We start from the raw sequence: 144,179 nt of genomic DNA on the forward strand, positions 1-144,179 counted from the left end.
GACTGGGGTGGGGAAGGGCATGTTTTAAAAGATTTTCTACCAACTTTGGAGGAAAACTCATTAGAGCTAACATGCAGTGAGCACCCACCAGGGTCAGACAAGATGCCAAGCATTTTACATCATCTCATGGAATCCTCCTAAACCCCTGAGGGGTTTGCTCCCATGAGGGCAGGGTCCTGTTTGTCTTGTCCTCACTGATTCTACTGTATCGGTATTGAAGATACATGGGGACAAGCACCTGTGTAGGAGCCGGCACTCGATTTTCATAGAATAGTTTACATTTCACTGAAGAGGAAACTGAGGCTCAGAGAGATAAGGTTACTCAAGTGTTACTGCTGGAGATAGGACTCCAATCCAGAGTGAAGATGAGTGCCTTCCCCGCAACCACGCTGACAGTCCAGCTCTGTCTAGGACAGTGGTTCTCAACCTTCTGGCCCTTTAAATACAGTTCCTCATGTTGTGACCCAACCATAAAGTTATTTTCGTTGCTACTTCATAACTGTAATGTTGCTACTGTTATGACTCGTAATGTAAATATCTGATATGCAGGATGGTCTTAGGCGACCCCTGTGAAAGGGTCATTTGACCACCAAAGGGGTTGCGACCCACAGGAGGAGAACCACTGGTCTAGGACAATGTCTTGCTTTCTCTTGTAGACACAGCAGAGCCCAGGTCTAGGCCTAGAGCAGTCCCGGGCTGGGCACCAGAACACAGAGTTGCTGCACAGCACACAGCTCCAAGACAGCCCCCAGTGGGTCAGCTGAGCCTCATGGGTGCACAGTCGGCCCTTGGAGCTGGCACCCAGTTGGAGCTGCACCCTCAACGCAGGGAGAAGCTGACATCTCTCAGTGTCTCCGAGCCGGGAGGTGTGTCTCTCCAACTGGGAGCCTGTTAGCTGACTGGACAGTTAGGCCCAGAGGCCCATGGACCAGAAACCTGAGAACTGAAAACTTGGAGGCATCGGTTGGCCCAGGTCAGACTCTGGGCTGCACATCAGTGGTGATGGATCAGCCTCAGATTTCAAGCTTCGGTGTTAAAGCTCAAGAGGGCCGAGCACTTCACCGGTCACCTCTTTACCTGTGTAACCTCAGGACATTTCTCCGTACTGGGAGCTGTAATCTGAGCACGGTGAAGGCTCTCCTGGGAATGCTCCTCTCTGCCCTGCCCTAGTTAGCTCCTCTTCACCGTACACCCCACCTCCCGCGGCCGAGGTGCTGCAGAACAGACCTTAAGGTCATCCCATCCTCCTCCTTGTGTTTGTATGCCTTCGGTGCTGCAGTGAATAAAAAAGTCTTGCTCACATGTCATAAAAGTGAGTCATTTCAAAAACTGAAAAATAAATATATGACATGCTCAAGCTCTATAGAACATTACTCAATATTAACCCCGATCAACACTTCCCACTCACTGAGCATTTCATGTAGATCAGAATAATGGTGTTGGAAGGTGCCTTATGGCACATCTAAGCTCTCACCAGGCTCAGGTAGGCAGGGCCCTGAGCACGCTGACATGCACAGGTCACCTTGGAAATGGCAGCATCAGGAGGGCCAGTGCAGAATCCCAGAAGTCACGTGAATTTAACTTGAACTGGGATTGGTGGTCATTTTGCAAGTCTAAACATCTGCCAGCATTTCCCTGTAATAAATCTGGATTCTCCGGGAGCTGAGCTGGACAATAACACCCAAGCTGACTTCGAGCCTCCTCTGCACTTTAAAACCAAAACCAAAATGTTAATGACTGAAGTTAATGACAAATGTTCATCTCAGAAGTCACAAGGACCCCACATTCTCTGCCCCTGTGAGCTGGGGTCTCCAGCATCCGCAACACCACCAGTTCCCGGAGCCACAGATCCCGCTGAGAAGCATGTTCGTATCCTGCAGGCCCCTCCAGGACTGGGCTCAGCCGGGCCTCTGCGGAGGATCTGAGGCAGCACCAGCCTTGCATAAAAACACGCTCGGCGGCACTCTTTTCTAGGCTGGAGGAGTTAGACTCACCACCAGAAAGAAAAAGGGAAGGCCGATTTTTTCCCTCTTCTACAAGAATATAAAAAGCAGCTAATGTGATTGTGCAAAGTCACTTGATAAGTCATCTTCCCTTCGTTTGCAGAGTTTAGTGGGGGCGGGAGTGGAGGACATCTGAGAGCTGCAGTCCCACTGTGCGAATGGGCCTTGGAGACCACTGGTCAGGGTCACTCACAGCGGGCCTGACATGCCATTGGCTTGAAGGGCCGGCGTGTTGAAGCATCCGAGGGAAGATACCAAGTGAACCAGTGCTTCAGGAAGGGGGCCCTTAGACCCTGGGGAAGGCTTTCTCCAACCTTAGCAGTGTGTTCAGCCCAAAGGCAGAGCCAGGAAGGAACACTCCGTCCGCTTGGGGTGCGGAGCATGGCATGAATTCAATAAGGGCAGCTTAACCAATCCCTCCTTGCTCTGCAAACGTCTACATCAGCAGAACGAATTTAGAATGAATTTAGCCTGAACTGGGATTGGTAGTCATTTTGCAAGTCTAAAATGACTGCCAGCATTTCCCTATAATAAATCCACTCTCAGGGAGCTGAGCTGGACAGTAACACCCAAGCTGACTGCAAGCCCCCTCTGTACTTTAAAACCAAAACCAAAATGTTAATGACTCTCTTTACCAGGATGCGGTCTTTATTCAACTTCTCCCATAGAGTCTGAAATTCTGAACAGCACTCCATTCTTCTAATGAGAGCGCATGCGCTCACAGTTTAGGCTAGGGCAGTGGTCGGCAAACTGTGGCTCGAGAGCCACATGCGGCTCTTTGGCCCCTTGAGTGTGGCTCTTCCACAAAATACAGACTTCTGCGCAGGGGCCACGAAGTTTCAACGCACTGTACGTGCGCACCCGCATGTGGTATTTTGTGGAAGAGCCACACTCAAGGGGCCAAAGAGCCATGTGTGGCTCGCGAGCCGCGGTTTGCCGACCATGGGGCTAGGGTATTAAAATAAAAACTGTATTTTCAATAAATAACCATGAAGTTTAAAAGTACATCGGTCCTTTGAATGAAATGATGATCTATTTATACTAAAGGGTGTTTAAAACTGTTTGTGTATATGTGTGTCTGAAAGTATATCAATCCTTTTTTAGCTTATATAGAGTCTCCCATTATAAAGGACAGAATACTGAATTAGATGTTGAGATCCTAGGCTGTGATCACAACCTAGGATCTTTCTTGCCATACAATCTTGGCAGCGTGCACGATACAAAAACAGAGAGTTGGTGCTACGGTCTCTAGTTCCAAACCTGACTCTGCCATTTACTGGCGATGTCATCTACACTAATAAAAGAGAAAAATGGTAATTGGCGTACGACGATACCCTTTTCATTGGCTAATCAGGGCTATATGCAAATTAACTGCCAACTAAGATTGGCAGTTAACTGCCAACAAGATGGCAGTTAATTTGCATATGTAGGCACAATGCAGGGAGGCGAAAGGGAAAGCAGGAAGAAGCCCCCTGCCACTGACAGTGATCGGAAACCCAGGGGGGAGCTAAGAGCTGGGGGGCAGGGCAAAGGCGGCCCTGGGGCCGCCTTTGCCCTGCCCCCCAGCCATGATCGGAGAATCAGGTGCCTTTTCCGCCCTGGCCAGTGATAGCAGGAAGTAGGGGTGGAGCCAGCGATGGGAGCTGGACAGGGTCGAAGCTGGCAGTCCCAGGAGCTAGGGGTCCCTTGCCTGGGCCTAAAGCGGAGCCCACGATCGCGGGGCCGCTGCAGCTGCATGTCCCCGCTGCCCAAGCTGGACGCCTCAGCCAGAGGCGTTAGGCCTGGGCAGGGGCGGAGCCTGCAACCGCGGGGAGCTGGGGGTCCCCTGCCCAGGCCTGACACCTCTGCCGGAGGCCTCAGGCCTGGTCAAGGGGCCGATCCGGTGATTGGTGATCGGAGGGTGATGAGGGTCAACTCCTCTGGCTGAGGCATCAGGCCTGGGCTGGGGGCAGAACCAGTGATGGGGGAAAATGAGGGTCCCCTGCCCAGGCCTGACACCTCTGTCAGAAGCGTCAGGCCTGGGCAAGTGGCCGATCCTGCGATTGGAGGGTGATGGGGGTCAACACCTGAGGGCTCCCAGTATGTGAGAGGGGGCAGGCTGGGCTGAGGGACACTCCCCCACTCCCCACACCCAGTGGACGAATTTCGTGCACCGGGCCCCTAGTCTAATATATAAGCCAACATGCCATTTAACCTGCCCAGACCTATTTCTTTTTCTATGACATGGAGATAATGCCCACATTAATATGTTTTAAGTATTAGTGATGTTTATAAAGTATATGACAGAAACTTTAGTAGTTTCCAATAATGTTAATTATTGAAGATGGTTCTTTCAGACCCTTCTTTCCTTTTATTTAAAAAATTTTTTTTAATTGAGTTCAGAGAGAGACTGGGAGAGAGAGAGATAGAGATAGAGAGAGCGAGAAAAACATCAATGCAAGAGAGGAACTTCAATCGGCTGCCTCCTACATGTGCCCAAGCCAGAGATTAAACCTTCAACCTGGGTATGCGCCCTCTGACTGAGAATTGAACCCACCACTTCTTGGTGCACAGGACGAGGCTCCAACTGATACTGTGGCAATTTAACCTAGTTATGAATAACTGGAAAGAAGCAAAGGGAATGCCAAATAGTGTAGGCATGCCATTTTGAAGGTTTGCCACTAAGCCTCAGTTTAACACTCCCCAGAAAGTCTGGGTGACATAGGGAAGGTACTTGTCTGTTGGTCACACCTGGGAACAGGTCATTGGCCAGAGTAGGTGTGGCCACTGAAAGTGTGAGAAGATCGGAGGTATATAATCCCCTAAACAAAGGAATTCGCTCTCTTGCCTCTTACTTTCTTGCTGGCACTTGACTCCTGGTCTGTGGGGCGCTCACGTGCCTGCATTTTCCCATACACAATGGACCAATGGGCTGCAGCTAGTTTAATGCTAAACCAGACCCAGCTACAATATGGAACAGAAACTGGACACTGGCTTTGTTTCTAGTTCTACTGAATCCCCAGCTGCACATCTGATGTTGTGTTGTTTCCCTAAACCTCTGCAGAAACAAACTCTGCAGACCTGTAGGTTGAATACGATGCCACTTCTGAACAGTTATAAGGCCTTGGGAAAGCTAACCTTTTAAAATTTCTGTAAAACGGGAATAACACATCAAATGAAGCTGTCGGGTGGGCTGAGGTACAAACAAAGAACCCAGCAGAGTACCTGGCATGCGGCAGGTGCTAAATAACAGCATTGTTGTACTCCAGTTCCACTGTGCTATTTTCCCTGTGGAGACAGACTCCAGGCTGCAGGAGCATGGACAAGCAACGACTAGATGTTTTATCATTTTTCCTTTTGAAGCCGTTAATGAGGTTCTGCCGAGATATCACAAGCCCAGCAAATTTTCCTCGGGCCTCTTAATGGAGACGATCTATTTTCCTTCCCTTAGTTAATTCTTCAGCCTTCCCCTTCCACTGAGCAATTGCCCGCCTATTGTGAAAAAAGATGATGGAACTACTCTTTTCTCCCCATAATGATCTGAGTAGTCTCTCTATTAAGTTCCCATAGAGGCAATAGGCAAGGATGGGAATACAAACCCAGTACAGGGAAAGACTAGTCGGAAAACCCCTTCACTCAGTTGGCATCTGTTTAAACATTTGCCGGGGTGGGTACTAATTTACAAGCAACACCCAATGTCATTGGGATAATTGGAAATAGGGGACCGGTTAACTCAGGTTTCCACATGCAATTTCTTACGTTTCCAGCCTAAGGAATGCAAATTGGTCCTGCTCCCAGTCAATACGTTGAATAAGTCTCTTATTTGAAGTTGTGACAAGAAACCACCTTGTAGGAAGGAAGAATCTTGGAAACTGAAAGACATTTATGTTTGTGAGGAAAGCTAAAACCTCACCCTCGGTATGATGGGTACTTAATACTCTCAAAGATGGGATTTAGTAATGGGAGAGGACATGTAAGCTTGGAGTATGTGGTTAGGACAGCAATAAATGAGAGAGAGAGAGAGAGAGAGAGAGAGAGAGAGAGAGAGAGAGAGAGAGAGAGAGAGAAATATCTAGGAAGGGAGTGGGAAGGGACCACGAAAATAGGGTGCATTGAGGGGAAAGAGGGAGACCCAGCAGCTGACAGGCCTGCTCTTGACGCCTGGAGAGGAGATGGTCTAGTCTAGTGCGATGTTTGAAGAAATGCCCTGAGCTGTAGTAACTTTCATTTGTCCTACAGCTCCCACTTAGCTCTGTGCTCAGTCATCTCTAAACTCTATCTCACTCTTGTGAGAGTTTTGTTATTGGAGAAGGGACTAACTAGACAGCTCATATAAAGGTTCATGGTTTTCAGTAATAGAAAACCAGTTTCCCCACCTCTACCAAATACACATTGAATAAATTATTCCAAGTGTTTTTTTAAAGGGGTGCTAAATTCTTGCCTGCCCACCTCCGGTCTGGTCCTGGTGCCAGGCACTGCAGGGGGCTTTCTAAGGCATCTCACTTGAGATGGAGTCATTAGGATTAAATGAGGGCCATTGAATTCTCAAGAGCTTCCTTGGGGGCTGCATTTGATAAAGGTAAGGCAAAGAGAAACTGGATAAAAAAAAGGGAGGGAAAGGAAGCTTCTATTTGGTTTGTTCTTATCTCAGCAGCAGAGGGAGGCAGAGAGTAAAAAATAATGTGTTGAGCTCCACACCAACAAATGCCTGTGTAAAAAGGCGAACAAACTTTAAGGTGTTTATTGTGAGTGTTTACGAAAAGGGGCCACATGCTAACCTGACTAACTCAGGGAAGGCCTGCGTGGGGGCCTTGCAAACTCAAAGACCTAAAGTAACCACAAAGGATGGTCTGAAATGAAAACTTTTTAAATGAAAGAGCAGTTTATGGTGGTAGTCATGTCCTAGGCTGATATCTTCCCTGACAAAGGTGAATCTTTACTTAACTGAGCCTACTGTCTTTGTGTATCTACGATAACATATCGTTGGAATGTCAAAGTAATTTTTCTTTTTTTCTGGAGCCCCTCAAAGCACAGGCACTGCTCTGCGGAGATCACAAATCCTCATTGTTACTGAGTTAACTGTTGACTGTTAACTATCCTGTACCCACCTAAGTAAAAGAAGTATGTGTATATCATTTTATTTTTTTATCCAATCCCAGAGGTTTCCCTGCTTTGCTTTCTCCCACCTCCCTAATCTATCACTAATGGAGTTCATGTAACCCACTTACATCTCCTCTTTTGACTGTAATGTATAAAACAAGGTGAAAACCTGCCATTCTCTGGAACATTATCTTAATTCATTGAGATTCTGCTTCTCAGCAATTGTCGACAGTTTGGCTCAAATAAACTCACAAATTATTTTTTTACAAGTGTGAATATTTCTTACATTAACATAAATCATTTGAAAAGCTCTCAGTAACACACGTCCTATAGAATCATTGGTATTTAGGAGGCAGGACTTATAATTCTAGTCTAGAGAATGATGAGATAACACAAGGTGAGAAGATATTTGAATTTTAAAAAGGACTGCGTATTTCTTTCTGATCCTTCTTTGGCCTATAGTTACATATTCCTCTGTAAACATGGGGCTTGAGTTCAAGGTTTAACTTTGCACCTTTGGATGAACAGCTGGCCTCCAGACCTCGGAGATGAGAGGGACAGAGTTGACAAGCTAGGATTTCAGAGAATCCAGAGGAAAAAGGGGCAGAAGCCCAACAGAAGCTGAAGCTCCAGACTCAAACCGTGCCCTTGACCGCACACCCCCCCTCTCCCCCGCACAGGCAGGTCCTTCACCATGTTTTTGATAAGCCATTTTGCACTGTGGAAGTGAATGCTGAAGAACACAAAGCCACACTTAGTACGGTGCTCATGGGGGCATGTCACCGCCCTGCAGGCTGTTAGCAGAGGACCAGCGTCCCCAAACACCCAGCAGACCCTGGGTGGCTGCGAATGCCTTGAGCCTGGTGCAGGCTTTATTTTTTCAACATGTAGGGTGTCCCCCCCCCCCCCACCCAAATGTAAACACACATTTTGAATAATTATAAAGGCAGTGTTTACCTGTCATTTTCAAAATTGAGCTACCAGCTGTTAAAATGTGTAAAATCCTGTATTTCCCATTCCCAAGGCCCTTGGGAGGTAGAGGAAAGCCTTCTTGAAGAACCGCCTTTCCAGGAAAAAATATGTCCATCTGGTTTCAGCAGCTAATTTCCTTCATAATCTGGTTCGGTGTGTATCAAGTTCTGTCCTCCAGCAGAGAAAGGATCTGAGGATCAGCTTTCTGATGTGTTCCTGACACCGTGTGTGTGTGTGTGTGTGTGTGTGTGTGTGTGTGTGTGTCTGTGTATGTGCGTGCGTGCGTGTTTGGTGCGTGTATACGCTGAAATAGAGAGAGGAAGAGAAGGGTGGGGGGGAGAGATATCAAAATAAAAAATGATTTAAAAATAATAAAAAACAAACAGATCAAATGACTATGTGTCTATTTTTTCCCAATGATTCTATTTTTTCTCCCTTTACTAAACCTTCTGAAAATGTCATCTTGCAAATCATTTCTTTGTTTTTTTTCTGGAGCCAGGAAGAGAGGCAGAGAGATGGACTGGTTAGCGATCTCAGGTCCCCAAGGATGAACACTGTTGGAAAGATGAACCTCTTGGGAGAGTGACAAGTTTCACCTTCCCCCGCCCCTCTGTGCATTCAAGGATCAATCCAGCTCTTTTTAGGGGCTTGCTATTTTGTGACAATTGTAGCTTATTTTGAAAACTCATAGTATCATTTGGTGAATTATGTAACCGTACAGCTGGCTGCACAGGGAAGTGTGGAAGGAGGAAGGGAATCACTTTTGGAACCTGGGCACTGATGGGTAGGCACAGGTAAGAAATAGTAGTCAACTTCTTTCAACTTTTAATGTTTTTATTTGCCATTTGTTATAAAAAATTGAATCTTCCTTTTACACAAAATGTACTTTAAAAACAGTAAAGTTTACCAAACCTAATGGATCTCAGGCAAAGGGATTTACCACTAAAATGCAGATTTTCATGGTAAACCTGAGGGCCGAAAACATTCAACTCAAGCTAACGTCTTACCTTTTCTAATAATTTATTGCCAGAGGCAAAAGCTGATTATGCAAGTTTCAAAATATGGGACAAAGATAAAATAAGCAATGCTAGCCTTCACTGGGGATGCTAACAAGAAAATGGCTCTACTTCAGATTGGCCCAGTATTTCACTGAAAGTGAAACATTTGTTTTTTGTTTGTTTGTTTTTGAATATATTTCTTTATTGATTTCAGAGAGGATCAATAAAGGGAGAGGGGAGAGAAAGAAACATCAATGATGAGAGGGAATCATTGATGGGCTGCCTCCTGCACGCCCCCTATTGGGGATTGAGCCCGCAACCCAAGCACGTGCCCTTGGCCAGAATCGAACCTGGGACCCTTCAGTCCACAGGCTGACGCTCCATCCACTGAGCCAAGCCGGCTAGGGCGAAAGTGAAACATTTGAAGAATTTTAAAAATATTTAAACATATTTAGGATTATACACAACACATATATGCACAGAGACATTCCTTCTAATTCTATGCCCCTTTGTGTTTTTTAAATTGCACCATCTCTGTTGATAATACATGACATGCAGGAGGCACTCATAATTGTTTTTCTCAGCAGTAGTGTATTATACAAGTCAAATGCAAAACTTCAGTATAAATTAAGTTCAACTGGAAACCATCTCAATTCAGTGCTTTGGCTTATATTTTCTATGTTAATGCTTTCGTGGTGATGAGATTGTTCATGTAAAAAAAAATTTTAAGAGAATGTAGTTCATTACCAAAGGAACTTAATAGATAGTTCCCAGTGGATAGAGAGGTGATGGACCAGAAACAGGAAGAAAGCAATTAAATAGGACTGCAGATTTTCCACTGCTTCAGCTTTCATATCCAGCTGAAGATGAGAATTATATTTAGGGCATTTTGCAAGTTTCATGTATGTGTCGTCATAATTCAAACAAGGGTACAAAATAACTCTTCCCCTCTCCCATCAGCCTTCCTCTTGTTTTCAGAAAAAAATAAACACAGGTTCTGATGCAATATACAGTTCCTGAAAACCGGCTTACAGTTATATCCTCATGCTTTAAGGAGAGATGGAGGACCATTGGATTAACTCTAAATGCTGCAGGGGTGGGAAAGGTAGAACTACTCAACTAGGCATGATTATAGGCTCTGGCTTCTCCTCAGGTATCACTGTGAGTTCCGTAGCACAAATATATTGTTACTGTACAAGTGCTGATCAAATTTAAGGAGGTGAGTGAGTGGAGGGAGAAAACAAAATACCTTATGTATATAGGACAATGATAAGAGAACAAAGATGGAAAGAGCATTTTATTGAAAATACAAGGAAATAAAGCTATAAATCCACAGAATTGTTTATTATAATAGTTTCTGAACCCATCAATATTATGCAGTTTTAATTAAACATACAAAATTTGAATCATGAAGCACTTGAACAAAAACAAATATTTTCACCATCCAACAAAGGTCTGCAAATACCTCACTGCAGCTCACCACAGCACACACATGCTGTGTAAGCCACAGTGCTGAGATTCTGAGGATCTCTACCCTGTTTCACACAAACATTCTTTAAGCAACAGTGACATATGGCGACATCCAGGGGGAAATTAAGACTGAGGATGAAGAATGAAAACACAGTATCTATGTGTCACAGAGTCACCCTGATGTAGGTTAGGAAAGAAACACTATATCTTACCAGAAATGCTTAAAACTGCTTAGGTTCTCAGGCTAAGGTTGAGCAATCAGTTTCTAAAAAATGTAACTAAGAGAAAAAAAAGACACTCCATAATTATGAGATATGAATAAAAAATATCCTCTTGCAACTTTGGGAAAAAATACTAAACATATCCAAGACTCATGTTACATTTTGCATATATAGGTGTATGCATGTCTTTATGTGTGTATGCATGCAAATAAAATGAACCAATGCCATTAACTTTGTTCTGAATAACATCCATGTTTATTTTTTGGAAAATGTACTGCACATTCTTAGAAATCAAATGCCAACTAAAGTCTCACAATTATAAGTGAACCAACTTCATTTTCTCCATTTAAATTCCCCATACATGAATATGAACACATATAAAATGATCTGTTCCAACCACGCAGGAAAGGTGGCATTAAACAACCCTTTTGTGTGTCAGGTGGTGGTCTCAGAGTTCATTGCATTGGTGTGACATCATTTCAAAAGCTACCTAAACACTGGTGTGTAAGGATGAAATAAGAAAGAAATCTGAGAACTTTTTAAGGGCATTGAGAACAGAGTTTGCACCAGTTACTACACCCTTATGTTTGGAAAGAAGCTTACAATATTCACTATTAATCCTGATAGTAACTCACTTTCAGAAATTGAGAGAGGTGATAAGATTATCCAATGACTTTTGCATGTGAATACAACCAGTGACTAGCCAGGGAGAACTAGTTTGTCAGGAAAATGGTAACAATCTAAAATTTGTTTTGAAAACTCTTCTTTAGAAAAGAGGATGAAAATTTTCATACAAATTATGGCTATTTATTTGTCCCCAGACATTTAAGTTCTGAGAACATACCTCTCCATGTTTCTTGTTCACATCCAAAGCTTAAGATAATCCTATCTAACACGGGATCAACACACATGACAATTCTATTGTGAAATATGAAAATGAGCATCAACTCACATTAAAAATAGGAAAAATGACAAAAAGAACTCTAGATATAGTCAGAATCTGTTTTCTGAAGTCCTAGAAGAAAGTTTCATCAGTTATGCCTGGGTCCCTGAGAACTTGAATGTTCTGACTAAAGGCAAGTTTTGGTAAGAATTACATTTTTACACCATTCCTTCTCATTCAGAATAAACCATAAGGTTTAGGCAGCCTTTGGTGTTTTATAATTTTTATAGCTAATATTATTCAAATTCATCTGACGCAAACAATTCTTTCTCTGAGATTCAGTCCAGGTGTGTGTGGCAGGAGAGGGAAGCTACATTTTGTTATAAAGACTCACTTTCATCTTTTTGGAATGGGCAAAGCAAGAAAAACAGCAAACATCACAATTCCATGTTTACGGTACTCTTTACCCATAGTGTTTTTCCAGTTTTGTCTAGGTGCGGTTAATCAATTACTTCATAGTCACACCAAAAATTAGATGGCATCATAATGCCTAGAGAAACACATTAAAAACGTACATTTACCCAAAATGAGTCCGTTGATTTTCGTTTTCCAATATGCACGGTAGAAGGCCAAACACAAAAGCTCTTTATAAAAAAAGAGAGCAAATTGTATTCCAGAAAAGTTAACCAGAAGCATGAGATGAATTCCAGTTAAATGGGTTTATTTCTTTGTGAGCTTTGAGAACTCATTTTAAACTATGAATAGAGGCTGAGTGTTTTACATTATAATCATATCTACAGATCATGCAGATGGAGAAGAAAGTAAAGTGTTTTGGTTTAACTCTTAATTTCTACAAGATATTTTGAAGTCAGTTTTAAAGATTGAAATCTCTACCTCTCCCCTCCATCACAGTTTCTGAAGTTATTAAGAATTGTACCCGTACAATAATAGCACAGCAACAAGGGAAGAGAGAGGTAGATGATGTGGCCATCCTTTTATAAGGAAACCCTTACATATTTTAGGGCATGAAACACAAGGCTTTTGTTATCCAAAAGTAATTAGTTGCAGAGTACAGAAACATTTTGGAGAATGCACACAAACATGAGAATCATAAGCAGGCAAAAAAAAACCCAAAAAACCCCAAGCATGTTAATAGTAAATTCTTACAGAAATGCATGTGTTCTCTGTACTTTACAAAAATTATTCCCACAGATTTTGAATCCAAGATTATGCAATAAAAATATTTATGTTTTACATTTAATATAAACACTTACGAGCAAATAAAAAAAAAGCTTTGATGATACACAAGAAGACATCTTGGAGAAGACATGGATTTTCAGGATGTCCCAAGGGTGACATGTCTTAAGTACCCTGCTCCTGTCCTATGCAGAGGCCCAAAGCAGGCACTTTCTCAGGTTCATCATTGTTAAGAGAAAACCACAGAAGGAAGACTCAATCAAGCTGGGACAGGAAGTAAAAAACCAAGAAGGAATTCTGCCAAGCACCAGACACCCTGCCTAAAAATAATTAAGAACATAAATCAAAGACAGCGTTGAGTGTACATCAAGGGCATTTATATTGATGAGTTTATGGTCTAGCTGATAAATATCCAAACAGGACGTCAGTTAAAACAAGTGTGCAAATAAGTCATGGGGCTGGGGAGGGAGAGGAAAGAATATCTAATCCTCAAGGTAATAACTGCAAGGTGGACATTCAATAATTTCATGTCCCTCATTCCACCCTCAAAGCGTACTTCTTACAAGTCAATAAGTAAAAGATCAATTATTCACAAAACTCATTTCAGTGTTAACACTTTTTACCTGTTTACTTAGACACTGAGACGCCTTTTAATAAAACATTTGATTATAGTTAGTCATAATTATTACCCATTTTAAAAATCTTTATAAGTTAGGAAACTTTAGTTCTCATTTAAAGCCCTGGGGCACACTTTTAGAAGTTTTCTCTGTAGGTCAACATTTATCTAAGCCCGTCTGCAAGCGTTCTGTGACAGGGGGAGGAAGAGTATTGAGCAAGTTCTCCTCGACAATCAGGCAGCTCCGTTTTAGGGACTGACACCCTTCCAGTTCAGGAGGAAGTGTTTCCAGGTAATTACCAATGAGCTCCAGATGAGTAAGGTTCGACAGCTCACCCACATGAGGGGACAAACTCATCAGGCTATTTTTCCCCAAAAGTAAACACTGCAGCTTTTTGCACTGAAACAGCCCATCTGGTAGCATCTCAATCTGGAAACGGAAAGAAAAAAGCCAGTAAGACCAGTTTTGGATGGCCTGTTATAGTACAATTACTTATATATACCTCTACCCTTTTCCAAAAACATTTCTGGATGTTTACATGTAACACTGATGATACATTTGAAGTAGATGGAAAATATAAAGGAAATAAAGGACATCCCAACATGGAGTCAGAATAGAGGCTACCATAAACTTTCAAACCCTTGTTATATGTGGGTGGGCAACCTATTTGGCTCTAAACATTCTAATAAGCAGTTCTCAAAGAAAACCTAATCAGTTACATACTGATTGTCCCTAAGGGGGGAAAAAACAAGCTAGTAACTCAGGAGATAAGCAGAGGTGCACCAAGGTACCCATCTCACTTCTTCGGTCCGCTTTCAGATGCCAGGAAGAACCTTGCTCATTGGAACTGACTGCCTAGTGGGTGGACACCCTGAAGCCATGGCCCTCACTCTCCTTCTGTTGGGCTGTCAGCACTATCAGGTTTTCACCAATCTTCTTCCAAATTTCAGACTGTGTGATCTTAGCGACTTCTAGGAGAGGGATTTCACAAGGCAAAGGAAGTGAGCCTCTGAGGCCCCGCTGTCAACATGTCTGTGTTGCTGCCATGACAGTGTGTCAGGGCTGTGGTTAGTGGAACCACTTCCCCAGAACTAAGTGTCCATCGCTGGCTTTTTCTCAACATCAGCACCCCGTGAAAGCACAGCCCTAACTCATCTACTGGGGTTCAATTTTGCTGAAGGAGGCTGGGAGCTATGTTAGAGACTCAAGACCTTCTTTCAACTCAGCAATCTCATCCTGAAAAATCTACCTACACCTTTAAAAAAGAGTTTGCACAAAGCTTACAAGAACACCAAACAGTTTTTGACTGGGCCAATGAATTTTATTTTAAAAAAAATTTGTATAGCATTTGTTTATACTGAATTCATTTAGCATGTTCTTGCTTAGACTCTATAATACATGAACCAGAAAGAAAAGAATTACCTTGGTGGACCACTGATTTCTTTTAAAAAATCACAATACTTGCAGACTTGATCAGAGAGGTAATAAAGTTCATAAGCAGAAAGGTTTTATAGACTAAACTATAATATATAAATACAACAAACTATAAAATGAACACAATGAATAGCTACAATATCACTCTATATCCTAGAATTCTCTGGCAACCAAATATTTTCTTTCTTTTTTTAAAAAAATATATTTTATTGATTTGTTACAGAGAAGAAGGGAGAGGGATAGAGAGTTAGAAACATCGATGAGAGAGAAACATCGATCAGCTGCCTCCTAACTGGGGATGCACCTGCAACTAAGGTGCATGCCCTTGACCAGAATCGAACCTGGGACCCTTCAGTCCGCAGACTGACGCTCTATCCACTGGGCCAAACCGGTTCAGCACAACCAAATATTTTCAACAAAATGTTCTAATATCCCTAGGACATCCGAAGGGAGGTGATTCTCTTCCTATATCTATGGCTGACATTGATAATGAAATCCTCCGTTTCCCAGAGGCTGGGACCTTACTTCAGAATCCTTCTCAATGTCAGATTTCCCTTTTTTCTGGCCATTGACACATGCTATCTCACTCGGAAGTACTAACCAAATATATAAAATCTAATCGTTTCAAGAAACAAAGCTGAAGATTTCCGTTTCTAAGTAGTGATGGTAAAAACAATAAGCCCTGCCACATAAGTGACCTTCCGCATCATAGCACATTAATGGGTGAAATAAGGAGGAATTTCCACATTGTTCACCTTTTGGCTAGATGTCTTTGAGTTAATACAAGAAATGCTTTAAATGCAGAAATGTAGAAGTCAGAAGACCTAGGTGTCAATTAGGCTGGTTTACAAGATTTGAGTGACACTATGAATCCCCCCCCCGCCCCCTTCCTTGTGCTTCTCCATCACGTTCCTTATGGATGAGCATCCAATGACACTTTAGCACTGGGATAGAGGTGGACGCTGCCTCTCCCTGTCCTGTCTTCCACACACACCACTCTTCATATTAACATCAGTTGGACTGATGCATCTAAGATGCACTAGAAAGAGCTCTAGAATAGGGGTGGAAACACTTGGGCTCCATCACTGGGTAGCTTCAGACCTCAGTTCAAATTACTATGAGCCTCAGTTCAGTATCAGTAAAAGGAGGGCATTGGACCAGAGCAGAGGCTGGATAGTAATATTTTAGGTTTTGTGGGCCAAGAGGCAAAGCTGAAAATTATGTAGGTGCTTATATAACAAGAGAGAAAAGATTTCATGCATATTTAAGTGATGAAAGTCAAAATATAATAATAATCGAACATAATTTTTTTGTAATATAGGCCCATAAATGAGAGCAATGGAATTTACTCATGAACACTGTAATTTGAATTTCATATAATTTTTATGTGAGACAAAATATCATTATTCTTTTGAGTTTTACCCCCAACCATTTAAAAAATTAAAAACCATTCTTAGCTTAGGCTGTGGGTAGATTTGGCTCCCATATCTTTAAGATAGGAGTCTTTGTCTCTCCATTTAGATATGTATTCCTAATTGTAAATCATAACTGATCAAACCTTTTCATGGGATTTTGTTTTTTGACTGTCCTCTCCCAACTCTTCTTTTTTAAAAAAAGGTTTTATTTATTGATGAGAGAGAGAGAGAGAAACACTGATTTGTTGTTTCATTATTTATGAATTCATTGGTTAATTCTTTTATGTTCCCTGACCTGGGATCAAATTCACAACCTTGGTGTATTGTGACGACACTCTAATCAACTGAGCTTTCTGGCCAGGGCCCAATCTTCTATGCACCATAATCAGAGCCACCTTTGAAACTACCAGTTCAAGCTAACTAGAACTTTCAAGCTCAATCTCACCACAGCTATTTTCCAATGAATCAAACATGAACTTGACTTGCAGACCTCAAGGCACTCTCCATTCTGTCCACCTTGTTAAGTGCTCTCACTTCTTATTACATCTGGGCATGTCTGTTGCAATCCTTTGTGCATGATCTCTATCTTTTTTAGATTTCCCGCCTCCAGCATTCTCAGGATGTGTTCCACGAAACTCAGAGTTACTATGAAAAAGTGTCTTGCTCAAGTAAGTTTGACAAATATTGCACACCATACCTCCCTCTTAGAGAAGCAAAACGCATACTCATTTTTAAAAAGCTCTGAAGTACCCTGCTGCAAAAGTATGATAAAAAAGAAATGTTGAATGCTTGTGTGATAACACCTAGTACTATCCTGTGGAAGAAACTCTGGAGGGCCCTTCCAATGAATGTCTATCATTTGGGGACCTGCCCAATAGCTCTGCTATCTAGACAATTCCCTATCTTATCTTGGTGCTCGAGTGTGAGCATTCATAACTTCTACCAGTCAATGCTCAGACTTGGACTTTGAATTGGGGTAGTGTCACCAAGCAGCAGAAATCACTAAGAACCTATTTGGTGGAAGGGCAAGGGCTGCAGTGGCAGCAGAATCAAGTTTTCAGGGGCAGCCCTGGTGCCCAGGGCTGGTCGGTGGCACGGTATCTCTACCATTTTGCTTTTGTACTATGATTTTGGGCTGTGGTCCTTTTTGCTGTCTAACTAGCTTGGTGCTTGTTTTCCAAGTTTAATTCTGCAACCTTTTCAGTGATATTAGCTACCCAACATCCTTTAAAAACAAAAAAAAACGTCTTTAACTCCAGAGTTAGTATTTATTGCCTCATTTATGAATCTGATACATTTCTTAAGTCCTTAGAAGAATCTTTAAAACTTCTCTCAGGAATCTTTACCAACCTCTATTCCAAATGCATGAATCAACTCACATTTCTAAGTATATGCATATATAAATACTTATGCATCGAAATCGATGTTTTATTTTCTTTTTTTAAAAATATATTTTTTATTGATTTCAGAGAGGAAGGGAGAGGGAGAGAGAGATAGAAACATCAATGATGAGAGAGAATCACTGATTGGCTGCCTCTTGCATGCCCCCACTGGGGATCAAGCCCGCAACCCAGGCATGTGCCCATAATCAGAATCTAACCCAGGAACCTTTGGTCAGCAGGCCCATGCTCTATCCACTGAGCCAAACTGGCGAGGGCTATTTTCTAATTTCTATAACTATTTTGGTCTACCTTATAGAATCATGAGGCTATCAAGATTAGAAGGAACCTTAAAATTAAATTCCACATGAAACCTGAATCTCTAATTCCCTTTAACAACTTTCCTACCAAGAGACTGATAATCTATATCTAGATAGTCTTATTAATAAGAAAATAACCTCTCCCTTCTTAATTGTTCATTCAATCTTTGGACAGCTTTTGGGAAAGATGAGAAGTCTGCTTGTTCTATTAATATTAATATTAATATTAATATTAATATTAATATTAATCAACTGCATAATTTAACAACACTAATGATAAATCTCTAGACCCGTAGACTTCAAAGTATGGTCACAAAATCAACAGTATCAGCTTCACCTGGGACATTTTAAAACTGCCAACTCTTGGATCCTACACCAGACCTACTGAAATGGGAACCCTGGAGTGGGGCCCAGGAATCTATTTTTTAAAAATATATTTATTTATTGATTTCAGAGAGGAAGGAAGAGGGAGAGATAGAAACATCAGTGATGAGAGAGAATCATTGATCAGCTGCCTCCTGCACAACCCCTACTGGGGACTGAGCCCACAACCCAAGCATGTGCCCTTGGCTGGAATCGAACCTGGGACCCTTCAGTCTGCAGGCCGACGCTCTATCCATGAGCCAAACTGGCTAGCGCAGGAATCTATGTTTTAACAAGCCCTTCAGGTGATCCTGAAGTGCACTATTAATCTAAATGAAGCCTAAAAGAGCTTTAAAACCTCATTATCCTTTACGACCTGAAGATTTCTTATCTAAGAATCGGCTCTAGCCTTTTACATATGTGTAAAGTCTTAAGAGTTGTAAAAATCAGAGCCCTCATTAAAATTTGAATGAATTTTGTGCCATGGATTTTGCCCTCATTCCCTGACTTTCTGGTATTCCTCTAACAATCCGTGGTTTCCAAATATAATACCAGGTGATTAATACATTTATTAGCCAACACCATCCTCACAGCTATATTTAGCATAAAATACGAATGATAAAAGGTCTAAGAGATAACACATTTGTGAGTGGGACAGAAGAAAATAGCTCCCATTTCCAAGGAAGACCACTTTCCTCTCTTGGCAGACCTGAGCTAGACAGGCTTCCCCGGCTCCCCCCTTTCCCCTCCCCGCCTTCTTTCCTTTTGGACATTACCATCACTCTCTTGCTGCTTTTGGCTAGCATGATTTTTTTTTTTTCTTTTTCCTCCTCCTTCACATTTTAACCTAGGAAACTAGTCATTTATTTTGTTTTTTCTTGTTTCAGAGATGTTAAGTTTTCCTTAACTTGGCTTTACTGTTGCAAATTATGGTTCATTTGTAAAGCATGGATGCTGGAAAAAGCTTCCAAGAAGCCCTAGTGTTGCATTATGGAACCAGGCCTTTCATTTCGCATTGCCTTTCTAGACATGCATGTAGATTTCAAATCTGTCGTACTGCACCACAAAAAAAGATTTATGAATAACTCATGATCACAGTATGTTTACCAAAAATTTCTGCTCCTATGGCAGATACGGAAAGCTGAAAAGTTTTAGGAAACTTTCTAAGTAGTTAAGACCTTTCCAAAATGAAAAGTAAGTTCTGTCACACCTAATTAGTTTAACATACTTCAACTGTGCTGTTTCTGTAAAATATAGGAAAAGAGAATAAAGAAAACATATGTTGAGCAACTACTACATATCAGGAACTGTGCCGAGTGCTCATATAGTTTTTCATAAAATCTCCCTGACAACTTACAAGTTAGCTTAAAAACTGCTGCTCAGTGTTTTGGTGATTTGTCCATGGTCACATGTCTAGTAAGTGGTGGTCAGGCTGTTCTCTGAGGATGTTTAGTATGATTTAATGTCCATTTTCCCTATCTACATTACACACTGCAACAGCAGACACTCCGATGACTAAATAAAGAGAAGAATGAATTTACTTACATTGTTGTTGGTCACAGCAAAGTACTGCAAATTACTCAAATATTGGATTTCTTCTGGAATGAAGGTCAGGTGGTTATAGCTTAGATCCAAATAATGTAGTTTAGTGCATAGAAAAAGCTGCAGGGGTAGATTCTCAATATTATTATGGTCCAAAGACAGCTGCTCTAGATTAGATAAGGCCCCAATTTGGGCAGGAATATAAGCAATGTTATTGTGCCACAATTTTAAGCAAGAGAGATTTTGGAGGTGCTGGAAGCTGATGATCTCCTCCACAGTTTTGAGGTTGTTTTCTTTTAGGTCTAACTCATGCAGGTTGTTCAGGCTGAAAATGGAGTGTGGAATGCGTTCAAGGTCACAGCTGAGCAGCTCTAGGCTTTTCAGGTTGACCATTTTTTTCAGGTTGTTCAACACAACCAGTTTGCTCCCCTCATTATTGAGGGACAGTTTCTGCAGGAAAGGCAGGAGGTCTGTAATGACTTGTGGGATCCGGGGCAGGCTGCTCTTCAGGTAGAGGGTCCGCAGGTTTTTTAAGTCCTGAAAGCCCTCCAACTGCATGGTACTCAGCTGCTCCGGGAGAACACAGCCCGACAGATAAAGTTCCTTGAGATTCTTCAGGTGAAATACCCAGCGTGGAATTTTCCCCATTTCAGTAAATTTCAGGCGGAGAACTTTTAAATTCTCCTCTAGAAAGGCCAGGGCAGGATGGTCTACCACCAGCGACGAATGGTACACATGAAGCTCCTTGAGGTTGACCAGCTGGGAGACGGTGGAGGGCAGCTTGACCTCAGGAATCAGCTCTAGGCTGAGCACTTCGATTTCAGTCAGCTCAAAAACATTGTCTGGAAGACCGTTTAGCATAAAGAGATGCAGTTCCACCTTGTCCTGGGCATTTTTCACCAGCTTGCTTTTCAGTTTCTCCACCGTCCATTCGTTATTGAGGTTGATCTGCTTCAGTTTGTTCTCACTGACCTCCGACAGGAATATGGAGAAGCGTTTGGAATACAGAGGATCATACTGGTCAGCCAGATGGAGGATGAAGGCAAAGTCATTCTTGACGTCCGGTATGTCACTGTAGTTGCTTTTTTCTCTCAACGCCTCAAAGGAATATTGCTTGAGGGAGCTCCTCAGCATCCACCACAAGCTGTAGGAGGAGGTGAAGCCATAGAGTATAACCAGGATGACATAGAACGAAGCCAGGACCTTAAATATTTCCGCCAAGGAGTAGACGCACTGGTAACGCTTATATCCCGTGAAAGCCTGCACGTCAACTGAACAGTCAATTTCAAGAGTGATGTAGGTTAAAAAATACGGAACGTAACTAATGATGAAGACAAACAAAATGACTTTGACTATTATCTGCTTCAGATACACTCTGTAAATGATATCCTTCTGCTCCACGTGCATGCGGAACCTTTTCACTTTTTCGAAGATGGCTTTGGCCTGCTCGCCCTCCTTCTTGTCCAGGACACTGGAAGTCGGGCTTTCTATGCCAGCCGACTCCATGCCGGGCTGCGGGTAGGGCAGGGACTGCTTATTGGCATCCACATCAGCCGAACACCCTGAGGATGAAAGCAGAACCTTGGACTTGGAGAGCGTCAGGGGCCTCACTGACTGCTCGGCCACCGTTTCCGACAGGGCGCGGGTGGTCCACGGAGAATCGAAGCACTTGTGCAGGATGGCCACAAAGTGCTCGAGCCGGGAACTCGTGCTGGGGTAGTGAAGCCAAAAGTTGCTGCAGGCTGCGAAGATGAGCGTGTGCAAGAGCACCAGGTAGGGGAAGAACTTTGCGAACCAGTGGAGCTGCTTCTCGTAGCAGACGGCGTCGATGTAGGAGTACTGCTGGCGGTGGAGGTCATTCTGGATTCGGAGGGGGAGCGGGAGCGGCGGCCCCAGGTCGGAGGACGCATTCACGCTGGCTCTCAGGAGGTGCCAAGGCACGGAGCAGTGATTGTCGAATTCCACCTTACACGGAAGACAGCACAGAACCCGGCTCTGCGTCAGCTGCAGCGCGCCCGCCAGCACGGCCACCAGCAGCATGACCAGGGTGATGTAATACCAGAAGACGTCCCACCAGGGTTTTAGGATGTGATAAGATGACTGGGCGTCTGCTAAACATTTTAGCTCCGTTAGTGTGATCATGACTTTCCCTTGGAGGAGGAGGACAGAAACTGGAAGAGAAAAATAAAAGAAAAGGGGCTGAGGTAAAAGTATCCAAAATAAGCATTTAACTCTAACGCTCATATACACATATCCTAAGTAGGATTTACTTCAGGGGCAAACCCTTGAAGGCAGGACTGATCAGGGGATATAGAAGGCACCTGGTTTCGTTAGAGAACGTGCACTTTAAAGTGCCTTTGGTGAGACACCGTTTGGTGATAAACGACTGGGGCAGGATGTGAAGCAACAATTTCATTTCCTCCTGCATTTTGACTTCATGCTGAGCTATTAAAAACCGGATTTTCTTCAATCAACACTGGGACAACTTGTTCTTATGCTACTTGTTCCTAGCTACACTTTACACCCTCCCAAAAACGGTTTGAGTAAACTCTGTTCCACACCCTACCCCCCATGCCTGGAGCATTCACTTTAGCCTAAGAGTTGTGTTTCAGTCACTAAGAAGAACCTCTTTTGAGCAAGCACTGCCTTATAAAATTAGCCCTTCAGAAAATTCTAGAGGGATCTGCCAATTCTATGTTCAAAACAAAATGTAATTTAATGCATTTGCTCCCCTAAACCCCCAGCTCTTGAGATGTAACTAAAATTCATGTCCAACTTAGAGGACTTAAAAGCTGACAAACAATAGTAATGGCTTAAAAAAGGATTGGGAATAAAAATCCAGTTAGAGCAATATTCTATTATAGAGACTCTCATGTTTAACGTTTCCATGGCAAAATACTAATAGAATAAATGTCTAAGGGCATAATCTATTCTTAAATTATTTTTGCTATCAGAAAAACAAGGTGGATTTTTCAGGCTCTTTAAAAGTACTCAATGTTCCTTATATAAATGGTTTATGCAAAGTTCAGAAAGAGACATTACATAAAACATTAAGTCATTTAAAAATATTTTTAAATCACTTATTTTAAAAATTGTTAATTAGTAAAATCCAGACCTCCTATAAGAGGGCACAGAGCAAGATAGATAAAAGGACATTTTGAACCTAATAATGTATTTGGCAAGAAAAAAGAAGGAAAAAACGTCACAGCGGCATGGTTATCTTTTACTGGGGGTCCAGTTCTAACCTATGTCCATGGGCTTCTCTTGTACTTTCTTGAATCTGAAGTCTTAGCATCTTTCCTAGGTCTGAGTTTCTCTTTCTAGATATCCTAGTACTGGTAGCACCCCCAAGGTAGCCTTTTTTGGCTCATTAATCCCCCTTCTAGAGACCGGCATCCTGCCTCGAACCCCAGAATTCCATTACAGATGCTCTGCTACCTGTTAATCAGTGTGTTCTCTTTTGCCGGTCAGCTCCAGCATACTCCTTATCATCTGATCCTGAGCCCTATACCTTCTTGCTTTCCCACTTGTTAGGGCACCCATGACACCTGATTTTAACTGCTGGACTGGAGCACCACTTTCTCCCTGCATCCTCTCTGAACATCATATTATATGGTTTCGACTTCCTCTTAGGACTTGGATCTTGATTATACAACTTGTCACCCTTCCCTCCTTTAGTTTAGTGGGTCTAATTCTAACTCTCAGCTCCTCTCACTCTGCCTCATCCAACTTCAGTTAACCATAATTGTTTGTCAGTACAAGACAAAAACCAAAACCAAGAGGAGTACATGAGACAAACAGAAAGTCCTGCACGTAGACCCCCAAATGCCATAAACATGGTAGCAGGCAGGATGGTAGAACATACTGATGGATGATCACGTGAAAAATACCTAGGGTTTTTAGTTGGCATGAATATATGCTTTTAGCTAATAGTGTGATAGCTATCATGATAAATATAGCTATGTGCTATATTAATGCTAACTACAGTTACAACATTATTATAATCTGGTGCCACATTGATAGATGAACCCAGATAAAGGGGCAACAGTCATTCTGTACCTGCCTGGTGAGATTACATCTGGAATTCAACCCTGAGTCATAGGTTAAAAATTAATTGGGCAACAGAAAAGTCAGGAGCTACTTGTCTGCAAACCATTATCTACAGAGAAACACAGGTAACTGACGATATTCAGCTGAGATGATGGCAGTGAAGTAGATGGAAACTACGCTCACCTCCTCCCAGGACTGAACCGGAATCACAATAAATCACAGAACAATCATCTAGTGGAAGAGAAGTCTTATAACCAAGGATTAACAGAAGAAGCCAGGATTTGCAGTAGGGACTGGTAGGAAGGGCGGAGATGTGAAAAGGGCTGTCCCCACACCCCCATGTGGCAGATAACAGTCTGGAGGGATCTCTTAGTTGCAAAGGTCCTTCCGTAGGAGTAAGGGTTCTCAACCCCATATTGGGATCCCCAGCCCAGAGCACCAGAGCCAGGAAGAGGAGCCCAAATAACATTTGGCTGTGAAAATCAGTGGAGATTCCGACCACCAGAGAGAGACAGGAGTCTGCTAGAAACCCAGGCACGCTCTTAAAGAGCCAGAGGAAAAAAATCTCATTCATGGCCACTCACTGTGGGTTCCAATGGAAGGAAGGCAGATCAGAGAGGACTGGAGTCATTCAAGGGGAAACTGGGTTGTGTGCCTTAGGGAAGAGAGCTGAAGAGGCAGCTGTACTAAATCCCTCCTGACACCATCCACTGACACCATCTTTCCTGGGTCCACTGTTCTCCATGCTGTGTCAGCCTGGGGAGTGCACTAGCCTCACCCACCTGACTTCCTGTGGCTCTACACTGCTGAGCTCATGCCCTGCATAGGAGCTGGCTGGCTGTGGCCAGCCTGGCAGCAGTGCAGACTTCTTTGGGGACCTCTCAAGGAGATCTGAGCACATTTGAGGGGTGGAAAAGACAACAGGGAAGGATGGAGTTGTGTGACTCTAGGGCAAGGGCCATGTTTCCCTCACATGCTGACCAGAGCCACCACCGTCCCTGTGTTGTGCCCTCCCTCCACACACCCGTTATCTTGGTCTGTGTTCATCTGATGAATTCTGCTGGCCTCACCCTGACGAGTCCCTGAGACCCCGCCCCATCACACAGATCTGCTGCTCCCAGGCAGGTGGTGGTTGGCCGGGGTGTACACTGAGGCTTTTGTTGAATGGCCTCAGACCTAGAAACCCGATGAATCCTACTTGTCCCTACCTGGTGATTCACTAAGAACCTACCTGGCACAGCTCGCGTACCACCAGAGGCATTTTCAGTGACTGAGCCTGGTAGGCAACCAGGAGACAGAGGTGTGTGTTGGGTGCCTTGGGCCTTTGCTCACCTGCCCCCAGGCTTGGTGCTGGTAGAAGCCAGGCTTAAATAAAACACAGCTTGGCCCCTACCACATACCCAGGCCCCGCAGAGGCAGCCACAAACTGGATTGCTTTGGAGCTCCAAAATGGTAACCCAGGGCTGGGCACAGGCAGCGCCTGACACTGATCTGCACTAGAGTCCCTCACAAGAGGCCCCAGAACCAACAAACCAGGCAACAGGCTTCAGGCCACTTCAGAGCATGACCAAATTAGTCCATAAGTGGCACAACCAAAGGGAGAAGGTCAGCAGGCACCAGATCCAGCTGGGGTGAATTCTGCTTTGTGGCATCAGCCCCCAGACACCAACTTGTACAATATGGTCAAGATCGATCCTCACAGTCAGCTAGACTGAGAATCAACACCATCAAGATAGGCCAATAGCACTCAAGATTCCACTACAACAGGAAGGCTCACGTAAGCCAAACAAGAGACATTCCTGAAGCACCAAGCTCAGGTGACAAGGGAGATTGTGTCACCAAGGCCCAGAGAATACCTATTAAATAAGGCCATCATACCAAGACTGGGAGGCATAGCAGATCTACGTAATACATAGAAACAAATACAGAGAGACAGCCAAAATGGGGAGCCAAAGAAACATGCCCCAAATGAAAGAACATGAGAAAGCTCCAGAAAAGAACTAAATGAAATGGAAGCAAGCAATCTACCACATATAGAATTCAAAACAATGGCTGTACGGTTGCTCAAGAAACTTAGGGGAAAATGAATGAACTCAGTGAGAACCATAATAAAGAGATAGAAAACATACAAAAGGACCTAGAAACCATAAAAAAGAACCAGTCAGAGAAAGAGAGATACCATATGCTTTCACTCATATATGGAATCTAATGAACAAAGTGAACTAACAAGCAAAACAGAAATAGATTCATAGACAGCAGGGGAGTGGTTGGCTTGAGGGGCTATGTGGGGGGGGGGGGATGGAGAGATTGAGGGAAAAAACAAATAGAGAAAAAACTCATGGATATGGACAAGAGTGTGGTGATGCCAGGGGGATTAACGGTGTTGGAAGGAGACTTGACTTGGGGTGGTGAACACACGATACAATGTACAGATAATGTGTTGTGGAATTGTGCAACGGAAGCCTGTATAATTTTGTTAACCAATAAATTCAATAAAAAGGAAAAACAAACAGGAGTAACATATGCTATCCATATATATAAAAGCCTAATATGCTAAGTGTCCAACCTTTTGACTGGTCACTATGATCCACACTGACCACCAGGGGGCAGACGCTCCGACCGGTAGGTTAGCCTGCTGCTGGGATCCTGCCGATCAGGACTGGGCGAGACAGGCCAGACATGCCCTGGAGCCAACCTCCCATGGTCCCTCCCGGCCTCTACAATATTTCTTCTAATTAATCTCCTTTCAATGTGCATGAATCTGTGCACCAGGCCTCTAGTAATAAATAAAACAAAAAAACTAGGAAATACCTAAAATTTCCACGCATTTCTCCAAAACATTTCAAATCCACAAACCTTTTTTTTTTTTTCCCCAAACAAATCCTAACAGCAATGCTTTTTGTTGTTGTTGTTAATTCTCACCCAAGGATAGCCTTCCATTGATATTCAGAGAGTGGGAGGGAGGGGAAGAGATAGAGAGAGACATTGGTTGTCTCCTGCACATGCCCCAACCAGGGCCAAGGATCAAGCCTGCATCCAAGGTACATACCCTTGACTGGGACCTTTCAGTCTGCAGGCCGACACTCTATCCACTGAACCAAACCAACTAGGGCTCAGATCCACAAAGCTTTTGGACTGGTATTTGATTTTGCATTTCACTGATACATTGTTGTAAAAATGCTTTGGCTTTTTCCTCAGTGAAATGAAACAAAAGTCATAATTAAAGCATTCATGGCTTCAATAAAACTGTTGTATATACAGCTGCAGTGATATTTAAATATGAAAGCATTTTATTTGAATATGAAACACACACAGATCAATAGGAAGCTGATTTTAATAGGTGTGATGGATAATTTAAAGAGGGTATGATTCCCAGGTTCATACTCCAAATCACAGCAGTAAATGATTTCAGCAGTTGTCTAAGTTATGTTGTGTTCCAAAACTAACAGTAAGATCATTTCATCTTGAAAATATAAAGGCTATTTCCTAAATTTGGGATTCAGCTATAAAAGTGTCTTTGCCGTCACTATTAAGTTGGCCTCAAAGACTGCAAATTAGACCACTGTGCTGAAAAGCTGCCTTTTGAGGCAGCTTAATCAGTTTGGTTATTCTTTTAAAGTAAGAGCTTTGTTTACATCAAAAACTTGCAATAGATTGATAAAAATAATAAAAGCAAACATATAGACATCGAAACTTACACTCTTCAAAAACAAATAAAAAAAAACCCCAAAAAACAACAAAAAAAAGAAATCAGTAACTAAAACTGGCATATTTTCCTTTATAGCTTGCCTTTGATTTATACATTTCTATTTCCTGTCCCAGGGAGGAGAGTGAAGGCTAGGCTATGGTGCTTTAGGTGCAGATTGTCTTCTGGATTATGCTAGGTGCTCAAGAACGCTTATTCAGCACAAATTATTAGATTTTGGCTACAAAAGTTCAAAGATTTACAGAAGGCTGCTCTCTGGATATCTGTGGTTGTTATCACCTTAGTTCGCTTATTCAAAAACTTCCCTATTCTTGATCAGTGTTGAGAAAGTGCATGCTCACAAACAGTGAACTTATAATCTACTTCATAAAAAAAATCATTACTAATATTAATGAAATCAGTCTTTCTCTAACACTTTGTTGGGTCAGCCTGAAAACCTTTCCTCTTTTCCTGTCCCCCAGGACTGGAAGACCAGATAAGGGGACGATTCCATCTGACGGGAACACCTCAATTTGGGGTTGTGATTGGCTCCCGGCACTGTTCACCTGGGAAACTGCTCCCTGATCCACAGATCCCACAGTCATGGCTCTCAGCAAGGTGGTCAGGAACTCTAGTCCCTCAAAGTCCTCTCAAAGTGGAGAAGCAACGTTAATGCTGGTTGTTTGTCTATGGCTTTGCCCCAGTGAAACTGAATTTCAGTGATGTGCTATGATATCATCCCAGAGGAATGATCATTTGTTTGCTAGATCTTTGGACACTGGAAAGAGGAAGGGAAGCAGGGAAGTCAGCAGAGAAAAAGAAAGGGTAAAGAAGAGAACAAGACCTTATTGAGCACCTAATGTATTCCATTCATTGTGTTAAATCAGCTTGTTTAGTCTTAGAGCTACATTAAGAAATAGATATCTCACCCTGCCCCGATAGCTCAGTTGGTTAGAGCATTGTCTCGAAATGCCAAGGTTGAGGGTCCAATTCCCAGTCAGGGCAGATACAAGAAACACCCAATGAATGAATGTATCAACAAGTGGAACAACAAATCAATGTTTGTCCGCCTGTCTCTCTCTTCCTTCTCTCTCTCTCTCTAAAATCCAATCAATAAATAAAAATTTAAAAAGAAAATAGAGATCTCCATTTTATTGGTGAGGACACCGAGGCAAATAGTGGTTACTTGCCAAAACCACCCAGTTAATGGTTATCTTTCTGTGGCCTGAAGCCCCCCACCAACCCAAACTCCATGCCTTCAATTGCATTATGCAAAAACATCTAAGTGCAGCTGGAATAGAGGAAGAGGAGTAGGTAAGGGAGAAAAGGGAAAAAGAAAAAAACAAAAACAAAAAGAATGTGAGAAAGCTCTGAAATGCTGCCAATGGTTATTTAAGATCAGTCCTATCTGAGGTGAGGGTAATCCTAAGTAGACGGCAAGATAGGCATACCTTGACCCATCATCTTCCAGTTTCCACCTTTGTCATTTCTTAAGAAGCTGTTTGGTAAATTCTCAACTTAATGCTCATCCCTCCCAGAGACATTACTATGTAATAAAAAATTTTGCTGCTCTGGATGGTGTGCTCAGTTGGTTACCAGGAGGTTGCCAGTTCGATTCCCAGTCCAGGGCACATGCTGGGGTTCTGGGATCAACCTCTGGTAGAGGCTATGCAGGAGGCAGCCAATCAATGTTGTGCTCTCACATTGATGTTTCTCTCTCTGTGTCAATCCCCCTCCCTTCTATTCACTCTAAAAAACAATGAAAAAATATCCTCGGGTGAAGATTAACACCAAAAATAATTGCCTAAAGTATAATGACAATTTTCTGCAAAATACATTTGAGAAGAGAACACTTATTTGCTTCGTAAGGTGATCCAGCTTCCAGGTTAGCCTCATAAGCAGGAGGTCTGGGTTTTATTTTGCAGAGGCAACTTTCTTGACTATTTTTTTCGGTTTCTAAAATATAGCATTTTTAGGTTCCTGACACTCTGTCACCTTTCACTCTGTTTTTTAAATGGAGAAGAATTCTTTCCGTGGAGGAATCCCTTCCCTATCTCTATAGCAATCTGATTCGAGGTCCTGTAAAGATGTTTTGTTTCTATTTCAGTAGAAAAAAGAAAAAAAAAAGAACCAGAAATGAAGAATACACTAGAAGAAATCAATAGCAGATTAGATGAAGCAGAGGACAGAATTTGTGATATGAAAGACAAGGTATCAGGAAATGCCCAATCAAATACCATATGATTTCATTTACACTGGAATGTAAAGAACAAAAATAAATAAACAAAACAGAAACAGGCTTATAGATACAGAGAACAGACTGATGGCTGCCAGACAGGAGGGGGACTGGGGAACTGGGTAAAAAAGGTAAAGGGATTAAGAAGTACAAATTGGTAGTTACAAAATAGTCATGGGGATGTCAAGTACAGCATAGGAAATATAGTCAATAATATTGTAATAACTAAATATGTTTTCAGGTGGGTACTGGAAATATCAGGGGGATCACTTTATAAAGTACATGACTAACCACTATGCTGTACACCTGAAACCAAAATAATATTGTATGTAAACTATAATTGAAAAATAAAACAACAAAAATGAGTAGGGAAACCTGATAATTTTTTCAGATTTTTGCATGACTATTTGATGAAAGAATAAGTGGATTTCCTCTAGAAGCATAACTAGGTGGGTGCCATTTCAGAAAGTCATATTTTGATTCAATTTGTAGTGGAACATCCATAGAACTGGGAATTGTGTAAAACAGTTCAGCCCTTCTCCCTACCAGGGTCTAGATGAGGGGTGGAGAACCTATTTCATCTGTTAGAGATACCACAAAGGAATTCCTTGTAATGGATGAACAGTATGAACCAGAGCATCTCTAAGGGCTTTTCTAGCTCAAAGGTTGTGACTTTGTTTTCTAAAGGGTCCCGAGTTAAATTAATCCAAGTATGCAACTGAAGTTGCAGGAGAAGATAAACTTAAACAGCTCTAACAATGACAATGGTATTTGACAGAGAATGAATACGACAAAGAACACAAGCCAACATTGACCAAAATAACGTATTTCAAATATTTATACTTACAACAATAAAAAAATGATTCCAATAATTTGACAATGCTTCAATCAGGAGGCCTACACCTTTTAAAATTTCTTAGAAACACCATCTCTGTGTTTGTCTTCATTCTATGAGAAAGCACAGATATCTTGAAATAGCTGCAATTACTTAAAAAAATTGAGATACTGTATTCACAGAACTTCTCCATAAAAAATTTAATATTAGAAGTAAATTTTCATAAATCAGTTCACTTTCCACACTGTGGCACATCTTGGCAAAGCTATATAAACAGAATCTCACTCACAGATTAGATCATACTCACTCCCCGAACTCCCTTAAATGACAGAAAATTTTCTACAGAAATTTAGGCATAATAGATTTAAAATCCCATGTCTACAGTACATTTTTAACACTTAGCTTTTCCCAACCAATCTACAAATGTTAGTTTCCCTCACTTAGTCCTCATACAGTTGGTCTTGCTTGCATTTATCAGCTGTCCTGTCAGACCTTGTAATTTCTGCACTGATTTAAAACCACACATCTGTCCAAATGAGAAGACTCAACACTCTTAAAAATTAGCCTACTGATTTCATTAGAAATAGTCACAAGTAAATAACTTTTTTAAAAAATATATTTTATTGATTTTTTACAGAGAGGAAGGGAGAGAGATAGAGAGTTAGAAACATCGATGAGAGAGAAACATCGATCAGCTGCCTTCTGCACATCTCCTACTGGGGATGTGCCCACAACCCAGGTACATGCCCTTGACGGGAATCGAACCTGGGACCTTTCAGTCCGCAGGCCGACGCTCTATCCACTGAGCCAAACCGGTTTCGGCGTAAATAACTTTTTAAGACACAGCTCAGACATAGGGCTAAATTTCTCTGAAATTATGATATTTATTAAATGTAGTTACCCTTTTATATTCATTTTTTTACCTTTGAGGATTAATAAAAGCCATTCTTAGTATCTTCTTCAAATAATCATTTGCAATAGTTTAAATTACATATGCATTAATGAATTTGAAATGTGACAACATTCTAAAACAAAAAATTTTTAAATTTGGTGCGAAAAATTTTAGTGTCTATATAACCTCTGAATGTTGCTGGGAAGGTTAGTATACATTTGATATTTGCCCTGAAGATATGATCCTCATTTAATATGGTTTATTAAATACCTGAAATCCACTCACTGACCCCAAACTGTATTTCAGATATTTTTTTAGCAATAATCTTGCTTCCTTGTCATTTTTCAAAGATAAAAAAAATTGGACATATCTGAAAGTTACTTTGGATTTACCAGTGTATGTGTAAAGCCTGCTTAGTAATTACTAACCAGTATCAAGTTATTTTGCAGGCCAGAGAGCACAGTTAGTGTGTATGACAAACGAGCTGTATACTCATTCATGGTTAGCACCACCGGGCCATGACTTTCTCATTCACATTTTTCAAAGGCTTACAGCATACGATATACACCTGCATTTATGTGCAGCAAGCATGATAAAGACATTTGGTGTGTGAAACATTTTACATATTCTCCCATTGTACTGCATCTGTAATGTGCCAGAAAAGTAATTAGTGCATCATTCCAAAATGTTATTTAGCCATGATGAGATTTCTGGCATACAATACAGCTTTTAAAAAATATTGCAAATACATTTTCTACTTTAAACACAATATTTCTATGAAAGCAGAGAAATACAAATCTCCACCTATAGTAATATTTTTAAATAATCATAGTGAGAAACTACTGTAACCAGTCTGTCAGAGAATGATAACTCACTTCAGGTTCACCATACTTATTCTAACTGAAAATTATCTGTAAAGAACTTTTGTCTTTTTAAGAATTATAAACTTTTCCTCAAATGCAGATTTCCTTTGATGAGTCCCTTGTCAATAAAAGAGCAAATAAAAATCTATTATTAATGATATCTACTATCTAGTTTCCTAGTTTCAAATAACTTTCATTTATATTAATTTGTGTCATGCTTACAATAAGCCACTGAGATAAATATAATTTTTCATATTGTGATAAATATTATTTTTCATATTTTATAAGCATAGAAAATAAGGCAGGCCCAAAGACATTACCATGTCCCAGTTGACAAAACCAGGAAGAAATAGATATAAACAAGAACCTCGGTCCTCAGACTCAAATCTCAAGCCTTGTCCACCAGACCACACTGTCTCATTCAATCCATTTACTATGCCAGTCTTGGTTCTCTCAAACGCTAAAGGAAAAGCTGAATATTTAACTGTCTTTTTCAACTGCAATGGACTGAATATTTGTGTCCCCACCACGTGAGAAAGTGAGAAACGTAGCCCTCAATGTGATAGTGGTAGAGGTGATGCCTCTGGGAGGTGATTAGGTCCTGAGGGGAAGCCCACCTGAATGGGAGTAGTGTGCCTATGAAAGGAACCCTAGTGAGCTCTCTTGCCGTGCTACCATATGAGGACAGAGCAAGAAGGTGGCTGTCTATGAACTAGGACGTGAGCTCTCATCAGACACAATGCATCTTGAACTTGGACTTTCTAGCCTCCAGAACTGTGAGAAATACATGTTTGTTAAGCCACCCAGTTTATATAGTAGTTTGTCACAGCAGCCCCAACTGATGAAGATACCAGTTTATCCCCACATCTGCACTGTAACTGGGTTCTACTACAATCTTTTGAAAAACAAGGATGTAAATGTACAGTTTTCTGCCATGTCTCCAATCACAGATTATATAATCTACTTTCTCAGCTAACACTTTCCCCTACTAAACATTTTCCATTGATCTAAGAGTAAATATATAAATAAATAACATCTGAATGTAATGATGTATGAAAAGCCTCAAGTCTTCCGATATATTAACTGATGTTAATTTTTCTCATTGAAGTGTTTAACTGGAGAGCTAGAGCATGGCTGTCCTTTGTCATTACAAAATGCAATACCGTTTCTGTGTCTAGGAAATTTTTTCCAGACGGTATTATTGCAAACAATGAGGATTCAATCCAAATCAGATCTCTATTTCTAATACACAAATGCACTAAATCAGTTCAAAGAAACAATGTTAAGAGTAAAGGATTTTATGGTCCTAATCCCATTCCTTTAGCTTTCAAACCTCATTAAAAAATCATAAAAACTTTTCAAAGCACATGAATTTCATTTGACAATCTCACCCCAAAGTCTCTCAGACTGGAACAACAACACTCAAGTTAGGCATCTTTACTTTCCACTAGTCCTTACTTTACTTTGAAAGCATTTCCAAAATAACCAGTGACAAAATAAACAAATGATGATCAGATGGTATTTAGAGTCATTGTATGCTAAGAACTGGCGGATACTTCAAAGATCCCTGTTCTCTGACCCCAGGCAGGGCTATAGCTAAACAATTCAAAATGGGGGTTTTGTCGTTTTACTCTCACTGAAAATTGATTTAAAAGTCTTATATCCCTTCAAAATGTTTAGTACTACTTCAAGATGTTTCTTGGGTCAATCATACAGCTAACTGAAATTTAAATTCACCTCTTTGAGTTCTCTCTCTGGGAAACAAAGCATCAGTATCCCTGATAAATTTGCTCCTTTATTTTAAATAACCCCTTGAGAGGAGTTTTGGGGGATAAGGTGAAAAAAGGTGATGTGATTTAAGGAGCACTAACTGATAGTTACTGTTAGGTCCATCAACTGATGGAATTCATACCTCCTCCCCTAGGAAAATGACCTTCAGATCATTTTGCAATGGACTTGCCCTTTTGCTCAGACCACATTCCATTTACTAAGACAGGTAACTTTCCCCTTTGGATTGCCCAGGATCTGGGCCTGCCCAGAGAATTCCCTACCGAGAAAAAGTCCGCCTAGAATCCCTTAAAATCTCTCTGACTCCCCTTTCCTGGGTGCTGGCACGTTTGGGGCTCAGCCCATCTGTTTTCCAGATGACCTAAGAAATTCATAATTCTTTATGTGTTTTGGCCTCATGCACACCTCCTTTGGCGACCCTAAGAGTTACAAAATAGTCCTGGGGATTTAAGGGAAAGCATAGGGAATAGAGTCAACAATGCTGTAAAGCTATCTATGGTGCCAGGTGGGCACTTGAATTATTGAAGGAGACACTTTATAACCAAATGAATGTCTATCTGCTCTGTTGTACACTTGAAAGTAATACAAAATACTGTTGAATCCAAACTGTAATAGAAAAATAAAATAATAAAGAAAGAATACCTTGAACTACTCTTTAGAGATCTGAGAAGTACCCAAATGATCACTAGCAAGACACTCAGTATGCCAGTTTATATCCCTTACCATTTGATTCAGATCATGTCAATACTGTATAGCAACTTTCAAATAACAAACACCCTTCCCAAATTTAGTTGTGCTTTTGAGACCTAGAACGGAACTAAGATTTATCTAGTAAAGTGTTTCTCTCCTTTTAATATCCACAAAAAGCACTGGAGAGCTTATTAAAACACAAAGTGAGTGGTCCTACCCTCAGAGTTTCTGGTTCATTAGGTCTGAAGCAGGCCCCACGAATGTGCATGTCTAACAAATTCCTAGCTAATGTGGCTGCTGCTGGTGCAGAGACCATTTATAAGTATCACAAATCGATGACAGCAGTTCTCAATTTTGGCTTCACATTAGAATCACTTGGGGCACAATAAAATGAAACCTAAATCCAGGCCCCACTCCCATGGAGCAATTCAAGTGGTCCAGGTAAGGCCAAAATTATTATTATTACTACTATTTCTAAATCTTTGGAGGAGGAGAAAGCCCACCAGAAAGACTGGCAATAAAATATCTGGGAAAAGTGCCTACCTTTTAAGTCTTCTGGACGTTTCCCTAGATGTCTAGGGTACCTCCTCCTCACCGCCACAGACTGTTAAAGCACAGCTACCATCTCCCCCATGAGCCTCAGAGGCTCAGCTATGTGAGGCAGGGAAATAGCGAGTCACTGACTCGAGATTTGCAGGACGGTTGGAGGAGGAGGAATTAGAAACAAGGAGGCTATTTCAACCATGTGGGCCAGAAATAATAAGGGAAATGTTTAATGTATTTGAAAAGAAAGCAAAGAATGAACTAGTCACTGTAAATGAAAATTCATACCACTGGCCAACACCAAATAGAGAAGCAGGAGTCAAGTAGATTCAGATTTTGGTCCTATGCTATTGTAGTGCCTTCCACAGTTTCTAGCACACAGTGCACCATAAATATTTGTACATTAAAGAACTGACCCTACAAAAATGCAGAAGGCAGAAAACAGTATGTTCAGATGTTTAGGAAGGGTGTCTCTCTCTACAGCCTTTGCGGAGAGAGGCTGCAACTCATCGCATACAGATGGGAAGGATGTTGGCTGGCTATTTTGCGTATTCCAAACCTTAAAGCCTTAAAAAAAAAAAAAGGTTTTATTTCTCGTGATTCTGTGGGTGGTTCTCTGCTTCATGGTGTTGGCTGGCACAAAGGAAGCTGGAAGATGCAAATGTCCTCATTCATCAGGCGGGGAGCTGGTGCTACTGCTGGCTGGCAGTTCCCTCATGTGAGGCTTCACGTGGCCGTTTGCGTGTCCTCACACAGTTGCACTCCAAACACACAGGTGAAAGCTGCAGGTCTGTTATGGCAGAGCCCTGGAAGCTACAGTGTCACATGCAACACATTCTAGTGGCCAAAGGAGTTACACGGCCAGCCCTGATTCGAGGAGAGAGGAAGCGAACACCTTTCAATGGGAAGAGTGCCAAGGAATTGCAGCCGTGTTTAACCACCACAGTCCATTCTCTGTCCACAAACTTACATTCCCATGCATACAAGGCCTGCTCACCCTCTCCCCAAGTCCCTGCCCCCCAAAGTTTTAGCCCACTACGGCATCAAGTTCAGGCTTCAAATCCAGGATCGTGTCACCTAAATCAGGTCCTCAATACTATGAGACAATGTCCTTAAGTTTCTTAGAGACCCTTACATCTAGCTGAAAAGATCTAGGAGGTGCTGCCTTAAATCTTTTGAAATCTTAATACTAGGTCTTACAGCTATGCCCTGGCTTTTATTTTTATCCCGAGACCAAGTTTTATGGCAGTAGTGTTCTGGACCTAATCTTTAGACCTGAGGTGATTTCTTTACTCACAGTACCTTTTACTGGGTAAGGAAGCTGGTCCATGGGAAACAGTTTTATTTATCACCCTAGAAAATTATCATCTGGAAATATTTCCTCTAAAGTCAACTTAAAATCTGAATAGTCTCTTTTTAAATTCATCTCTGCAATACTTTGATTACAGGTGGTTAAAAAAATAAGCTAATTGGCACTTCAATATTCTGCTGGAAAATCTCCCAAGTTAGAACCACAATTCATTAGGTTCATTTTCAATCTTCCATGTAGGGGACAGTCTTGCTGATTTTTCCTCCACTATATAAAACAATGGTATCATTTTATGTTCTCCAATAGCAAGTTTCCTCACTGTTCTTCCGGGAAACATTTTTTTTAAATCCTTACCAAAGGATATGTTTTTATTGATTTTTAGAGAAAGAGGAAGGGAGGGAGAAAGAGAAATATTGATGTGAGAGAGAAACATTGATCAGCTGCCTCCTGCACGCACCTCAACAGGGGATGGAACCCACAACCTAGGTATGTGCACTGATCGGGAATCAAACCCGCAACCTTTTGGTGTACAGGGTAATGCTCCAACCAACTGAGCCACCCACTGAGGGCCCAGCCAACATTTAATAGCCTTCTTACTGCCCTTCAGGTCTTCACTGCCATCTGGTCTCAAAGCTCATGCCAGATGTTTTGTTATGACAGCACCGCACTTCTAGGTATAGTTGTTGTTTTGGCTCTTAATTGCCATGTAACAAACCATCCCAAAACTCAGCAGCTAAAATAGCAAAATCATTCTCCTGATGCTGTGGGATGATGAGGCAATCTGTTTCACATGGTGTTGGCTTCAATGCTGGGATGGCTGGAAGGTCCAAAATGCCTCAATCACAGAGCTGGCACTTGGGCTGGCTGCTGGCCTGGAGCTCAGCTTAGGCTGGTGACCAGGGGCCTGGCCGCTCCTCCACCCAGCCCGATAGGCTTCCTCATAGCAGGGTGGCTCAGTTCTAAGGAGGAACCTTTCAAGCACATGAATGCAGAAGCTACAATTCTCTTTAGTCCAGCCTTAGAACCCTACACCATTTCTGTCCCATTGGATTGCTTCAAAAAGGAAACAGGGTCAGCTCAGATCCAAAGGGAGGGGAAACAGAGAGTCTATCTCTTGATGGGAGAATCACAAAATATTTGCAGTCATCTTTGATCCCCCATAGGAAGTCGTGAGTATTTAAGTAGTAGATAGTGTCATAGAAATGAATTAATAACTCTTCGAGAGAGTAAATTTAGTGAGTGAATAACAGAACTTTTCTCCCCTAGATAATATATCAGATGAAGGACTACCAGACACAGAACAATAAAGGGGGAGAGAGAAGCAGGGTCAATGAAATAAAGGAGAAGCGTGGTATTTCTGGAACACAAAAACCAAAGAGTTTCAAGGAGAGAAGCTGGCATCATAGTCCAATAACACAGAGAAACCAAAGGAGAACAGAGAGGTGTGATACCATTCTGCAACCTCTTACCCAAAGCAGTAGAGTGGTCTAAGAAACAATCATAAAACTATTCTAAATATTAAGATTTATATGATTAACCCTAATCATTTAAAGCCCCAGGAGAAAGTTACTGAATACGGCAATTAAAACCACGGGAACAACCTTAGATATCCTAATAAAAGCTCAGTTGCTCTGAGTTTTAAGGAACATTCTTTTTTAAAATTATTTTTTTGCATTATTTAAAGTACTGCATCTGTCTCCTTTTTCCCTGATTGACCACCCCAGCCCCTACAACCCCCCAGGACAAGCCCCCACCACCCCAATGTCTGTGTCCATTGGTTATGCTAATATGCATGCATACAAGTCCTTTGGTTCATCTCTTACCCCCCTACCCTCTCTATGAGGTTGGATGGTCTGTTCAGTGTTTCTTTGTCTCTGGATCTATTTTTGTTCATCAGTATGTGTTCATTATATCCCACATATGAGTGAGAGCATGTGATAGTTATCTTTCTCTGACTGGCTTATTTTGATTAGTATAATGCTCTCCAGGCCCATGCATGCTGTTGCAAATGGTAAGAGTTCCTTCTTTTTTACAGCAGCAACGTAGTATTCCATTGTGTAGATGTATCACAGTTTTTTAATCCATTCGTCTGCTGATGGGCACTTAGGATGTTTCCAGAACATTCTTTACTTATCCTTGTTTCTCACAGTCATGAAATAAATCATGTATTAATTAATTAAAAAAATTTAAAGGCAGACTGACTTCTGCGTGCAGTGCCTCATTTAAATGTCTGGAGTCTTGAAAGCTTGATTACGCTATGTTCTCCTAAAAATGGACCTTCACAGCTTGTTTGGAGGTTCTAGCAGCTACTCATTTACCCTTGACTGAAGACCAGTCCTCTCCTCTGGGAGGAAGGTCATCTACTTTGGGAGGGATGAATGTGGACCAGTGAGGAAGGAAGGGGACACCTGCCTAGCCAGCCAGATCAGCTGAATCAACCCTGGCCATCAACAGGGTGACAGATGTCAAAGCCAGATTGCCCTCCCATCCCATCATGTATTTAATTTAGATGGTGATTATCTCAGAGGAAAAACCCTCTTAATTCTTGGATGTTTTTAGTGAACTACCAAATTAACTAGAACATATTTAAAGAAGTTGCAGCCACATGATTATAATATTATTTGTTGAGCATATGCCGCCAGTGGCTGCATAATTCTTAGAATGTGTATCTTCAAGCCCTTCTCCACCAACTTCATTGTTTACAAAAATGTCTCCCTGACATCCATCTCCACCTCACAGTAAGAAAGCCATAAAATAGAGCCAAACTCAGTGCCTCTGCAGTTTCTTGTGAATCATACATGCTCTCCTTTCAAATGACTGGCTGAAAGCAGAGATCATCATTCCATTCGCTTCTCCTAATTCTTCCATAGGTGACCTACCTTCACAAGAGCAGAATCATATGGACTATATACTCCAGGAAGAAACCAGAGAGATTTGCAAAGTCCAAGTCTTTACAAATAAGGAAATGAAAGTTCAGAGATGTTCAAGTGGCTTCTCTAGGGTCAAAGGGTAAAACATGAGCGTAGGGCCAAGTTTCTTAATTTGAAAAGAATTGGATGGTTAGCAGTACTGATTCTGGACATGTAGCCTAATTAATAATAGACCTTTCTAATAAAAATAAAACAGGGCTTTGGAACATGAAGCTGCAAATATAGTCCAGAACAATTCTATGCTATAATTTTTCAACTATAATTCAAAATGAGATCTTCTTTTTTAACTTTGGAGCAGACAAACCAGTGTATTCTTGAAATTCTTAAAAATATGAGTGACTCATCTTAAACCTTTCTCTAAAGTTAACATTTACATGCACTCAATTATGGAGGCTAGAACTTAGGATACCAAGGAGATACGAGGCCTTGTTCTGCTTTCACAGGATTTATATTCCTACTAGAGGCCCAGCGCACGAAATTCATGCACGGGTATGGTCCCTAGGCCTGGCCTGCAATCAGGGCCTTCTTCCCCGGATGCCAGCCCAACCCCCCACTGCCACCCACCCCAGGGTCCCCTCCACCATTGGGCGATCGGAGCCTGCCGGACAGGGGGAGATACCAAGAGGTTGGCTTTTGCAGCCGGCTCGCCAGCCCCGCCTCTGGTTGCCCTCTATGTTGGGGGCAACTGGTAGGGTGGGGGCCTTGGCCTGGTGCCACCCGTGTCCACCACCACCCACTGTCAGTTCCCTGAGCACCATCAGGTGATCGGAGCCTGCCTCCTGGGGGCAGGGACCGAGAGATTGGCCTGCAGGCCCCGATTGGGCGATGGGGGCATGTGGGCTGGGGCAAATCCTGCATTGAGCGTCTGCCCCCTGGTGGTCAGTGTGCATCAGAGTGACCAGTTGTTCCGCCATTCAGTTGATTTGCATATTACCCTTTTATTATATAGGATTGTGGAGGGAAAACATGCATAGCTGAAAGCACCCCATCTTATAGCGTCACTTCTATGCCAAAATGGGTACGATGAAAGCTAAACCCAAACAGTCCTACATTTGGTTCCATACAAACCAAACAACCCAAGAGACTGCGTGAAACATAACTGAACAACAACACTTGTCAGAGAGGGGTCAGAACATTAATCTGTTCATGTAACAAATATTTACAATGCCTACTATGTGCCAGGGGGAGTTCTAAGTGGTCGGGGAAATACAGGTATGTCAGATAGACAAGACCCTGCTCTGACTGACCTTACTGGGTAGTAAAGAAAGAGACAATAACCAAGTAGATAGCACAAAGTCAGAAACACTATGAAGACTCTAAAGCTACGTTAGGTTGGAGGGTCAGGGAAGGCCTCCTTTGAGGGACTGCCATTAAAGCACAGATCACAGATCTAAATGGAGCCAGACGTGATGATGCTGAGGAGGGTGAGGGTCATTCCACGAAGGAGTAAGAAGCTCAGGGTGTGTGAGGATCAGAAAGGAGGCCCCGCGGCTGGCATGGCAGCAGCCTGTGGAAAGAAGATGAGTGGCAGAGGGCCTGCAGCCAAGGTAAAGAGTTTGGATAATGCACAGTTCAGGAGTGACGGAAAAGCCACCAAAGAGCCATACGTGCAGGAAGAGTTGATATGAGCTTTTAAAAATTTAGAGTCAAATCAATGAATCAGCAGGGAAATGCAGCTATATTCAAAAAGTCAGCGGATCTGCATCTTCATCTATAAAAAGAAGGGTGTTCAGAAAGCCAGGGAACAGACCCAATGTGCTCACCACTGCTCCCCCTCGACTCTACGCTCAGGGTGACACACTTTTTTAAAAAAAATATATTTTATTGATTTTTTGCAGAGAGGAAGGGAGAGGGATAGAGAGTTAGAAACATCGATGAGAGAGAAACATCGATAAGCTGCCTCCTGCACACCCCCCACTGGGGATGTGCCTGCAACCAAGGTACATTCCCTTGACCGGAATCGAACCCAGGACCCTTCAGTCCACAGGCCGATGCTCTATCCACTGAGCCAAACTGGTCAGGGCAGGGTGACACACTTTTAAGACATATGTTGTACTCACACTAGAAAGTCATGCTATTTCATACAGTGCATAAATCAAAGTCAAAAGCTCTGCCACAGAGCTAATCTAAGATTAATCTTCTATAACTATAAAAGAAGAATGATGTTTGCAGGAAGCAACAGAACACAGGACTTATTTATTTCTGACTTGCCTACTCTCAGAAAGCATGGCCATCTATTACTTATGAAAACCTGGCAAACCAATTCTATGCGTTAAAAATACCACCTTAAACAAAAGTCTGAAAAATACAGACATGGAGTCATGCAGTCTAATGGAGACATTATATTCTTTAGATTTTTAATGTTAAAAATGAAAAATCTCTCCCCTCTCTCTCTCTCTCTCACACACACACACACACACACACACACACACACACACACACACACGCTTTCCTATATACAAAATTGACAAAGCACAGTAAGATAACATTTTACCAAACTGCATATAGATTTAATTTTCTGTTTAACTGGTTTAAAAACATCAGGATTTTACTCATGCCATCTATAAAAATAGTTATATTTTTTACATACTAAGTATTCATTATTTGTTCGCCCCAAGCTACCAATGTAATAGTAATTATCTTTACCATGTGTTCACAATTCAGAATATTAATCTTACCCTATGAATGCTGGTCAACCGGAAACTTTGCAATTAGTTTCTATTTGAAAAATTCCTAAAGAGAAATCATAAACATATTGTTATATTTTACGCATCACAGGACTCCAACACAATTTGTCAATTTATATGGTACTAAAACTTTCAACATACAAAAAAGTAACTTTTTAAAAAATTGAGTGTTGCCCTAGCTGGTTCGGCCCACAGACTGAAGGGTCAAATGTTTGATTCTGTACCTCGATTGCAGGCTCAATCTTTGGCCCTGGTCGGGGCATGTGCAGAGGCAACCAATCGATCTGTCTCCCTCACTTCGATGTTTCTCTCTCTCTCCCTTTCTCTCTCTAAAAATCAATGGAAAAGATATCTTCGGGTGAGGATTAACAAAAAAATAAATAAGAAAGTGAGTGTTGCTAAAGAGCTAAAGAGATCACCTTCTGACCTCTCATAAAAGGTGTTAACTAATACCCAGGGAAAGAAACAAGTCACTATCAGAAATTACAGATTTAATCTCATCACCATGGCAACTTATAAAGTGTAGTATATGAACATTAAATTTTTAGTGAAAAATGAGATAAGCATTATATCTAAGGCACCACTCATTTCATAAATAAAAGATAGAAACACCAATTAAAAATATTTATGCTTCGTACAGAAAAAAAGGAAAACATGGGGGAAGGAAGAAAGATTTAATATTTGAGATTGTTTTCTCATTCCAGTTTTTTTTGTTTTATTTTTGCTGGACTGGTAATTTTACACAATTGTGCCATTGTAAAATTCAATGGCAAAACACAGATCTCCTTTGCCTCACCATTTATCATAGGCTTTCTCGATGTTAGTTTCTCCAAACATAATTCATACATGGGTATGTCATAGTTTACAAAACCATTTCGCTACAGAATATTAGATCTTTTCTTTTTATTACTAATAATGTTGTAAACATTTCTGTACTCTGGTCATATGATTTCTTTTGCATAGACTTTGAAAATGAGATAAAGAGCATGAATATTTTAAGGCCTCTGATACGTAACATCAAATTATTTCCCAAGAAGGTTATGCTAATTTTCTTTCCTATAAACAATATATCAGTAGAAATTTCACCAGATGTTAGAATCACCATTAAAAAAGGCAAAAAACAAACCAATCCCAACAACAACAAATAAAAGACACTTCACTAATTCCATGAAAAAATGATCTTATTATTGCTTTATTTTGCATTTCTTTAAGTGGGGTTGAACACTTACCAATGTTTTATTAATGAGTTTCATTCTTTTTTCTACTTATTTACCTAAACCAGAGGAATATATTGCCGAGAGATATAAATGTAGAACTTAAAAAAAGCTTTCTCAGAATGACAATCTGTCAGCTCAGAGTGCAACCATTGCTATTAGGTAAACACACACACCACACAACAACAACAAACAAAATATACTTCAGTTTCTTTATTCAGGCTAAAGCCAAATAACTCTAATTTTAGAAACCATAGCAGAAGTTATCGGCTTTCTTCCTCCCCAGCAGCAAACAAAAGTACAAGTTGGAAGGATGAGCATGCAAAAATACTAAATGGCAATGCTTCTCAGAACAGAATAAATAGTCCATGTGAGGCAGGATAAAAACAAGCCTGGGACTCACAGTAATTCTGCAGGCCCAGCTGCCCAGAGACAGCATCTGTGGCTTCTCCAGTTTGCTATGCTAATGAATGTTACAAAACTAGCATTCTCTCCTCCCTCAAAAACATTTTCTTTCCCCAGCAGCAGGGCACAGGACATATATTTTCACTTTAAAAGTCAATTCCCGAAAGTCATCTTTGAATCTGGAAGACAAGCAAAACACTGAGACTTCCCTTTCTCAAGTAAGAGCTTCTGTTCAGAAGGTTCCCCAAAAGAGATTGATAAGGGACTACTCCCCAGTGACTATGGCTTAAGGAACAATAGGGGCAACCAGCCTTCTTCTTTTTTTAAAAAATATATTTTATTGATTTTTTTTACAGAGAGGAAGGGAGAGGGATAGAGAGTTAGAAACATCGATGGGAGAGAAACATTGATCAGCTGCCTCCTGCACATCTCCCACTGGGGATGTGTCCGCAACCAAGGTACATGCCCTTGACCAGAGTCGAACCCGGGACCTTTCAGTCCGCAGGCTGACGCTCTATCCACTGAGCCAAACCGATTAGGGCGCAACCAGCCTTCTGATAGAAAACAAAGGCCCCAAGGTTTTTACTGTGAAAAGTGAGAAGAAGCCTGAATGCTCTTATTTCTTGCTTGTCAGTAGAAAGAATGGAGATTGACAAAACAAACTCTCTTGTAGTAAATCGAAGAACTACTGTAAAACTTTGGAATCTGAGAAGGGCTTTCCATTTGGGTGAGTTTGTCTTTTAGTGAAAAGTAAAATTCTACAATTAAAGATTTAGCAAGAAGTCAAGAATCTTCTCATAGTCACTTGATGTCGTTTTGCAGGTCATCAAATGCGGCAAGAATCACTGCAATATCCTAGTCACTTTGCTTTGTGCAATTCCGAAAGGTTAAGGCTTTCAGGGATGTGAAATTAAAGTATCCCATTTCATCAATTTGAAAGGAACATTTCACTTTACCATCTGTCCCACCCTGGGATCACGTCCATGAATCACTTCCCTGAGCCACCCTGACCTCCACAGGCTGACGCCACTGCTCTTCCATCTCTGTCCCTAGAACACTTTACTAATAGTTCTCTCACACTGTTCCGCAAGCAATTGCCTCACATTCCTTGGGGACTGGGGCAGGACCCCTGGGATCTACCCCAGTGTCTCTTCCCAGTGCTAGATTGAGGGTCTGGGTATCACAGTGGCTTCCATGCACCGATTCATCCAAGGGGTGTTGAAAACAACTCTGGAAACTGAATTAGATTGAACAAAAATAGTATCTACCAGAACCTCTCTCAGGAATTGTTCAGAATGTGGTTGGAAGGAAAGATAAGGAATCTGCTATTTTACTTCTGGTCCATTGAAATCCTGGGAACGGGCAGAGGGGGAACCAGAGGGCCTCTTTGGCTACGCTCTTCCCTGTCCTAGAGTGCTTGCCTTCTCCTCTTAACAATGTCATGAACCAGGATTTAAAGAATACCAGTCTGAAGTGGTATTAGTAATACTGATCAAATCATTAGCCTGCCCAAGTAACACATTACTTGCTCACCTAGAGCGACCCCATGTCTAGTCCTGTCCTGTCCTATCCCCACCATTAAAAAATTAGTAAATAATTACTGAATGAACAAATAACACCAGATCAGGATCAAACCCCAATAGGAATGAAGGGTTCAGCAGGCCTGGCTCTCTGAAAGATCTGTGAACACACTGGTGCACTCGCACGATGGGTCTGGAAGGGGGCACACACGGTGGAGGGGAGAGAGCCTCACGCATTGCCATCACCCTGGGGCAGAAGCAGATGCTAAGCCTTCACCCTACAGCAGCGGTTCTCAACCTGTGAGTCGCGACCCCTTTGGGGGTCGAACAACACTTTCACAGGGGTTGCCTAAGACCATTTGAAAACACATATATCCAGTGGTTCTCAACCTTCCTAATGCCACGACCCTTTAATATAGTTCCTCATGTTGTGGTGACCCCCAACCACAAAATTATTTTTGTTGCTACTTCATAACTGTAATTTTGCTACTGTTATGAATCGTAATGTAAATATCTGATATGCAGGATGTATTTTCATTGTTACAAAGTGAACATAATTAAAGCATAGTGATTAATTACAAAAACAATATGTAATTATATATGTGTTTTCTGATGGTCTTAGGCGACCCCTGTGAAAGGGTCATTTGACCCCCAAAGGGGTCGCGACCCACAGGTTGGCGACCCACAAGTTGAGAACTGCTGCCCTATAGGAAGGAAGGAAGAAAATTCATAGCTGACAACTTCCCCACCACAAGTGACATCTAACAAATCGGAATGGAGAAGTGCTGTCAAACTCAGCATGACTGGCTGCTTTAGAATGATGGCCATTCTTTTTGAATCAAAGATGGGTCACTGGTTAAATGCCACAGCATTCCTGAGTGACCTTAAAATCTTGCCCAATAACTTCACAGTTCTTCTTTTATACAAGTCAACAGTATAATGCAACAGGAATAATGCCGGAACCAATGGAATTATCAAGTTATCACCCAAGCAAGGATGGTATGCATCCTGCCCTGTTCCCCTTCCCCCGAGACCAGGGTTCTAGGACGGCAAGGACATTTCTTGTTTCCCCAGAGCCTGCCACATGGCAGGTGCTCTATATGTGTGTCATTCCCAAACCCTGGGAGCTATGATCAAACTGACAGCACTGCAGGTCCTTGGATGGTTTCAGTCTTATAAAACCAGTAACTTCTCACAGGGATCACTGTAAAGATTGCTACATCTGGTATAACATATTCTTAACCCAATGACAAAATTCAAATTGCCATGCACTGCAAATCAGCCTAATGTTTATACTGAGCTCATTTCTGACCACAAAAATACAAAGGTTTAATGCTCACCAAGTAGTAAATGACCATTAAACACAAAAGATGTTTTAAATGGACACTGCTGTCCATTGATGCCCAAAACATGTAATTGCTCCATACCTCATGCTTCTTCAGCATTTAGGGAGTGTAGATAGTTCTTACGACACTTCCATTACTCTCCAACATGAAGAGCTGGTTAGATGCCTTCCTGCCTCTCATTTTGAGCTCTTAGAAGAGCTCCGTGTCCAGGACAGGACCCAACACACAGAGATTCTCAATTGTTGAATGGAAAAAGGTGGCAGGAGGTGGAAAGGGGAAGGCTACGATTTACTGTGTACTTAGTGAGGCAGGTATTATGATCTCAACTCTGAAGGTGAGAAAGCTGAGGACTGGGATTTGCTCAAGCTCACAAAACAAACCCAGAATTCACACCAGCTCAAAGAGCCATCTGCTACAACCGCCTCTCCAAGGAGCTATGTAAAATGGAGTTTTATATAGAATATGACATCCCTCTTTTTAAAAAATCTGCAATCTATCTTTTAGAGAAACTAAAGACACAATCTAAAAAAACCTCAGATCTATATAGTTTTCTAGCTCATTACTCAGTATTCCATTTAGTGGAACAGAATCAACAAGTGCTCCCTCCACCCTGCCAGCCTCTATTACGTAATTAAGATCAACATGATAGATAGCCAGGGTGCATCCTGCCCGCACAACCTCTTACAGAGAAACAATTACCCACCAGTTTAAAGACAGGAGGAATAGCTGTACTTACGTTTAATCTGTACTTAAATAATGTTTTACCTGGCTTTTCTTCCTGCTTTCCTATTAAAATGTGGTTCAAAAAAATTAATACCACATCACCGAAATATGACCTTCTTTCTGAATGACTTAATAAAGGAGTACCACATGACCTCAATTTGCTGTTACTTTCAATATGTTACTTTGTTAGGCCTAGTTCTTATCCTCAAATTATTATGAATATTTGAGAGACCTGGAAGGAACAGTAGCAGAACAGTTGAGATCAAATTCTGACTGTCATTTACCATCTACTTGACCCTAGATTAGTATCAATAAGTATCAATAAGTGTCAGTTTTCTCGTCTGTAAAATAGATATTAATGAAGTTGTTTCAAGAATTAAATGAGGTAACTATAAATCAAATGCGTAGCACAGCAGCAGGTACAAAATAAGTGCTCAAAATGGTAAGTTATTAACAGAGTAGTAGCTATACCTAAAATTAATTCTTAAAGGTGGGCTTTAATGTATTATCATCTTAAGAGAAACTAGATTGGATGTTACGGGGTTTGGTTCTCTATCTAAATTAGTAATTTCCATGCCAAATTTTGCAATATGTCACATGACTCCAGTTACTACTCCAGTGTCATTAACTATAACTGTAAATTACCTCAATTATTTAATATATGACCCATAGGAAGACAAAGTATTATGAAGCCAAAATAATATACACGGATGCCCCCCTTTTAAAAAATTAACCTGTGCAAGTAACCTCCAGTTTTTGATGCAATGCCTATCTCCCCAATCAAGATCCATGCTGCAGACAAGACAGACAGAGCCAATGCCACCCAAGCAAAGGCCATGTTATAAGTCTATAAACCTGTATGTTTAAATATGTAAATCTTATATGAAACTATTATCATAGCTGAGAATTTACGTGATGCCACAGAATTGCACACTTTTATGATTAAAATAAATTTTATGTTACATATATTTTACCACCAAAAATATCTATAATCATGTAAAACAGAAAAACTATTCTAACTGCTTTAAAACGAGCATAATAAATTACACAAATTAATAGCAAGCCCCAGTGTACTAAAAACATGCCAACACACCAAAATATAATTTTCCTGTGTCAAATTTGCTTTTTTATAATTTATAGGTTATTATAAAAAAAACTAAATATTTAATTACCAATTTTGTTACCTAGAAATAGAAGGATTTGGATGGGAGAGATATGATCCTACTAATTTTTCCCAAAAGGGCATAGATATTTTTTTCACACTAGAAGAAATAGCCATATATGAAGTTAACACATTTTAAAATCTTCTAATGACTAGGTAAACACATGAGATCTCCCCCCCCCTCAAAAAAAAAAATAACCATGGAAGCACCCACCTGTTAACAAAAATCACAAATAAATTTAGATGGATTTGGCAAATATTTGATCCTCTTATTAATCTTTCTTATTAAGAGGTCAATCTAGTAAGTCGGTCAACCCCCACAAGGTTTTCTACTCTCTACATTACATCTAATGGACAGTATAAAGTTGGACAAGTCATTTCACCTCATTTGACCTGACTTTCCTCACTTGTAATATTAGAGAGCCAGATGATGGATAGATCCTCCGCTTCCTGCATTCCACTAGTCTATGAGTTGATTGATTGCAGCTGGAGCGAGGGAACACCTAATCTGCAAAGACTGCTCTGGGGTGGTGAGAATTGCACAGGGCTTTAGAGGAAAGAAGTGACAGCCCCGAGAAAAGCATTAACTCCAAGAAGAATGGTGTTGGTTTTCTTAGAAAGTGCACTGAATAGTCTTCAGTTGGCAACTAAGAAGTTGGTCTTGCTAAAAAGAAAGTAAAAGTGGGTCATAGCAAGAAAAGGTCATCAGGTCAAGCATATAATTAATGAAAGCACTGATTTTAATTGAAGGTAAAAAGGTAACTGGGCCTGGCCGGTGTGCTCAGTGGTTGAGTGTTGACCCCTGAACCAGGAGGTCACAGTTCAATTTCTGGTCAGGGCACATGCCCAGGTTGTGGGCTCAATCCCCAGTAGGGTGTGCAGGAGGCAGCCGATCAATGATTCCCTCTCATCATTGATGTTTCTATCTCTCTCCCCCTCTCCCTTTCTCTCTCTGAAATCAATAAAAGCATACTAAAAAAAAAAAAAAAAAAAAGGTAACTGGGAACCATGGTAGGATCCTAATACAAACCCACCCACTGAGAAACGGGGTTCACCACATTCAGTTCTTGGCCAGTAGATGCATATGCTCTTCTGGGGTGACATCCCCCATGGTTAAAGATCACCCACCACCTCTGTGTAGATGATTCCCAAACTATATGGTGAGCCCAGTTCCCTCAGCCTAAGCTTCCGAATCATCTCCCCAACATCTTCCCCGCTATCTACTGAGGTGTGTGGAGGCAGCTCAAATGTAGCATGTCCCAAATTGAATCCGCCGTTTCCGCTCACATCCACACCAAACCTGCACCATCAGGACTGAGAGCTCAATGATGCTGAAGAGTGACAGCAGTATCAAGAGCTCAGGCACCCAACCAAAAAGCCTTCTTATCCTCTAATCCCTCAAATTGGCCAGGTCTGCTCTTTTCTTAAACTACTAGCCGCTTCTGCTGCATCCCTGATACCACTGCCTTGGGTGGAGTCTTGCCCAGCTTTGAGGAGGTCAAATGACATACTCTCCTCTCTTGCCCTTCTTAGTCCTGTTTCCATAAGGCAGCCAGAGAGCTCTTTGTAAAATGTATCACCTCCCCATTTGCTCTTTGTTATTATAAAGACCAAATAGTGTCTCATGGCGGGGTGGGAGAGGCCTGGCAATGGAACTTGAGTGCTATCCAGCTTCTCTTGTTTTATTGGATCTTGCTATTTCCTTCCCAGGAATGCTAGTTTGACCCCAAAGGGCTGGGCAGACTGGATAACAAATTCTATGATCACTGTGACCATCACTCACTTGAGGATAGCTGCAATAGAAAGAAAGGCTGCTTCACCACGTGACTCACGGGGGGCACACACTGACCCTCCCACGTTTGTATGGCTACCTCTCACCTCAGCACTCACTGACTATGCCATGGATTCTGATAGTTTCAGCCACTAGGGAAGAGGTTTTTTAAGCCTCTTGCTCGGTTTCTATCTACATGTTACCGGTGTCTATGTTCCCCGATACTGGCCTTTTTACAGAAGCTTTCTTCTACTTCCTGGTCAGCAGCAGTCTATTCTGGGAATACAGAGTGACTGCTCTTCCTGTTAACACGTTACCCTGGCAATGTTCTGTGCTGCTGTAGGCAAGCACAAACTGCCCGGTTTTACTTTATTTATATGTCGTTTCTTCCCCCTGAACCTAGGGGCCTCCTTGTTGACTGAGTGAAGCCTCAGTTTCTCCACCGTCACTCCCTACCCGCATGTACGAGTGAGAGCTAGAGACTGGTGTTCCATGGTGGCAGTGTGGGAAATGTGCCCTGCAGGAGTCCCAGGCCTGCCTCCACCACCGTCTGCATGGGCTTGGGCAACCCAGGCCTTCCTGTCCTCCGCTTTACAGTATGGACAGTCATCCTGGCCCCAAGAGTTGATAATTAGTGGTAAAATAAATACTGTAGAAGTACTCCGGAATCATTAGAGTGCCACATAAATGTAAAGGGGAACTCACAAAGAAAGCCAAGTCTTTTGCTGGTAAAATAATTTTAAAAGAGGAGGGCCTTGGAACATTATCTTAAATTGAAACAAAATAACCCATGAAGTGAGCTCTACTTACCCCCACTTTGGTTCCAAGGAAACAAAACACAAGTGTTACAAGGTCACCGACACCGCCTAACATTTAAATCTTACTGCAGAGTCAAGAGAAACTTTGCAAAGAGCTCCCTGGCCCAGACACAGAACTACAGGGTAAGAAAAAAATTATTCTCCAAGTCAACCTGGCAATAATGGACTGAGTATTCCATCAACTGGGTATTTAAAAAGAAAGGAAGAAGCAAACAAAAACACCTGAAACCTTTGGCTCACAGTGCCAACGAAGTGAAGCCTGTTTTGTTTACCTGCCGAACCCACAGAAGATCTTTTAAAACATTCCTGTCAGCCAACACTGCGATCTCTTCAGGATCCTATTTTTTCCCTGGAAAGAAGGGGTGGTGAGTGAAGCATTGGGTAAGAACGCTATAAGAGAAAGTCAGTTTTGAAAGAACAGGTTCGAATGTCATCTATTATTTCAAATAAAAAGTCCACTTTCACCTTGGTGTTAAGTCAGTGCTGCATATTTGCAACTTCGTTAATGGCTGCTGGCCGAACTCACTGGTTTCCATTTGCTCCTCTGCTGGAGCAGAACAAAGTCTGGTTTACAATTAGGATAACACAGTGAAATGTCTTTTTTTCTGACATGATTTTCTCTCCCATGAACGGGGTGTCGTATAGTGTGACCCTATTCTGACATGAGTTAGTGTCCGACTCCACAGGTTTAAGGGTTCAGTCCCACAAGACTGTCCCCACTTCAGACACCAGTCACAAGTCCCTGTACTCAGACTACCTACCCTTCTGTATGACTTGATGACAAATTCAGAGTTTCCCGCAACACCCTCCTTAAGTTCAATAATTCACTAAAGCATAGCACAGCTACAGGAGTCAGGACAACACCCTACCTAGCATTACTGTTTCATTGTAAAGCATACATACAACTCAGGAAAGGCCAAATGGAAGAGATGCATGCATAGGGCAACATATTTTGGGAAGGGGCAGGGGCGGCGCTGCCAGGCTCTCTCTAAGTACTACACTCTTCCCACACCTCAATCTGTTCACCAACCTAGAAGCTCCCCAACCCTGTTATTTAGGGGTGTTTATGGAAGTTTAATTACATAGGCATGATAGGTTAAATTGCTGGCCATTGGTTATTGAAAATCTCCAGCCCCTCTCCTCTTTTCAGAGGTCAGGGGTAGACTGAAAGTTCTAATCCTCTAATCACTTGATTGGTTCCTCTGGAGGCCAGCCGCCATTCTGCAGCTATCTAGAGGCCCACCAAGAGTCTGATTAGCATAAACTCAGGTATGGTTGAAGGAGGCTCCTATGAGTAACAAAAGATGCTCCTATCAGCACATTCCAACGGTTTTAGGAGCTCTATGCCAGGAACCAGGAGTAAAGGCCAAGTAGGTCTTTCTTATTGTATCACTCATAGCATGTCACTGCATAAGAACAGTCTCACACAAGGGCTAATTCTTATGTGAAGTAGTTACAATCTGAAACAGTGTCAAGCAGTCCACTTAGAAGAGGGGTGGGAAACGTCCGGCCCTTGGGCCATATAAGGCCCGAGAAATCATTTGGTCTGGTCCTGCCAAGGCATTAAGGGTGAGTTAATCAAATGTTGGACCAGATATAGCAGGCTAATTTCTTTTTATAATGGTGTGTCAATAGCAGGCTAATTTTTAAGTTGCTAATTTTGTGTGGACTGCGAATGATGTCATAAGTATCCAAATGGCCCTTAGCAGAAAAAAAGTTTCCCCATTCCTGACTTAAAAGGTTAAGCTCACCTTCAAGGCCAAAACAGGGCAGCCATTTAAGCCATTTCCATCCTAAGTCAATGACTTATAGAAGTTACTTTCTAAGAGATGTCTTCCCTGACCACTCCAACCAGGCCCTTCACAATATTGTCTTTTAGTTCCTCGTCCCTTATTTTCATAGCTCTTATCACACACCTTCATATGACTGTTTGGTTAAAGGTTTATTTCTCTCCCACTAAACTATAAGCTCTATGAGGTCTATTCTACATGTATCATACTCACCATTGTATATCCAGGGCTTAGCAGGCAGAGCGGCTATTAAATATTAAAAAAACAAGTGTTGGAGAGTTTGTCAAGAAAAAGGAATCCTCATTCACTACTGGTAGGAAGGTAAACTGGAACAGCCACTATGCAAAACAGTATGGAGGGTCCTCAAAAACTTAAAAATAGAGTTACCATATGACCCAGCAACCCCTCTTCTGGGTATCTACCTGAAAAATTTGAAAACACTTAATTGTAACGATGTATGTATCACCATGTTCACTGCAGCATTATCACGGTGGTCAAGACATGGAAACATCTATCCTTTGATAGATGACTGAAGAAAGAATATGCTGTCCATATATGCAATGGAATACTACTCAGCCACACGAAGAGAGGAAATACTGCCATTTGCAACAACATGAATGGACCTTGAGAACATCATACTAAGTGAAATAAGTCAGACAGAAAAAGTTAAAACCATATGATTTCACTTATATGGGCGACATAAAACTGAAAACAACAAATGAATAAACAAGAGAAACAAAAACTCAGACACAGACAACTATATGGTGGTTACTAGAGGGAAGGGGGTGGGCAGTACTAAAGGGTAAAGGGGGGTCAAATATATGGTGATGGAAGATGATTTGACTTTTGGTGGTAAGCCCACAATGCAATAAACAGATCATGTATCATAGAAATGTACACTTGAAACCTATATAATCTTATTAAACCAATGTCACCCCCATAAACTTAATTTAAAAACAGATTAAGGAGCAAAGAGGGACACCTGTAATACTGCCAACAATAAATTTAAAAATATATATTAAATGAACAGACAAAAGAATAAAAATTAGACCCCCTTGTTTGGAGCAAGCACCACAACACCTTCCAGGATAGCTACATCATCTTGTCTTCAATGCACCAAATTCTACATGACATGCAAAGGTCCCTGAATCCTTTAGCAAGTAAAGACTCTATCTGAGCCCTATCAGCAGAGAAGGGGGATTTAGCTCAGCATTAAGAATACCTAGAGGCAGCTCGGGGCATACTGAAGTGATAGAGTACAGTCAGGCTTCTAAAAGAACCCACAGATAACTGATAAGCATCAGGGAGAGTGCCCACATTCCAGAGAAGGTGACAGGCAGGATTTCTGCACACGGGGCTTCAGAACTCAGCAGGATCCTGCAGCTTCACTTGGTGTTAGCAAAAGAGAGAAACCATGTTCTTCCTGGGAATTTTAGAGTTTTGATGGCTTCCCAAGAGACAGAAGCCACATTCCCCTCTGGAGGCTTAACACATGACTTCTAAATCAGGGTGGGGCTTGGTCTGGCTTAGCGACAAATTCGGTGACACGACATGCATGATTTCTAGCCAAACTTAAGTTTCTCCTTTGTGCACAGCAAATAAATCTACAGTTATTTCTCAGCAACTCAACTTGAAAGGCAGAAAGATTGCGCCAAGATAGCTAATGGTGGTTTTTTTTTTCCTGTATCTATTTTTTCCTTACCCGTCACAAAAAATAGTACTTTTCTATTTATATTTGACAACACCATCTGTTTTTACTGTGGAAAGTTTTATCTATTCAAGGAAGGCAACAACTTAGTCATGTTAGTTAAACAGAGTTAGAAATGAGGAGGACTCCAGGTACCACCAATGTGTGTCATGGCCCGAGATGTACTTCCCAAGAGAAAGTGTAAGAGGAATGTCTTATCTTGCATCCACTCTGACACTAGGTGTATTCAACAACCACGGCCTAGCTTCTGCTCGATGCAAAACATCGCCCAAGATGCTACAGGGCAGTGGTTGGCAAACTGCGGCTTGGCAAACCACGGCTCGCGAGCCACATGTGGCTCTCTGGCCCCTTGAGTGTGGCTCTTCCACAAAATACCGACTTCTGTGCATGGGCCACGAAGTTTCAATAGCACTGTACATGCACGCCTGCATGTGGTATTTTGTGGAAGAGCCACACTCAAGGGGCCAAAGAGCTGCATGTGGCTCGCGAGCCTCAGTTTGCCGACCACGGCTATAGGGGATGGAAAGGTATCAAACTCAGGACCCTCAAAAGGACTATATGCTTTGGTGGTTTAAAGCACGAATATAAGAAAGATCAAACAAGTGGATTACACAGTGTGTCTTAAGGCAATATATGCCAAAGGTATAACAGTTAGAGCATAGGATTTACGAGTTGGGCCAAGAAAGATGTATAGAATTTATATAGGTGGGAGGTGAAGGGATAAGGGTTAATAAGGCACATAATATTTTAATGTAGAGGAATGGAGAAACAAAGAAGTAGGAGGAAGCCAAGATGAATTTAAGAAGTTAGTGATGAGACATATATTTGGAGTGGTATTTCTGATACAGAAATAAAAAAGATAAGATTAGGAAGTCGATTACGCTAAAATATTAAAGAAATTTTGGAATGTTAGGCTATGAACTTTTCAATACATAACCCACACCTTAGCATATAACAGGCATCTGAGAAATTATTGTTTTGGAGTAAAAATATCACTTTTGGAATTAATAGACGAATATTCTAATGAGAGCAGAAAAGAATTTAGATTTGATCTTATAGGCAATAGGGAATCACTGATGGTACCTGAGCAGGGGTACCATGGAAAAAAATATATTAAGGGTATATTATTGTATATTGGGGAAGTTAATTTGAAAGCGACGGGGAGAGGGTTAGAGAATAATAGCAGGAAGCCTAATTCTACATTAGGGTATATATCAGATCACCTTGTAAAATAAAACATAAATAAAACTCACAATTAAAGTAGAAATTCCCAAGTAGAAAAACAGTTATCCTTAAAATGTTAAACTATTAGACTAGCCAGTAAAATAATGCAGCTGGACGAAACAGATTTTGAGGGAGATTTTCCCAGAAAGTCTTAAGTGATGTTTTTGAAAGAGAAATGGATTTCATTAGATGTTTTTGTTTGGTTGTTTTGGTTTGGTTTACACAGGATGGTACCTGAAGACTTTGGTAAAATTAGATGCTTTGAGGTAAAAATATGACTTTTAGAATTAATAGCCAAATATTCCATGCACTGCCATATCACACAAGAACAGTCTTTAAAACACATACACAAAAGGGTGCCAGATAGTCTAGTGGCCATGTGACACCAATAGCAAGTCATCATCTTAAGAATATACAGGGCCCTTCCTCTGGAGAAATCATTAGGCACTGTCACGCACCAGGCAATCAAACCTTTGTTTAGAATCAAGTTACAATTACTCTAAATATGGGCCAACAGTTCATCTGTTTCATCACTAGTGCCTACTCAAACAGTTCTGTAGATGACTTCACCACAAGATAACTTAATTAAGTTCAGTGCCAAAGAGTTTTGGTGTTTTTTGTTTTAAAGCGTTTTCTTTAAGCAACTGATTATAAATTTAGGCATCAGAAATCTTATTTCTATAAAAATTACTGTATCTAAACCAAACCAAATTCTCTCACCCATTATAAAATAATACTCTTCTCTCATAAATATTTTACTTACATATTTCCCAGCAACAGGCTTGTGAGAACAAACCAGGAAGTGAAACCAAATATGATCCCACTGTGAAAGCGGAGTAAAATGGAAGAACACATTTGGAATCAGCTGAGGCACTATTAAAATTCCCTTTAAAAATACATTCCCCTTAAAAACATCAATTTAATGAAAGCAGTGATATGAGGAATTTCAAAAGCATACGTCTTCATTTTGTTGTTTGGGAATTTCCCCAATCGTCTGTGCAATAGCTCTTCATATCCAGGCTGGTTCATATGAAATGCAAGCACGCACCCAGCCTGCCTGGGTGAAGGGAGAACATGGGTAAGCTATCATGTTCATGGGAGCAAATTTACTCTTCAACAAAGCAATCGGAATCTTTAGTGATTTGCTTTGGAGAAATGTACCTTTTGCTTTGAAGGTAACAAGCAAATTTCCCTTAGTTGTTTTGCTGGGGTTACCATCATTCCCTTTATTCTACAGTAAGTTGGAAACTCCCTGAAAACAGAAACCAATTTTTCTGTTTGATTAATTTGTTTTTTAACGGAGTAGGAAGACTCAGTGACCAGGGATAGGAAGAGTTACACAAAGCATCGAATGATTATTTTTATTGTCCAAGGACAGTTTATCAACCAAGACTTGTCACAATTAATATTTCCCTTCTAAGATGGATACTAGGCAGAACTGTTAGCATAGGCAGCTAGATATTAATAAAGGAAGAGAGCAAAGGAAACTGGACATTGTTGAATCTAATGGGCTGGGAGCTGAATAAGACAAAAAGCTTGCTTCACCAGGAAGTTACAGCTTCACACACTCTAGGGCAGGGGTCCTCAAACTTTTTAAACAGGGGGCCAGTTCACTGTCCCTCAGACCGTTGGAAGGCCGGACTATAGTTTAAAAAAAAACTATGAACAAATTCCTATGCACACTGCACATATCTTATTTTGAAGTAAAAAAACAAAATGGGAACAAATACAATATTTGTATTTGCATGTGGCCCGTGGGCCGTAGTTTGAGGACCCCTGCTCTCGGGCATCCTCCACCCTCAGGACCTAATCTCCCCCGCCCCCAAAGGGGACAGGAAGGATTAAACGGGGCAGGAAGGATTGTTACTGGTCATTACCAGGGGAGGCATAAAAACAGCAAAAGAAACTCCTCTGCTGGGAGCTTGCCAGGTAGGAGTCAAGATGGTTCAGGTAGAGGTGCTTCTATGATGAGGCATGTGCAACAGGAACTAAGATGGTGACCATGAAGGGGAGGTACCTAGCCTGGGAAAAGGATTGGATTGGATAAGGCACACAGAACCCCAGAAGATCTTGGAAATACATTGGTTAGGGGTTTGGCCCATCAGAAGCCCATGAAAGTTTGGGAAGTAGACTAGTTATTTTGAAAGGGTGCCTGATCCTTCCCAAGCCTGAGGTGATATAATCCAAGTTTAACAAAGCTCTATCTCTGGTGTCCATAACACTCCCTCGCCCCATTCATTCACTTTCTCTCTTCATAGCAGCCATGCCACCCTAACAGCCACCTGGGGTCCAGCAGCCTCACGGACTCCAAGCCTGGGCTTGTGCACAGTGCTAGCCAGAGTGTAGCTGGGGATAGACCAGAGGTGGGCAAACTTTTTGACTCGAGGGCCACAATGGGTTCTTAAACTGGACTGGAGGGCCGGAACAAAAGCATGGATGGAGTGTTTGTGTGAACTAATATAAATTCAAAGTAAATATCATTACATAAAAGGGTACGGTCTTTTTTTTTTTTTTTAGTTTTATTCATTTCAAACGGGCCGGATCCGGCCCGCGGGCCGTAGTTTGCCCACGGCTGGGATAGACTATGCTAGCTAGATGGTGACAGACATGGACTAAACCAATGGCACATAATTTCTGGACCGTGGCCTTTGTACTGGGCTTAATGAAAACAAGGTTGGACTTTTTTCACAGTGGGACGGATGAAGATAGACATTGGGAACCTGGGGGCAGTCTTCTGTTTCCACCCAAATAAATTTTACCACCTCATCTTCCCAGGTGAGTCCCTGAAAATGCTTTCCTCCTGACACAGCAAAGACCCCATTTCCACCACCAGCAGAATCATAAATTCCTGCATTCCACTACCATATCCTTTATTCCGAGTGGGTTGCCTGTGAGAGGGGGGCTAGAAATACCCATGCAAAATTAAAATAAATTCTCTTAATGATTATTATTCTTTATTTTTATTCTTAATTATAAGCAGGATTTGAGTAAGTTTAATACTGTATACAATACAATATTTTAATAATTTCTTAGCAATCTAATAAATATCATAGTCCCTGAACTACCTGAGACTTCAGCAAATGATTAGGTACCCCCATCAAACACCGCAAACACAATGCAAAGGTGAACATCAGTGCTATTCTGCAGACAAAGCAGACACACTGCTGCCCACATGAGAATGAAATTTAAAAGGAAAAAAAAAACTGAATAAACATCGGCAGTGACAGACAAATCCATTGGCACACACATGCGTGCATACACATTTGGTGTATGTGCACACATAGCAGTACAAGAATTATGTGGACAGTGAATTCATCAAATGCCGGGAGCCGGTCCATCCTTGCTGTTTCAAGGGACCTGGCATATATGGCATACGGTTCTTAATATGTTTGCTCAGCTTCTTGGCGCTGTGTTTTAACCAAGGTCACCTCTCCGAGAAAGGTTGAATCCCCAGGTAGGGATTTTCCCCTGAAGTTAGGGAGGGAATAAAACCCCTCAACTAAGTGCCAGGCAGGTAATTAATCACTTTAACTACGAACAATCATGCTTAAGCTACATAATCTTTACTCCCTGGAATGGAGATAAGAAACGCCCTAACCTTTGTAATAGAGATTGATAGGATTGAATCAACTGGTATAAATACAGATGTAACTAGACAGCAAGACACAGAACTTAGGAGACAGGACTTAGAAGACAGGACCAAGAGAGACAGAATCAAGAAGACAGAATCTACACAGAACGTTCTCTAGAGACAGAAGAACTTCGCTGGAGAGAACATGGCAAAAGATCCTGGACAGAAACTGGCCTCAGAACCTAGAGACAGAACCTAGCTAGAGAACATGGCAAAAGATCCTGGACTGAACCTGACTACAGAAATTGGCAAGAGAACCTGACTAGAACCTGGTGACTGAACCTGGCTGGAGAACCTGGACAGAACCTGGCTGAAGAACCTAGTGAGGGAACATGGCTACAGAACCTCGCTGGAGATCCGAAGCAGAACCTCGCTGGAGATCCAGACCAGAACTTGGCTGGAGATCCTGGCTAGGCTGCTGATCAACTGAACACTGTCTCCGTGTCATTCCTTCTTCGCCGACTCCGTCCACGCCTTTGGGGACCCCTGGACCCGCTGGGGTTGGACCCCGGCAATCAAACATTTGAGAGTCTTCTCTGTGTAAGAACTGTGTTATTCCTAAGAAACTGAGGCAATTCTATTGTCATTGTCTAAAAAGGTTGAAGGATGTGCCTAGGAGGTCTAAATCCCGAGTTTGTCTTTGGACACATTAAAGAAGTCAGCATTGAGGCAGGCTAGTCCCCTAATCAGTCTACTTCTGGCCACTTCATTTTCTTCCTGTTACTCTCTCACTCCCTATACCAAATGCTATACTCTCACTATAGCGCCTGATACTTGTATGTGCATTTGATTTTCCTGACAGAAGAGCTTTTACTGAACATTTGTTATGGTATGGGCTGAATAGGACAGAAAGAATAATAATCAATAAAATGATAATTTTTTTGTATTTTATCTTATATCTACCCTTAAACACTCATAAAAGATGGAAAATATACACAAAATTAATAGGGAACTGGAAAATATATAATTGAAGATTAAATGGCATAGTTGAGATTATAAGATACAGCTGCATAATGCTTTAAAGTTTATGGATCATCCCCCCCCCCCCCATAACTCATTTAAACCATGCACTTGACTTTATGACAAGGATACCAGCTTAGAGGGGGGAAAAATAAGCTGCCTAAGTCACATGTATAGCAATCAAGAGCTTGCTCTCATAACTGACACCAAACATTGCATTCTTCCCACCACCCGAAGCTGCTCTCACAAAGGTCCACAGCTGTTGTTCAGGGAACATGGACAGCAACACGGGTGATGCGCACCTTGAGCCCTTCAGGATATGCAAGAGCTGGATCAGAAAGAAGAACTCCAGTTGGGGATGGGCAAGAGCAGAGAGGTCTTGAGTGAGGAGGAGCCATGGGGCAGCAGGTCCTGCTGAGGAGAAAATCTTTATAACCAGAGGAGGATGACTTCACAAATCAGTGAGGCAGTGAGGACATTCAGACTCAAGATTTCAGAATGAAGTGTATGACTTGAATTGACTCACAAAAGGAAACAATGATTGATTCTAAAACAGAATGAAAGCAATGTTCTGGGAAAATTAACCTGGTAGGGCATGGGAGATTCACTGGGGCAGCAGAAGGGAGTGGGACAAAATGAAGGCAAGGGAACCAGGTAAGACCCAACTGTAGTAATTTAATAAGAAAGTAGCGAGGCCCTTACCGGTTTGGCTCAGTGGATAAAGAATCGGCCTGCGGACTCAAGGGTCCCGGGTTTGATTCTGGTCAAGGGCATGTACCTTGGTTGCGGGCACATTCTCAGTGGGGAGTGTGCAGGAAGCAGCTGATCAATGTTTCTCTCCCATCGATGTTTCTAACTCTCTATCCCTCTCCCTTCCTCTCTGTAAAAAATCAATAAAATATATTTGTTTTCAAAAAAACAAATGGCTGTTTGCGGAGAACCAATTGGCAAAGGGTCAGGTGAATGCTGATAGAATAGACAGAAAACTTGGCATCAGTCAAGCGTAATGGTTGTGTTAATAGAAGCAGAATGGTGAACGTGGAAAGAGATTGGTGGATGGAGAAACATTACGGGGCAGGATTGGCAGAACTTGGGATGGATTCAACATGGAGAATGAGGGGGAGAGAGGTGCCAGGGATGACTCTTAGGTTTCTGGTTTGAGCAACGAGATGGATGGGATACCACTCACTGACATAAGGAATATCGCAGAGAACTGATAAGATGGGGCCAAGGATCACATGTTTCGGTTTGAATCTGTTGATTTCTGAGGTGCGTTGAGACATGGAAGAAGCTACGTTAATTAGACATTTGTATGCGTGAGCTCAAAAAAAAGAAAGAAAGAAAGAAAGAAAGAAAGAAAGAAAGAAAGTAGTAAGGACCAGCAGTGAGGGGAGTGTCAGTGAAAATGGCCAGGAATGAAGGAAGTTCAGGAGTACTAACAGGTGAAGGGGGCCAAAATTTTGCCACCCTGAAGCTGCCTTTTTAGGATATTGACGTTAAGCTACTTATTAAGAAACTAGAGGTCCATTGTAGGAAGATTCCTGCAAGAATAGGGCTTCCTCGGGCCTATTCCTGCAAGAATAGGGGTTCCTGAGACAGGAGCGAAGCTCCCTTCTCCGCTGCCTCGCTCCCTCCCGTCTCCGCCGCTTCGCTCCCTTCTGCAGCATTTGGCTTCCTTCTAGACTGTCTTCAGTCTTCACTCCGCACCTGTGTATGCAAATTAACTGGCATCTTTGTTGGGTTAATTTGCATATCGCTCTGATTGGCTGGTGGGCATAGCAGAGGGATGGTCAATTTACATGTGTCTCTTTTATTAGTATAGACAAGACTCAGAAAGAACCTTTGACATCCTCCTCCCCTTTCCTACTCAAGAGATTCAGATAGACAAAAACCTGCTTCAGGAAGATTTTAGGATGTTAGCTTTAGCCGCATTTAAATTAAGTATGGTAAATAAGAGGGCTTCTGGGTGCTTGTTAGTTAAATACCCGATGTGTTCCATTGTTTCTGAGTCTCCTAGCATGAATTTGCCTACCATGTATGTTAACTACCTGTAAATCACTCATTCTCAATTCTGAAATCTAAAACCCCATTTCCACCCTCTTCTCCTTTGTCCAAAAATGTCATATATATCCAATGTTGCCTCACTGTCTTTGGAATTTTCATGCTTATGTGAATTCCCCATGCAAATGTATTAAAAATTAATTTTGTCCAGTTAAATTTTCTGCTCATTTGATTATTAACCCAACTAGAAAACCTTCTAAGGTGGCAGGAGAAGAATTAATATTTGCCCCCACACAAGGTACATATGACATGCACTGGCCAATGGAAGAGATGGAGAAAGGAGAGAAGAACTAAGTTGGGCTGGTAAAAGGCTCTATAATAAAGTGCTAGTTAATATTCCAATATTCACTGGCAGAACAATGATCAATCTGGTGAATTCTGCTCTTTCACTTTGAATCAAGGATGACTTACTAACATAATTAAGATTCCATACCCTTATTAGGGGTTTGGCATAACTAAGTTATGACTGAGTATTGCTCTCAAGTGTAAACCCAGTGGGAAAGATGAAGATGGGATGAAAAGGTCATTTTGTAGGTTCAGATCATAAAGACACATGGGTAATATACTATAGAATCAATTAAGGTTTTCATGCAAGGGAGTGACATGAGTTGGTCAGTGTGAAATTTTAAATTTAGAAATTTAGAATTTGCCCCTTTGGTAGCAGCATGGAGGATTCATTAGAAGGTGGAAATGTTTGATGTAGGTAGAAAACCAGATCAATAGTGCAAGGGATAAAGCAAGAAAGAAGGCTTGAACTAAGAAGTGACTGGGTGTGAGAAGAAGAGGGAGTAAAAACAAATACTTTTAAGCACTTTGAATTACCATACTTTTAAGAAATTTTAAGCAAATACTCTGCTAAATAGCTTATGAGCATGAATTTTAGAGTTACTCAGGTATTAATCAGAAGGTTGAAGAATGACCTAGAAGATATAGATGTTAACAAGAAGGAGAGCCAGGACTCAAGGACAAGTGATCACCCTACTTCTACTTTTGGCCATAGGGTAATGGTGAATACTGGTCGGTGGAGGAGGGTGATGAGCATGGTTTTTTAAATACTGAGTTTGCAGTACCTTTGGGCCATTTGGGTGGTGAGGTCTAGTAGGCAGCTGGAAATACAAACTGGAGCCCTGGGGAGAGGAGAACATGTGAATGAGTTTTTTTGCTGCCCACCTTCGCCAATGCTGCATTTAAAGGCTTGGTAATTTGAGGGAAAACAAGTTATTTAAAATGAAGAACTGACTGTAGCATGAGTCTATCTCCTAGGTAAAGGAATTCACTTAACCTCTTCATTTTCCAAAATTTCCTTTTACAGATGAGACAACTTAATTTTTTTACAGCAGCAATTGTCTAAGATAAAAAGTCTTATGTTATATGACACATACACACACCACTTTTTTGAATGGCTTCTACCTGTCTTGCCCAACTGGAGGTGAACAGCATTGGAAGCAAAGATGTTTTTAAATACATTCCAGCCTCCTTGTGGTAGGTGCTCATGGCCTTCCTGATCATGAACGGCCGACTCTCTAACAAATATGTGGGGCATATTTTTAAAATTTTATTTCAGTGTAAAAAAGCTGCTCCCTCTCCCACACTGCTTCAAGTTTCATTTGTGCTCTAAACTTAGCAACTGTAGAAATAGTGAATATATTTAGTTTAACAGAGTTAATAGATACCCAAAGGAATTTCAGATGTGGTATGTTTTGCATTTTTATAAATATCAATCTTTCCTCTGCTAGCTTTGATGAAGTTGGAAAATGTACCCTCGGGGAATCTAACAGGAAGAATACTTCCTGTTTGGATTTTCTCTATGGAATTTATCTCCATTTAATGTACTATATAATAATTATGTCTACATTCTGTGTCTACCCATTAGGCAGTAAGCTTGAAGAACACAGGCTTTTATCTGTAGGGTTCACTGATGTATCCCCCAGCATTCAGCCTAGAGAGTAAGGGCTCAATAAATAATTGAGAGTGAATAAATCAGAGTCCTGTGATTATTATACCTCAAGAAATTATCATGTGTTTTCCCTTAGCAATCATGACTCAATCTCCATGCTCCAACTTAGTCTTTTTCTTTCTATCTTTTTTATTTATTTATTGTTTTATTGCTTAAAGTATTACAAAGAGTATTACATATTGGTTATGCTTATATGCATGCATACAAGTCTTGAACTTAGTCTTGAACCATGATTTCTATTTATATACCCGAGAGAAATTCTTTCAGGACCTATGTTGTGGTGGGACCCTGCAGGGCCTTGAACGTTATCAATACAAAGAAATTAAATGGGAAAAACTGCAGCAAAGTGTCAAAACCTCCCAGGTTCTCCAAGTGATTCCTTTGCCTCACTCTGTCCTATGAGGAGTTATGATTTCTCACCTACCCATACCACTCTGACTTCTGGTTTCCTGATCTCACTTCCTGTTTCAGCATATGTTTCAGCCGAGGCTTCCTCTCAGTGTTCTGACCCCAGGTTACTTGAGTGTGACATCTGTTGTTTTCACTTTTGACACTTTGATCTCTGTGTGTGTGGTTAAACCTAGAGAATTGTCCGAGCCTGAATTTCTAGACAGATTTCACAAAACTTTAGAATTACAAGACAGATATTATGGACTACTTTTCTCCTCAAATTTCTTAATGTCCTTTGCTCTCTCCATTATAAAACCTAATAATTTCCTCATCGCCCTGCTTGATGGGCTAATCACTGTGACCACTTGCATTCCTTACTCAACATGAAATTTTTTTCCTGGTTAACTGGATTTAGTTAGTATGAATTATTATGCAATCAAAGACAAGAAGAAACTATTATCATGCTACAAATTCATGTTAAGAATGAAATTAAAAGGACTTTACAATGAGAAAAGATATGTTTTCTAAGTAATTTATGCTAAAACTTTTCCATTAGATATATCTAGATATGTTAGGGAAAAAACTGAGTTTGTGCACTCTTTGTGAAATGTAGCCATTGTATAATATAGGTTATGGCTTTCTAAGTCATTGGATTGGTCTAATTTAATTCATGGACCGACAATTCCAAACACATCAACTGTATCAGTGAGGCACTATTTAAAAAGGCTCTCATCACCTGCACAGAAGACAGTTCACTTGACAGCACTCTTTTCTTGGGCAGTGACTCAAATCAGCTGGACTGAAAAATAAATCTAAAGGGCACACAGCTGTCATATAGCCTGAAGTAGCCCTCTGAGCAATAACTTGATTCATTTTTCCCTGGTTCTACAAACAGGACTGCAATCCAAGAATCTATTTCCCCTCCATATGAAGAGAGCCACTTAGTGCCCTAGCAAGGGCTCTCTTGAATTCCTTTGCCCTTATGGTTATGGTAAACTGCACACAGTGATTTCTTGATTTTATTTAACAGGAAACAGGCATTTCTCTTAATGAGTGATGTGAATCAGCCACAAATAAGGGCTCTAAAATTAGAAAACAATATTTTAGCAAAGTAATGTTAGCATCAGAGTCTGAGGAACAGACAGGTACCGGACTGAATTTCTATGTATAGTGGACATAAGTGACTTACTAATTTTCCTTGTGACAATCCCTAATTATTTTTTTAAACTTTTGGTTATGGAAAATTTTAAGTATACACAACAGTAGAAGAGAGTGGTGTAATAAAGCCCATGTGCCCATCACTCGGATATAACAATCATGAGACCCACCTCCCTTAGATTATTCTAGATGTCATTTTACCTGTCTTATTTCAATATGTATCTCTACAAGGTAGAGAGAGTTCTTAAAAAATATAGGCACAATATCATACCCATACCAAGTGGTATGCTGGTAGTTTTTAACAACAGTTCTCATGGGGGGGGATGGGTAGGGGAGGGAGCCCTGATATGCAGTTTATGCCAATTTCCATTTCATGGTGTAAATATTCCCACCATGGCCAATTTCAAGGTACCAACATGATGCCCCTGAATGTGGCATTGAGAAGGAAGGTGCAGCACACCATTTTATAGAACTTCTGCTATGCAGATACATTAGACATAAATAACCCTGAGAACATCAATAACAGCAAATTAGAGTAAAATAATTGGGAAGCGATACATTTTGAGCATTAATTTTATTTTAACACTTTAATTTCGAGTATGTCTAATTTAATTTTTAATGGCTGCATTTAACAACTGGCTTGCAAAATTCCTGAACTATAACAACCAGCTCTCGTCAGCTCTAGCATACCACTGAATCACATCCAAATATTTAACAATTCTTTAAAATTCCCAACTATCCCAAATTCTCTGACATGCCTCTTTCCTCTTTTTCTCACAGTAGAGAAGCATCTCAAGCAGGGGTGAAGAGGGAACTCAGCTTTAGGAAGCTACACCAAAAGTGTGAGGCTTTCCAAATGGCTACTCCGCTGTGAAAGTCTGTTTCCAGGCAGTTAAATTAGATGCGGCACGCGCACATTCCTTTAGATTACTGGGAATCAGTCATGTTTTTATTTCACTTTTACTGCCCATTCTCAAGTTCCTAAAGAAAGAATTTGAAAAGGGATAGGGCAGGGACTTTTCAGAAGGAAAAATAAGTCCTTCCCAGGTAGACAACCTCGAGTTGATGGAGGGTTCCACAAGGAAGATTCCTAAGATGTGGGATACCTTCTGTGCCTGACATATCCCACCATTGACATGCGGTTAAAAAGCCCTCTTTAAATGAGCCTTCTAGAACTGAATGTAACAGTTCAGATGTGGTAGGGCCCAAGCAGACGTTAAGTGGTGTAGCTGCCATCCTCAATGAGGGTGCCCGGCTACACCACAACTCCTCCTTGAGCTCACAGTCAAGTAAAACTGGAGTCCAGTTTGTGAACCAGTGTTTACCACTTACCCAGACTCTACAGTGTGCACTCATGAACCCAGTCCCACCACCAAATCTGTTCCCAAACTGCCTTTCCAACATCATTTCCCACTATGCCTTTGAACAAACCCTTTATTCCAGACAGGCCAGCCTACCCACCACCCCAAAAATACATACCATTTTTATATTCCAAACTTTATATTATGAAAAATTCCACATTCATACAAAAGCATAAATAATAGTCTATGGAAGCCTCATGTACCCTTCACCCAGCTTCAGCAATTATCAACTCGTATCACACCTATGGCCCTGAATGGTTTTGAAGCAAAGCCTGAACGTACCATTGCACCCACAACTATTTCAGTACTACTACTTTCCTGCACACCTCAGCACAGACATTTCTCTGATACCTCCTTCGTCTTTCCAAATTCTATCACATCCTGCACGGCTAAGCTCGGGTCTCACCTCCCACATTATTTCCATTGAACTTGTCCCTTAGTCCTAAGTCTCCTTGAGTAAGAGGTAAGGAACTATAATTCTGAGTTTATGCTTCCTAGGACATTTTCAAAGCCTTTGGCTTCTCAACTTTGCATTCTGTTTTACAATCCTATTTAATAAAAGAGTAATATGCAAATTGACCATCACTGTGTGATACAGATGGAGGCACCCACAGCCAATAAGGAGGGAATATGCAAACTGACGTGACAAAGATGGCGCTGGCCAGAGTGGAGTGGGTGGGGGCTTGGCTTCCTTAGTGGTGGGCAAGATTGACGTCCTCCTGGCCACGCCATTGGGGTTTGTGGATCTGCGTGGCTGCAGGCCTCCAGTGTGTGCATCCTCTCCTCCCTCCCTGGCGTGTGAACATCCCCAGCACGCTGTCACCCACACGTGCCGGCAACATTCCCGGACCATGGCGCATGCAAGTTCTCCCCCCTCCCCCCCGCCCCTCCTCCGCACTTCCAACAACCCCAGCATGCCTACGTCTGCCACAGGACGTGCGCACATCCCCTCCGGCACGCTCATGTCCTTTGAAGAGTGTCTCAGTGTTCTGGGTGCTGGGGGTGGGCACCTGTAAGATGACAGTGAGAGGGCGGGTGGTGACACCCTATTCCCGTGGAGGCCAGTGCAGCAATGAGATCACCTCCATGGGGCTAATGCAGGTGCTGAGGCAGGAGCAGGTGCAGACAGACACACCTGGTGGGCACAGATGGCCCTCGCTGAGGTGCCTTTGGTCAGCATTCAAGATTGGGAACCCAGAGGAGGTGAGGAGTTCCGTCCTCTCAGTGAAACAGTGGGGTGGTCGGGGCGACTGCAGAGGAGGAATGTGCATTTTCGGTGCCGGCACCCATGAGCAAAGGCTGCCCTGACTGAGCCTTGCTCGCTTGGGGCCTAGCGCACTCCTGCCGGGCAGCGGGTGACAGGACGTGCTTTTCCAAGTTAATGAGAGAAAACATTGATTGTCCCGCTGCCCACGAAGGTGGAAAGTGAAGTGGGAGACATGCAGGGAGTGAGCAAGGTTCCCTGTCTGGGGGTTCCAAATCCACTGTAGGTCCTTTCACTGCTGATTAGAGATATACTGGGTGCCCCCCCCAAATGTATACACACTTTGAATACCTACTAATTCCAATGGGTTTAAGCATGAAAAGAAACAACAATGGAGCTGTCATCTGTTAAAAGTGTGGGCACAAACTGGCAGTGGGACATTCCCTGAGGGGTCCCAGATTGGAGAGGGTGCAGGCCAGACTGAGGACCCCCCCACCCCCGTGCACGAATTTTGTGCACTGGGCCTCTAGTCATTAATATCAAACTGCAAACATTTACTATATCATACCAAACACTACTTAAATTACAATGGAATTGAGATCTCTTTTTTCTCCAGTAGAAAAGGGGATAGAGCCCAGTCAATGTGGCTCAGTGGTTGAGTGTCAACCTATGAACCAGGAGGTCATGGTTCAATTCCCGGTCAGGGCACATGCTTGGGTCGTGGGCTCAATCCCCAGCGTGGGGCATGCAGCAATGATTCTCTCTCATCATTGATGTTTCTATCTCTCTTCCTCTCTGAAACCAATGAAATATATTTTTAAAAAAATATATGGGATAGATGGCTTTCTCGAAGAAAATACTGTTCTACAAACCACACTGCAATCTCTGAGAGGCAGGTTTAGCATTTTAAAACCATCCACTGCAATATTAATATTATTATTATATTTTTCTTAAAAGTCAATGAAAATTACAAGGGTTGGGGAAAGGCTTAAATTTTATAAAACTCTGAGCTGGAGTGGCCTAGTTTGTTGGGCATCATTCCATGCACCAGGCCGGGAATCAAATGGGCAAACACTTGGTGGGGGACATGCAGGAGGCACACAATCAATGTTTCACTCTCACATTGATGTTTCTCTCTCTCTCTCTCTCTCTCTCTCTCTCTCTCTCTCTCTCTCTCCCTCCCTCCCTCCCTCCCTCCCTCCCTCCCTCCCTCCCTCTCTTTCTAAAAAATCTGTTAAAACATTTTAAATAAAACTGAATAATTTAGAGCAACATAGAAAAGAGGGTTTTTCAACTTTGGACATTAATACAATTTAGCAATAGATGGTAAAAACAACAGCTGCTGCGCCTGGTAAATCCAAATAAGATTACTGGGTCAAAATCACAGAAATACAGAGAACACTTCAAAATTCTCAGCACACTAACAACAAAGCACCACAGTGGAATTTCATTAGGAAAGGAAATACTTTGTGTAGAAAGAATTTTTTATAAGATTTCACCATGTGTGGTATCTCTGAGGACTTCACTAGAGAGGAAAAACACAAGAATCAAAGGGTAAACTTCAAAACAATTGTTTCCTTCCCCTCTCATAAACCCTCACTGCACACACCAGGCAATTCTACATATCCTTACATCCTGTTCTCTGTACACACATATATACAGAGATTTTAGTTTTTCAAAAATGAGATATTAGAATATACTTGGGTCGTATAGATCACTTTAAGATAAAGAGAGTACCAGTCACTGGTTCAGTTACTTTCATAACAACAGGAAAAGAATAAAGGAGTTGAAAGACTTCTAACAAATAAAAATGAGGATTCTGTACCATCTAGACCAGTGATGGCGAATCTTTTGAGCTCGGCGTGTCAGCATTTTGAAAAACCCTAACTTAACTCTGGTGCCGTGTCACATATAGAATTTTTTGATATTTGCAACCATAGTAAAACAAAGATTTATATTTTTGATATTTATTTTATATATTTAAATGCCATTTAACAAAGAAAAATCAACCAAAAAAATGAGTTCGCGTGTCACCTCTGACACACATGTCATAGGTTCGCCATCACTGATCTAGACATATTACTTTGAGTATTATTACTTATGATGATCAATGATCATGAGAGACTTTTCAAGGATAAGGTCTACATATAACAATAAACTTTAAAAATGTGAAGGACAATTAATTTTTTTTTTACTTGTTCACTTGCTAAATAATTCAAGGTTGAATTTTAGAGGATGTAAAGAATGAACAAATTTTAGGCTATAACAGAAACTTAGAGATCTTTCTGTTCTGGTCCTGGGACAGCTATAAATTCTTTTAATTTGTCTGTAGTGTTCCTTTTCCATCAATAATTATACAAGCCTAATTTGTCAGAATTAAGTAATCGGGCTGTGCTTTAAAAATTAACCAAGAAAAAGTCCATTTAGGCCTAGTTAACTGAAACAACAAATTATAAATCATCAAAAGACAAATCAAGTGGAGCTTTTCCTAATCATTTCTCCTCGGTGGATAACACAAAGAGCCTAGTGTGAGGACACAAAGACAGACCCTAATAAGTAGTTGATGTGAGGCTGACGTAGTTGAATATGCTCATTGTATTGCAACAGTCATGGGAGTGGATGCTCGTCACAAGATAACTGTGTTAAATATTCTTCTAACCCCTTAATGTCAGTTAATTAATGCTCCCACAACTCCATGAAGTTACTGCCACTTTATAGATGAGGCAAATGAAACAGTTATGTCATTTACCTACTAAGCCTGCACAACCCGTAATAGTAGAACTAGCTAGCATGAATATGAATCATCATCAAAGTAATCTTTGAGGGGAATAAAAAGTACCTTAGCTCACAGGAATGAAGAGAGTAAACATGCAGTCATTCATTCACCCATTCACTCAGAAACGAGTGGAGAAGCCAGCAAAACCATGGAGGAGCGTGAACGCCCATCCTGCCTACTATCCGCCTAAACTTTAGCCGAGCTATGCAGTCTCTCAGAATGCCAGCTTCTTAATTGTACTAAAAATAAGAGCTAATTCTTCCTGGCCTACTTTCTACCTTCACATAGATGATAACATCAAGAGCAATGGAAACTCCCTCCTCCCAGGAGGTATCAGAGAACAACTGCCCATGAAGGAGGGATCTCCTCACAAATACAAGCTCTGTTGTCCCCACAAAACCTACCCAACATGCCCACAGTTTCAAGCCTTCTGGAAGATAAGAAACTGTCCTGCGTGGTTTCAGCGGACCTCTCCTGTGCAAAACGAGCCATTATTCTTCCCACAGAACAAACATGACCTTTTCCCAAGTCTTTTCTCATTTCCGGTCAGAAGACATTCATGTTTAGAAGCTGCCTTAGTCTATTCTAGCTTCTATGACAAACAACCATAGTCAGGGTGACTTAACCAACAAACATTTATTTCTCACAGTTCTAGAGGCTGAGAAGTTCAAAATCAAAATGCCAGAAGATTGAGAGTCTGGTGAGAGCTCGCTTCCCGATGCATAGACAGAGCTGTTCCCGCTGTGTCCTCCCATGGTTGCAGGGGCAAGGAAGCTCTCTAGATTCTATTTTATAAAACCCAGTGAAGAGGGCTCTATCCTCACGTCCTAATCACTTCCCAAAGGCCCCACTTCCCAAGACCATAACCTTGGGGATTAGGCTTCAACCTAAGAACCTGGGAAGTGGGGGAGACACAAACATTCAGTTTATAGCAGAAGTTATCATTTTTAAAGTTGTGCTAATATAATTTATATTCACTGGCAATCTGAAATTTGAGGGATTTTTTGGGGGGTGGGTGCAATAAATAATCAGGAGGAATTTAATCCATTCCTTCTATGAAAAACAACTGAAGTTATAAAGTAAGCAAAGCTTGACTTAAGCAATTACCAGGGGATCCTTGTGATATAAATAAATAAATAAATAAATAAAATTTAAAAAAGTTAATGGGGCCCTAGACAGTTTTGCTCAATGGCTAGAGCGTCGGCCTGCGGACTGAAGGGTCCTAGGTTTGATTCCGGCCAAGGGCACATGCCCAGACTGCAGGCTCGATCCCCAGTGGGGGGCGTGCAGGAGGCAGCCAATCAATGATTCTCTCTCATCATTGATGTTTCTATTTCTCTATCTCTCTCCGTTTCTCTCTGAAATCAATAAAAAAAATTTTTTAATAAGTTAATGAAAGTATTTAATTCTATGACCTTTTCCTCGAATTCCTTTTATATTAGTCTCTTCTGTTCTATCACCACTGCCCTATTTGGTCTCCCAACATAATCTCTGTCATCTCCAGCATGTCCTCCATACAGATGCTAGCATTACTTTCCAAAACAAATCTGATGTCATCTTCTGCTTCAAAACCTTCTTGTGGCATCTCGGCTCCTCCTGATGAAGCTATGTGCTATTTGCAAGGTTAAAAATGCATCTCCAAGCTCACCCCAGGCAGCAGCTGAGCCAGAGTCAGCACTGGGCGGTCCAGCTCCCACTCCAGTGCTCTCATTCTTTCATTCATGCCACAACAGGAAAAGCTGACTGCTTGGGAAGGTTACACTGTATCTAAAAAACTTAGTCCTAGTATGAGGTTGATTTCAAGCATTTTTTATATCAGTGTAATAGCAGATAACAAAATTGGCAAAATATGGGTCATCGGGCAAAAAGAAAGGAGCTACGTGACCAAAAGAATCAAGAATGTAGAGCTAGAAGGAACTTCTGGCCCTCATGTCATGTCACAATGCAACAGGCATCCAGAACATTCAGTTTCTTTAGCTCCAAAAATTGGATTAATGTCCCATGATTTTATATTCTAAAACACTGTGCTAAATTATTTTATTCTGTATCTGCCCCTTAAACATAAAAATACAAGCAATGCAAATTTGAAATATAATAAATTTAAAAATAATTGTCCAGATGATGGAATCGATTAACTGGAATATTTCATTTAATCATTAGGGCTGTCAAAGAAAATGACACATGAAGATGTAATTTATGAATAAGCATGCAAAGAAGGTTAAAAACTACTTGTGGAATCTTCTTCCGGGTCTTATGGAAAACAGCAATTTCTACAATATCTAGAACATATTTAATTGTAATTCTAAAACAACCACAAAATAAGCATGCATTAATAATTTAATTACTTATTTAAAACAATTCACAGGAGCAAATACTGCAAGCTATTATCCATCAAGATAGATTTCATTTTAATTTCCATATAACGCAGGCTAAGTACCTCGAAGGGAGGAAAACCGAAGTTGGCACATCTTCTCTATTGAGAGCTTAAGTTAAACAACATGAAATTCATGATGGGTAAACCTAAAAACTAGCCCAAAATGCCCTCCCATGAATATGCTTCAGAAGATTTGTCGTTTGCACTGGGTAGACTCTGGCACTAATTTTTTTCATGACTCTGAGTGAGAAAGGTCTGATGAGTGCAGAACAGTGGGGATCGGCCTGCGACCCCAGGGCCCACTCCCAGCTGGGCTGGTCCCCTTCTGCCACCAATAAAGAACAAGCCATGCCTGAAAAACCTAGATCCCTTGTTAGCATTGGAAACCATGTAAGGAGATGCTTATTACATCCACTTTGTTCTCTATTTCTCTGGTGCCCATCACCATAGTAACAAGGCACACAGATGGAAAAGTAGGCTAGAAATATCCCAAAATGGGGGGTGGAGATGGGGAGTATGGAGGAAAGGGCCTTTCACTGACTAAGAGAGAAAAGGCTAGAATTTCTTCTCTTGAAGGTATCACAATATTGAGGGGCAATTCCAATGGAAAAGGTAGGTTTTCTTTGTCTTTAAGAGCAACAATAGAAAGCAGCTTAAAATTCAATAAATATCAATGTTTATTGGAGGCAGATTTGCTGTGCTTTGGAGGTTTTAAAGCCAGATGTACTTTATTAGAAAATCTGTATTGCAAATAGAAATGTTTACATAGCATCCAATTTCAGAAATCAGGTACTCGTTCCATGGTATGGATTACTGCTACTTAAACTTTTTGGTTAGTAAAGTACAGCACAGGAAATACAGTCAATAGTATCATAATAACTATGCATGGTGCCATGTGGACACTGGGAATATTGGAGAAACACTCTGTAAAGTACATGATTGTCTAACTGGAAACTACACAAAATAATGTAATTGAAAGACAATTTAAAAATGTTCAAAAAGAAAAAAGAGTTTTGATTACAAAGGAGTATAAAATTTTACCAAATGATTTTTGGCCACAGTGATAATTTTTTTTTTTAGGGGAGGGGGGGGGCATGGTGAAAATTTTTTAAAAAAATGTTTTTGGTTATTTTTTAGTGCTAAAAGTTGAAATATCTGTCAAGGAAGTGTGGCTAGAAAGATAAGTTGATATAATGAATATTTTCCTGAAAGTGACAAGTTTATCTTCCAAGTTTTTGTATAAAATGTCCCAAGAGGAAATTACTGGGTGGGATGATGGGAGTGACTGCTTTTTCACCCTAGGGAGTCACTGCTCCTCTGAAATCTAGAACAAAGCCTTTCACATCTCCAGCCCCTCTATTGCTTGTACACTTAGAGCCCTTTAAAGGCACTGTCAGTCCCTATCCGCTCTTCAAAGCCATGATGTGCCAAAGTTTCACTGTAAGAACAGATAAATCTTCCCACACTCCAAGGTCTACATTCTTTGTTGTCATATTTTGTCCTTTCCTGCCATCAGCCTGAGTCCTCCTTGCTCAGAATTTTCTAGGACATGTGGAATCCTTGGGGTATTATTTATGCTGTGACTGGTCAGGAAATAGAAAAGGAACCACACTGGCCACATTTAGCTACTTGGGGAAGTTTTAGTCTATGCAAATAAAAATGGCACATATACAAAAAAAGGAGATGCTTTATGGATGATTGCTTCAGAAAATGTATCACTCTAGTTATGTAGATTTTAGTGGAAAAAGCAAGACAACTTTGTGGGGATCTTTAGGTCTTTGGCTCAGCCACCAACTAGTTGTGAAACTGTGGCTCATTTTTACTTGGCCTTTCTCCACCTTAATGTCTTATCAGTGAAAGGAAAGGACTAGAATAGAACAAGGATATGAACTTGAGGTGATCCAAGGATGATTTCTAGGCATGTTTAAATGTTATGCATAACATAAAAAAGTTAAAATCAATAGATAACCTTGAAGGTCCTTTCTAAATAACTCTAGAATATCATGACTTGAACCAACTTAGCCAAATAAACTCAAGGTTTTGAACTCTGTCTCTGGTGACCTTAATATTCAGGTCTTCTCAAAAGCCCCTACCCAAGGAATGTTGTCCCCGATCAGCTCCTCTTATCCCCATCACCAATCATTCTCTAACCCTTTATCTGCACTATGACATTATATCTTGCATTTGCTTATTGTCGAACTTCCCTCTTCTAGGATGTATGTGCCATGCAAAATGCATTTTCTCTTTTCTGTTTTTTTTCTCCCCCAAATGTTGGATTTATTCCCAGAGACTGGCATGATGGCTGACAAGTATTAAGTGCTCAAAAAAAAAAAAAAATCTCTTGAATGTATTAGTTTTTAAAAAATCCGTAAAAGTCAGTACAAAAACTCAAGTATGTTACTTTTCTTTTTAAGAAGTCTTGCTAAGAACCATGCACTCTACTAAGCATTTTATAAGCATATCTATCTTACGTAATCTTCACATGGTCACTTTAAGTCAAGTTTTCCAATCCTTAGAGCCTTTTATAAAAGAACACATCTGGGGAAAGGAGCCAGGCAGTACATATACTGTAGAAGAAAGTTGCTTTATCAAGTGCCAGATGTGCCATTAACTTGTGGAGTTTGCCTAGATAAGCCACATATCCCACTGCAAACTTAGTTTCCACATTTTATCATGGGAATATTACTTGGCTCATCTACTGCAGGTCATCAATAAAGGTGAATAATTTATAAATGCTTTCCAAGTTAGAAGTGATGTACAAATGTATAATATACCAAGTAATGCGGGGGTCCCTGTAAAGTATTTCAGGAGAGATTTGCTATACGCTGTTGGGAGAAGGCATGAAAACAGGGGACATCTGTAAAGTGTCCTTTCACACACGGCCACAACATCTAGGAGCCAGGAGGACTCGGTAAAGGCTCCTACTCTGTAGGATGATGGCTAGGCTAACTCCTCTCCCTCAGATTGCGTTACCCATACAGAAGAAAGTCCAAAATCTAGCCTGGGACCAACCTTTCTGCATGCTGAAATTCATAACCTCCTCCTGGGAAGAAATTAGCATTTTTAAATAAAACATGAAATACTTCTTTTCCAATGTGATTGAGACTTATTCTTAGAAACCACTCACCCACTGACTTAGCTGACTATCAGTCAAGCATCTGGTGATTTTTTAACCAATGTTTTTCTTTTTTTGTATCTAGTCTAACAGTGGGTATAAAAATTATGTAACTGTTCTAGGAGAGTTTGTTCATGTATTCTTAAAATGGATAATGATCAAATCACATTGGTATCAAATTAGCTTCTGTTGGATACATATATAAAAGAGTGGCATGCATTAGCCAGGCTCTTTCCCTTTTGAATGTTACTACCCACCGAGAGGAAATCTTTAAATTGGTCTAATAGGAGGCTTTTGCTTCAAAGTTGATAGCTAATTTGACTGAAAAGTTTTCTTTAGCAGTCAAACCAATTCACCTTTAAACAGGGCATTTTGGGGGTTGGGGACCCTTTTTGTCTTTTGTTTTGGTGGTTTTGTGTTTTGTGTTTTTTTTGGAGGAAGACGTACTCTGAAATCATTTATTTCCAGATCATCAACTAACCTGTGTCTATCTGCTTCAAAACAACTGATGTCCTGTTGGTTCTTTCTAGCCATCCCCTTTCCTCCCTTTTCACATTTATCCTTTTCCCACATTCAAAAGAAAGGCATGCATATCACTGCTTAGGAGTCTGCTTAGAGCACACTGTCCTGGGGAGTAAAAATCCCCAGAGCCCACGCGGAGGGCCATTTTGAAGTACCTGTAGGGTTATAGAGGTTAAGGAAGTGAGTGGCTTCCATGACTAAGAAACAAATCCTTTGGGGAGTCAGGGGAAAGTTTCCATTTCTTTGCTTGGAGCAACACTGGAGAAAGAGCTAATTAAGTTGTTAGCAAAAAACAAAATCACTTTTATGATCAATTACTACATAGCTTTTGGCATAGAACTCAGGAGTTTAAAACATAGGGTTGGGATTATACTGCTTTTGTGCAAGTACTTCATAAACAGCTTATATTTTAAAAGCAGCACATGATTTAATATGAAGCCAAGCTTACTCTATCAATAAGTAATATTTAGTTATGCATAAATAAACTATTTTTAAGTCCCAGGCACCTCATTGAGATAATTTTCCAATAAAATTTTACCTATGCCTAATAATGATTCATCAAAATTCTAATGTGATTGTTCTGATCAATTGTACACTAAAAAAAATCATAATTTAATCTAAAAGAAATTTTATTTAACAGGGACTTCTTGTCACAAAAACTTAAAAAAATAAAAATGTAGTATTTGCAGTGTGTGTGTCACAAGAGTAGGATAAGGTAATCAATGAAAGATTTTCAAACATAATAATGTTTCTTTGGGATTAAGTTTAATAAGAGCAGAGGAATGATGTGAATCTCATGAGGGAAACAAATATGTAAAATTCCCAACTTTTCTAGAAGAGCTTATTCATGTACTTTTAAAATAGATGATGTGGCAAAAAGGAAGTCATCTTGGTATTAATTTAGCTTCTACTGGACACATTAACAAGAATTTTTAAAATCAATATTTATAATATTGGAAAGTCATCTTTTACAACTATTTAAAAATCATGATATAAATTTAGACATTACATTTTAACATATATGAATAGAGCACATAGTTTTTCTAAATACTCTTAGGGGGTCCTGGAAAAAAACAACATTAGGAGACACTGTTCTAAACTGTCTGAAAGCCAAGAACGTGTGCTGACCATCTAACATTTTTACTTCATATAGAAAGACAAAGCAAGGATTATTTCAGAAAAGAGTAAAAGCAGTCTAAAGCATTCCCTGTAAACTGGCAAATGCAGAACTCTGAACACGGTATATGTTCAATAAACTCTAGCTCATTGGCAAAATATATTGGCCATTCAACTGATATCTATTAACGGCATAAATACAATATGCCTTTCTACTTCTAAACTTCAGGGAGACCTTTCAAATTTTAGTCAAGTACCAGTCAAAAGTATGTTATTGAAACAAAGCCCTGCATTAGGTAATAAGCAAGCTGAATTTTATTCCCTAATTCTTTCCTAGGTCTCCATTTACATGCCAAGTATTATGCTGGCCCAGGAAGCCCTGGAGATGAACAAAATAATCTTTATCGTGAAGGAAGACCTAGGAGGAAGCACAGCTGTTCTCGGGCTCAGGTATTATAGTAGGAACCCAGGCTCAGAGGCAGCACAGAGGAGGGAATGAGGAGCTCCAGGGGTTGGAAGGAAAGTGTTGTGAACGATCTTTGAGAATAGGTAGGTATGCTGGCACTGATTCTTGAAAGACGGGCAGGTGTTTGAAGAGGGGACACGAGCCTCCCAGATGGAGGGAAGGAAGAAAGCTGTGGAGTGCAACCGTCTTCCTCCCTGCACTGTAAATAGTTGAGGCTGGTGTATGAGGTTGCAACTGTGCATGCTGTGTCCATGGCACATGATCTGCTGATTAAGAAACGACAGGGTGGCAAGAGGTGAAGCTGGAGAGCTGCAGAAGCCAACAAAGGGAGACTGTATTATATGGCTCACCAAGGAGTTTGAACTTGATCCTGTGGCAAAGCAAGTCATTAAAGGTTATTAAACTGGGCAGTTATAAGATTCCCCTCTCAGAAATATTACATTGTTGTGGACAACAAATGGGAGGAGGGATAGAAGACAGGAAAGACTACAAACTGAACTATTGGTTGGAAGACAATTAGCAGTGATCCTGGAAAAGACTCAGGACAGCAAAGGGGCTGTGTAGGGAAGGTGCTGATGGGAGGAACCTTAAGAATATGGTCGCTGGACAAGTTGCTTAGCAACTGTAGAAGGAGCAGTTCAGGGGGAAATGGAACAGAGACAAGCCTAGGATGAGTTCTACGATTCTCTGGGTCATGTAACTGGGCAAAAAACATTGTTATTGAAAAATATGGAATCTAAAGATGAATAGCCTGTTTAGGGGAAAAGAAGAACCTTCAGTCTACTAACTTCAGGCCTTCATTTGTTCTACGAGGCAGGTTCCATAGGTATTATTGGCCCCATTTTATTCTCAAAGGGGTAAAATTATTTGCCAATATCACATGTGGCAGCCTGAGAAGCTTACTGAAAACCAGGCTTAAGAGTAGGTACACAGGGAGACAGGTTCACGCTTTCACAGAACTTATATTTTAATTAATGGGGGTTAAAGGGAATAGAAGACAAACCAGCAAGCAAAGAAAAAGCCGAGGTCTGAAAGACGGCAATGGGGGCAGGTATGGGTGGTCAGGGAAGGTATCTCAGAGGTGGCATCTGAGTTGACTCCTCATAGCGGAGAAGGAAGCAGTTACACAAATTCATAAGGAAAGAGCATTCCATGTAGAGAAGAGCAATGAGAAGTCCCCGAGGTAGGAACAAGCCTGGTGTGCCACTGAGGGAGGAATTCCAAATGCGTGGCAAGTGGGGAGCAAGAGCGAGTCCCAGGTGCAAGGGCGTTTCTGGGAGGGTGAAGGAGAAAGGCTGGTGGCACCTTAGGGTGGTGCAGCACAGCACAGACTCTCTTGGGCAAGCCTGGGAACCTGAGCCCATGCACAACACTGTGTCTGAGGACCTGCACCATGACTCACAAAGGCTTTTGGAAGACAGATCACTGCTCAGTTGAGGACTGCCTATTTCGGCACTGAAACAGGGCCAGGAACAAACTCATTTTGTTTTGCCTTGAGAGATGAACTTTAAAATCTTGAGATGAACAGAACTTATTCATCTTAAATTTATCTACTCAGAGCAAGAAACAACTTGCAGCCCAATGGCAGGCAGCTCTGCCCCTGAGGCTCGTCATGCCCCACCACCTCCAAGGCTCTCAAAGGGATTAGAGACATTTCTCCCAATTGGCGCAGCTGGACAGGGCAAGGGGAAATGGTGGCCTCCTGTCAACATGTGGAGCTGGGCTCCTGCCTATACAAACCTGAGAACTCAGAAGGGACTGGATACTGGTTGCTGCCCGCTGGCCCTGAGAGGCCATCCCAGCAAAGCAGTCCAGCGAGTTCTCTGGAACACACTGCCCATACCTCCCATCCCATGGTCATTTTTTCACTACTGCTTTATGTAAAGAGCTGCCAATTCCGCCAACAGTCTTTCATATGGCCCCCATCCAGGCAAATGGCTTCAAACTCCATTTGCGAAGGGTGATACAGATCAAGCCTCTGACCTTCTCTGAAAAGATCCTACTTTACTGCCAACTCTCTCCGATGCATCTGCCTGTTGTATCTAAAAGTATCTATATTTAAAGTTTGTCAATGTAGCTCCTTTCAGAGAATCACACCGAGAAGATATATTATTATATACACGTATTTCAAAGATGGCTCCAAACATCATGAAATGCCTTCTTTGTAATGGTGTTGGAACCCGTGGCACATTCTGGTTCTTGCCTAAGGGCAGGCTCAGGTCATGTCTGAGCTCATTTCAAACCACACTCCTGAGCTTTGCAGCTCACCGGCCAATGTTTTGTTCCTACAGACTGCATTCAACCTCCAACCATGAGGCATTTGCATGTGCTTTCACAGCAGCTGTATGACTCCTTCCTGACAACTTTCATAGTGGCATTTAAAATATATATATATATATATATCAGGGGTCCTCAAACAACGGCCCGCGGGCCACATGCAAATACAAATATTGTATTTGTTCCCGTTTTGTTTTTTTTACTTCAAAATAAGATATGTGCAGTGTGCATAGAAATTTGTTCATAGTATTTTTTAAACTATAGTCCGGCCCTCCAACGATCTGAGGGACAGTGAACTGGCCCCCTGTTTAAAACGTTTGAGGACCCCTGAGATATATATGTGTGTGTGTATAATTGATTTTAGAGAGGAAGGGAGAGGGAGTGAGAGATAGAAACATCAATGATAAAAATAATTAATCAGCTGCCTCCTGCATCACCCCCCTCACCTCCCATCCCCACTGGGGATGAGCCGCAACCTGGGCATGTACCCTTAGCGGGAATCTAACAGTGACCTCCTGGTTCATAGGTCGATGCTCAACCACTGAATCACTCCAGTCGGCATATAGTGGCATTTTTTTTTTATTTATTTGCTGACTCTTCCAGTAAACTGCAACTTTCATGATGGCAGGGAATACATTTGTGCTTGCCACTGTAGTCCCAGAACCTAGCATAGTGTCTGGCACAAAGTAGACAGTTAATAAATAGCTGCTGAAAAGAATACTATGAAATATATACAATCATGGAAATATTTCAGCTTCTGAGAGTGAAACAGCCCCAAATTATCAAATCAAGGCTGATAAAGCTTAAGGCTGAGCTATTCTGTTATTTTAAAAATATAGGAAAGATTTTGCTGTTATTTGGGCTTAAACTGATTATGGAGACAATTCTCAAAACAGTTTGACTAATAATTTAATAAAACTCATTTGGATATATATGGAAATGACCACTATTAATATATTTTTTTAATGGAATGAGTTCATTTTCAAAAAGCTTCACCCAGGTTAAGCCAAATTAAAAAAGAAAAGCTACTGCTTACTTTATCAGGTACAGTATTAAACATTCTATACACATGTTTTTCATTTAATTCTCATATCTGATTATTACTCCCAGTGCACAGATGAGGAAATTGAGGGTGCGGAGAGGCTGAGGTTACACACTGAGTGGCAAAGCCAGGATTCACATCTGGGTCTATTTGATTCCAAGAGCTATGTTTTTCATCTAAGCCATGTTTTAAGCTAAGAAATAAATGCTGACATTGAGTAATAATGTGTTGCCCTCTCCTATGTAAAGGTACAAGCATACAATCTGATACCACCAACTGGGCAAATGCCTAACTACTTAAAATAGGGTTTGGATGCCAATGATGTTGCAACAGGGAAACTAGGCAATTCCTGAAAGAGGAACAAGGAGGAATATGAACTAACATTGACTGAAAACTTGTGTTATGCCAGACACTGTATTAGATAGTTTCATGTATAATATTTCTTTTAATTGTTAGGAATCCTGTGTGATGGGTAATATTGGTCAAGAAAGAGTTGTGGAGGAACTGTGGTGTTTGGCTACCCAGTGTTCATTCTCTCCTTTTTCCTAAGGAGGTGAACCTCCCACATTTTAGCTGGGCATAAGGCTATCTGAAATAAGGACAATATTATAACATCTCTACTCCAGCTAGGTGAGGCCACATCACCAAGTTCTGGCCAATGAGATGTAACAAGAAGTATATGACAGCCTCAGAAACGTTCCTTAAGAGACCTGCCTTAAGAAAGGCTTTTGCCTTTCCTCTGTCTCCTTCCCTTCGTTCTACTACAGTACTTGAACCTGGATGTGATGGCTGAAGCTCCACCGAGGACCATGAAGTTGAGGGCCTCACCTGCAGTATGACAGATCTAAAAGGTGGAACTGGCCTAGGTCTCAGAAGACTGTAAAACCATCATGCCAGCCCTGGAGTATTCCTCTGTAAACTTTTTTTTTCTTTTTTAGTGTGAAAGAGAAACAAACCGTCACTTTGTTTAAGCCGTTGTTCTCTGCGGTCTCTGTAATTGGCAGCTAATCTTAACTAACCCAGCAACCCATCCAAACCCAGACCTGCAAAGTCCATGCTCTTAGGCAGAAGCCCGAAGAACTCCTACTTACAATTTGCAATAGATTGGGGGTGGGGGTGGTATGAAAATGCTGCAGAGGAGTTTGACGGAGGAAGGGAGGTTTACATATGCTCTCAAATGGGCACACTTGAGAAACGATCGGAAGGAATATGCTAGTTGACAGTGAAGAATTTCGCCTCCCTCAGCGACGGGCAGAGGATGATCTCAGGTACCTGCATGGAGCTGGAACCAGAAGGGGGACAGAAGCTGGGCAGCTGGTGGCTTCTGTGAAAGATGCTGCTGGCTGAGGAGCAGGCATTGTAGAACGGAGCTCTGGAAACGGCCACAGGGTCAGAGAGGCAAGAAGAGTTACAAGAAACTCTGAAGTGAAGAAGTAGGAGGTGAAGTTCAAAGATACAGTCTGGAAAAGCACAAGCAGATTGACCCGTATCAACGACAGCATGAAGGTCAAAAGGCAAAAGGAAAGATCAAGGTTGAAACTCTGGCAACTTATTCATTTCCTTTACACAATTCACAACACCACCGACGTGCATTTAAATTATGTTGGAGTGGAGTAGAATCCTCAGTGAAAGGCAGTTGTAGAACAGGGGTTTTATTATTACCCTTTGTTGAATTTCTAAATCAACAGCAGTGTTAAGATCTTTGAAGAGAGACTCAGTGACTGCAGTTAGGCCTACTTTTATTTAAGATCGTAATGACCCAGAGAAGAAGAAAAAAAATAAGCTATGCCCGCCAAAGAGAGTATTTTAAATATTAGAAAAAACTATCATAAAGGTATGTAGGAAATTTAGAAGCTACAGATAGAAAAAAGAGTGGAAATAGGCAATGGCAATGAAAGAAAAAGCAGCAATATGAAAACAGACATGGCACAAATTAGAAGGCATTTTATAATTGGTTAAATAAATTGTGCTATAATTGGGCCTCTCAAATTCGTTCTGGTTGGTCACAGGTCTAAACTGCTGCAGGATCCTGTGCTCTGGAGGCAGGACAACAGGGAGAGACATGCTTCCTACATGGAAAGCAATGCAAATCATCCCAAGTCAGGAGTAACACGTCAGATTCAGCATACGTTCGTTACTGAAATATCAGTGTAGGCTAGAAGGATGTTGAAAAGGAGAACAAAAATTAAATTCAGGCCCTCACCGGTTTGGCTCAGTGGATAGAGCGTCAGCCTGTGGACTGAAGGGTCCCAAGTTCGGTTTCGGTCAAGGGCACATGCCCGGGTTGCTGGCTGGATCCCCAGTAGGACGTGCAGGAGGCAGCAGCTTAATGATTCTCTCTTATCGTTGATGTTTCTTTCTCTTTCTCCCTCTCCCTTCCTCTCTAAAGATCAATAAAAATATGTTAAAGAAGAAAAGTCAGGCCCTGGCTGGGTGGCTCAGTTGGTTGGAGCATCATCCCATAAACCAAAAGATTGCCAGTTCAATTTCTAGCCAGGAACATTCAGAGGTTAAGGGTTTGATTCTTGGTCAGGGCACATTTGGGAGGCAGCTAATCCATGTTTCTCTCACATCGATGTCTCTCTCGCTCTCATTCCATCCCTCTCTCCCTCCCTCCCTCTCTAAGAAAAAAAAAATCAATAATGAACATATCATCAGCTGAGGATTAAAAAAAATAAAGTCATGCAGGCAATGGTTAGGGATCCTCCCATCTTCTCTCAGAGGACTTTCAGAGGAAACTCACTTTTAAATGGCATAATAATAAATAAAATTCAGAAATTCAATCTTGAGAGACAGTAAATGGAAACCGGGGATTAGATTAAATAGACTATTTCTATATGGGCAGCAAAATCAAAAAGGAACATAAAAATACTCATATGCCATCAAAAAGGATTTGAAAATTAAAAAATAAAAACTTGTTTACAAATAAAAACTTTGGTTAAAGCAAGAATCTTCTAAATATATTTGCCCCTCTCAATCTCAGAAAACAAAACCAAAAAATTACAAATTTCAGACCAATGCAGGAAAATACCCACACAGTCTAAACAAAATCTTGGAGGGATAATGGAATATTATTCAGTACTCAAAAGAAATAAGTTATCAAGCCACGAAAAGGCATGGAGGAAACTTAAATGCATATTACAAGAAGGCAACAGACTCTAATGATTTCAGCTATATGACATTCTGGAAAAGGCAAAACTATGGCTATGGTAAAAATATCAGTGGTTGCTAGGGGTTGGGGAGAGGAAGAGATGAATAGTGGAAAACAGGATTTTTTTTATTTTTTTAGGGAAGGGATACTAATAGTATCATGCTCTGATGATACTACAATGATGGATACACGTTATTACACATTTATCCAAACTCAGAATGTACAACACCAAAAATGAGCCCAAATGTGTAATGGACCCCGGGTAATGATACTGTTGTCAATATAGGTTCATCCACTGTAACAAATGGACCACTCCGGTGGGGCATGATGATATAGGGGGAGGTTATAAGTGAGTAGGGGCAGGGGGAGGGGGTATATGTGAAATCTCTGCACTTTACTCTCAATTTTGCTGTGAATCTAAAACTACCCTAAAGAATAAAGTCTATTAAATAAAAAACCTGGACGACCTGGTACCTTTTCATCAACATAACGAATGTTGCTTTCATTATGAGGATTCTGAATAATACTATCAACAATAAAATTAAATCAAATTTAAAAAATAAAGAAGAAAACAGCAACGGGGATGGTCTTCAAAAAGCAGATTTTAACTCGTCAAATGAAATCACTCCAGATGTGAAAACATTCATGTTGGGCTGGACATGTCAGAATACCTTTCCAACCGAAGAAACACAGTAAGTTTCAAAGAACAGTAAATTTCATTCTAACATTTTTTTTTTCTGTAAGAAAAACATTTTGTGGGGATAGTAGGTATAAGAAAAGTGCCACGATTCAACTGTGGACTCAGTGACAACTCTGCCCACTTCACTACCTGAACTAAGAGCAGAGCAGACTGTTAGGGCTTATAATCTTCAATCACACTGGCCCAATTACATCAGAGATTAGCTGTCATTTGCCTTCAAGAGTGAAGCTGCGGATTAGGAACGCCAGGGGCCAGAGAAAGTCACCGTGGCACCCTGGACTCAGAGAGCATTGGGGGTTCGCAGGGAGATGTAACCTGAACACATGCAGGGTACAGGAACTGTTAAATAACGATACTGCTGTGTGGATTCTTCTGTGCGCTTCAACCCTACACTGGTGTTTAGGAGACAGGACAGTCTGATAACGACACATGCCGTTTAACTGCTTCTTAGAAAGAGGTGAACACATTTCCCATTTTAAGTTGCCTGCATGTTTGCACACTGAGAAGTTTCATAGCGGTATCTTTTTACAAAGTTGTTTTTTTTTTTAAGTCTTTAGGCAAGGCAAATTTATTGAAGGAAGTTCACGTGTAAGTTGCTTTTAAATTTAGTTTTGCTCTTGTCTTGGGGGGAGGTGAGAAGGGGTGCTAACAGGGTGTCTTTCTGACCACAAAGAAAGGTCTTCCACAGAAGTCATCTAAGGGCAACCTATGGACTTTGGGCAGTCGGTTGAGGACACAGAGTAATGAAGAAACAATGCCTCCTCCCTTCTGACCTCTCAGCACCTGCCCACTGCCCCCCGCGAGGAGGAAACTCTTAGCTTCTCTCTTAGGCTGCCCCCTTCCCCAGCTAACAAACGGATGCCAACACCACCATCACACTGTAGGGGAACAATGAGTGTCCAATGAGCACAAAATGTTTGCCAACAGCGCCAGGGCAGGGGGCACAGGAGAGCGACCCCACGCGTACTCCCCCGGGAGAGGGCTCATCACCCCGGGGCGAGACCCCAGCCTGCACAACCAGAACCGCGCCCCCACACCGCCCCGGGACCCACATTCAGGAGCAGCGCCCGGAACGCCGGGCAGAGCGCGGACCGCCTCGCTGCGGACGGGGACGAGGGAGCGGCGAGGCCGTGACTCTTGGCTCCGGCGCGGCCAGCCGCCCGCACGCCCAGCTCGCAAGGGAGGGTGGACAGGTAACCGCACCTGTTCGGCCACCCCCACCTGCTGCGCCCCCTCACCCCGTCCTCAACCTCCAGCACCGGGGGCCGGTCGGCACCTCTTCCGCGAGCAGGGGCGTCCCACCCCGACCTACCTGCGCGAGTCCAGCCCCCGACGCCCGCGCCACCGCGGCGGCAGCCCTGCGCCACTCGGGGCGCGCAGGCGGCGGCCCGGCGCCCGCACTCCCTCCGCTGCCGGCGGCCGCGGGCTCAGCGGGAAGCCCCAGCGCTGGCCGGCGCGCCGCCTCCGACCGGCTCCATTGTGACGCGGCGCCTTCCGCCGGCCAATCGCGGCGCCGCGGCGCGAACCGCTGACTAAGTTCGCGGGCGGAGGAGGAGGGGACTGGGCGGAGGCAGGAGGCGGGGGCGGGGGCGGCGGCGCGGGGGGCGGGGGCGGTGTCCGAGGAGGAGGAGGAGGAAGAAGAGGGGAGAGAGCTTGCGGCGGCTCCGGTAGCTGCTCCTGCTGTTAAATGTACGGTCGCCTCGGCCCCGGACTGCGGGGGCCGGTGACGCACCCCGCGCCGGTGCAAACAAAGCGCAGCTGCCACCGCCATGCGGCCGCCCGCCGGCCGCTCTCTGGTTCGCCGGCAGCGGCGCTGGCCACACATCGCCCGGTGGCGGGGGACGCAGGGGGTGTTTTCTAAAGACGCGGGGGAGAGGCACACCGCGTGGGGGACTCTGGAAGCACAGTATTTATGTGTGGGCCCCGCCTCCTCACGGGTGCACCCCCGAGTCATTTGCGATTTACATAACGAGCGCTGGGCCCCAAGGGCAGGCGCGGGTGGAGCGCGCGGGAACCTGCCTCTTACACACACAAGGCCAGTTCCTTCGCCCTTCTTTACACCGCGCGCTCAGCGAGGCTGCAGGGCTGAGCGTGTGAGGGAGAGTTTACAGTTGCAGCAAACTGAACGGCTTAAGTTAGGATTCTGGGCCTCCAGTACCATCCACCTCTCGAAGGTTCTTTTCTTTGGCCTGGAGAGGGCACAACGTGGTACAGGGGCCACCCTGTACGCCTAACAGGCGTTTAATGGCTAACGCCCTGCAGTGCCGCCCCATCTACTGTCCCGCCCCCTTCCCCCTGCAGTTGTGGCCCTGCGTTTACATAACGCAAAACCAGGCATTTGGGAGACTTAATATTTTATCCACATTCATCCCCACTGTCATCGCCACCCCAGATTTTAGTCAGTATTTTTGCAGGGACTTGCTTCAACAGTGAGTGAGTTAGACTACATTTGTATCTCTGAGTTGCTATGGCGACCACATCCCCATTTATTTAACAAATGTTTGTACAGGGACCTCCCGAAAGTAAATGAAGAATTATATAAAACGCCCAGCATTTGGGACCTGTCTGGTCAGTTTGTGTAAATGGGGGTTCGGAGAGTGGCACAACTGAGCTGTGTGAGACTGAGTTGTGTCCCAGGAAGAATGTTCAGATTGGGCCCCAATTTGAATTACCCTGGAAGGGAAGAAGAAGGCTGGCTGTCTGGCGCTGCTCTGTTCTTTTCTCGCCCCTGCCATTCTGGGCTGGCAGCTGTGTTCTTACTGAGACCGAGAGGAAGGGCCGAAAGAACCTTCTTTCATTTGGTTGTTCAGAGAGTTTTTATGGTGTTTATGTGTGAGAAGCACTGTGTATGCACAGATCTACTAAGCTAATTTAGAATTGGTTCTGGTCCTCAAACTGCTTATTACTTGGAAAGGAAGATTAAAAACACACACACAGAATCAAATACGAAACAAGGAAAAAAGTGAATGCTAGAAGAGATACTGGTTATAAAATCATGAAATTAAAATTTGAGAATGTCTAGTTTTCTATAGGTATCTTGGACTGTTTGGAAAGCAAGGTTCTCTCCCAAATCCATGAATACATCACTGATTCTTCTGTTACAACAATATCACTATCTGTGTGACTGGGGGTGGTTACTTAACCTCCTTGGATGAGCCTATAAACTAGATGATCTGTTAAGATCCCAATTCCAAGGATGGTATGAATGAAAAAGTGACCCAAGTTGCCATTAGCAGGAAGTTAAAGTGATAAAGTTCATTGAAACTGTATTAGGTTTGGGTTGATCTCAGACATGTAGGTTATAAATGTGTTTCTTTTATTCTGCTTCTCATGAACAAAATCGCCCTCCCAGGTGACAACATTTATTACTGACCCTGGAGAAAATGGGTTTCTAAATGTGTGATACTGCTTCTGGGAAGCGTCCTCTGCAACCATAACATGAAATAAATGTTTCTGTTGTTTTCTTCCTTCTGCAAGACTTCTTATCAGCTCCTGCTTGCATTACAGTGCGGAGGAAGATAACCTCAAATGCTGGAGGGGCAGCGGCAGCCACAGGGGGCACACAGCAGAAGGGCATGGCCGCCTGTCTCCTCGGTGTGTGCCGTGGAGCAGCAGCAGCGGATGGATACTGGGGGAAGAGCCGGGCAGGAAGCTGCAGATGGTGGGCCAAGGCCTTTCATTCCGTGTTTGACAGAAACCTTGGTTCTGTCCTAGCGCGGATCCCTGCAGGGGCCGGACTGCGTGTGCGGTCATGATGTCAGCATACACCCAAGCTCTGGAGGGAAGAAATGCAGCAGAAAACTTGGAAAGAAAACAGCAGTGAATCCTACCACAGAGAAAGTACTTTCCGAGGGACCACAGTTGTGTGGCTGCGGTAGACTTTTTACACTGGGAGGAGTTATTCCAGCACTTTTACCCACATGTTCCAAGTCAGCTGAACGCATCAGTCCTTTCAGCCGAAACTGCCTTAGGCATTGACCCTTTCATGCCACAGATTCTACATCTAAATGAAATAATATGGCATTTGTCTTTCTCTGTCTGTACACTCAAAGGGTGTTTAAGTGTTTCGGCAGGCAGCAGACCCCTCTGGGGCAAATCCTGCTTCTTGGGGTCCTCCCCCACACAGCAGCTTGCATGCTGGGGCTATGGTGAATCCTCAGCCAGTCAGCCTGAGGGCCATACCCACCCACTGACATGCCACAGCAATAAAGGCTCAACTACAGCAGGACACATGCAACCTGCTCAAGTAATCAGGGAAACTGTGCCACTGGGCCCCACAGGAAACCTACTACAGAAGGCCACCCTGCCAAGACTTGAAGATATAGCATATCGACCTAATACATAGAGACAGAGAGGCAGCCAAAATGAGGAGACAAAGAAACATGTTTCAAATGAAAGAACAGGAAAAATCTCCAGAAAAAGAGCTAAATGAAATAGAGGCAAGCAATCTACCAGATTTCAGAACACTGGTTATAAAGATGCTCAAAGAACTTAGAATTTCAACAAAAAGCTAATAAGCATAAAAAGGACATAAAAGCCGTAAAAAAGAACCAGTCAGAAATGAAGGCTACAATAACTGAAATTAAAAATACACTAGTGGCCATCAACAGCAGATTAGTGAAGCAGAGGACTGAGTTGGTGATTTGGAAAGCAAAGTAGTAGAAAACAAACCAGCAAAAAGATAAAAGGATTAAAGAAATGAGGATAGTTTAAGGACCGCTGGGACAAAATTGAGCATAGCATTTCCATCATGTGGTAACCAGAAGGAGAAGAGAAAGAGCAAGGGATTTAGAACCTATTTGAAGAAATAATGACAGAGAATTTCCCTAAGCTGGCAAAGGCTATAAAAACTATTGGAAAAAAGAATTCCTCTTCCTCTACTGTGACTCACATCTAACTAATAGAATATGGTGGAAATGATGCTATATTAGTTCCAAGAACATAACTTTCATTTGTTAGTCTCCTGAATCATTCACTCTGGGAGAAGCCAGCTGCCATCTTGTGAGGATACTCAAGCTGCCTTGTGGAAATGATGCTGAAAAGAGGAACTGAGGCTCCAGCCATGTGAGTAAGCCACCTAGAAAGGGGATCCTCCAGCTTCAGTTGAGCTTTCAGAGGACTGCAGCTACATCTGACATCTTGAATGAATTTTCATGAGAGATCCCACGTCAACACTTTTTAGCTAAGCTGCTTCTGACCCACAGAAACCTTGAGAGATAATAAATGTATGTTGTTTAAAAAAAATGCCATTCTCAGAGAACTTTAATACTATATACAAGATTTGGGTCCATAAAGAAAAGAGAGTATTTTAGTAATGACAAATATTTGCATCTCATAGTAGGCCTTAGAATAAGAAATACAAATAGTGTTTGGCTTTTTATGTCCAGTCAATCTCTTTGAAAATAGGACCCATGGAGTCTTGGATGATATGCAGTCCTTACAGGGATATCTGAAGTCTAATAAAGAATTCTCTGATCAATTTTTTTTGGTAAAAATTCCAAAAAGCTCAGTCACTATTTCCACCACCAAATTCACTTTCATTGGAAATAGTGATTCAAAATTCCATCATAGATATTAAGTACATATTATGTGTCCATCAATATAGTAGACAATAGGCATGATACCAAAGAAGCATCAAAGTTGGTCCCAGTCCCTGAGCTCAGCCACTCACAACTTAGACAAATGCACAGAAAACAATCAAGTATAACTTAATGATCAGATGAGGAGATTGAACAATGCAGGTGGTAGTAGTCAGAAAAGGCCTCATAAAAAAGGGGAAGTTCAACAAATAATGAAAAAGAAGGCTTAGGAAATTAAATTCTATACCTTTGCTTTATCTGCACCCAATATTGTCTTAAAATGATCAACCCATCCTCAGGTTCAATCTCTTTCTGGTGACATGAGAACCTCTAAAAGAATCAGAAGTAAAAATATTCTACTTTCTACACATCCCATTAAGTAGAGCAAGAGCTACTTGTAGGGTCTTCACATTCATGTGACAAAGGGATAACTGAACAGCAAATGTGGCCAGTGTCTCTACCCAATGAAACAAGCAAAGTCACAAATAATAGAAATGAAAGGGTCACTATAATTTGGTCATCTGGTGGCTGTATTCCATGACCCTCATGAAGTAATCAACTAACACTGGGGTTTGGCAGATCCCTTCTGAGCTGATTCCCTGGGGAAAAACAAACAAACAAAAAAAACCCAAAACCTCTGAGTGACATGACCATTAATCTATGCTTCATGTGGTTGCCTTACTAAGAGTTTAGTTTTCTCTGAGTCTTAAGAAAATTTTTATGATTAATGAAGGACAATTTGATTTAATAGTAACAGTTCTTTCCCAATTCATTATCCTAAAATTATTTATGATAATGAAAAATCCTCTCTTTTAATTAATTAAACATTTCATGTCTACAGTGTATAAAAAAAAAGCACTGGGGATATGACAGTAGGAAGGGAGTATGTCAAAATAAATAATTCCTTTACTTAAAAATATAGTATGCTCTAATGGGGAAGGTATATCCAGCAAGCATACATCATCTTAAAGGGGAGAGGGAGATGAGGTTGGTGGATCATGTAGTGTTGAAAAAGAATCATACTGAACATGGGTCTGAGGAAGTTTGGCTAGCTTTAAGGTTCTAAATTAAAATATTGTCTCAGCATCATGGTTCACCCTAGATACCATTTCAGAAGAAAATAAGAAATGTTAGAAGTCATTCACAATTTTGCATTCTCAGAAAGTTTGTCAGAATCCCCCTGGCTCAGCTGTGTATGATTGAGCATATTGTCATTGATAAAGAATTTTATTTATTTTTGACCACTTTACCATGTTTTTCTGACCTTTCCAATCTCTTAATTGCAGATGTTTAACATGAGCTTTCCTTGGGCCTGGGGGAAATTCTGAGAATGATCCATGAGCGTGAGCTCAGTGGTGAGAATTCTGAGAACAGAATGATTGGGACATTTCACATGTGTTAGGAATAATGTAGCTTGACCTAGAAATCCAAACTGTAATCGTGCAAGGCCGACTGCATTTCTGAGTGAGTTGATCCCTTATCATGGGTCGAATCTGAAATATTCATGACTGGTTACTCTGTGTTCTCATCGCCCGCTGTGCTTTAACTATACCCTGCCCCTTCCTCAGAGACAGGTGCTAAGGAGATGCCCTTCAGCTTCTTTGAAGGAAAAACACCAATTCCTGGGGCAAGGTGCTTGACATCCCCAGTTGATGTGTCTTCTGGGAAGCTGTCCAAATATTTCTTTGAAAGTTTCCCATGAATCTCATTAAAAGAACATATACTGTCATCAGGGTCACTATTGGAATCCACCATACAGCAGCCAGCCATTATTGACTCGTGTCCATAAAAAGACAGTCACTTCCAAGAAAACACCTGCGAGTGAAGCCAGGCTGAAAGGCTAGAAGAAAGCAGAGCTGGTGTTCCTCAGCTTCTGCAAAGTGGTCTGATGGGTTCTGCTAGTGACTGAGAAATGCTTGCTGGGGTCCCTATGAGGATTCAATCTGTGTTCCCCAAACCATGTTGAAATCTAGGTAAGAGGTTTTGCAGAGCTGTAAAAGCAGCTGGTTTCTGAGGCCCCGCACAGTTAACCCTTCCATTTCTTCGGTTTTGAATAACCCAGGTCCAGCAGCAGCCAGATCTTGATTTCCCTCTCAAAAACTGTGTGTGTGTGTGTGTGTGTGTGTGTGTGTGTGTGTGTGTTGGCCTATTATAAGGCCATCTGTTCATTATAATTACACATTGAATACTGGACTTCAATTATTATCTAACCTGATTTTCTACGAGCAAGAGCTAATACATCTGTGGTTTATTACGAATTTTTAAAAATCAAAATGCTTTAAAAGAATAAGGCCTAGAATGCATTAGGGTTGGAGAAGAAAGAGATATGTGCTAGAAAGAGCATTGGACTTGGAGTCTTGAGTTCTATTGGTGGCTCCTTTGGCCATGAGACCCAGGGCAAGCCACTAACAATATAAGCAGTAGTTTCTATTTTTCAATTTTTTTTTTTATTATATCTATCCTGGACTATATAAGGAAAGAAGATGGGTATAGTTCACGTTTCAGAAGTCTCAGACTTCATTTTATTTCATTCACTGATTTATCATCTGAAAATATTTATTCTGTGTGTACCATGTGCAAAGCACTAGATTTTGGGAATACACTGGTCCCTGTGATGGATGAGGCATTTGCCCTTCTGAGGCCCACAGTCGGTCAGCATGCCTCTGGAAGATGTTAGTCTGGCTGTGATAAATCACTGAGGACTAACTAACCAAATTTCAGTCTGTCCTACAACACCATCCTCTTTGGCTTTGTCTCCTGAACCCTACAAACTCAAATGCAGACGCACCTTCCAATTACCTTCTTAACCTTCTACTAACTTATCTCTGCGAACTTCCTTACATTCCAATTCATTATCTACCAAATTGTGGTTTAGGGAGCATATAAAAGCAACATAACACTTGCCCTCCAGAAGCTTAAAGTTTTTAAATCTCAAAAATATAGAGGCAAATATGTAGCCAGATATGTGAGTGAATACTGAGCCCAGTAGAATCTTCTAATACATGATATTTACATGGCTCAGAAACCATGACTCAAGTTAGCTTTATGATAGCTGAATATAACCTGATTACTTTATGAAAAGGGGCAGTAAAATAATAAACCAGATGTTCTTTATCTCATTACAAAATTGAGGGCAAAGGTAGTCGGGTCTTTTATCGATAGAGGAGAGAGTGGCTTCAAGTGGCTAAGATTCCTCAGAGAAATTGAGACCTGATGAGTGAATTAAAAAATTTAGGGCTTGAAAGAAAGCCTGTTGTTACAGTGAGCAGAATAGCGTTTGGTGGCTGACGAAGGCCTCCGTGTAGGTGGGGGAGTTAGAGAGAGCTTGGTTATAAATAAAGATAAGGGGAAGTATACTGAAGGATGACAACAGATATATAGGTGGGTGGAAATTTTACAATTTTATCTTTATTTTGAATGAACTCAATTGTCAAATAAAATTCCTGGATATATTTAATTTACTTAGCAATTCAATAAGCAGATAGAATGTTTTGCTCTTCAGGGTCCCCAAGGACAAAAAGGATGTATGCATTCTGAGAAAATACATTGATAATACAAATGATTTATCTTTGTAAACTATAGTTCACAGAACTCATTCAAATAACATAGTATAGTCATTTCTAACCAATGTACTTACCCCTATAGTGTGTATATCGAAGAGTGATGTCATCTGTTGGCAGTTCCTAGCCTTATGGAGTTACTCTGTTAAACTTCCTGCAGCTCAGCCATCATTCAGAGGCCTAATAGGTTGCAAGAAGGTAATTGGTTAACTGCAGAACCCTAACATCCTCGGAGGAATGCTGTGAGAGTGTGGACTTAGGAGGGTAAAGGCCACATCCATCACATGGACTGGTGCATCTCCAGAAAGCAGGCAGTATTTTGTACATAGTAGCATGGAATAAATGTTTGTCAAATGATGAATGAAGAAATGAAATAAAAACGAAATCTCTGAGACTTTTGAAACATACACCTTCTCCATGTTATATATTCTGGTGTCATCTCAGGATTGAAACTGTAGCTCTGTTCAGTTTAAGTTTCACAGTTTAACATGTCCTACTTGATTGAAGAATTACCAAATTTAAAAGACTGGGATTTGCAAGTGGGAAGGAAAACATGGTGGTGATTAGAGAAGACAAGGGAATTATATTCAAGTGGCAACATTTGTTAAGATTAGCTAAAGAATTACAAGATTACTTACTGTATTTCTCATGGCTGTGGATGTCTTAATCTCTTCCTTCTGATAACATATACATCCACATTGGAATTGGGCCTTTTTTCCCAAGTGGAGTGTCTTGTGACTTTGAAGTGTTCTAATATCTTGAGATTTCTTTGATAATTATTTATTTTAATTTAATTTTAATTACAGATTATGTTTAATAGTAATTTGCATTAGTTTCAGGTATATAGCATAGTGGTCACATTACAAAGTGTCCCTCCACACTGCTATTTCAAGTACCCGCCTGGCACCATGCATAGTTATTACAATATTATTGACTTTATTCCCTATACCATACTTTACATTCCCATGACTATTTTGTAATTACCAATCTGTACTTTTTAATCCCTTCACATTTTTCTACCAATCCCCCAAGCTCCCTCCCTTCTGGCTAGCATCAGTCTATTCCCTGTATCTATGAATCTGTTTCAATTTTATTTGTTTATTTATTTTGTTCTTTAAATTCCATATATAAGTGAAATAATATGGTATTTGTGTTTCTTTGACTTACTTATTTCATCCAGGCTGTCACAAATGGTAAAATTTCATTCCCTTTTAAGGCCAAGTATTTATCCATTGTATATATGTAATACCTCTTCTTTATCCACTCATCTATTAATGGGCACTTGCTTGCTTCTATATCTTGGCTATCTCTCTCTCTCTCTCTCTCTCTCTCTCTCTCTCTCTCTCTCTCTCTAAAGAGCCAGGGTCCATAATGTCCAAAATGACCAAATGGACAACCGAACGCCAGGCTGCATGATCAGCAGGCTCAGGTGGGCGGGGACTGGCGAGCAGGCTGAACTGCTGACCTCTCGGTCACTCCCCGCCCCCGCCCCCCCCCGGCTCCTGTGGGCACCGAGGAGACCCAGCACTGACTGCTGAGGGTGCAATCTGGGTGGAGGGAACCCCATACCCCATGCACAGATTTTGTGCACCAGGCCACTAGTTGTAAATAAGGCTGTAGTGTGAACCATATCCAGCATGGCCAGGGGTGAACCTGAGGAGGGGCAGTGAAGGATTAAAGAAGACAGACAAGAGAATACAGTTAGGGTCAGGTGGGACACTGTTCTCAGATGGAGAGACAGTGCCACAGCCTGTAAGCCGAGTCTTTATTTTATAGTCAGATCCCCTGAGGCAAAGCAAGGGTGTGGTCAAGATGTTTACAATGTTCTCGTGAGTTTCGAATCTACTCAATTACATGCACTTGAGAACTCTATCAAGCCTACATTACTCCGCAACCTGGGACCATAGCCTCTGGCTATAATTGTGCTGGGAGGGCTTTGCCCTCCAAGCTGGGACCTGCACATGGCTTTGCCACGAAAGGACCCTGCCCTCTCATTAGTCCGAGCTTGAACCTGTCCAAATGCTGTAGCCACTCTGCAAAGAAGTGAACATAGGGGTGCATATATTTTTTTGAGTTAATGTTTTGTATTTCTGTGAATATATACCCAGAAGTGAAATATTTGGGTTGTAAGGCAGTTCCATTTTAATTTTTTTGAAAAATATCCATACTGTTTTTCACAGTAGCTGCACCAATCTGCATTCTCACCAAAGTGCACAAGAGTTCCCTTTACTTCACATCCTCACCAAACTTGTTATTTGTTGATTGCTAGCCATTTATTGATGCTAGCCATTCTGACAGGTGTGAGGTGATATCTCATTGTGGTTTTAATTTGCATTTCTCTGAGGATTAGTGATGTTGAGCATCTTTTCATACGTCTATTGGTTATCTGTATGTCCTCATTAGAGAATTGTCTATTCAGGTCCTCTGACTATTTATTAATTGGATTGTTTGTTTGTTTTTAGAGTTGAGCTGTATGTGTTATTCATAAATTTTGAATATTAACCCCTATTGGATGTATCATTGGTGAATATGTTCTCTCATTCAGTGGGTTGCATTTTCATTTTCTTGATGGCTTTTTATTTTTTTGCTGTGCAAAAACTTATTAGTTTGATGTAGTCCCATTTGTTTATTTTTTCTTTTACTTCTCTTGCCTGAGGAGATATATCAGAAAAAAAAATACTGCTTAAAGAAATGTCAGAGATGTTATTGCCTATGTTTTTTTCTAGGAGCTTTATGATTTTTGAGTCTTACATTAAAATCTTTAATCCATTTTTTAAATATTTTAAATTGTTTTTAGAGAGAAAAGAAGGGAGAAGGAGAAAGAGAAATAGTAATGTGAGAGCAAAATATCCATCTGCTGCCTCCTGCATGCCCCCTTCTGGGGTTTGAGCCTGCAAACTTTCATTGCATGGGAGGATGCCCAACCAACTGAGCCACACTGGCCAGGGCAAGCCTTTAAATCTATTTTGAATTTATATTTCTATGTGTTATAAGAAGGTGGTGTAGATTCTTTCTTTCTTTCTTTCTTTCTTTCTTTCTTTCTTTCTTTCTTTCTTTCTTTCTTTCTTTCTTTCTTTCTGTTGGAGTTGAATATTTTACCTGTTGTTCTCCCTGCATGATCTACAATAATAATCTGCTTCATGTTGATATTTACTGCTGTGTTGCTGACAATTACCTGAAAGAGAAGTTGGGGTGCTTCACTGGGCTGGAAAAAATTTAGCTAAATCAGAAAGCAGATTTAATTAAGCAAGTTTATTCTATCAATATATAAAAGGCTAAGTTGACTTGTGCGTGTGAGATACATATAAAGCTCTCACTGGGGCCAATCGCACACATGTGTTTTGATCTGTCATTGTTGATCATGAATTTGTTTGACACTTCTACTATAGAGAAAGGGTAAATAGTGGTATTAAAATATTTCTTCTAATTAATTTCCTTTCCATGTGTATGAATCAGTGCACCAGGACACTAGTGTTGAATAAGAGTGGTGAACACAGACATCAGACTCTCTCCCTCTCGGGAGCATACTTGCGCCTTTCTTCCCTCTCAGACATGCATCTCCTAAACTCAAAGGGTCCCCACAAGACTTGCAACCAGAGGAGCAATGGGCAGCAGCAGCAAATCCTGGGCTAACCCTCTGAAACTGTCTCTAAGGCCCCTTTCCTTTGCCTTTCCAGTGAGCCAAAACAGCCCTTCCTAGGCTCTCTTTTGTTGCTTCTTCTATCCTAAACCCTTTCTTGTTTCACTGTCGCCAGTTTTAATAAATGTACTGTCAAAATGAAAAGAAAAAAATAACCCCCTCCCAAATTAAAGAAAGAAATAAAGAATTCACTCTAACAGGGTCTGGTGCCTGCCAAAATCTCCCTTTGGGTGTGTTGCATGTAGAGCTAAATTGGGTTGTGCTCTTATGTGGTCTGAATCCTGCCACTGGGTATGTATGTTCTGGCACCACTTTGGAAGGACCCAATGCAGGTCAATATGAAGTGCTGCTTGTGACTGGCCCTGGGCCACCTGTTTGGAGCTACAAAGCATTCATGGGCCTGGATGTATATGGGAGGGGCCTACCTGCTCACCAAGGCTGGCTTCCACCAGCACCAAGTGTGGGGGCAGGTCATCAAAAAGCCCCAGTCTCCTCAAAATCATTCTTTGCCTGCTAGCCACCTTTTAGCCTCATTCACTGAACAAGACTCTGGCCGTATGCAAGTTGTGTGGGATTGGTTTTTAGTGAGTTATGAAGCAGGGGCAAGTGGTGTTCACCAGATTAATACAGATTCAAATCTGGCACCAGTGCTACATCTGAGGCTACTCAACATATTCTCAGGGTACACCAAGGTCATCCGCCGTTCTCTGGATACCTTCAGACCTTTGTGATGAGGTAGGGTTTCCAGGAGTCATCAGGGTGAGGCCATCAGAGTTCATCAATATTTGGCCATATTTAGGGAGAACTCTGCACAGGAATGTGTGGTGCCAATGGGCCTGTGAGGGAAAATTGTTCCCGCCCATGAGCCATACAACTCAGTTTTTCTCCCGCCCATGAGCCATACAACTCAGTTTTTCTCCCACCCATGAGCCATACAACTCAGTTTTTCTCCCGCCCATGAGCCATACAACTCAGTTTTTCTCCCACCCATGAGCCATACAACTCAGTTTTTCCAAGAGTCTACCCAAATCTCTTGGAGACTCTTCTGCACGATCACCAGGCTTGTCACAGCCCACTAACAATGTTGCTCAAGCTTTGGAGGGCGGGCCACTGGGAGTTGGGAGGGTGGAGCTAGTGGTTCTCTAGTGGTGGGACTAGTGGATCTGCCCTGGGGGATGGGGTGCTCCTACTCTGATACCTGTGGGTGGGATGCTGCTGCACTGGCTTGAGAGGTGCTGCTGCTCTGGCACTCGGGGACTGGGTGCTGCTGCTCAGGTGCATGACTTGGGTGGGAGGGGAAATTACCACTGCCCCAGAACCACATAACTCAGCCTCTGACTTCCTCTGAGTTAGCCCTTAAGATCTCTTCAAGAAAATCTACACCACAGGATCAGGCAGCAGACTCCTTTGCAGGGCATGAGCTCAGCAGGGTGGGGTGACAGGGAGTTGGGAGGTGTGCACTGGGGAAAAATGGCCCTCCCTCTAGAGCCATACAATGCAATTTTATCTGTGCAACTCTGATACTCCCTGAGTCTGACTGGCCTCCTCAAGAGTTTTCCAATGAAGTCTGCACTGGGTGCCCAGGTTGGTTATAACCAGCAGACTCCTGGGTAGTGTGATTTAGGAGGACAGGGCCACAGAGAGTCAGGAGGGTGGGGCTAGTGCATTCCCACATGAGTGGAGGGCTGGACCCAGGAAAGATGATGTCTGTGGGTGGTGTGGGAGAGGGACTCAGCACAGGGACATTGGTGGCTGTCCGTCCAGCCCTCTCCCAGAGGTCACACAACCCAGTCTCTCCCTGTGTGACTTCAGTCCACTCTGAGCTCCTTCCCTCTGCTGGAGCTCAGGGTGATTGGCTACAAACAAGATTTTGTGCACTGGCTTTTTAAGAGGGCATCTGAGTTTCCAGCAGTCTTCTGTCTCACCCTGGTCGATGGAATTCATGCTGACTTTTACGGTCTGTTGGTATGCTGGCTCCTTTCCCTGGCACTGATGTGTCCAGCTGGTGAGCCGGTGTGGGGTTAAGACCCCTCGCAGCTCAGGGTCTGCAGCTGAGATAGTTCTCTGGTTTCTTAACTAGAGCATGTGGGTTCTGGGTGAGCCCTTTTCATGTCTCCACCCTTTTCATGTGTCCATTGGAATCAAACCTGGGACACTTCAGTCTGCAGGCAGGTGCTCTATCCACTGAGCCAAACCAGCTAGGAGTCTTTGGAGATGCTGGAAACCATAATGATTAGCATAAAATAACAAGAAAGCATAAAGACACGAGTTCAAAAATGATGACTACCTTTAGTAATAGTTACCTAAAAATAGCATAGCTCTACAAGCATGGATTCTGGAATAAGACTACTTGGGTTTAAATCTTGGCTTTGCCCTTATGTGGAATCCTTTTATTTTCTTTTTTGTTAATTTCTCTGTGCCTTAGTTTTCTGTTTGAAAAATGGGTATAGTGAGAATTAAATGAATAATATGGTTAGAACCCAGCCAGTGTGTCTCAGCTGGTTGAGCACCATCCTGTGCACCAAGAGATCACCGGTTTGATTCCCCATCAGGGCACATGCCCAGGTTGTGGGCTTGATCCCCAGTAGGGGGTGTGCAGGAAGTAACTGATTGATGTTTCTCTCTTATTGATGTTTCTCTCTCTCTCCTTTCCTCTCTCTCTAAATATCAATTAAAAATATATATGTATATATTTTAAAAGTATATGCTTAGAGCAGTTCCTGGCATATAGTAAGTCCCATATTAATTTTAATTCTTATTATAATCTTGGGTAAATTACTTACCCAGTCTGGGTTTAGAGTTTCCACGTATAAAACGAGAGGCTTTGACTAGATTATCTCTAAACCCCTCCTGAACTTACTATTTCCAACCAAGGACAGTTAGTCCGTGTGTGTGTGTGTGTGTGTGTGTGTGTGTGATAGAGATAGGGAAGTGGATGATTAGTTATTAAATGCTTTCCTTGATTAACAGAAGATTAGGCTATTGGGAGACGGAGGTAAACATCTTCGTTAAACTCTAAATTTCTTGAGGGTAAGAAATGTATCTTTTCTTTTTCGGCTTACCAAGGACTAACATGGTAGCTGGTAATAGTGTGTGATCAATAAACTATTAATTGATTTGGAATAAATGCCCTTGTGTCTTATGTTCCCAGATGTGTGGGAATGGGATAGGGTGGTACCTGCTCCTTGAGTCTTTTCTAGCTTTGAAGCTACTTACACTAAATATTCAAAAGACATTAGTGCTCTCTGCTGGAGATATTCATAGTGCAAGAATTCATAGTTGGTTGGGCTTTTGATGGCAGACTCGGATTTGAGTTTGGAAGTCCTGGATTTTAGAAATAAGATATGGCAGGTACTTTTCTGTGTTGAAAGTACAGATCTGGTGTCATGGCATTGAGGATGATGTGATTCACACTCTGCTGGGGTCCAACCCCAGCAGGTCCAGGGGTTCCCAAAGGCGTAGACGGAGTCGGCGAAGAAGGAAGGACACGGAGACAGCGTTCAGTTGATCAGCAGCCTAGCCAGGATCTCTAGCCCGGATCTCCAGCCAAGTTCTGGTCTCGATCTCCAGAGAGGTTCTGCTTAGGATCTCCAGCCAGGTTCTGTCCAGGATCTCCAGTCAGGTTCAGTCACCAGGTTCTAGTCAGGCTCTCCTGCCAATCTCTGCAGTCAGGTTCAGTCCAGGATCCCCTGCCATGCTCTCTCACCAGGCTCCGCCTCCAGGCTCTGAGGCTAGTCCCTGTCCAGGATCCTCCAGCATGCTCTCGCCAGCGAAGTCCTTCTGTCCCTAGAGAACGTTCTGTGTAGGTTCTGTGCCTAGGCTCTGTCTCTCTTGGTCCTGTCTTCCAAGCCCTGTGTCTTGCTGTCTTGTTACATCTGTATTTATACCAGTTCATTTTAATCCTGTCAATCTCTATTACAAAGGTTAGGGCGTTTCTTATCTCCATTCCAGGGAGTAAAGATTATGTAGCTTAAGCATGATTGTTTGTAGTTAAATTGATTAACTACCCGCCTGGCACTTAGTTAAGGAGTTTCATCCCCTCCCTAACTTCAGGGAAAAATCCCTACCTGGGGAAACAACCTTTCTCGGAGAGGTGACCTTGGTTAAAACACAGCGCCAAGAAGGTGAGCAAACACATTAAGAACCGTATGCCATATATGCCAGGTCCCTTGAAACAGCAAGGATGGACCAGCTCCCGGCAACACTCAAGTGCTAAGTCTCATCTCTTTGTTTTTTTTAATCTTTATTGTTGAAAGAATTACAGATGTCCCCCTTATTTGCCCCCATTGACCCCCCCCCCCACCACTTCTGCCCCTTCCCCATGCCTTCATTATACTATTGTCTGTGCCCATGGGTTATGCATATATGCATAACATTTCTTTGGTTAATCTCTTTCTGTCTCCCCCCTACCCCTTGAGTTTCGTCAGTCTGTCTTCTATTTCTGCCCTTTCTTCAGAGCACTTACATCTGTTCATTTGCACAAAATTTGTGGGTTTTTTTTATTCATTGTAAATAAAAAGAGAGGGACAGCATTAATTAAGAAAGTGAAAAGACAAATCACAGAATGGTAGAAAATACTTGCAAATCATATACCTGATAAGGGACTTGTATATGAATGTATAAAAATATAACTCAACAATAAAATAATCCAATTTTAAAATGGGCAAAATATTTGAATTGGCAGTTCTCAAACACACACACACACACACACACACACACACACACACACACACACACACGGAAAATAAGCACATGAGAAGATGCTCAATGGCAGTCATTAAAGAAATGCAAATGAAAACTGCAGGAGGTACGACTTCAAATTCCTTAGGATGATTGAAATAAAAAGACAATATTAAGTCTCAGTGAGGGGATGGAGATGTTGGAAGTCTTATCACATTGTTGATGGGATTGTAACATGGTATATCCACTTTAAAAAACGGACTGGCAGTTTCTGAAAATGTTGAACATAAAATTACTATATTTTACTTCTAAGTATATATTCAAGATAATTAAAAATGCATATGCACACAAAAAAAACCCTGTACCCAATGTTCATAGAAGTATTATTCATTATAACCAAAGGCAGAAGACTAAATGTCCATCAACTGATAAGTGGATAAACAAATTGTCATCCATACAATGGAACATATTTTGGCCATGAAATGTAATGAAGTATTGATCAGTGCTACGGTTAGGGGCAAAAATAGAATATTGGGAACTAGCTATGGTTATAGGAAATATAATCATGCTCTGTTAACTGTGATTGCCTTATTCTTGTTAAAGAAAGGACATTCTAACCTGGCTGGGAGTTGTACTCACCCCTCCCTCACAACTGGGAGTCAACCTTGGACCTGAGAGTCCACCTTGGAATGAGGTCCATTTTCATTCAAGAACTGCCTATTATCATGGAAATTTTAGTATGCCCAACAATGGAGTCTCACCCCAGCCTGCATTGCCTACCTCCCCATACCTATCCCTACTTCTCCAAGTAATCTTTGTCCTACCCCATATAAGCAGCTGGCTTTATGGGGGGCTGCAGAGCAGATTTTTGTAGATGACCTGCTGCTCTCCCATATTGCTGGAATTATTGGAATAAACGCTCACATATGATTCAACCCTGTCTCTGTTGAATTGGCTCAAGTATTGGCAGGCAGCCTGGACCCATTGGTTGTCTGGTTTCACTACAACATAGATGAACCTTGCAAATATGCTAAGTGAGAGAAACCAGTCACAAAAGGTCACATATTATGTAATTCTATTTACATGACCTGCCCAGAATAGGAAAATTTACACACAAAAACATACATAGTGGTTTCCGCGGTTGAGAATGAAGGGGCAGAGGAACTGCTAATGGATACAAAGTTTCCTTTTGAGGTGATAGACATATTCTTTTTTTTTTTTTTTATTAAATCTTTATTGTTCATATTATTACATTTGTTCCTCTTTTTTCCCCCCATAACTCCCCTCCTCCCAGTTCCCGCCCCACCCTCCGCCCTCACTCCCCACCCACTGTCCTCATCCATAGGTGCACAATTTTTGTTCAGTCTCTTCCCGCATCTCCCACACCCCTTTCCCCCCCAAGAATAGTCAGTCCATTCCCTTTCTATGTCCCTGATTTTATTATAATCACCAGTTCATTCTGTTCATCAGATTATTTATTCACTTGATTTTTAGATTCACCTGTTGATAGATGCATATTTGTTGTTCATAATTTGTATCTTTACCTTTTTCTTCTTCTTCCTCTTCTTAAAGGATACCTTTCAGCATTTCATATAATACTGGTTTGGTGGTGATGAACTCCTTTAGCTTTTCCTTATCTGTGAAGCTCTTTATCTGACCTTCAATTCTGAATGATAGCTTTGCTGGATAAAGTAATCTTGGTTGTAGGTTCTTGGTATTCATCACTTTGAATATTTCTTGCCACTCCCTCCTGGCCTGCAAAGTTTCTGTTGAGAAATCAGCTGACAGTCGTATGGGTATTCCCTTGTAGGTAACTGAGTTTCTTTCGCTTGCTCTTGGCATTTTAATTATGATGTGTCTTGGTGTGTTCCTCTTTGGATTCCTTTTGTTTGGGGTTCTCCGTGCTTCTTGGACCTGTAAGTCCATTTCTTTCACCAGGTGGGGGAAGTTTTCTGTCATTATTTCTTCAAATAGGTTTTCAATATCTTGTTCTCTCTCATCTTCTGGCACCCCTATAATTCTGATGTTGGTACGCTTGAAGCTGTCCCAGAGGCTCCTTACACTATCCTCGCATTTTTGGATTCTTTTTTCATTCCGCCCCTCCGGTTGGGTGTTTTTTGCTTCCTCACATTTCAAATCATTGACTTGATTCTTGCGCTCCTCTGGTCTGCTGTTGGGAGTCTGTATAATATTCGTTGTTTCAGTCCGTGTATGCTTAATTTCTAGTTGGTTCCCCAACATAACATCGAGGGTCTCATTAGTTTTGTTGTAGATCTCATTAAGTTTATCGGCGGCTTCTAAACAGTTCTTGAGAGACCTTAAAAGTGTGGTTCTGAACTCTATATCTTCCATTGACAATTTTGTCCTGTTTCTTTGTCTCCGCATTTTGTTATGCTTTCTTGGTGCACCCCCTAGTGGTCTTTGTGCGCAGTCTTGTAGTTAAGCCTTGATTGTTGAAGCAAAAAACCAGGGAGGGTTTGACCTCCAGGCCAAGTGGCTGTGAGGATCAGCTGTGTCTGCAGAGAGAGAACTTCTGTCCTCTAGGGAGGTGCTAATCTAGCCTTTGCCTGAAGCTATCCGGCAAATGCCTCTGTGCAGGGCTTGGGCGGGGCGGGTCGCACAGGATCAACAGAGTTGGCCGGAGAGAGCAGTTATGGCGGCTCTCAGTCCTGTCCCCAGGGGCTCTGCCTCTCTGAGTTCCAGCACCCGCTGCAAAGCTGGGAGAGAAAGCTGCACTCGCTCTGACCGAAGCCAGACAGTCCCGTTTCTCCCGTTTGAGCCTGAATTCCTAAAGACTCGCCTGTATCTGGAGCTCAGAGCCTGAGACTCCCTCCCGATTGAAAACGCCAACCGCGCCCTCCGCCGCCAGCCCACTCCGCGCACTTCGCACCTCAGAATTTGACTTCAGCACTGCGCCTCCTCTGAGTGTCCGTATGCGTTTCTCTTTCCTCTTGGTTGTAGGACTTCCACTCAGCCAGCGTTACTGTGGTACTGGGTGATGTCTGTTCCGTGTTTTAGTTTCACTTTTGAAGTAGTTGTTCAAGGCAGCAAACTCCAGCGTTAGCCTATGCCGCCATCTTGGTTCTCCTCCATAGACATATTCTGATATTAGATAATGATTATAGTTGCACAACTCTGAATATATTTTTGAAAAAAACCCCACTGAATTGTACACTTTAAAATGATGAATATTGTTCATTACATCTTAGTGTAGCTGCTATTAAACAAAATCAATGTCCTCTAAATACAATCGATTTCAATAGCCATAGGAAAAATTTCAGGCTTTGGTAAATCTTTTGAACCTGGATTTTCCCAGGTAAATATTTCTGGGTTTTTTGTTTTTTTTTCAACCGAAGAAATAATCTGTGTTTGTGTTTGTATAACATCAAAAGAACTAAGAAGTGAATAAGCAGTCTGGTTATTTTGGTTTTATTGAGTTTATATTTTTTACCTTTTATTAGACAAACTATTATGTATATTAATTTTTTAAAAATAAAAAGTGTGAAAGAATGAATCCTGCCTGAAGTATTTTCCATTTAAGTATTTATATAATAAATGCTATCCAGGGCTTAAGGATGATATGGAAGGTGGAACTTTATATTTTTTTTCTCTTCATTCTGTCAGTTTTTGTGTTATACCTTGGTGCTCTGTCGATAGGTGCACATATGTTTATTTGTTATGTCTTCCTGATGGGTTGATAATTTAATCATTATAAAATGTCTCTCTGATGCAGGTGTTCTGGCAATCAGGTGACCCGAGGGTCTGAGACTCACTGTGGTTTCTTGGCTACTCACAGTAGAGTTCAAATGCCAGCTGGCATAGACTTTAAAGTGAAAGAGCTTATCAGTGAAGCAGTGGACAGAGAGAAGGCTACTCCACAAGCAGAGCTTACCCTTCCTCATGGGATTTACTAGTTTTTACAAAAATATGTTTTTATTGATTTTAGAGAGAGGAAGGAAAGGGATACAGAAATAGAAACATTGCTGAGAGAGAAACATCTATCAGCTGCCTCCTGCACACCCCCTACTAAGAATCCAGCCTGCAACCTGGGCGTGTGCTCTGGGAATGGAACTGTGACCTCCTGGTTCATGGGCTCAGCCATTGTGCCACACCAGCTGGGCAAAATTTGCTTCTTTTATCGAGGCTCTTTTAATGGAGGAGTAAGGCAATCAATAGGGGGAGGAATATTCAGGATCTTTCGGGGGAGGAGGGGAAAGGCAGAGACTTCTGGGAAGAGCTCCATTGGCCATTTTGGGTTCTTATATGGGCTTTTTGTTTCTCATTAGGTGGCTCAGGGTGTGTCATTTAGTATGCTAATGTATGACAATGAGTGTATAATGAGGTTTCAGGATTATATTAACAATTCCAGTGAGATTATAGAAACATCATTCCCATACACCTCTATTCTCTTTTCCCTCTTATTTCAGTTTTATTGTTACATGTATTATCTCTGTACATGCTATAAACCCAGTAATACATTGTTAACATTATTATTCTGCACAGTTTTGTCTTTTAAGGAAGCTGAGAGAAGAGAGGAGACTGAGTATATATTTATAGCTTTTGTTATATTAGCCACCTTAGTTATCATTTCAGGTTCTCTGCACCTGTTCCTATATATTCAAGTCAACATCTGAAGTCAGTTCTTAGCCCAATACAGCGTTGTTCCCACCAGCCTCCTTGGCTATTATGGTAAATATATTTTAGTGAGGACCCTTTCTCCCACCCCCATCGTCCCAAACACACACACAGTGAAGGAGCCTCTGATGTTGCTCGCAGGGGTGCATCCTTGGAGGTACAGGAAGCCCACAGTCACTCTGGGAGGACAGTGACTTTGGGAAGGTTCTCGGCCTTTCTGGTTACCTGACCACACCCACCTGTGAAGTTCCGTTAATTGCTGGTTGATCGCTCTATTGCTTGTAAAAATGCCCGGGGAAATAAATTGCTGCACACACTAATCTAATCAAATTCGGGCTCCTTTGAAGGGATAGTTCTTGAAGTCATTGTTTGGGGTTTATTCAGACCCTAGAAAAGCTCTTTCAGTTGCTCATTTTTCTACAGCAACTAGTTGGCTTATCGTTTGGCTTATATCTTCAATGAATCTATTAATCTCCTCCCAATTGCCTTTTACCAAAACTTTCATTGGTTTTGAAAGCACCCGTAGGCCTGAACTTTATACTCTGGGCCCATTTCCCATTCAATATGCTTAAATTATTTGGTTTAGCAAGGCGTAGAGCTATTTCTCTAAGTGAGAATCCTGTATGGCAAATATTTCTTTCAACTTAATTGGCCATGGAGAGACTTCAAGTGGTGCTACAAACCCCCTAAGCCCCATTGTGGTTCAAGTGCTAGATATTAAGGTGCTACATGAGCATCTTTTTAAGCAGCACCCTGCAGCAATTTCTTCAGAAGGAGCTATATTTTTGCAAATAACGTATGCATGCACCTGGTTGCTCTTTAATAGGTGACGATGTGATATTTCTCAATAAGAACAAAGTGAAAGAGGACTTCCAGACTGATCTATACTTGTTATGTATGTTTTCTTCTGTCATTGAAGATGTTTTGTGAAGTAGCTCATAGAAACCATTTCAGAATTTTTGCTTTTTAAGATTAGGTTAAAGAAAAATTTCCATTCATTAAAAATAAGATTCCACTAAATGATAAGTTAGGCGCCTAATAAATAGTTCTATGCCAGTGAATGTGTAGTTGGAGTTAGACAACACTTTCTCATTCTGTCTTGCTAATTTAAAATATATTAGCAGATAAATAACTCCCCCAAATAGCACCTGTGACTTCAAATGGTGTGCTATTGGAATACCACAGAAATATTTGAAAGTGCTGATTTTAATCACAAAAGTAACTCTCGTATTCTCCTAAAACAAAAGTTATGATTTTAGATGCAGAAGAAGCAGTGCAGTCTGACAAATTAATAAGTCCAAAAATAAAACCACAAAGATCTCATTGGCATATGAATAGTGTGAGAGTTATAACAAAGACATTTGAGAAAAATTCAGAGCTATTATATGCAAATAGAATACTTTCTAAAGTTTCCTCTAACATCTGCTTTTTCAATGCCAGCCAAGATTGGTGATATGATTGCACCATATTTTTAATCACTTGGGTTTCACATTGTTTAAATTTGTCATGCCAGAATATTTTTTAGCAGATGGCATTTCAATATTTTTTAAAAGTTCCTTATAGCAGTTTCTAGGAGACCTTAGAACTAAATTCTTCTTAGGAAATGATTCTTACTAGTATCTGTACTTGTAGAAGTAGATTCAGGAATCACAGCTGGGTTAAGCAGAATGTGTGAGGCAATGGTGCTAATGATTGGTATCTGTTGATAGATGACCACTTTTGATGTTTAATTCCTTAAAAAATTAGACTGATCTGTAGTTCACCATTATTTTATTAATATTTTGATTATATGGTGCAGCTAGAACAATAGACAGTTCTTTAGGACAATAACAATATAATAGTACAATAACCTCTACTTTGCATACACCAATTTTTAACATTTCTATGTTTTTCCCCTCATATATATTCTATTTGCAGTGAATGTTTATCTCCAGTAGCCCTATGTTTCCCCTTTGATGCCCCACAATCCAGACAAAGTCAATTCTCGATGGAGGGGCTCAGACTTTCTCCATGCTTTTGAAAACTTTATTTATTTATATATTTTATTTAAAAATATATTTAAATATACTTTTATTGACTTCAGAGAGGAAGGGAGAGGGAGAGATAGAAACATCACTGATGAGAGAGAACCATTGATCTGTTGCCTCCTGCAACACCCCCTACCAGGGATAGAGCTGCAACCCCGGCATGTGTCCTGACTGGGAATTGAACTGGGATGTCCTGGTTCATAGGTCAGTGCTCAACCACTGAGCCATGTTGGCCAGGCTTAAATATATATTTTTTATTGTTGATAGTATTACAGATGTCTCCCATTTCCTCCCCCCCGTCTACCCCATCCTCCCAATCCCCCCCACACCCCCAATCTTCACTCCCCTATGGCCTGTGTCCCTGGACTATGCATACAAGCATATAACTTCTTTGGTTTATCTCTTCTCATCTGTCCCAATCCTCACGCTGAGGTATGTCAGCCTATTCCATGCTTCTATGCTTTGGGTCTTATTTTGTTGGTCAATTCATTTTTGTTCATTAGATTCCACAAATAAGTGGAAGATCATGTGGTACTTATATTTCTCTTACTGGCTTACTTTGCTTAACATAATATTCTCCAGGTTGTTCCATGCTGTATCAAAGGGTTAAAGATCATTCTGTTTTATAGCAGCGTAGTATTCCATTGTGTAGATGTACCACAGCTGTTTTATCCACTCATCTACTGATGGGCACTTAGGCTGTTTCCAAATCTTAGCTATTGTAAATTGTGCTGCTATAAACACAGGGGTGCATATATTCTTTCTGATTGGTGTTTTGGGGTTTTTAGGATATATCCCCAGAAGTGGGATTGCTGGGTCAAATGGAAGTTCCATTTTTAATTTTTTGAGGAAACTCCATACAGTTTTCCATATTGGCTGCACCAGTCTGCGTTCCCACAAGCAGTGCACTAGTGTTTCTCCTCTTGCTAACCTTCGGGACTCTGTCCCACATCAAGTCAAGAAGTGTCTGCCAGTCGCTGATCATAATTAATATTTGCTAACATCCTCAAACTGCCACAATAAGCCATTAGGCATGAACTATGTACTAGACATAGTATATGTTTATATTTCATGTTATAATGTGCACACACACACACACACCACACACCAATCTTACCACAGAAGACTGAAGTGTAGCAATAGTCTCATGATTCTGAATAAATTAAATATTATCTTTCTGACAGTGATATGTTTTCAGATATGAAATATAATCAACATTATACAATACTTTTTTCAAAGTCCACTGATGAATAAATATGTAATTATTGGCTCACAAAGAACTAAGAATGCATCCCATTTTAGGCAAAGTATTCATATAGTATTTAAAGAATTCATTTTGCAAAACAGATTAATTAGGGTTGGTTACTTATTTTAAGCTAGGGTACTTCACAGGATTTTTAAAGTAAACTCTGATTTAACTACCATTATGACTAATTAGATATTAACAACTCAATTTGTGCACTGACTTTCAAGGCATACCTGTTACGATTATAGCTGCAGAGATTTACCTATCTGAGCTACTTTCTGAAAAATACATTCCTTTGGACAGAGGGCTAAATTTAGGTCAAATTACTTTTCAGAGTTTTAAAAACATTGTGTTTAATTCTCTTGTAACATTGAGGATAGAGAATAAGGAAGCAGAGGTAACTGATATTTATTTAATATTTAATCTTCCAGACTCTTTGCTAGGTATTCTCTGTGTGTCCCATTTAGCATCAGAGCAATGTTTGAAGTGAGTATCCCTGCCCTTAGTTTGTAGATTAGGAAGAGAGGACTATAAATAACTGTGGTTAAACAGCTAGTAAGTACTGGAAAGAAGTTTAGAATCCAGGTCTTTAAAATATATGCCTTAAAAACACACAGACAAAAAACCACAATTTATCAATCATAAAAAAAGCAACTAAAAAAGAACCCTTGCTTTTGACATGAAATAATAAATAAATATTTTTGAGTACAAAGGACCAGATTGTTACACTTCAACTACATGTAAAATAACTTTTCTAGTTAGCTTTAAGATTAAAACCCTGTAAATTGTGGGTTTAGCCTCTTGAAAAACACTGGAAATTTGCCAAGAATGAAGGAAACAATTCAATGGACCAATTGTAGCTTCCTGGCCTAGTAAGTGCTCAGTTTCTATGAGTAAGCCGTGCCAAATATAAAGTCATTTTGGCTGTTGGAGTCTGCCTTTATGTAAATAGATGTTTGCTCTCATTGGTACCATCCCCAGCAATACAGACGAGCTATGTGCTGCATGGTGCCAGGCTTTGAAAGATCTGAGAATACCACAGATTGGTCTGCTGTTTGAGCTGGAACTGAACCAACTACCATATGGCTCCAGTCACCCATTTGGTTAGTCAATACCCTGCATTAGTGTTCATTTTTGCTCTGGGCATTCAGGCCCACATAAAGTGTGGGTCCCTAAAAGCATCTAGTTTCCCCCTTCCACATCACTGGCCTTGGATATTTTATTAATTGCAGTACGAGTTGGCATCATTTACTAGTTTCAAATACTCTTCAAATGCCATTAGTATAAATGCATCTTTGTTCTCTATGAATAGATCACAAGGCTAAACGTCTCTGGGCCATTGTGATGCTGTATTTTATTTCACTCTCAATATGGAGTAAGCACAGTTAATCTCAGGATGTGGTGAAAGATTTTTATGGCATCACTAGGCATTTTTCTTATAAGATTTCATTCTATACTGACTTTCCTTTAATTTACCCTGCCTACTCCTGGAACTCCTCCCACTGCTTCTCTTCAGCGTTCAATTCTTTTTCAATGTAACGGTGTTATCAGAGAATCAAATTCCTCTGCTGCTTGTGGGAGTGAGGTTCTTGGGGTACTGCTGAAATAAGAAGTTTCAGAAGCCCCCATGGGAGAATGAGATGTGGTAAAAGGCTTTATTTGTGTGGAGTTTCATTTCTTGGGTTTCAAAGTCCCATGTGTGTCCCTGAAACCTGTCCCGAAAGAGGTGCAGCTGGGGTTCCAGTAGAACCCAAAGCAAGGCCAGTGCCCAGAGTTCTGTTCCATGCTGCAGCCGGGAGTAGTTCAGCGTCCAAGCTAGTTGAAGTCCATTAGGCCATTGCAGAGTCCCCATGGCCATAAGCCTGTGGGCACAGGGGAGCATGGCCCCTGCAACAGGAGAGTCAGGAGAGCCAGGAGCCAGGGAGAGAGAGCGAGAGAGAGTGCTTCTTTGTTTAGAAACTTAAATATTCCGCTTTCATACACTTGTAGTGGCCATGCCTATTCTGGCCACTAATTTGTTCCCAGGTGTGACCGACAGACAAGCGCCTTTCCACATCACTCAGACCTTACTGGGCATGTGACTGAACTGCCTCTGTCCAGTCCCTCCCCCCATTGATCATCGGGGAACAGACTTGGAGAATGTTAACTGCAGCTTTTTGGCAAAGCTGTATACATGGCATCCTGTGTTACCTGGTCTCCGCTTTATTCCTTTCCTGTTAAATAGTAACTAGGCTATTACAATGGCATCTCTGCCACTTCAGAACTTTCCTGTGTCCATATTCAATTAATGCCTTTTTTCACCCTTTAACCACTAAGTGAATGTGGACCAAGAGGTTACTCAGGCAACTGAGTCATCTATACCAGTGATGGCGAACCTTTTGAGCTCGGCGTGTCAGCATTTTGAAAAACCCTAACTTAACTCTGGTGCCATGTCACATATAGAAATTTTTTGATATTTGCAAACATAGTAAGACAAAGATGTATATTTTTGATATTTATTTTATATATTTAAATGCCATTTAACAAAGAAAAATCAACCAAAAAAATAAGTTCGCATGTCACCTCTGACATGCGTGTCATAGTTTCGCCATCACTGATCTAGACTATAAAATGATCCTTTTCTTGACCCACCCTATCTCCAGGGTAAAGCCTGGAAAAATACTCATTAGACACATGAACCTTCTGAAATGGCAGATGTGACATCTATTACTGTGAATGAATCCTATATGCTAAAGAAAAGCATTAGAGCATCCTGCAACATCCCCGTGTGGCAGCAGTCCCAGACCCTGCCTCAGAGCTTGCAAGACCTAGAAGCCCCTTGAAACATAGAGAATGACACATATGGGTGACACATCAGATGTCAGTACAGTTGCTGCTCTCTCTAAGCAAGCAACTATATGCTGGGCCTTGAGATGGCATCTCTAGGATTCATTCATTCCTTGTTTTACTCCTCCATTTACTCAACAGATATTTATTGATTGCCTGCTATGTGCCAGGAACTTGAGCTAAGAGTACAGCTCACAATCATTTTCTTGGCATCTGGTGGTCTTTCCATTCCCCCCTCCCCCAAATCATAATGATACCATAAAGCATTTGCCAAGCATTTGCACTGGGCTCAGCACCGTGGTGGTTATTTACATAAGGATCTCTCATCAACATCATAATCTTGCATGGTAGATACTAATATTCCCATTTTATAACTGAGGAAACTGAAACTCAGAAAACCTAATTGATTATTTCAAAGTAAGGGGTGGAGCCTTGATGCTATGAACCCTAGTTCTGTTGGACTTCAAATTCAACTGTGTTATTTTTCCCCTCATGAGTGGGAGAAAGCCCTCCTGAACAGAGTTAAAGTGCTTAACGTGCCAGGCCCACAGCCTCCCACAGCACTCTGGCGCTGTTCCAGCTCTTGTCCAAACAGGACTAAGTTCAGGCTTCCTTCTCTCTCCAGGGTTTTGGCTCCCGAAGGTTATTCTCCAGAAACCAGTCTTTTTCTCCTGTGTCTCTTGCAAAACATTGTCCATTGCCCAGTTAGCAGATTCAATTTTTTTCCTCTTCTTACCTGTGTGCCAACAAATTTATTGTTACTAAACTTATTAGTTAATAACTAATATTATTAGTTCTCACTTGTCTTTCCTTTTCCCCAAATAGACTTAGCCTTCTTCTTATATACTGGTACATGGCTTAACATTTTATGTGCCATTTTTTGGTGAATGTGTATGCATTAAATTATCAATTGTCCTACAAACTTTTATATGAATAGGTCAAGTTTGTTCTCTTCTACCTGAGACCAATTAATATTGGGCAAGTCACCCTAACTGGTTTGGCTTGGTGGATAGAGCGTTGGCCTGCGGACTGAAGGGTCCCAGGTTTGATTCCGGTCAAGGGCATGTACCTTGGTTGCGGGCACATCCCCAGTAGCGGGTGTGCAGGAGGCAGCTGATCGATGTTTCTAACTCTCTATCCCTCTCTCTTCCTCTCTGTAAAAAATCAATAAAATATATTTTTAAAAAATATATATATAGTGGGCAAGTTATCTAACCAGTATATGCACCAATTTCTTCATTTCTATAGGCAATTAGTACCTACCTCATGGGGTATTGCAAGAACCAACTAAAATGATATAATACTTCACTGGAACTTACAACATATTAATAAATGTTAATTCACTAATATTGTGATTTGATAGAGCATGTCAGTTACTTTCATCAGAACAGGCTCACAGGAGGGGCTAGGACCGGGCAATCAACCCACCCACAGGGGAGCTGGACCTGATGCATGTGCTGGGCTGGAGGTATAGGCTGTCAGGTGAGCACACTTTCTGAGGTCTACCGTCAGGTTCAACCAGGCAAATAGCTGGCAATAGGACACTGAAATAGCAGGGAGTTCTGGCATTTGAGGAAGACACAGCAAAGAAGACGTGAGGAAGATGTGTCAAGAGATGTGAAGGCTTACTAGTAGTTGTCTAGGCTTCCATATTTCTAAGATAGGTCTCCAATCATTTGGAAATGACGTTGGAAGAAGTCCTGGGAAGGAACAAGAATATAGACAAGCGATCAAAGACTTGAGGATGGGCAGACACTAACTGTAAACCACGAAGGTTGACACCAAAATTTGGACATGCAGTGAAGGCCCAGATGCCAGGAGTGGAGGCTAGTGCCAGAGTCAGAATGAGAATAAGAGGAGCAACATAGAACCCTAGGATGTGGGGCTGGGGCAGTCCCAGGCCAGCCTAGGGACCCAGCCAGCTGGGGAGGACCTGCATCCAGATCCGGTGATTCTGGGTGGGGGAAATACGTAGAGAGATGAGGAACCAGGCCGATGGGGTGCTTAGTTAACATCTTCTACAACTACTGTGGAGGGTTGCAAATATAATAAAACATAGATTTATGTATTTAAAAAGCTTTTTAAATGTCAGGCATTGTGGCTATTGTTTATCATCATACTTTTCATGATAGCAATGCAATTTTCCATTTAAATTCTTGTGTTTCTTCATAATTTAGCCTGAATAACATTTCCATTATAATAAATACAACTGGCATATTGGATAAGCATAGGTTGAGAGACTTAACAAGAGAAGCAATTTTATTTTCACCTCCCACTGTCACTTTAAAGTGTATTCAGTAAGACAAATGTTTTTCTTGCTGCTGAAAAAGTTCAAGGGGACTTAATGACAAAGTTCCACTGTGGCTTTAACTTGCAAAACAGAGCTTGATTAAAAATTAGCATGTCTAGTCTAAATTTTGATTTTTAGTTAAAGGTAAGATCTCCCTCTCTCCTGTCTCCTCCTATCTCTTGCTGCTTCCTATCAACCTTGGCAGGGAGGGTCTGTTGGGTGCTTCCCCTACCTAAGCAACCTCAGGCCTCTCCTGAATATTATACTATTAAGTGTAGAGCTCAGGGTGGGACAAAGGGAAAAGGACCAGAAGGTTCTTACTTGACTGATTGATGACTTTGGTTCTGTCTTTTCACTCTCTGGGATGGCTGATGTTTAAAGCTGACTTTTTTCTCTGGGACCATCTTGGATTCTTTGACAGCTCACATGCTGGGCCCCTCTGACCTAAACCCCCACAAGGTGAGCAGTGCCCCTCATTCTGCTGACTATAAGTATTCCTTAGCTCTTAGATTTCTACCGGTCCAGCCCATGCCCAGACTCTGTTGGACCTCTTGCCTTCTGGCCAAGCCCCTGGTTGAGCAGGTGGGATTTCTTGTAAAATGAGTCCAGGATAAGATTCTAGCAGCTCTCATTCTCTGTTGATGAGTCAAATCTGCAAATCTCTTAGGTACGTACCTCTGTCCCTATCCTCAGACCAATGGTACAGAATCCTGCTGCAGTCCTCAGACTTGCATCAAACCCTAGGCCAGCGTGGGTCTGAAGGATGGGCTTGGCAGATAGCTATGGTTGTTGGAAGGAGGCTTTAGTTCCTGTCCATATGGAACATTCTATGGGAATGCTCATGTCATTCCTCCCTCCAGAGTGAAAGAAGGAAAAAGAAAGTGATGAGGAGAGAAAGGGGGGGTCCCCCAAATAGAAGCGTTAACCTTTTATAATCTAATCTAATTTTGGAGGGGACACCCCAGGACTTTTGTCATATGCTTTTGGTCACAGACCTACCCTAGTACATAATGGGAGGAGACTACAAAAGATCTGGTGCCATGAGATGGAGATCGTCACTGGGGAGTCTAGGAAGTGATTCACCTTCTCTCCTACTCTTAGATCCTCTTATGACCCCATTCCAGTATCAGACCAAAGTCCAGAATCCCATTGTCTAAGTCCAGCCCAGGCTCCGGGGGTGTATTTCCTTAGGCACAGCAGCTCAGTTATAGTGCTCTTGATCTGTACACTTGTGAACAAAAGAGAGTGGTATCTGTCCCTCTTAAAAAACCCAATGGACAATGGTGAGAAAGGCACAGGATGTGCTGTAGACATTCCTGTACAAAAAGGGGGGGAAGGGGAGTCAGTGTTCAGAGCAGTTATGCAATTCAGGCAGACATGTTTTGGAAAGTCCTTGAATATGTCTCTAGACCTAGGAATAATTCTTCATGGTTCTCAGGGACTTCTTCGGGGACCTTGGCATTGTTCTGAGTAATCCTTCCTTTTAATGAAAGATGGCATGTGTTACAGCTAAGCAGGTTTGTCAGCCTGCTTCATTCCAGTGGAATATGCTAGTCCAAAGGCCACTTTTCCTTAAGCAAATTCTTGCATTAGCAGCAAAAAATGGACAACTCCTACTGATGGCTTTATCTTGTGGTTTCTCTGTCTTAGATTGTGGTTAAATACTATGTAGTCAAAGGGTTTACATCACCTACCTTGTATTATAAATACTTCTTCTTTGTTAACTTCTAGCTAACTTTGAACAATCAGTCTAAAAAGTCTTAATAGAGAAAATCAATGAATTTGAAAATAATACATAAAAATGACATAAAAGCTACAGTTAAATATTACAGACATGGAATAATTAGTTGTATCTCTAAGAGAGGTACAGAATTGTTATAGAACTTTGTCAATTTTGTAATTTTTACTCAGATCTACATTTTTTACATAAATGCAGAGTATTTTAAAAAATAAATGCAGTGCAAGGTAGTGTCAGTTCAATAAATACAGATGACATTCAACAACTGTAAAAGTTTGGGATGATTCTAGAGCAATTCTGTTGCTATATTGTTCTGGTAGGAACTGGAGTGCACTAGGAGAACTGAGGGTAGAAGAAAGAAGCTTATTCCATTCCTCCCTAACATAGCCACAGGAGTTGTTTGAACTGAGTATTCAAAATCAGGTCCTATTTACTAAGAGGCCTATTTACTAGTAGAGTTAACAAACAGGAAACGTACTGCCACTGATGGACTTTTAAAAATTAATTTATCATTCTTGGCCCTGGCCAAATATTGTTCAAGGTTTGTAATGAAGAAAGCCAGTGATGAAAGTGATTTCTTTTTCAGCACTGGGTGGCCATAGATCTCCCAGCCTTGGACTGAGCTATTCTGCATCTCTCACAGCGCCCTCTTGTGGCCAGAGCTCACTCTTCTTAGAGAATTGCTCCCTGGTTTCTCACAGATCCCTTTTCCTTAGTTACATAAAAAATAAAGGATTATTTCTCAGTGCTTACTTACTCATTAGAAGTGGGAACCTAATTATTATGAATTCACATGCTCTACGTGTTCAACAGTTGTAGGCATGAAGACATCCTGGCAACACTGACTAGTTGGACTGTTACTGTTCCTCTCTTGCACCTGGAGTCCACACAAGAATTCAGGGATTGTTCTCTTTAGTTTTCCTCAATGCATGATAATTATAAGCAGAAATTTAAGAAATCGCAATATATGTATATTGACAAAATCATAATCTCATCGGAGATTATAAGATTAATATAATCTCTAATTTTCACAAATCCATTCAATCATCATGATATTGGGGTATATGAGACAACCTATAGCCAGCAGGAATAAATAATGCCATTAGATAGGTAAAGATATTTTTAGATGATTTGTAATGATAATGAAAGAGGACCTTTCTAAGCATCACATTTAAAAGTCTTTTATGTGCTCATTTTCTAATAGGTTCCTATGATTGTCAGAGAAATAGCATTGTGAATTCATACTTTCCACTGGAGGATTATAATAAACAAAAGCAAAGGAATGCTTTTTTTCTGTATTTTATCCACATTTTAATTTTTTAAAATTTAAAATATTAGGATTAAGTATTTCAATTAAAAATGAATAAATTATTTGTTCTGCTCAATAAACCATAACAAAGTAAACTCATGTGTGTAATCACCACACAGGCCAGGAAGACAAATTATCTTCATTCATCTCTCAACGGATGCCTCTTCCCTTCTTTCCCAGTAGTATATATTAGTCTGATTTCTAGCATCATTTTGACTAATTTAAAACTTTACATGAAAGGATTCACACAGAATGTACTCTTTAGTGTTTGACTCATTTTGCTCAACATTATATTTGTGAGAGTAATTTATGTTGTGGTGAGCTACAGTGAGGGGGTTCACATTTTATTCCCATGAAAAATTCTTCATTTACTTAACTAAATGCTTCTGCTATGCTTGTAATACTTTGTAAATAAATATATTTTAATTGTACTGATATGTTTAAGTTGTTCCTATTGTACTTATAGTTCAAAGCTTGACACAGAGGCCATTTCTACCATAAAACCTTATTTGATATTTCAAGGCAAAATAGTTGCAATCATTTTGGGACCTCCATAGTAACTTGCATAGCTGTAAAATCACACTGGAACATTCTATTTTATATAAATCTTTTTTTATTTCCACTATACAATTTAAGCTCTTGGGAAGAAGAAATTGTTTCTCATTAAAATATATGGACTCCAAAACACCTAACATAATATTTTGCATGGAATAGGAGCTTAATAGATATTTGCAAAAACAAATGGAGTGATGAATGAATAAATAAGGATGTTGAAGTACAGTAAAAGGAATGTTGATTGAAATAAAAAGAGCAAGGTTATGTGCTATCTCTGCCTTGGGCAAGTGGTTTTTAAATGTTTTCTCAGTGTCCTCATTTGTAAAATCAAAATAAATGCCCATGGAATTTTGAGGCTTAAGAGTATAGTTTTTCTTGACTTGACTTGGGATGGTGAACATACAATACAATATACAGATGATATATTATAAAATTACATACATGAAACCTATATAATTTTATTAACCAATGTCACCCCCCAAATTCAATAAAATAAAAAGATTTTTTGAAGACCCCCCCCAATGAAACATAAATTACTTTAATGTGCATTGTAGAAAATGTACAAATATAAGGTAGCCATTTTTAATTTGAAAACATGTGGGAAGGAGAAAGATATGTCTGTAAAGGCATAAAATGTCTTTCAAAGAATACACAAGAAACTCTAGGCAGGGGTATTGGGTGTTGGGGATGACAGAATAGGAATATGACTTTTTAAATATTATAGCCATTTGAATTTTGAACCATATGAATATTTAACTATTAAAAATAAAAGGAACATAATTTAAGGAAAAAGATGATGTATTGTTATTTTATTTTGTATTTGGAGAACTTGGTTCAGCAAAAACACTTTTTGTGCTGATAGTAACGCTCAAGGTTGAGAGCCTTATCTAAACAACTTTATAGAGGTTTAAATAATTTGTGAGTTAATTACTTTGCTTTTATTTATTAGAAAATTCTTACTTTTATTATTTATTTTCTAGCTCAGAGCCTGGAGCATATACTGATTACTTCTTAAATTTATTATATAGTTTGAGTTTGTTAGATTGTCACATGAGTAGATTTAGAAGAGTTAAAATGTTAGAGCTTTCTGGAATGTGAGGTTTCTTGCCATTTAATGTAATTTAGAAAGATTTCCTGAATACCCTGTTACCAATACATTTTTTTAAGGTCATCTGGCCTTCACTTTGAGGTCTATTTTGTCCGATATAAGTATTGCTACCCCAGCTTTCTTTTCCTTTCCATTTGCCTGAAAGATATTTTTCCATCCCTTCACTTTCAGTCTGTGTGAGTCCCTTCTAATGAGGTGGGTCTCTTGTAGACAGCAGATGTATGGGTCATGTTTTTTTTATCCATTCAGCCACTCGATGTCTTTTGGTTGGAGCATTTAGTCCGTTTACGTTTAAAGTTATTATTGAAAGGTACTTGTTTGTAGCCATTTCTTTTTTTGTGTGGCTGTTTTCTTTCTGAGCATTTTATTTCTTCTTTTTACACCAGTCCCTTTAGCATTTCTTGCATTGCTGGCTTGGTGGTGATAAACTCCCTTAGCCTTTTTTTGTCTGTGAAGCTTCTTATTTCCCCTTCAATTTTGAATGATAGCCTTGCTGGATAGAGTATTCTTGGATTCAGTCCTTTGCTTTGCATCACTTTGTAAATTTCCGTCCATTCTTTTCTGGCCTGATGTGTTTCTGTTGAGAAGTCATTTGATAATCTAATGGGAGATCCCTTGTATGTAACTTTCCATCTCTCTCTTGCAGCTTGTAAGATTCTCTCTTTGTCCTGAACATTTGCCATGGTAATTATGATGTGTCTTGGTGTGGGTCTTTTCGGGTTCACCTTGTTTGGGACTCTCTGGGCTTGTGTGACTTTTTTCTTCCCCACCTCAGGGAAGTTTTCTGATATTATTTCTTCGAGTAGGTTTTCTAATCCTTGTTCCTCTTTCTGTTATTCTGGCACCCCTATTATTCGATGTTGTTTCATTTCATGTTGTCCCAAAGCTCCCTTAGGCTCTCCTCCTGTCTTTTAATTTTTTTCTCCAATTGCAGTACAGTTTGGGTGTGTTTTGCTTCCTTGTCTTCTAATTCACTAATTCGGTCCTCCGCTTCTAGTCTACTGTTGATACTTTCAATGGTGTTTTTTATTGCAGCCATATCACTCTTCATTTCTTCTTGGGTCTTACCTAAGTTATTGATTTTTTCATCTGTTTCTTCTAGCTTCTTGCATATGTTATTGATTTTTTTCCTCCGTCCAGTTTATGAACTCTAGGACCCTTATTCTGAATTCTTTTTTGGTCATGCTGCATGCCTCTGTATCACTTAGCTGCTTTTCTGGCGAGTCCTCTTTTTCTTTCCTTTGGGGGTTTCTTTGTCTACCCATGTTTGATCTCACTGACATATCTAGACGTTGAGTCGTTCAGTGGCTGCTCCCTTGGTGGCAGTGACTCCTTGGGCTGTGGTTGCTCTTCAGGCGGTTGCGGTAGCAGCTGCTTCTCAGTTGGCAGCAGCTCCTCTGGTGGGTGCTGTTCACAGCTGTGGTAGCTCTTCTGGCTGGTAGGGGGAGGTTTCACGTACAGCTGCTGTTCCTCAGACAGAGGGTGTGGTGCTCAGGAGGCTGCTGTTGTTTGGATCTGCTGCGTTGATTTAAAGGCAGTTAGTCTTGATGTAGAAGTAGCAGCAAGTAATCCAGAAGATCTCCCTGCCGGCCTGGTTGCCCCACGCAGCCTGCTGTTTGGTCATTACTGTTACTATGATGGCTTCCTGGGCAATTTGCATATTCTTTTGGGGTCTAGCCCCAGCAGGTCCAGGGGTTCCCAAAGATGTGGATGGAGTACCAATGATGAAGATGATTACGATGATTGCGATGATTACGACGACTGTGATGATGACGACGATGATTTTTTTGAAGGTAATGCTAGATCAGTGGTTAGTCAGAGAAGAAAAGATACAGGTGTCCCAAAAAATGTATACTCACTTTGAATAATGATTAATTCCAATGGGTTAAATCTCAGTCTTCGCTGTGAACGCCTTTTCTCCTTCTCTCCGCCACAACTGTCCCCTCCTGTCATCTGGAAGGGAGGCACAGACTCAGGTATCCTAGGTGAGGAGTCCTCATGGGGTGACCTTGAAGTGTTGGTCTGGATACAGGTGACTTAATGAGAAGGACTGGGACCCTTAATCACCTCACTCAGCGGTCAACCTTGGTGATAAATGGAGTGATCCATGTGGCAGCCACGTGGCCTGTACCTCCAGAATTTCTGTAAAGGTTTTCTTTTTCTTTTTTTTAAATTAAATCTTTATTGTTCAGATTATTACACTTGTTCCTCTTTTTACCCCCGATAACGCCCCTCCTCCCAGTTCCTGCCCCACCCTCCGCCCTCACTCCCCACCCACTGTCCTCATCCATAGGTGCACGATTTTTGTCCAGTCTCTTCCCGCATCTCCCACACCCCTTTCCCCCCCAAGAATAGTCAGTCCATTCCCTTTCTATGTCCCTGATTCTATTATGATCACCAGATTATTTGTTCACTTGATTCTTAGATTCACTTGTTGATAGATGCATGTTTGTTGTTCATAATTTGTATCTTTACCTTTTTCTTCTTCTTCCTCTTCTTAAAGGATACCTTTCAGCATTTCATATAATACTGGTTTGGTGGTGATGAACTCCTTTAGCTTTTCCTTATCTGTGAAGCTCTTTATCTGACCTTCAGTTCTGAATGATAGCTTTGCTGGATAAAGTAATCTTGGTTGTAGGTTCTTGCTATTCATCACTTTGAATATTTCTTGCCATTCCCTTCTGGCCTGCAAAGTTTCTGTTGAGAAATCAGCTGACAGTCGTATGGGTATTCTCTTGTAGGTAACTGAGTTTCTTTCTCTTGCTGCTTTTAGGATTTTCTCTTTGTCTTTTGCTCTTGGCATTTTAATTATGATGTGTCTTGGTGTGGTCCTCTTTGGATTCCTTTTGTTTGGGGTTCTTTGCGCTTCCTGGACCTGTAAGTCTATTTCTTTCACCAGGTGGGGGAAGTTTTCTGTCATTATTTCTTCAAATAGGTTTTCAATATCTTGTTCTCTCTCATCTTCTGGCACCCCTATAATTCTGATGTTGGTACGCTTGAAGCTGTCCCAGAGGCTCCTTACACTATCTTCATATTTTCGGATTCTTTTTTCATTTTGCTTTTCTGGTTGGGTGTTTTTTGCTTCTTCGCATTTTAAATCTTTGACTTGATTCTTGCACTCCTCTGGTCTGCTGTTGGGTGTCTGTATAATATTCTTTATTTCAGTCAGTGTATGCTTAATTTCTAGTTGGTTCTTTATCATAACAGCAAGGGTCTCATTAGATTTCTTGTAGATCTCATTAAGTTTATCGGCATCTTCTAGACAGTTCTTGAGAGACCTTAAAAGTGTGGTTATGAACTCTATATCTTCCATTGACAATTTTGTCCTGTTTCTTTGTCTCCACATTTATTTTTATGCTTTCATGGTGCACCCTCTAGTGGTCTTTGTGCGCAGTTTTGTTGTAGTTAAGCCTTGATTGTTGTAGTTAAAACTGGGGGGATTTGACCTCCAGGCCAACTGGCTGTGAGAGTCAGCTGTGTCTGCAGTGGGAAAACTTCTGTCCTCTGGGGCTAGATTAGCATAGCCTTTGCCTGAGGCTATCCACGGATCTACAGGGCGGGCAGAGCGAGCAGTTATGGCTGCTCTCAGTTCCGTCCCTAGGGGCTCTGCCTCACAGAGTCCCAGCAACTGCTGCAAACCTCGGAGAGAAAGCTGCCTTTGAGTTCCGACCGAAGCCAGACAGTCCCGCTTCTCCTGTTTGAGTCTGGGTCCCTAGAGACTCGCCCAGATCTGGAGCTCAGAGTCTGAAACTCCCTCCCGATTGAAAACAACAACCGCGCCCTCCGCCGCCAGCCCGCTCCGCGCGCACTCCGCACCTGAGTATTTCACTTCAGCACTGTGCCTCCTCTGAGTCTGGGTATGATATTCTCTTTCCTCCTAGTTGTAGAATTTCCACTCAGCCAGCCTTCCTGTGGTTCTAGATGATGTCCGTTCCGTCTTTTAGGTGTACCCTTGAATTGGTTGTTCGAGGCAGCAATCTCTGGCGTTAACCTATGCCGCCATCTTGGTTCTTCTCCCTGTAAAGGTTTTCTGAGTCAACTTTTCAGTCATGTAAAATATTTATTAATTATCTAGAAACCTTTCCTAGCCTTTGGTTTTGTTTACGTCCTGGTCATTTCCAATTCCACTAGATGACCAGGGAAGGCAGACTGGGATCCGAAATCCAATCCCAGGAAATACAGCTCTCTTTAAATTTTCTTGTTGAACTTGAGTAGAGGAGGCATTTGAACCTAATGCCTAGTGTGAGGATAGTGGTGGCTCTGAATCGCATTCATCTCTGTCTTTCCCAGGTTAGCAGGAATGAAAACACACATATATATATATTAACTTCACTCTGTTTCCAGCAATTGTAAAATGATTTCTGACTTTTTAAAAATCTTTTTTATTTTCCTTTAAAACTCTCTAGGTTCAATAAATTTAATTTATGATCCTTTTATTCATTTATTTTTAATTTATGATGTTTTTAAACAAAATAAACTGGAAAAAGTCCTTGGGAGGAATATTTTCTATTTATAATTTGCTTAGGTATCCCAGTTTCTTAATCATATCTTTCAAAAGACTCAGGTTTTTAAGGTAAACCTTTCAAAATCTGTTGTATTACCCTTGAGAGGTAAATGGGATGTTTGCCCAGAGCCCTGCAACTTCTAAATTTGAACAACAAAAATAAGTCACCACTGGCATTATATTTACAAAAGATTTATAGCTACCACTAAGCTGCAAGTAATAAAAACTTACTTGCCTTCAGCTTGATTAAAAACCCTAGCAAGTCATTATATATTCATGACTTTTGGGTCTGTTGCTCAGTGTAGAGTATAATATAAACCATTTTTTAGGTGTTTCAGTTGCATATTGCATATTATTTGGGGTAGCTTATTATAGAGCTATAGGTAACTTAACAGGCAATGACAACTATTCATTTCTCATGATTCTGCAATTTGGGGATGGCTTGTCTTTGCTCCATGTTGGCTGTGGTGGTTCAGTTGGAGCTGGAAGATCTACAAGCTTCACTTACATGTCTGGTGCTCCACCTGGGGTGGCTGGATCAACTGGGGGTTGACCAGGCACTCTCTTTTCCTTCAAAGTATTTTATTATCCAGGGCTTCTCTCTATACAAATGGTTATCTATCTATCTATCTATCTATCTATCTATCTATCTATCTATCATGTAAGTAGCTGCTCTCTCTCTAAATGATGTTTATATGGCTGCTACCTTCCAACAGAGTGAAAATTGGAACCACCGTGTTTTCTAAGGGATAAGCCTGGAACTGTCAGAGAGTCACTTCTGCCATGTACTTTTTGACAAAACAAGTCACAAGAACATCCCAGATTCAAAAGGAGGAGAAATGGATCTCACCTTTTTGGGATGAAGTGGCCTGGGTATTCAGAAGTGAGAAGATGGTGGCTATCTTTGGAAACAACTTACCAAGATAGTAAGATCAGTCCATTAAAATATCTCTTTGATGAGTTCCATTATTCCTGGAAAGGAATCAGTTCATTCCCCTGAAATGTGTCCTTTTATGGAATCTGTCCTTTTAATATTTATTTAATTATCATCACAAGCACAGAAGGTTTCTTGTACTTTTCACATTATAAATTAGATGTTTATGTTTGCCTTTCTTATTATATTTTTGTAATAACTACACATACTTTCATGAACACCACACACACACACACACACACACACAGTATATACTAGTATACACACACAGACACACTCACAAAAATAGTTTCTACAGTAAGAGAAACATAGGTTTCAATTCCAAGTTTTATCACATATAACCTGTATGGCCTTGGGCAATCTACTAAAACTACAATTCTCAGTTTTCTCATCTGCAAATTGGATTGACAGAAATATCTATTTTAGAGCATAGTTCTGAGATTTAAATGAGATGGGCAGTATTTGATAGATAAGCCTCCCATCATTATTAACTATTATCATATCTCCTCTTACAATTTTAAAGTCATTTATAAAATAATATTTATTTTCACTAATTTTTCAAGGCTTCCTATAATTTGAGCAAGCATGTGAATGGTGGGAAAGAATGAGATAATATGTTTTGGATAAGTAATTCTGTGGCTAAGAAATGATCCCAGAGGCTATTAACATGATATATGACTATAAGCTCAATTGTGCACATACAAATGCATATGTTTAAATGTATATAGACACATAGCAAGAGAGGGGAGGAGGAGGAGGCAGAGGGGGAGGGGGCCAGAGAGGGAGAGAGAGAGAGCGAGTGAGCTATGGGGGAGGGGGGGTGGAGAATAATTTTGGAAATAATTATCCCAACTGATGACTAAGGACTACTCATTATTCTTTGCTCTTGAAGGCAGATATTTTACCTTATTTATCTTTCTAGTCTCCATAACACACACCAATATATATCACCTCCATGTAGTATTCATATAATTTTTTTGAGTTGTATTAACACTTTCCCTGTAGAGTGAGTTTGAGAAATAGCCTGAAGACAACGCTTGGAGCTTCTCAGTCAGTATTCCACAGATTCAGTTATACCTGTGTCAAATCACACCTTTCATTTGCTGAGTGTTTTAAATACCTTTCCTTGCTTTCTCAATATTGTAATAGAACAAGGGAGTACTTAACATATCAGTATTCTCTTCTAGGGACAATAACTTCTATTAGAAATGGAATGAATATGGTTTGCTATTTATTAATATTTAATACTAGTTAACATGTATGATTTATAAAACATTTTCATAGTCATTACAAGATTTGATAAAGATAAACCCTTGAGGTATCACCATTATGCCCATATTACAGCTAAAGAAACACACCCAGAAAGCCTAAGAATGCAGCTAGTGTGGGGCAGTGCTAGGACTCGAGCACCTTCGACCTTCAGAATCTATGTAATGATAAAAGGATTGATGGAAAAAGCAGCTTTTGGGATGTCTATGAATTTAAATTATTCCTGACTCCTATTTCCATTAATAATTTGAAATGGCTTCACATACATATTTTGAAATTTCATTTTTTAAATTTAATATTTTTACTGATTTCAGAGAGAGGAAGGGAGAATAAGAGAGAGATAGAAACATAAATGATGATAGAGAATCATTGATCGGCTGTCTCCTGCACATTCTGCCTTGAGTATGGAGCCTGCAACCCGGGCATGTGCCCTGACCTCCTGGTTCAAAGGTTGATGTTCAACTACTGAGCAACATCAGTCAGGCCAACATCTCTAATTAAAATATTTTGGTAACATTCTTTTCAAAGGCATCATCTGTAATTCTTCAGCAACTTTTCACAGCGGATCTGTGGTTTATTTTAAATGTGTTATTAATTCAGAAAGTGAACTACAATGCCAGTCAAAGAAATTCATCACCAGATAATGTATTATTACAAAAGAATTTTTTAAAGTTGTTCTTTGGGTAGTTCTTGATAAGATTTTTGAAATTAAAATGGATCCCCACAGAAGCAAGCTGATACTTAATATATCAGGTTGAGATTATTTTGACTAGCATATTGTCTTTACTCATGAACTGACATATTTAGGTGTACAGAAAATCACACTGAGGAGACCTTTTTCTCTTCAGCAATTTGACACCCACCGTACAAAGCTAGAATAAAGTAATTGGATCTATATGTTCTTCCATTGTTATTTAAAAATATAAACCTCGCTTCTAGCCAAGGAGAACTAACTTGAGACAGAGTGGGAGGTTACTAACGTCAAGCAAACAGAGATTCAGTCCTGAGCCTCAGAATGTGTTTTCCCAAAGCGAGGAATTGCAGTCAGTGTGGAAGCACCATGCTGGATTTCCCCAGCTGAGCATAAACATGCCCTGCGTTTCAGATGGCAGAAAATAAACCCGGAGGCCGTCACGCCCAGCAAGAAAGCATATACCATTTGTCATTACAAAGAAGGGCTCAAAATATTTTCTAATTCTCACTGTCGCTTCTTTTTGACCAATGGATTATTTAAATATATGAATATTTTTCTAGTTACTTTTTATTTTTGATCACTAGCTTAAAGTATTGAGGCCAAAGATATAGCCTATAGTAATTTCAACCCTTTGAAATATGTTGGGAATTGATTCTGGGGCTCTGTTATTACTGGTATATGTATAAAATCTTAGAAATATTTTTCTCATGAACGAAAATGTTTCTCATTGTGAATATACCCTTCTGATTGCCTTTCTCTTCTCCTTCCCTATGTCTTCCCTCCTGCTCCTCCTTTCCTTCCCTCTCTTCCTTCTTCTTCCACATACTAGACATACATTGCTTAAGACAAAGCAATAGAAGTTGCCTCTTACAGAAAAATTAATGCAATTGCTCTGAAATAAAATGTAACGATTCACATGAACCAGGTCAATGCCATGAAAGCCAAATGCCGGGTTATATTTCACTTGAATCCCGGTGAGGGATGCATTCAAATAGGAACTGGCTGATAGGGATGGTCTGCATGACACTCAGCTCACTCTTTGTGGCTGACAATATACAATGTCTGCTAACCACATAGTATCTTCATTTACCAATATGGCAGGAGAAACCACTTTGTACGACCTGTCCTAATACAACAGTTTTTATATTAATTTAGTTTAGTGTTTTCCAGCCACAGCAAGCTCAGTATTATATACTTGTGCGAGTGAACCAGCGATCTTTTCTGTCAAAGAAAGGAGCTCACTGCCCTCTTAGGCTCCACCTTTCCCCTCCCCTTCCTCTGAATTAGCCAATTGCGCAATAATGTGAACCTGAGCTCTGAGTCAGCGTGAGGGGCAGGGCAGAACGCATCAGCGAATAAAACCCCAGCAGACTTCCCCTACAGCCTGCTTTGCCCATGGGTTTCAACTGGCAACAGCATCCATCTGCGCAGGAGCAAACTTACCTTGCCGATGCAGTTTTGAGTGTTTGTCTCATTCCCAGGACACTGTTGACAAGCATGTCTGCTAGTAACATACTGAAGGCCATTCTTGGCAGATGGATTCTTCCCTGGCGCTGAGGGGAAGAACACAGAGCGGAGCCAGCTTCCTCATCTGCCTGGGCTTTGTCACAGAGTCCTCGGTAGGACTGAATGAGCGAATGGGTGTGGAAGTGTCTGAAATCTGAAGTGTGTGAGTGTCAGTGACAGCATTTAACCTTTGGGGCGGAGATCGAAGATGGCCAGGGCTGTAAACCACAACAGTTCAAGTCAGACAGAGCTGGTTCTAACTAACGCGTGCTGCGGGAACTCCACTGTGCTAGTTGAACGCCCTGGGTCTCTGTCTCTTCTGCTGTAAACTGTGGATCATGACACGACCTCGTGAGCACAGCACGGGGCTCCCAGAAGGCACGCGGTGAACCTCAAGGCTCCTCGCTTAGGCTCCTGAGCCCGGCGCCCGTGTTAGGACCGCGCCGTCTCCTTAGAGAGCACTGACTGACTTAGTCTGGTGTGGAAGAGCTTTAGTGGCCCATGCAGGTCATTACGTGGAGGAGAAAGCTGAGACTCAGAGGGGCAGCTGACTTACCCAAGTGACAGAGCTAAGGGCAGAATTGGAAGTTGAATCCAACTCTGATTTCAACTCCAGCAGTATTGTGTGTGTGTGTTTTTTAAACAATATTACAGTAACCTTTATAATAGCATTATTTTACCTGTCCTCACCTTGTGAAGTGATCTTTACTAAGAACCCATAGTATGTGTAGGTAGCATTGCTAGGACAGTTCAATCAAGCCCGAGTTGTTCTATTTCATGAGTAGCCAGGCACAGGACGTTAGACAAAGAAAGGTTTCCCTGTGTATCTTCTCTGTAACAGAACCACATGGTATTATTTGGTCTCTGTGTCGGGGTTTAAACCTGTGCTCCCTTGTTTACATTTTTCAAAAATATATTTTTATTTATTTCAGAGAGGAAGGGAGAGGGAGAGATAGAAACATCAATGATGAGAGATAATCATTGATCAGCTGCTTCCTGCATCCCTGTCCTTCCCCCCGACCCCCCTCCGCAACCCAAGGGGATCAAGCCTACAGCCCAGGCATGTGCCCTTGATTGGAATCGAACCTGGAACCCTTCAGTCCACAGGCTGATGCTCCATCTACTGATCCAAACCAGCTAGGGGCCTTGTCTACATTTTATTTGACTTCAGATTCCCTCTTGCTATTATTCCAGAGACATCCGCATGTCTGCTGAACCATGTAGTGGAAAGAGCCTAGCACTAAGGCTTCAAGAGACCCAGATTCCAGTTCCACAATGTGGTGTTAACCAGTTGTCAGACCTTGTGGGAAACATACCTACTACCTCTCTAACAGCTCTGAAGATCTTGACGTGAGTCTGAAATAATTCTAACTGTTTTGGTTTCCTATGTCGACTGTAACAAATTACCACAAGCTCCATGGCTTATACAGCACACATTTCTGTTCTCATAGTTCTGGAGGTCGGAAGTCAGAAGTGGGTTTCATGTGACTTAAATCAAGACGTGGGCTCCTTCTGGAGGGTCCCAGGAGCCTCTACTTCCTTGTCCTTTTCAGCTTCCAGAGACGCCTGTTTTCCCTGGCTCACAGCCTCTTCTCAACACCACTCCCATCCCACTTTCACCACCCCACTTCCTACTCCTCCCTCTGACCCCTCCAGGGCCCCTCTTGTAAGTACCCTTGCGAGTACATGGGACCCACCCGAGTAATAAGCACAAGCTTCCCATCTCCAGACCTCTTTTCCTATATTAAGGAAACATTCAGAGGTTTGAGGGATTAGGTCACAGGGGTGGGCAAACTTTTTGACTCAAGGGCCACAATGGGTTCTTAAACTGGACCGGAGGGCCGGAACAAAAGCATGGATGGAGTGTTTGTGTGAACTAATATAAATTCAAAGTAAACATCATTGCATAAAAGGGTACGGTCTTTTTTTTTTTTTTTTAGTTTTATTCATTTCAAACAGGCTGGATCTGGCCCGCGGGCCGTAGTTTGCCCACGGCTGGATTAGGACATGGACATAGGGGGGCGGGGATGGGGTTTGTTTAGCCTCCCATGGTAACCAAAATGGTCAATGACACAGGACTGGGGAATGAGGTAGAAAAGAATAAACTCATATTTGGTAATTTTACTTATATCTTCAAATTGTGAGCAGATGGTAAGGACTGTAAGTGCATGAACTTCAGAGTCATGTAGACCTAGATTCAAATCCCAGTGGCACCACTTACCAGCTACAAGGCCTCAGGCAAGTAACATAATCGCTCTGAGTCGTTGCTTCCTCATCTGTAAAATGGAAATAATAATATGGACTTTATTTTTCATTTGAGGATTAAATTAGATAATGTATGCCACTCTATTAGCATAATGACTATTTCAGGTCAAGGTCTCAGGGAATGAATGTGGCTATCAACACTGCAAAAGCCCAGGTCTTTGCAAGTTTCCCTATTTATTTATTTTAAAATATGTTTTTATTGATTTCAGAGAAAGGAAAGGAGAGGGAGAAAGAGACAGAAACATTGATGGGAGAGAAACATTGATTGGCTGCCTTCTGCACACCCCCTACTGGGGATCGAGCCTGCAACCCGGGCATGTGCCCTGACTGGGAATTGAACCGGTGATCTTTTGGTGTATGGGACAACGCTCAACCAGCTGAGCCACACCGACCAGAGCAACATGTAATCTTTGACTCTTGGCACTGAATGAGGCGTGAGGAACAATGTCTATTTATACTAGAGAGCTATTTCCAACATTTACTAGTAATTATTGAGGGATAAATAGTGCATTTACATGTAGGAACTTGGAATTACTTTTGAAATATAAACTGAGGCCTTTTTGCTTAGCCTGCAATTACAGCAAAAGGTGAAGGATTATAATACTCTTTTGATAGTCATAAAATTATAGCACTAAAATAGCACTTCATGAAGTCCTTTCATGCACAGACACAATTGCAGAGTCTCCGAACTTCAGGGATTTTATGGCTACTGACTCTTTCTACACAATTTGGGCCCTGTGGACTATTAGGTTCTTTCTGATGTGTTTTCAGCACAAAGCCTTCATTCTGCAGCAAGAGGTTAAAAGTGCACTTTTGGGCTGTGTACCTACAGTCATCTAAACACTGACTTCACTCTGGAGGCCCAGCTCTTTAACTATGACCAGGCTGCACAAGGTCCTGACTATCCCACCAAGGCAGGTCTCTGTCTCTAGGAGCACACATCCTGAAAATCAATGCTACACGGAAAGGTGCCAGCCAGGAAATATTGGCTCTATTCTAAATAGAGTTGCCTGGTATAAAGGTTTGCAGGAGCCTCATCTGACTTCTTTACACATCTTTGTACAGATCTGTGTCCATTTCCCACTCTCCCAACTCCTAGCCTTTCCTGCCCTCAGTCGGCACTCAGTCGGCTCTCAGGAAGAATGTGAAACTCATTCAGATCAAGGGGTAAATAATCCATAAGGCTTAATGGCCGGCCCTCCCAGCAATACCTACATTAGAGCAGAAATCTCAGTCTCAAACTAAAGTTATGGATTGTCAAGGTGGTCAGTGATTCCTTCTGAAGCCCCTAAAATTGCATTGCATTCCACATGCCATTTATGCACAATCTTAGCTTTAGAACTAGGGAAAGGATGCCAGCAACAAACAAAAACCTGGCTCTTTTGCCATTACTTTTAAAATATACTGTTACCAAGTTGCCTCTAGTGACTACAAAATTCAGTGCAATCCCTGTCCTGTTCTTCCAGCCCCAACAAGGTAACTTGGCTGTGGGACTCTTGGTAAATGGTGTGGAGGTTGTCACCCTTCTCCACTCTCGTAGCCTCTGGGCCTTCTGCAGGAGAGTGAGGTCCAAGCACAGAGGAGAGGTCAGGGAAGGCTGTGTGACCCGCCCGAGCACATCCTGGCCTTGCCGGCCGAAAGCCCTTCTAAGACACAAGAATTCTGAAGGTCATGTCCTTGCATTTGTCCTAGATAATTACAACTGCCTATAAAAGGAAAATGAAAATATGGTTTTAGTCAGCCTTTCTGAAAAGTAACCAGTCACAGCAGAGGTTCCTTCCAGCTAAGTCAGTAAGTTCAGAAGAAATATCCCTTGACTACTATAGCAGTCCAAGTGTAAGGAAATGATGGTGGTTTTGGTTAAATTTTACTCAAAATGATTCAACTTAAGCTTTGAAGAAAGCTTGGATCAACAATTAGTCAGCACCTAGTTTCTGCCAAGTGTGAACTGAACTTTCCAAAGCCGTGTTGGGGTTGGAAAGAGCCAATGGGAAAATAGGAAGCAAGAGGTCATGTTGAGTTCAGCTCAGGATTTGGGGTGTGCTTTCCAAAACTCTGCCATTCCAGGCTGCCCACAGATTAAGCAGTGCAAAATGATTAACAAGGCTGTACGTATGTGTGTGTATTGAAGGCACAGTCAACCGTTTCAAAAATGCCCTGACCGACAAGAATGCACTCCTCAACCATGGCTCAAGAGAAAAATGATCTCACTCATAGCCGATTTGGACATGCACTCCTTGCTTATGGTGAAAATCTCAGAAATTTAACTGTGTAGCGAAATAACTTCCGCTCTGATCCTTCCTGTTTACCTGGAAACCCTCAGAGATAGAGACAATAGCTTGGTTGTTTTTACTCCCTAACATTCAGTACAATGTCTGACACATAATAAATGTTTGATTAGTATTTGTTAAATGATGGGATCACATCAGCAGACTAATACTAGGAACAACGTCATAATCTGGCTGTGTGGTGAGGCCTGTCAGTGTGGAAGCATGTACAGAGGTAAGTTCACTGGGAAAAAATCCTTCTGATTTAGTGTCACTTTCGTGTTTTGAAGACCAGAAAGAGCAAAACACATAGAGTCACTGATTAATGGATCAGGCAAGGTAGCTGTCACCTGGCATTGGATCCACAGGAATGTCAATATGTAGGACAGAGTAGAGCGTGGGAGTGCTGGAGAGAGGGCCCGAGGGCAGAGAAAAGAGAAGGAAACACTTTAAAGGAAGAGGGGATTGGGATACTGAAGAGATTAGAAGAGAAAAGATCTATTCCAGCGGATATTCAGACTTCTGGGCCGGCTAGACTTCCTGGGCTTCCGACAGTACAGAAAACAGTAGCAGATGTCTTGTTTTTAACCAGACGTTTAATAAGATGCAGGCAGATCTCCATCCTTCCTTGTCATTAAGCAATAAGAACAGTACAGGATAGAGAAACCAAGATGGCGGCATAGGTAAACACCTGAAATTGCTGCCTCACACAACCACTTCAAAAATACAACTAAAACACAAAACGGACATTATCCAGAACCACAGGAAGGCTGGGTGAGTGGAAATTCTACAACTAGAAGGAAAGAGAAAAGCACACTGAGACTCAGAGGAGCTGTGGAAGTAAAGTGCAGAGGTATGGAGGCGCACGCGGAAAGGGTTGGCAACTGAGGACGCGGTTGTCTTCTTCAATCGGGAGGGAGTCTCAAGCTCCCGACTACTCTGAATTCCAGTTCCAGGAGAGTCTCTGGGGACCCAGACTCATACGGGGATTAACTGGACTGTCTGGCATTGGGCGGAACTCGAGGGCAGCTTTCTCTCAGAGGTGCTTGCAGTGATTACCACGGGATGCTGAGACCCGGGGCCTCTTAGGGTAGGACTGAGGATCAGCCATAGCTGTTTGCTCTGCCCTGTTGATTCACTGAGACCCCACCCCACCCAAGCTGTGCGCAGAGGCTTTTGCATATGAGTGGCCTGGCCCTTTGCAATCTAAAATTACTTAACAAACTGAAGCTGGGTCAGAGAAACCCAGAACATGCAAAAGAAGGCCCAAGGCCCCACAGCATTTTGCATTGCTTCACAGCTGAGCCTCATCTGGGCACTTCCAAACCCCAAACAAAGAAGAGGAATCTGCAGATCTCTCCATAGCTCCTGCTGGGTAGTCTCAGGCAATGCTAAATTAGCACCTCCTTAGAGATCCAAGAGCCAGTGTACCCAGTGGTCAGAATGGGACCATCCAGATTACAACTCCTCAGATCCATAAGGGACACACTCAGGGGGCAGACTCAGTGAACACCAAAGTCCCACTGAAGCAAGTCTTGCCCCAGAAAGGTGTCTTCAGCACAGAAGTTCTCCCACCGTAGACACAGCTGATTTTCACAGCCAATTGGCCTGGAGGTCAAATCCTCCCAGTGATACCTACAACAATCAAGGCTTAACTACAACAAGACTGTGTGCACAGCCCACAAGGGGGTGCAACCAAGAGTGTCTACTTCAGGTAATTGGGGAGGCTGAGCCACCAGGCCCTATAGGACACTTAGCACAGAAAGCCACTCTATTGACACAGCGAAGCATAAAAAATGCCGAAACAAAGAAACAGGACACAAATGACAGAAATGGAGGAAAGCAAACTACTGGACATAGAGTTCAAAACCACACTTTCAAGGTTTTTCAAGAACTTTCTGGAAACCACTGATAAATGTAGTGAGATCCTCAAGAAATCTAGTGAGACCCTCGAGGTTGTGATAAAGGACCAACTAGAAATTAAGCATACACTGACTGAAATAAAGAATATTATACAGACTCCCAATAGCAGACGAGAGGATCGCAAGAATCAAGTCAAAGATTTGAAATACGAAGAAGCAAAAAACACCCAACTGGAAAAACAAAAAGAAAAAAGAATCCAAAACTATGAAGATAGTGTAAGGAGCCTCTGGGACAACTTCAAGTGTACCAACATCCGAATTATAGGGGTGCCAGAAGAAGAGAGAGAGCAAGATATTGAAAACCTATTTGAAGAAATAATGACAGAAAACTTCCCCTACCTGGTGAAAGAAATAGACTTACAAGTCCAGAAAGCGCAGAGAACCCCAAACAAAAGGAATCCAAAGAGGACCGCACCAAGACACGTCATAATTAAAATGCTAAGAGCAAAAGACAAAGAGAGAATCTTAAAAAGCAAGAGAAAAACAGTTAGTTATCTGCAAGGGAGTACCCATAGATTGTCAGCTGATTTCTCAATAGAAACTATGCAGGCCAGAAAGGAGTGGCAAGAAATATTCAAAGTGATGAATAGCAAGAACCTACAACCAAGATTACTTTACCCAGCAAAGCTATCATTCAGAACTGAAGGTCAGATAAAGAACTTCACAGATAAGAAAAAGCTAAAGGAATTCATCACCATCAAACCAGTATTACATGAAATGCTGAAAGGTATCCTTTAAGACCAGGAAGAAGAAGAAAAAGATAAAGATAAAAATTACAAACAACAAATACATATCTATCAACAAGTGAATCTAAAAATCAAGTGAATAAATAATCTGATGAACAGAATAAACTGGTGAATATAATAGAATCAGGGGCATAGAAAGGGAGTGGACTGACAATTTTCGGGGGGAAAGGGGTGTGGGGGTGTGCGGGAAGAGACTGGAAAAAAATCTTACAGTGGATGAGGACGGGGGTGGGGGGGTGGGGGGGGCGGCGGGGGTGGTAAAAGCAGAGGGTGGGGTGGGAACCCGGTGGAGGGGAGCTATGGGGAGGGGAAAGAGGAACAACTGTAATAATCTGAACAATAAAGATTTAATTAAAAGAAAAAAGAACAGTACAGGAAAAATGAAACTCAGAGGCAACACACCAAATTTCTTTTCCTCAGGATAATACTTCACCCCATCCCCATTGGACATTGACAAGAGTGCATGTCTTGACTGTTCCTGCCCCTTTTCTGCCACCCCTGATCCTGTGGTGAAAGAAATGGGGTGAAAGGGGTTTGAAGTGAAAAGCAAAGAGCCTGGGTGGCCCATGCCTGGTACTATAGCTCAAGGAGGAAAAATCAGAATCAGACACCAACGGGGAAGGGTGGGATTCTTGAGCTCCTCCACTCCTCCCTCCTTCCCATCTTGCAACTGGTAAGGGTGTCTGAGTGTGCCCACTCTGTAGTTGTGCAATAAGAGGTGCCCATCACTACTGGGGGATTGTGTTGGGGATGAGTCCCACTGAACACTGTAATGACACACCATTGCCTTTGAACATTTCAGCCAGGAATGGTTGTCCTGAGCAGAACACTGACCTTTCTGGGCTCGACCTATGACAACTCTACAACTCTGGCCTTGATCTCATTTGTCTAAAATGGCACAACCTCTGCTCTCTGGTGTCTTGGTGCTTCTCTGGTCCCCAGGCTTCAGGGACCCACATCTTTTCTTGTCCCTCGCAGGCCCCGCCTCCCAGGGGAAGTCCTTTTTCTAAACTGGGAAAAGCCCCTCTATCCTATTTGCTTCTTCCAAGACACTCCGCTTGTCATTTCCCTTTTCCTTTTTTACAAATCTTCTAAATTCTCCCATGGGTTTGGACCTTGTGAAATAAAACCTGGAATTGTTGCTTTTGGCCTTGCTACTGCTCTCTCTGAAAGCCATGAAATGCAGAGCCAGCTCCTGGTTGGACAGAGGGAGAGAAAATATAGGGGGGACAAAAAGAAACTCATAAATTAAAGGTTTACAAATATTTTTTTTAAAATATATTTTATTGATTTTTTACAGAGAGGAAGGGAGAGAGATAGAGAGTTAGAAACATCGATGAGAGAGAAACATCGATCAGCTGCCTCCTGCACATCCCCCACTGGGGATATGCCCGCAACCCAGGTACATGCCCTTGACCGGAATCGAACCTGGGACCCCTCAGTCCGCAGGCCGATGCTCTATCCACTGAGCCAAACCGGTTTCGGCTATTTTTCAAGTATAAATGTATTTGTAGGTGCTCCAATCCCAAGTAATCACAATAACATAGAGAAATAAAACTTTGGGCACTTGAAGGAGAGATATTTATAGACAGATACAACTTATGGGGCCCTTCAGATGCCACTATGTTTGCAATTGTCCCCAAGTGAATATAAAACTATCCCTGAATACAGTCCCTTGGAATATTTGGTTTGCTTACTAATATTCCCTGCCATTTCCCTAAAACTTGAGTCCTTTTTTTTCTTAACTTTTTCTCATTCCAGTTTTGCTTTGCTAATTGCAGGTCCTGGTGGATCAGATTTCCTTACCGCCTCCTTCTATCATCTTTGGCTTATTTGCCCTGATTTTCTTCTTGCAAACTTTTACAAACTTTACGAAAAGTTTGAAAATTTATTACAAACTTGCCTCATTATATTATTTATTTATTTTTAAATATTTTTATTGGTTTCAGAGAGGAAGGGAGAGGGAGAGAGAGATAGAAGCATCAATGATGAGAGAGAATCATTGATCAGCTGCCTCCTGCACACTAGGGATTGAGCCTGCAACCCAGGCATGTGCTCTTGACCAGAATCGAACGCGGGACTCCCTGGTTCATAGGTCGACACTCAACCACTGAGCTTCGTAGGCCGGGCTAAAATTTATTTTTAAATCTCCTTCTTCCTCCCCTGCTCCCCTTCTTCTGCCTCTGTCTCTCTCCCTCTGTCTTTTGTCCCTCTCAAGTTCTGTATAGAGTGCTGCAGGCCTAAAAAAAAATCCCAAACAAATGACCCTTTGCTGCCCTCTTGTGGATGTCCATTGATTAGCAGGCATGCTTCTCAAAACTAATGAAACTGGCTGGTAAAATAGTTAAGAGAATTGGGATTCCCACCTGCCTCCCACCAGCTGGCTCCTTGTAGTTTGCTTCGCTCTCTGGCGGGAGCCAGGGTACTGACCCAGTAGTTCTTTGATTTAATGTGATAGACTCAGCTAGTTTCCTGTTGCTGGTAGCATACAAGTAATTTCTCCCATTTTCCTGTCTCAGTCCTGATTCTCATCTTGAATGGGGCAGCTTGACAATTGCTGGATTTTTACCAGGCGGAATCTGCAAAGTTCTTCCCTGGTGTCCAGGCTGACCATTCCGGCACCAGGGAGTTACTGGCAGCTTTTTCTGCTGCCGCTTCTTTTACCCACCCTTCCCAAGGGTGAGGCGTATTTTTTTTTTATTTTTTTTTTACTATAAATGTAACATGTTTATTTATACATTCTTTAGGAGAAGCAGGTAGTGAAACAAGTTATAAATGTCACCTGTGAATGTCGACATACTCTCATGCTGACAGTTTCCACTGTATCCTATTTGTAGATGTATCTCTGAAAAAGTGCATGTTACTGCGAAATAGAAGTGTTTTTCTTAAGTTTTATACTCCTTTACTTTTATTTAAAATATGTTTTTATTAATTTTTAGAGAGAGTAAGGGAGGGGGAGAGAGAGATAGAAACATTGATGAGGGAGAAACATCAACACCGATCGGCTGCCTCCTGCACGTCCTCTGTGGGGATCGAACCCCCAAGCCCAGAATCAAACCCATGACCTCTTGGTGCATGGGTTGACACTCAACCATTGAACCACACCACCTGGGTTAGAAGTGGTTTGATATACCTCTTTCCACAAACAACATATCGCTGACATTTTCTGTGTAAGTTGCACCATCTTTTCACGCCTCTCATGCTTGCCTCAGGGCCTTTGTGAGGACGGGAAGAGTTAGGAGGTATCCCCTGGTTGGCTCCTTGTCATTCAAGTCTCAGATCAACGACTGCCACCCCAATGTAGCCTTCCATGACCTCTCAATCTAGGGGGCCCCTTGATCATTTGCCATTTCCTTCATGCCCTGTGTCACTCCTATCTGACATGATATTGTCCATTGCCTGTTTTTGGGTTTTCCCATAGTAGAATGTAGTCTACTTGTGAGCCAAAACCCTCTCTGCCTTCTTTATTACTCTATCCTCAGGCTTCGGGTAGTATGTGATAAAAATAAATTACTCAGATGGTATATCTGAGTAAATTTAAATATATTTTAAATATTTTTTATTTGTGATCAAGCCCATAACCCAGGCATGTGCTCTTGACTGGAATCAAACCTGGGACCCTTCTGTCCACAGGCCAACACTCTATCCACTGAGCAAAACCAGCGAGGGCTCAGATAATATTTTTGACTGACTGAATTAATTCTCTGGATGGACTGACTGTACCAATGCTTTTAAACCATTTCTTTTTCTTTTTTTTATATATTTTATTGATTTTTTTACAGAGAGGAAGGGAGAGGGATAGAGAGTTAGAAACATCTATGAGAGAGAAACATCGATCAGCCACCTCCTGCATACTGCACACTCCCCACTGGGGATATGCCCGCAACCAAGGTACATGCCCTTGACCGGAATCGAACCTGGGACCCTTGAGTCCGCAGGCCGATGCTCTATCCACTGAGCCAAACCGGCCAGGGCTTAAACTATTTCTTATTGCAGAATATTTAGATTGTACTTTGTCTTTTACTTTTTTTTTTTTTTACAGCATTATAAAAAGTCTTGGGCATATGGATAGTTTTTTCTCCTTTCCAACGTTAAATTGAAGCATTTTAAACAAATGGAAAAGTAGAAAGAATAGTGTAATGAATACCCATATACCTTCCATCAAAATAAAAAATTTGTTAATATTTTGCCACATTCATTTTCTCTCCCTCTCTCCATTTAAAAATAAGACTTCAAGATTCTTTACCCCTAAGAACTTCAGCATGCATCCTCTAAGAATAAGGACTCCTAAATAAACAAATTGCAAGCAGCACACCAAGGAAAGTTAATAATAATTAATAATTCTCTAATAGAACCTGATAGCCTATATTCAAATTGCCCCAATTGCCTCTAAAAGTAGTTTCATGGCTGTTTTATTTATTTATTTCAATTTTGAGGCCATGTTTCATGCCTTATATGTTTTTGAATATCTCTTCAGATTCAGTCTAGAAGAGGCATCCCGTGTTTTTGGTTTTTGTTCACTTTTTAATGACCTTGACTTTTTGAACGAACTGGATTTGTTTTCTTATAGGATACCCCATAGGATATGCCTACTCATTTTCTCATGATGTCATTTACCTTGTTTTCCTTTCCCTCATGTTTCCTAACATTCAAAGTTAGATCTAGATACTTGCCTAGATTATCTATATATATAAAAGCCTAATGTGCTAAGTGTCCAACTGTTCCATTGACCATTTGGTTGACTGCTTGATTAGTGGCTATGACACACACTGACCACCAGGGGGCAGACGTTCCAACCAGTAGGTTAGCTTGCTGCTGGGGTCTTGCTGATTGGGACTGGGCAAGATGGGCAGGACATGCCCTGGAGCCATGCTACGGTCCCTCCCAGCCTTTAAAATATTTCTTCTAATTAATTTCCTTTCAATGTGCACGAATTTGTGCACTGAGCCTCTAGTACAGCCGTGGGTAAACTACAGCCCGCGGGCCGGATCCAGCCCATTTGAAATGAATAAAACTAAAAAAAAAAAAAAAAAGACCGTACCCTTTTATGTAATGATGTTTACTTTGAATTTATATTAGTTCACACAAACACTCCATCCATGCTTTTGTTCTGGCCCTCCAGTCCAGTTTAAGAACCCACTGTGGCCCTCAAGTCAAAAAGTTTGCCCACCCCTGCTCTAGTATGATTATAATCATTTATAGTCATAACTAGAGGCCCGATGCACAAAAATTCATGCACTCGGGGGATCCCTCAGCCCGGCCTGTGCCCTCTCACAGTCTGCGGCCCGTCGGGGAATGTTCACCTGATGGTTTATGCCTGCTCCCTGGGGGGTTGGGCCTAAGCTGGCAGTCAGACATCCCTTTGGCAGTCAGACAGCCCTTTGGCAGCCATCCCTCAGGGGATGTCCCTCAGGGCCTAATGGCTTAGGCCCGCTCCCCAGGCATTAGTCGGACATCCTTAGCCCTGCCATGGAGGCGGGAGAGGCTCCTGCCACTGCTGCTGCGCTGGCCAGCCATGAGCCAGCTTCTGGCTGAGTGACACTTCTCCTGTGGAAGTGCACTGATCATCAGGGGGAAGCTCCTGTTTTGAGCATCTTCCTGCTGTTGGTCAGTGCATGTCATAGCGACTGGTTGTTCTCGATCATTCGGCCATTAGGGTAAATTTGCTTATTACCCTTTTATTATATAGGATTCTTTTTCATGTTAAAATTGTCCCAAATTTGCCTATGGGATGTCCCATTAAGCTAGCTTCTATTTCCTTTTTGATATAATCCCATTCATCTTTAGGCATGCTCTTGGTTTCAGGCACTAAATCATCCTTGAGCATAATCCCTTGAGAGTGAGGGGTGCAGATTTCCTTCTAGTTTATGCTTTCTTTGAAGCTTTATTCCATTGCCTGCCTCCTTGAATGTAATTAGAATCACCTGGTGAAGCATCTCTGAAAAACACTCATGCTCAGCTTCAAGTCCAGACCTATTAAATTGGTCTCTGTGATGGGCCCAGAATTCAGGTATGAGTATTTTGTAAAAGAAGCCCAGTTGATGTCTATGTGTAGCAAATATTAAAAATAACTGATTTGTCTTTTAACATCTAAAGGAAGTTTTTTACTAGATTTGTTTTTGTTTGTTAGTTGGTTGGTTTTTTGGTTCCTAACATCCTCTACTGACAAAGCTTATCCTTTGGATAGTTTGCAAAAGAAAAATAGAGTGTTAAAGTGTTCCTCTCTCTCTCTTTTTTTTTTTAGGGACAGGGAATGAAGGCAGATTTAGAGTTCAGAGGCAATGGATTGATAAATAGAAATATCACACTGAGAATCACAGGAGGTATGGCAGTGAACATACATAATATGTTTACAGTGAACATATTTAGTGCAGTGCCTGGAATATGATAGGTGATTAACATATATTATAGTACTAATATATTTTCTATACATCACATTCTAGTTTTATTATCGAATGAGGCTGAGGTTCTAATTAATGCCTCTCTCTCTCTTTTTTTAATTTTTACCCGAGGACATTTTTCCATTGATTTTTAGA

The 144,179-nt window shown here is 41.5% G+C and overlaps 1 protein-coding gene across 9 annotated transcripts; it reads right to left on the reverse strand.

Annotated features, from left to right (window-relative positions):
* Positions 1-1,585: 1,585 nt before the first annotated feature.
* On the reverse strand, positions 1,586-87,794 carry LRRC8B (leucine rich repeat containing 8 VRAC subunit B). 9 transcript variants are annotated; one of them, XM_059688903.1, is made up of 6 exons: positions 87,656-87,791; positions 42,393-42,447; positions 30,712-30,812; positions 19,897-22,064; positions 13,740-13,869; positions 1,599-1,708 (listed from the first exon to the last, which is right to left on the reverse strand). In XM_059688903.1, exons 4-6 carry the CDS (start codon positions 22,033-22,035, stop codon positions 1,614-1,616), a joined length of 2,364 nt encoding a protein of 787 aa, XP_059544886.1. In that variant the 5' UTR covers positions 22,036-22,064; positions 30,712-30,812; positions 42,393-42,447; positions 87,656-87,791; the 3' UTR covers positions 1,599-1,613. The 9 variants fall into 9 exon arrangements, with proteins under 9 accessions (XP_059544889.1, XP_059544886.1, XP_059544887.1 ...); XM_059688904.1 differs by lacking the exon at positions 1,599-1,708 and adding an exon at positions 10,335-13,143; XM_059688898.1 differs by lacking the exon at positions 1,599-1,708 and adding an exon at positions 63,805-63,861 and having other exon boundaries at positions 13,186-13,869; positions 87,656-87,794.
* Between the last annotated feature and the right edge of the window lie 56,385 nt (positions 87,795-144,179).

The sequence above is a fragment of the Myotis daubentonii genome, chromosome 3 (genome assembly GCF_963259705.1).
Source record: "Myotis daubentonii chromosome 3, mMyoDau2.1, whole genome shotgun sequence".
In the NCBI taxonomy this organism is placed as follows: Eukaryota; Metazoa; Chordata; class Mammalia; order Chiroptera; family Vespertilionidae; genus Myotis; species Myotis daubentonii.

What these genes read in the sequence shown, in the direction of transcription:
- LRRC8B (XM_059688898.1), bottom strand. Translation starts at nt 22,035, where the DNA reads ATGATCACACTAACGGAGCTAAAATGTTTAGCAGACGCCCAGTCATCT. An exon ending in TTGCTGTGACCAACAACAAT is followed by an intron (nt 13,870 to 19,896) that starts GTAAGTAAATTC and finishes TTCCGTTTCCAG; the next exon opens with ATTGAGATGCTACCAGATGG.